Source organism: Diaporthe citri (assembly GCF_014595645.1).
Source record: "Diaporthe citri strain NFHF-8-4 chromosome Unknown scaffold_2, whole genome shotgun sequence".
Lineage (NCBI taxonomy): Eukaryota > Fungi > Ascomycota > Sordariomycetes > Diaporthales > Diaporthaceae > Diaporthe > Diaporthe citri.
Window position 1 is genome coordinate 1 of NW_025064847.1, and position 121,243 is coordinate 121,243.

Below are 121,243 nucleotides of genomic sequence, written 5' to 3' on the forward strand. Positions count from 1 at the left end.
ATTTAAAAAGCTTATAAATAAGCTAATTAAATAATTAAATATAAAATATAAATATTAAAAGTAAAAGTATTATAAAAAGTAAAAGTAAAAGTAAAAGCTTTATAAAAAATAAAAGCAAAAATTAGCAAAGCTAAAATATTATACTTAATATAATAATTAAAAGAAAGAATAAATTTACTTTTTATTTTATAAAGATATTTAAATTTTTAATAACTATATTAATATTAATTATTAAAATAAACTTTAATAATTAAAAAAATATAATTAATAAATATATTACTAAATAAATTTTAAAAATATTTAAAGCTTTTATAAAAAAATAAAAGCTATAATAAAATAAATAAGTAAGGAATTAAAGATAATAATAATAATTAAGATTATAATAAGGTAAATTTTAAAATTTAAAGGCTTAATTAAAAATAACAAAGTTTTATTTTAATAATTTTTATAATACTTATTATAAAGTATTTAAAAAAAGGTATATTAATAAATATAAAGAATTATATAAGAAATAATATTGCATTAAATTCCAGCTAGCTATAAAAAGCTAACTTTTATACTTATTTTAAATATTTTTTTAAGAAATTAATTCTTCTCTTTTTTTATATATTTAATACTTTAATTAAGCTTTTCTTATTTTTAAGAATTTTTAAAATATTTATCTTTTCCCTTTTTTTAATTTCCTTTTATTTTTATTTTTTTCTCTTTATTGCATTAAAGCTTTTCCTTAAGTTATTCTTAAGAGGGTTTAGTAAAACTTATTCTTTATTATTTAGGTGGCTTGTTTTTAATATATAAACTTATTATTTTAAAAAATTAAATTTATACTTTTAAAAATATTAATATAGCATTTATTAAATATTAAAGGGTTAAAAAAATTTAAGTATAGCTTAAAGAAATATTTATAATTAAGGACTCTTAAGCTTTTATTTAAGAGAAATAAAAGGAAAAGTAGCTAGCTAATAAAATAAGTAATAATATTAAAGAGTATGATGGGCTTGGGCTATTGCTCAAGCCATAATGCATGCCCGTGTTAGGCCCACACTGCACCCAACCCTTTCACGTAATGGGGCACACACTTAAAAGATAGATCTAGAGTTGGGCCCTTTTAGGGCCTAACTTACTTCTTAGATATTGCAATTCATAACTCCTTTTAGGTACCTTTCAGCAGACGCTTAAGGCCAACCCATAATAAAGAGGCGGTTTACAATAAATTAATTAAATAATAATATAATAATTATAATAAAATTAAATATAATATAAAAACCTTTAAAAAAATAAAGAAAAGTTTAATTAATTAAATTTTAATTATAATTATAATAAATTTAATTTAATTAATAATAATTAATATAAATATATTTATTTTAATAATTTATAGTAAATTATGTTTTTAATAATATAATTAGCATTATTTAATATAAAATATAGGTTTTTTATTAAAAGTTACTTATTTTAAACTTATATTATATTATTTTTAACTATTTTAAATTAATAAAATTAATTAAAAATAAAAAGTTAAAAATAATTAATATTAATTAATATTAACTTTTATTAATTCTTTTATATTAAATAAGTATTAAAGCTAGTTAAAGTTAAGTAAAGTTAGAAAAATTAATTATTTATTAATATTAGCTACTTATTAATAAACCATGTTATATATATATAGAAATAATGTGGTTAAGTAAAGAAATAAAGTTTAAATTTTGCATTGCTCTTCCTTTAAAGAAGAGGAAAATGGGGCTTAATAAGCTTTTATATATAAACCTTATAGTTATATATAAAGAGTGCAAATTATATTCCAATAATAATGCTTAATAGGGTATTAAATATTAATTGTAAATTAAAGCCATGAATTAAAAATAAAACCTAGCAAACAAGCTTACTTATATCCTTTTAAGTTAAAATAGCTAAATGTAATAACCATTAACTCATGGGGGCTATGCAAGCCAGGGCTTTATATAAAGAGGATAAGATGGCTTTAGCACCTCTTACTCCCAAGTGGAAAGTTAGGGTTTTATGTAAACATATTATAATTATAACAAGAAAGGATATGGCATTCAAGCCTACCTTTATCCCAACCAATCCTCCGCTTAAATCAATAAAATTAAGGCAAAGATTAAGGCTGGAAAGCCCATTCTTAATAATTTACGCTGTTATAGGCTGGCCCCAAAGGGGCTGCAGGCTGGCTAGCGCCTTCTCCCATAAGTTGCAAAGCAGTAACCATTTGCGCTAAAAGGTACGTAATAATCCAAGCTCCCTTGAATTATTTAGCCACATTATATAAGGCTTGGGCTTTTAGCCCAAGCCTATTACATAGCCCCTTCCCCTAAAACCCCCCTTAATATAGTGGTATAATTACCCCTAAGGCTTACTTGCAATATTGCCTTTTTAAGCCAAGGATTTTTTTTATAAAAGAAGTGCTTATATTTACGGCAAATATAACTTAAACCCTTAACCTTAAAGCTTAAATTATTTATTATAAATTAGCCTTAAAGGGGCTATAAGCTAGCTAGCGCCTTCTTTTATAAGCTATAAAATAGCAACCTTTTAATTAAGCTAAAAGGTATATAATAATTTAAGCTCCCTTGAATTATCTAGCCATATTATATAAGGCTTAGGCTTTTAGCCCAAGCCCATTACATAGCCCCTTCCCCCAAAACCCCCCTTAATATAGTGGTATAATTACCCCCAAGGCTTACCTATAATATTGCCTTTTTAAGCTAAGAATCTTCTTTATAAAAGGGGTGCTTGCATTTATAGTAAACATAACTTAAACCCTTAACCTTAAAGCTTAAATTACTTATTATAAGCTGGCCTTAAAAGGGTTGTAAGCTAGCTAGCACCTTTTTTTATAAGCTATAAAGCAGCAATCTTTTAACTAAGCCAAAAGGTACGTAATAATTTAAGCTCCCTTGGATTATTTAGCCACATTATATAAGGCTTAGGCAATAGCCCAAGCTCATTATATAGCCCCTTCCTTTAAAGCTCCCTCCTTATATATAATAATATAACTACCTTTAAGGCTTACCCATAATATTGCCTTTTTAAGCCAAAGATCTTCTTTATAAAAGGGGTGCTTGCAATTATAGCAAACATAACTTAAACCCTTAACTCTAAAGCTTAAATTATTTATTATAAGCTAGCCCTAAAGGGGCTGTAGGCTAGCTAGCGCCTTCTTTCATAAGCTGCAAAGCAGCAACCTTTTAACTAAGCCAAAAGGTATGTAATAATCCAAGCTCCCTTGGATTATCTAGCCACACTATATAAGGCTTGGGCAATAGCCCAAGCCCATCACATACGCCCTCTTAAATATGCAGCTCAAGCCCAAGTTATTAAAGTTAATAAGGTTTAAACCAGAGCTTTTAACATAAATTTATGGTAACATTAGCTAAATTAATTAACATAAAGTTAATATTAACATAAAGTTAATATTAACATAAAGTTAATATGGATATGATTTAAAGCCTCGATATAATTTCTTTTTGATAGGATTGCAATAGCCTTTTACTAGCATTTTGCTAGAATTATGAAATTTCGATTGAATGTCAAAATATGAGTGCATTGCGTGACCCAGTCAGAAACCCCCCTCCCCCCTGGTAGGTAGATCACCCTGAGGCAACGTTGCCTAACTTCCGTTCACAATGTCATGAGATGCCAGATAGGTGAATTATATTATGCTTATGCATGTCTTTTGAATCTTTTTGTGTGGGACAATTGTAATGAAGGAGTTTGGTTGAGCGAGCGAGGGAGCAGGAGAGTCGCTGATCAAGAATTATGGAGAACCTCAGTACACATATGCAGAACAATTAACGGCGTTGGCTATCCACTACGCATTCATATTTCCTGTACCGTTTGGTCCAATGGACCCTCCGCTCCATATAGTGCGGTCATTGTTGTTCAGAAAACTGCCCTGTCCTGGATACGACCAGATCAGGTCACCCCAGCCAGGGTGGTCAGTTGTCGACGCTGAAGCCGATCCAGCTACACGTGAACTCTGTCCGTACACATGAAGCATGATAAAAGGAGGTTGAGGTCGGAGATGAGAAGATCTCATTTTCACTCACGGTGTTGTTCTCCACCTGCGGCGTCGGAACCGGCCTTTGCTTGCGCTATATAGGGGGTGTCTAGGCCTCTCTTGACGTTGTACTGATAGTAAAGGATCTAGTTTGACAGGTCGCGTCAGCTTGGAAAAACATCCAGGAAAGAGTGAGGTTCCTCCACCCTCCTGAAAATTCGCTTCTCCGGGTGTATTAGATGTCTTAACTTACGTCCCAGACCTTGGGCCTCCCGACGATACCGCGTTTGATCGCCGACGGCTGTGCCCAAGGCCCCTTGACGAGCATCGCCTCGCAGCGGTAGAAACTGCGGTCATACAGGACGTCGTATCCGAGGTTATATTTTGCTGCATACTCGCCGCCCTTGAGCAGGAGAGTATCTATGATTGTGTAGGAATCCTCCCAGCCTTGGGATTGCATCACGCGGGCAGCCTCGGCCGCCCAGCCCAAGCTGGCCACGGCGTGGCCCTGATCGCGGCCCGTCTCGGATCCTTGACCGGTAGTCTGGTCATAGTTGCCGGGGAGCCCGGCGCAGGGGTCGTGTTGGTACGCTGCGAGGGCATAGTAGTACTGTTTGGAGACACAAGATTTGTTTGGTGAAGCGACCTACTAACAGTAACATCCCGGCTGTCGTCAGTGGCATACTCACCATAGACACATCGTCAAGGTACACCGCAAAAGACAAAAGGCCCTTGATTGTTGCCAGCCCGTAGTTGGCATGTCCTATTATGATAGACTGCCTCGCAAACAGCCAATAAAGCTGGTTGGAAAAGCTACCGTCATCCCAGCCGCCCTCCCATCGCATAATCTCGGCAGCGTTGACGAGGAGGTCCCCATCAAGGCTGACAAGAAGCGCAGTATCCGTGCCGATGATGTCGGTCAAGTTGCTGCCCCACGCGTCCAGGAAGGTGGTGGCGCGGTCCCAGTGGCTCTGATGCCGCGTGATGTACCACATGAGGGCATTCTGCCAGGCAGCACGGGCGTCATAGGAAAAGCTGGTATAGTTGCTGCACGCACCCCGACACAGGACGGGGTGCGGACCTTTAATCTGATACTGGATGTATGGAGTATAATCAGTATAGTATAATTAGGAGGGCGACACTCCAAGGGAGAAGGCCTTTTCCTCTCACCTCACTGCTTGAGAATCTATCAGTGGTGAAGTTGACAAAGGCAGACTTCCACGGCTCCGTATCGTTCTGTACGCCGAGACGGATGCGTTCCAGATCATCGTGTGTATGCCAGAGGCCAGGATGGACAAAATTCCCCAACCCTGGACTTCATGCCCGGTATGGTGTTGAAGTACGGTGGAGTGATGGGACCATTGAGAACAGGAAGTCCGTTGAGCCCACCCGTGGCGATGGCACACCTGGCGAGAAGCCATGTAACCGCCAGGATTTTGAAAGTATGATGTCTAAGAAACATTACGTTTTTCACTCAATGCCGCAGCGTCTAAAAAGAAAGCACCTTGGACCTTCTAAACAACTGTCATGATCCAGGGAAGCCCAAAGGATGGAGACAGGCCTGGCACCAACGAGGTTCAGATATAGTGCGAATCCATATAGTATAAATACATGTCAAGCAGTGTAACTGATACAAGAACTGGCCTCGGGGCCGGGGTTTGTCTCATGGCTTCAGGCCCGGGAGACAAACGAGAGCTGTAGGTCAATGTGGGGCCAGCAAGCATTTAAAATGAGAGTTTCCCTATACAGTACAGTATGCGCAAGAGATGAAGCCTGTCTGCCTGCTTTGGGAACATAGTTTGTCCAATCAGGGCCCTATTAGCTTCCTCAATGTGTTGTGTACGGGCGGCGGGTTAGGTGTCGGTGTTATGCAGCGCGGGTGCGTATGTAAGCAAGTGTTTCACTGGACTAGCAGTACGTACGTAGACTCTTCCGCCGGTCAGTGGTACGTAACGGGGAACAGCAGGGACTAGGTCCCGAGGCGCTAACAAGCTAGCGAGTCCAGGTCCGTGCCTCCCGCCTGCGAATTAGCGACTCTGCTCCGGAGCCGAGGCCCAAGGTAAAGTTGGAAAGACGAGCTGCAGGTGCAGGCAATTCCGGGGAAAGGTTGGGCGTGGACAGGGCACGACTGCGAAGTCGTCCACTTTGCTTGTGACACGGCATACCACGCACGTACTGCAGGCTCTTTTCCCCTGTGTCGTGTGCCTTCATGCTCCATGTAGGGCAGCTGGTCCTCTTGTTCCTCTCCACCTCCTGGCTGCCTGTCTGAGGCTGCAAATCGCAATTCCCTTCCCTCGGGCCGACCCAGACAGACGACCAATTCCCCCCGCCTTTTACCCGTCTGCTTCTGGACATCTCCAGCAGTGGAGTGACCGACGAGAGAGACAGACAGATATACAGACAGACACACGAGGCAGGCAGGCAGACCAGCAGACAGCTCAGTCATGTTCGCTGCAACGCGGCGGTGGTTCCGTCGCAATAGGACCCCCATTGCCATCGGCGTGGGCGTTGTGGGCGCCGGCTACGTCGCCACCCAATATGTCCTCAACAAGCTGAACGATGCCCGCGAGCGGATGAGCGGTGATCGCATAGCCAAGGAGAAGTGCGTCCTGTCCTCGCTTCATCCCCCGTGTCCCCACGTGTCGTCTTCATCATGCTAACAAATCGTCTTCCACTGCTCCCAGTCTGCGGCGGCGCTTCCAACAGAACCAGGAAGACTGCACCTACACCGTGCTGGCCCTACTGCCGACAGCGACCACGCGAATACTCGAGTCCATGGACGTGGAGAAGATCACCCTCGAGATCCAACAGATGAAGGGCGGCAATGGCTCCAAGTCGGTCAAGAGCGGGAGCGGCGACTCCATGAGCCTCCCCGAGACAACAGGCATGACCGACGAGGACGGCCGCAGCATCGTCTCCGCGAGCGAGAGTGGCATCCACGCCAGCCAGATCACCGTGCCACCGGCCAGCCAGACAGAGGGCGACCAGCCACCACAGCCAGACAAGCCCAGGAGGACGAAGCGGCAGCTATGGGGTGATGTGACGATCAGCTGTAAGTGGTGCTGCCCTGCCACCGGAACATCCACCATATGAGACCGCACAAGCTAACAAACCGTCTGAAGCCACAACACGGGCTTACACCCTGATCTACACCCTCGGCCTCCTCACCATGCTCACCCGGGTCCAGCTCAACCTGCTGGGCCGCCGCAGCTACCTCTCCAGCGTCGTGTCCCTCGCGACCGGCTCCAACTCGGCAACCATCAGCCTCGAGAACAATGACGACGACAACTCGGCCCAGGCCTACGGCGACGACTTCGAAGTCAACCGCAAGTACCTTACCTTCAGCTGGTGGCTACTCAACAAGGGCTGGCTGGACGTGGCCCAGCGCGTCGAGGCCGCCGTGCGACAGGTCTTTGGTCAAACAAGCCCCCGCGACCAGCTCTCCCTCGAGACCTTCGCCGCCATGACGGGCCAAGTGCGCCGCCTGGTCGAGGGCTCGGCCGCCTTCTCGGACCCGGCGGCGCCAGGGACCACCACTACCACCGGGGGTGGCGGCGCCCCGACCAAGTGGCTATCCTTCCTGCTGCCCCCGCCCGACATGGAGGAGTACGTGCTCAGGGAGTCGGGCATCCTGGACGACAGCGCTGCGTCGGCGACGCGGGCCCAAAACGAGGTGGAGGGCGAGGGCCAGTCACCACCGAAAGAACAGGAACAAGAAGAACCATCATCACCCACGTCCACCGCCTCGCTGCGGCGGTTACTAGACGAGACGTCGGACCTGATCGAGGCGCCGGCCTTCACTCACGTGCTGACGCAGATCCTGGACGCGGGCTTCGGCACGCTGCTGGACACGAAGCTGGCGCAGGGCGCCTTCGATCTTGCACCCCCGCAGCACTCAGAGCCAGCAGCGCCAACGACATCACCACCACCCACAATAGACGCCAGCGGCGTCGCGATCGTCGGCCCGGAGCAGCTGCGCCAGCGGCAGCGCTCCGAGAACAAGGTCCTGCTGCCCAAGTGCCTCTCGGTGCTGACGCGGCAGGCGCACGCCATCGGGGCCGGCGCCCCCTCGCCCAACGAGTACCTGCAGGCCATGGAGGCGGTGCGGGACCTCGAGGGCTTCGCGGCGCTGGTCTACTCGAGCAACTGGGAGAACGAGGTGCGCGACGAGATGCCGCCTCCGTCGTCTTCGTCGGTGAGCGGGACGCTCACCACCGGCACGACCACGGCTGCCGGGTCGAGCGTGCGGCAGTCAAGGGTCCTAGGGCTGGGCGATGGCGACGTAGAGGGGAGCCTTGTGCTTGTGGAGCCGTCGCAGGGCTCGTCCTCGTTTGAGAGCGCGTGGGCTAGGGCGACTGAGAAGAAGGCGGCGTCCTAGGCCGGTAGGTGTGGTGCGATGCACACTTTCGTTATTTTTGGAGAGGCTGGCTGGCGAGGCTGTTGGTTGTGATCCGGCCTTTTATGAGAAACACTACTACTACCATACATGGGACTATGTGGAGATGGCGATATACCCCATTGTTGTAAAAACGAGCCAGCAAGAGCAAGCGAACCGTATATACTCTTGTAGTCGTTTCTCATGTGTGTTACGATGGTATGAATAAATGTGGATAAAACGTGGGGTAATCCAGGTCCTGCTCTCGAATCCACATGTGTATCATTATGATCTATCTCTTCTAGAGCAGTATCTAGAGCCTCAGTACCCGGGATTGCGGTGGCTTATTGCTGTATGTGGCCGTCTATACATGTCTCTGGGGATCATCGTCTGCGCGCCTATCCGTTTTTGGTCCCCTCCCCCCTTTGCAGCAGTTGGGGCAGGTCTGTGGTACAGCCTGTCACCAATCGCCCGCCGTTCTCCTGGTTTGAACTCCTCGGACGCTATACCTGCTCGGTGGGAGGATGCGTTGATCCTTCGGTTTAGTCGCTGGCCCAGTATGCTTGACAAAGTTCCACCTAAACTTATAAAGAAGCTGGCACGTGCGACAGTATGACACTTCGAGTGTTCATGACACGGCTGGGTAGCCTGAACGACAACAGCACCGACTCTGGGCCTTGGCCCGCCCTCGTACACTTTGGGTGCCGTGCCGTAGTCCAGATCGAAAGCTTGTCCCGGAACCCTTTTCAACGCGCCGCCAGGTTATCTGGTGTCGGCGCGTTTCATTACCACCACCTTGGTATCTCTGCCATAGCCATGACTGGGTGTGTCGGCCTGGTGGCTGGGTCGATCGGGCTGCTCATTGGAGGCCCCTGATGAACTGGTCGAGACCAATCTCAAACAACTCGTTGGTGATGCCGGCGCCGCCCTTGTGCTCGACGGGGGCGAGGGGGTTCTTGACCACTGCAGGTTTATCCGTGTCAGCCACATCCCTTCTTCTCCATCTTTCTCACCCACTCCTCCCCGCTATGTTCTCCCGTAGCAGCGCCCATGGACAACAAACATACCGTACTCGACCCAGAGGTTGATATATATCTGGTGCAGGACGTTGCGCATGCTCATGGTGGCGGTGTCGGTCAGCAGGACGAAGCGCAGGTTGGTCGGGGTCTCGTAGTAGTGCATGCGGTACTGGCCGGTGCGGTAGGAGATGAAGGCGTCGTCGTCGCCGCCCAGCTTGCGGACCATGTTGCGCAGGCTGAAGACGGTGCCGAAGATGAGCTTGGCGTCGTTCTGGGCACGGGTGCTCTTGGTCTTTGCCGCTGCCGCCGTCGCGGGTGCTGGTGCTACTGCCGGTGGTGCTGTCGTGGGCACGCCGTTGACGGCGGTGGAGGGCCGCGTGTCAGAGGTCGATGTGGCTGCGACTGCTGCTGCTGCCGAGGCCGAGGCTGGCAGGGCAGCCTGCTGGGAGGGCGGGAGCCAATTCTTGGTGAAGACACATTCCGCTGGTGGTAGTGGTGGTGGTCAGTATTACTGGCAGAGAAGGAAAGCCGTTGGATGGAGACGGCGAAGGGCAGAGGAGCGAGGCTGTCCGAGAGGCTTACTGTGGCGGTCAAAGATGTAAAAAGAGTAGACCGTCATGGCGGGCAGGCTACATCACGAGCTGGAGGGCTCGTTTGTGGCGGTGATGTTGTGGTCTGGCCGGCCGGTCAGTCTGTCACTCAATTTGTCGGTCTGTCCGTTGGCGACGGTGTCGTCGAGGATGGAACTGGGCCCACTGTACAAGAGTGCGCAGCATGTGGCCTGCGCAGCCTGGCCCGGGTAACCTAAGCTACATGCAGCAATGCAGCTTGGGGCAGGGCATGTGCCAGAGCTCGCTTTCTCTTCCACAGCACTACCCAGGTACACAGCCCAGTGACTTGATGGGCAGGGGAGAGGGGCGCAGTGGGGGGAGGACCGAGGGGCAAGGGTCGCATGCAAGCAGGGCGAGGAGGACGAACACCCCCTGCCCACCACCCCATATTCCCCCCCAATCCATCGATCCTAGCCCTCTGACTCGTCCTCACATGCGCAAGGTGGAAATGATCAGTGAGGCTGAGAAGAGCTGAGCTGGGCTGGATTGGTAAATGTTTGCTTGCCTTACGGGGACGCGAGAGAAAACAAATGACACAAAAACATATTCAAAGACCGACTGAGCCCTCTTGTCTTCTCCGTTGCACTCTTCTCCCCTTCTTACTGCCCTCACCAGCGCCTTCTTTGCCCCTGAGAAGGAAACGCGACAGACGACAGAACAACGGACAACGGACAACGGACAACGGACGGCGCAACAAGGCCTGGCCGACTGACTGACTTGCAGCCACAGCAAACGAAACATTTCTCCATGCTCCAGGCTTCCAGGGTGTAGGGATCCATCTGCCAGGCTTTTAGAGTTTCCCTCCCCCGCCGGGGTCCTCATCGCCCAGCATCCAGCACCCAGATCTGCTATATTCATTCGATGGAGGCTATATCACCCCCACGTCCAGCCGCGTCGGCGCCAGCGCTGGTCTCGAGCCAGAGTGCCCCTCCACCTGGCGCCCCGCGAGACGCCGTGGAGACGCTGGACCGAGATCTGGACCAGACACAGAATCTGGATCAAGATCAAGATCAGCTCCAAGGTTCAAGGGCAGTACAAGTGGGCATGGCCACCGAAGATCCCTCGGCGCCGAGCCTGTTCTCGCCCGGCATCAAGGTAGAGTTTCATGGCAGCGCATCGACTCTACCGTCCGCGCAGCCAACTGGCGACGGCAGAGGCGAGGGCGCAGACCACGCCCGGCCCTCTATGGCCCCTCATCCTCGGTGAGAACCAGCTTTAATACTTATTCAGTCGCGCAGGACGGCCTGTCTATACTGTCACTGCAACATCTCTCTCCTCTCTCTCTCTCCCGTCCTGCTGTCTCGCCCGACTAACCGTCGCCCACTCGCCAATTCTCCAGATCTGCACCTGCTGTCCAACAGTTTCAGAGCCCAATGAGACACCACAAAAGAACCCCTAGTCAGCATCGTGTGGTCAAGGTGCGTGCGCCGCCCCTCCAGCCGTCATACTCGGTGACCAAATTCCGTCGAGCTTCACTAACATGCGCCACAACCCCATCCACAGGAGACCCTCAATGCCCGGTCCGAATACACAAGCGACGACTCGGACGGCCGGTCGCACCATGTCATCAACCAGTACACCATCAAGGAGGAAATAGGCCGCGGGTCCTACGGCGCGGTCCACCTCGCCGTGGACCAGTTCGGCAATGAATACGTATGTTGACAAAACAGTTCGTGATTCCGGGAGGATAGTTCAAGCCCAAGACTTATACACAGCCCGCAACAGGCCATCAAGGAGTTCTCAAAGACTCGTCTGCGCAAACGCGCCCAGTCCAACATCCTCCGTCGAGGTCCCAGGCGAGGGCCAGGCCGCTTCCCACCACGCCCTCGGACAGCAGCAGACTCGGGTTCTGGGCCGGGCATGGACCCCACCGTGTCGTACCAGCTGCGCGACCACAAAAAGTCCGAGGACAACGACTCCCTATTCCTCATCAGAGAGGAGATCGCCATCATGAAGAAACTCAACCACCCCAACCTCGTCTCGCTGATCGAGGTGCTCGACGACCCGGACGAGGACTCGCTCTACATGGTCCTGGAGATGTGCAAGAAGGGCGTCGTCATGAAGGTCGGGCTCGACGAGGCTGCCAAACCGTACAGCGAGGAGACGTGTCGGTACTGGTTCCGCGACCTGATTCTTGGTATCGAGTACCTGCACGCCCAAGGGGTCGTGCATCGGGACATCAAGCCGGACAACCTACTCCTGACCGAGGACGACGTGTTGAAGATCGTCGACTTTGGCGTCAGTGAGATGTTTGAAAAGCCCGAGCAGATGCGCACGGCCAAGTCTGCCGGGTCGCCCGCCTTCCTGCCCCCGGAATTGTGCGTCGCCAAGCATGGAGATGTAAGTGGGACGGCGGCGGACGTTTGGAGCATGGGCGTGTCGCTATTCTGTCTGAGGTACGGCCATATACCGTTCAATCGGGCAGGTGTACTGGAGATATATGAAGCCATCAAGACGGAAACGCCAACGATGCCTGAGGATGAGAACGAGAATTTCAGGGATCTGATCACGAGGTTAATGGAGAAGGATCCGGAGCAGAGGATCACGATGCCTGACATTAGGGTGAGTCGATCGAAGTCCTACACAAACTCATGCAAGACATGTCTAATCAATGCCACAGGAACATCCATGGGTCACAAGGGACGGCACCGATCCACTTCTGGACGCTGAAGAAAACTGCTCCGAACTTATCGACGCCCCAAACGAGCTTGAGGTCAGTCACGCTTTCACACGGCAGATGGGCCATCTACTATGCGTGATGAAGGCCATCTCAAACTTCAAATCCCTCCTCTCGTCCCGGTCTCGCACCAACAGCCCGAGGACCAGCCTCTTCCCTGAGGACGCGGACCCAAACAACAACAGACACGTTCCGCGCTGGACCCGACACAGGCCGAAACCTTCCATGGACGAGCAGGAGTTCGAGGCTCTCAAGCGGGACAACGAGGAACACGCCACGCGGCTCCTGGAACAACGAAAGCAGGTCCTCCAGAATAGGGGCGGAAACATTGCCGGCCCATTCGGCCTGCCCGTTCACCCCAGCAACGAGCCCAACAGAGGGGACAGCACAGACCAGCCCCCGACGGAGGAAGAGTCTGGCAGGAGCCACGGGGAGCGAAACGCTCAAGCCTCGCCGGGGGCGCCAGCCCTGCTGGGCATCGGCACGGGTGGGCGCGACAACTTCGCGAGCGGAAGCGAGGGCGAGCCAACATCAGTAGCGGACTCGCCGACGGCGGTTGACTTCAACGTATACGACCGGGCGTACGAGGAGGAAATCGAGCGGATCAAGAAGGCGGGCGGGCAGGCGCCGAGCGTGTACATGACATGGCACCTCAAGTCCAAGGACCGGTTCCACGACGACGGGGCGCTGGACGTCAGGGAGGAGCACGGGGACGGCGAGGCCGGCGGAGGAGGCGCCGGCGACCGTGGCAGAGACAAGCTCCAGGGGGCGTTCAGGAACAACAAGTTCGCCGACCTCGTGTCGCAGACCATCCGGGACTCGAGGGCCAGGAGCCAGGAGGCTCGGATTGAGAATGCCGAGGAGGAGGGCACTGGGGAGAGCTGAGGCGGCGCGGGCCGATACACGTCTGTCACATTGACCTGAACCTTGGATATATATATACATTGGGGACCCGGCCTCGAGTCGAAAACACGAGACTCGAGCGGGTTGGACGGCCGGGCACGGTGGTATAATCGTGGAAATCGCCCGGAGGATTGTGGATGTAATCGACTCGCCAGCATTGGGGTAGCTAGCAACAAATGATACCTGCCAGAGTGCAATATTTCTCAAAAGTGGGCCTGATCAGTCCGGCTAGAAGGATGATGGGGCAAACATACTGATGTGAGATTGTCCAGGGTTCCTTTGAACAACCAGAGGGCTCTCGGTGTGATGTAAAGGCTTGAGGTGGATTTGAGGCGCCCACAACCTCTATGTGGTGTCCGGAACGGCAGGTCTAGGCACTCGCAGATGGCTATGGCTAAACACAGGTGGATTGCAGTTGGTTGAATCAGTCATGGACAGGAGATTCTCCAGCCCATACTCGTCACTATTGTCTCCACCTCAGTCTTCCAGCCGTTGGAGTCACCGCGCCCGTCTCAACAAGCAGTCGTTCACCACGTTTCCAACGTCCGTCATTCCGTCCAGGAGAAGGCTCGTCGTGGCGTCGTGGTGGACCCCCCCCCCCCGCCCCACCCCCCGGGCCTCAACCTAACAACAAATTGCCAGGGCTCGATACAGTCACTACTACACTAACGAGAGAGGATATCGAACATCTGACAGGACCACTCGGGAGGAGCCTCGGAGGAGAACGGGCTGCTGTCCCGAAGACGTCCCAGCCATGATGGTCAGAGACAGACTGCTGGCCGGCGCCGGCACCCTCCGCAAGGGTAATACGCATGATTTCTCCAGGCGGCGACCACCCCCCCCTTTTTCAGCACAGAGAGACACCCGTTCGATGGTAGACAATCACGTACTCTTATTGAAAGCGTCCACAGGGCCGGGTATCAGGCACGGGCTGGTCAAGCAGGTGGTCTTTCTTGATGGAAGACCGTGCCACTTCAACCGCCACAGAGCCTACCAACTTCCGAGACGAAAGAAAGTCCTCGCTACGCAACCGATGCGTTTAGGAGAAGGAAAGAAGACTCAAGAGTCAAGTGGAAGTTTCGATGTGTACGTCATGAACTTGCGGCACATCAATGCTTTGACACCACCTCTCTCCCAAGCGCGAACAAGAATGATTCCCTCATTTTCAACACGATTCCCGTGATCTCACAAGTGTCCCGAGCCACCAGTTACTGGGTCGCCCAGTATCTGTTCCCTTACGGTCTCCGAGTTGCCGACGTAGGTATCGAGCCACCGCGATGCTTCAGCCGCCCCCGTCGTTGGTTGTTCGCGCTCGCTTGAGCCCTCCAGCAACTGTCGGCTGCTCCCTCACTGAAGCTGGGGGGGGCGGGGGGGGTGCTTACTTCACCGCAGCCAATCTTCTCATGCATATTCAGAGTATCGTACTCCTCAGCTCACTCAGTCAGTCCCTTTGAATCCCCTCGCCACCCTCAAATAGCCAGGAGCGAATCGGCCACATCCTCCAGCCACACACCCACTCACTCACTCACTCGAGTCGAGCCGGCCAAACCCCAGTTGGTTATTCAGCCCACTCAGACCGAAAGCCATCCCTCACGCAGCAACACCACCCAATGCGCAGGGACACAGGCAGCACAGTCAACCCGCCCAACTGGGAACAAGCGCAAACAAACAAGCAAGCAAGCAAACATGCAACACTAGCGGGCACCGCCAGCACGCGTCCGTCTCCGCTGGGGGCCAAGGGCGCCCCCCGGGCTCGCAAACGTCAGTGAAGCAGCCGGGCGAGGTTGAGCGAGCAGTCATCAATGTTAAGAGGGGGGACCTTGCAGTCCTTTTGGGGCCGTCAGGAAGGGGAGGGAAGGGAGAAAAGAAGGGAAAAAGGGGAGCCGGGTGGTTGGGGGCGAGGGACGCATGCCCGTGCCTCAGAGATCACGGCTGGCCAGCTGGACAGTGCGTCGGCCTCAGAGAAATGCACAGGCAGAAACGTATGTAATTCGTTTCGCCCGGTGAGAACAGACCTGACCGAGGCAGACCGAGGACACCTTCGGTCAATCTTTCCGACCTAAGGAAGAGGACGTAGGACGAGGCCTTGGACGAGCCGATTTAGCCAACAGCCGATCAAGCACGTCGCAACGGGGGACAAAGCGCGTGCAGCACATGGACATGCTATCAAGCGGAGAGAACGTGTGTCTGTGTTCTGTGGCCTCGACCCCCTCAGACTTTCCACACAGGCCCACCACCAGAATCTATACATCCAAAGGCGATTCCCATCCCCAAGAACAAGGAAAAGAAAAGACCTATAGATATAGATATAGATATAGGAGAACTTCCGCCCACCAACCCCCTGCATACCCTCCAACTTGGTTGAGAAGCTTAGGAGGATTGAAATTTATCAAGAGGGCCCAGCTTCTTGGCTCCCATCAAATCGTCGTGCCAAACCCCGGACATTTTTTTGGGGCTCCCTTTCCACTACACCAAGCCGTCAAACCCACATCCTCGCTGATCGACTCCACACCACCCGGCCCCCAGCGATCCTTCCCGCAAAGCCAAGCTGAGGTGCCAAGAGGGAGCCAAGACCGTGGGCCGTCTCGCCCCAATGACTTGACACCGAGTCTCAAAGGGGGGGGGGGGGGTTCCATCTCTTGCATCCTCTCTTCCCACGTTCTCAGTGTGTGCTGCGCACCGGTTGCGCAGCGGCTCAATGGCCCTGCCCCCGGAAATCATCATGTTGCCACCTGGTCCTCCCCAACTCAGTGGTGGGATAAACGCAGAACTCCTTTACTCCCGTGCACAGAAGCCTTCTCCCTCCCATGTCTTGTTGATGAGTGAACGAATGCACCCTCGTGAAGTGACCCGGCATATGTGCCCGCGGTCTCGCGTGTTGCCCTTCTTCATCCCGCTGGTTTCCCCCCTGGCCTTCCCCGAGGAACTGTCCTTTCCCGCTGCCCACTCTTGGAACTTTGGACAGCCGATTCTGATATGCAATTTTTTGTATCTTGTCATGATGTCTGTATTCCGCGTCTCGGCGCAGTCGCTTGCGTGGTTCCCATGATGAGACAAGAAGACAAAAACAAAGAAAAAGAAGAGGTATTGTGATAGAAGTATGAATAATTTCATTTGGGATATAACCAGGAAAAGTCCGGACTCCGATGCTGTCTTTAAGCGTAACGAGAAGTTCATGAATTTGAAGATAACTTGAGCTTCGGTTGGCCCTGGGAACATGCTGGCCTGTCGCCCTTGGCCGTGATCGCTCAATGGTGTCACCGAAACAAGGTTGCTGCCGCCATCCCACGGACTTCGGGGCCGGTGGAACGACGACGCCCTTCTCAGAGGCCTTCCTCACCGGCTTTGCAAAGTTTTATCTCACGGCCCCATTCTGATTTGAGCACCTGTGAAGCCGTGATCCGTCTTGTCGGGTTGGGATCCAATATTGAGTAGATGACGTTTCGGCACCGAGCCTGGTGGCACGACGTTAGCTGATAGTGTCCACGGAGGTTTCCCGATCGAGAGCAGAACTTACCCGGTGCAGGGACTCGATTGGGCCGTAGCCCTCCTCGTCTCGGCGCCCCTTGAGATATCGAGCATAGAACTCGTCCTCGTCCTTCTTGGCAACCCGCCACAGATGCCTACCCGTCCGCATCGCCATGTAGATAACACCGCAAGCCCAGACGTCCACCGCTCTAGCGTCGAACTCCTTGTCGACGTATTCCTCTGGCGCAATATATGGCGCTGAGCCACACAGCCCGGACACCATGTGGGCGTCGTTCTCCCACGCCATGCGGAAACACTCGCCGTTGCCAAAATCGGTAATTTTCAGGCCCCCATTTGTCGTGAGCAGCAGGTTTTCAGGCTTCAGATCGCGGTGCGCAACCCCCATTTCGTGCATGTACTCGACGCCGCGCATCATCTGCTTGAAAAAGCAGTCTGCCTCCTGCACTTCGAGCTTTCCCGCGGCAAGCACCAGAGTGTACAAATCACCACCAGCGCAGAACTCCATAACCTCGCAATAGTCCCCCTTGGCGTCCTTGAGAAGGTCCAGGGTATGGATGACGTTGGGGTGTCGGAGAGAGGAGGAGATACAGAACTCAGCAGTCAGCCGCTTGCTGTACTTCTTCTCTGTCTCCTCCGGGCGTCGTCGGAATTCCTTGACGGCGAACAGCTTTTCGCCTGGCAGGCCTTCGAGCTTCTTGTGCGATATTCTGACTATGCCGAAGGCGCCGCGCCCAACAACCTCCTGGCACTTTCCGTACTTTTCTACGAGCGTGACCGTCTCCTTGGGGCCGCCCTTCCTGTCCGAAGCCATCGAATCCTTCTCCTGCTTCAGAGCGTCTACCCAGTTCGAGACCAGGGACAGGTCGCTGTCGGGCACTTGTTCCGCACGTTTGCCGAGCAGACCCTTGAACATGTCGGTCAGCTTCTCCTGGCGCCTGCTCGACCTGAGGTGGTGCTCGTGGCCGCCCTGTGCCTCGGGGTTGACGACATAGCGCTGCGAGGGGTGGCCGTTTCCGTTGGTTGATTTTCCAGACTTGGGACCAGGGGTCTTCTCTGCCGGCTTGTCCAGCCTATCTGTAACGGATGCTTGCCGCGACGGGATTGTGGGCTTGAGGGGAGGAGTCGAGGCAGCTGATGTCGAGCCTTGCTCCGCAATGGTCGCGGCGGGCAGAGGCTTCTTTGAGGGCGAGGCGTTCAGCTCGAGCCTGCTGACGTCCTTTGTCGAGAACATGCGAGTGAGGCGATCCTTGACAGATGCTTTTTCGGGCTGTTTCGGTATTTGGTCGGCAGTAGCGGCTTGACCATTCTGGGCATTTGGCTGGGGCGAGCCCCTGCTGTTGTTGTTGAGCTCGACGGACCTGATGGACGAGGGCTGAGAGTTCGACGACATGGTCGTCGACCGTGATGTGGAAGCACTGGCCATTGTGGGATCGGACAGCGAAAGCAGGGTGACGACGGGCTGCGTCGGTGGGAAAGGGCGGGATAAAAAAAGGCGGAACACCACAGGTGAGTGGTAGTACAATACAGTACAGAACGATACAGTATTGTAGTTTACCGTAGCAGACTACAATACGGGAGCCGATGAGAGGCGAGGCGAGGCGACAGGACGTAGAGGAGGAGTGCGGCGACGGGGGAGTGCAGCAAATGATGGATATGGTATGCCCGGTGCAGCAGGGTTTATTGGCTGCCCGAGGTATGCGACCCTGGTGCGGCGCGGCGTAGGCGTGCCCAGTATCAGATCAGGTATTGGGAGGCGACGTAGAGGGAGGCAAGCAAGCGGAAAGTCGTGCCCAGATGCAGATGCAGGTGCGGGTGCTGGTGCAGGTGGGTAGGGGCACACCAGCAAGAATAGACACAGAGGGGGAGGGGAAGAGACGAGAAAAGAGGCGGCGACGGAGAAGAGCGAGGCGGCGAAAGCGCCTTGGGGGTGGGCAGAGCCCAGGGGAGTCTCTAGAAACAGACAAAATAGCAAATGGGTATTTGAAGAAGCCAAAGCAGAAACGCGTCTTGTTTTCCACGGGGGGAGGGGGGAAGTGGGAGAATTGTAGTGGTCTTTAAGTCGGACAACAAAATGTGGGCGGCGGATCTGGAAATGAGCAGTGGTCGGGAACAGGCTACCAGGTAGCAGGCTGGTAGGCCTGTGTACGGGGTACCGTTAGACTCGGGTAGGGTGGTAGGCAGGGCAGAGCTATGGTGGAGGGGGCAGTCGAGTTCTGCGGCAGACGGAAAGACGGAGTAGGAGAGACGGAGTAGGAGAGACGGGGGGGGTACAGAGACGGAAGTACAAGAGTGAGTGAGCGCGTTTGAGGACCGGGGAGACCCAGGCTGGGGGGACTGGAACTGGCCTCGGACAGCTGATGTTATCCAGTGTCCCGTCCCGTGGGCGCCAAAGATACACAGGCGGACGGGCCAGACAGGCTGGACAGGGCGGTCTGCCGTTTCTGCCTCTGTTTCTGTCCTGTCCTGCTGCGAGTCGGCACGGAACGACTTTGAGGAAACGCTGGGGAGCCGGGGTGCGCTCCACCTGCCTCGCCGTAGCTTTGGGCAAAGTACAGATACAGCCAGCACCAGAGCACCAGAACATCAAAAAAGGCCCAGGTGGCTAGTTGATGGTCACGCCCCCCTCGTGGCCGGTTGGCAGACCATGGCACGGGTCCTCTACTGACTGAGTGCCGTATCTGAATTGTGACGGATCAAAGCAGGCCAAGACTGAGCGTGGTCGAGTCCAAGGCGCACCGGCAAAGAGAAGGGGTCAAAAACGCTGACACTGGCAGGTGCGCCGGCAGTGGAAGCGGCATGGAAGCGGCAGTGACAGTGGCAGTGGCAGTGGCGGCAGCGGCAAGCAGTGGGCACTGGACCCAGAAACGGGTCCTTTTCCGTGCTGCAACAGTAAACGGAACACACACACAAACACATACGAACCCAGAGCGCACATGTCTGACCAAGGAATTGATGACGCTGAGTGGGCTAAAACTAACCACTCCAGGGCACCCGGCTGGTCAGTCGCTGTTAGTGCACCGCCTGGCTGACAAAGCACCACGGCCTGGCCGCAACGTTCCTTTTCAGAGTGGAAGGGGGAAAAAATCGAAAATTGAAAATTGACCACTACTGCTGCCCAGGCATCCATGGCGGCACCAACGAGGGAAGTTGCCGAGGAGCTGGAGGGAAACGGTGGACAGCGAACTCGTAGTAAGCTAGACACTTTGGTACTCGACTGAAACCGGCAGTCGACCGTGGAAGAGAACAGCACAGCAGGCCGGCCAACCGCTATGGCGCTGCAAGACGCGGCTGTTGAATGTGCCAAGGTACTGTGTAAAGACCGATATGTAAAGACACGACTCACCTCTTGGCTCCTGTGCATCATCGGTGGCAGTGCAGAGGGCCCTCGGCCTCCGTCAGACTAGGACAGCACCCATCATCATCGTCATCATCAGATCAGAGAGAACAAGCTCTGGCCAGCACGACGATGACTCTGTACCGGCAAATCCCCAAAGCCAAGGAAGACTACGTGCTGGAACATTGGCCACGGCACGGGCAGGGCAGGGCAGGGCATGGCCTGGCTGGCCTGGCTGGCCTGGCTGGCCTGCCAAGGGAAGCGTTTTAGACCCTGGGTGTGCTTACAAATGGGGTGACGGACGGGGTAACAGCAAATGGCGACAGCGACAGCAGGCAAGCAACGGAGCGTCGGTCAGGCTGTGTCAAAACTGTGAGACTGCCCCAGCCGAAACGGCCGTCGGTCTGACTGACTGCTGTTTGCTGTCTTGCACTTGGGCGGGTGAAATAGGAAGGAGGGCACCTGGGTACTTCGGTACATGGTGGCGTTGGAGGAAGGAGGAGAAAAACGGAAAACCGGGTGAGTGGTGGCTACCCTGCTACCGTGCTGTGGTTTAGTTAGCACTAGGTACTCGGTACGTTGCGAGGCCGGCCCCGCGCTTTTACTCGAGAGTATCTAACTTGGTGCTGGTGGGTGACGATTTCTTCTGCAAATTCTTACCTGATCTCATTAAACCTAGAGTCCCCTGCACAGCTGAACTTTTCTGCTGACCATTCTGTTTTGGTTGATCTGACCGTGGAGCGGAGCGGGCTGGAAGAGTCCTCACGGCCCCGGCTACCGCTGTTGCTGCTTGCTGCACTGTTGGCTGCATTGCTGCTGCTGCAATGCAGGGCCCTTAGCTGCGGTGGTACCTACAGTACCTGGTCTTCCAGGCTTTTCTCCATTCAGATGCAGCAGTGTACTGCTCTGGCTCTGCTCGGCTTGGAAACGATTCGTACAGCAATATCCCATCCGAAAATGCCCAGACATCCACACAGCATTGGCGATCAGACGATCCAGTCCTAATAGGACCCAAGACGCATCGAGGCAACGTCTATCCACCTCTCGTCTCGTCTACGTGTGGGCAGCGAGGCCTCCTGCTGACTAACAGCGTCAATCTGCAATGTTCAATTCAATCTTGAATCTGCAATCCGCGGATTGCCTAACCGAGCCTCAAAGCAGAAGATGGCCCGGCGAGTCGACGTGCATACAGGCAATACAGGCACACCGAGCCCCTCATTGCAGGCATGTGCTATCTCGTGCGAGATGTGTGGTACACCTGTACCCACCGTCATTCACTCGCTCACTTGAATACGGCCACGCCAATAAGGTCGTGACCTCCGGGCCATCCTTACCGCTGCGGAGTGGTGTTGTCTACGGATGCGTGCCATCCATCTAGTAACTGTACCAGAGCGGCGGCGCCCCTTTCCTGCAAGCAGTGTCTCACAACGCGGCCTAATCCCGAGACGCTTGCGTTCGTCCACCGAGCAGGAGCAGCCCAGACGGCCAGATAGCACAGGGATCTGCTGAACACTATCCCACACAGAGACAACGACTCAGTCCTGTCAGTCAAGCTTCAAGGCCCCATCGACACGGGCGGACCTCCTGGGCAACTAATAGCAGCCCTCCGAGACATGCATGTCTCTCCAGGCCCAGGATCGGCAAGGACCCTCGAACATCGCCCACGATTCAACAGGCACGATCCCCCATGCATGTAATGTAGAGCAATGTGGTGTAATGCACATTATAGCAACCCCGGGAATGTCGACATATCACCTGCAGGAGCAGTTCGTCTGCTAGCCCTGGAGCCCTGTGCTATGCAGTAAGCTTCATGACTCCACACCCTCCGGGTGCTACTGTACCACCGCAGGCACAGTCGGTTATTAATTGTGGCTACTCCGTATGGGTGTATAGCTGCGGGACGCTGTCAGTCATTCATTGATTCACCGCCGGAGGAGCACAATCGAAAGACACATGGGGCTCTCTGTCCTGTAAACCGCGGGGCCCCGGGCGAATGGCGTCCTGAGCATCCGATGTGACCGTTCCACACGGCCAGCCGCATCAGATGCCCGTCTCACCCGCCGCACCAGATGCCCTGCACCAACAAGCACAGACACGCAGCTCACTGTTCCGCTGAGCGCTGAGCGCTGGGAGCCCTGGGCCGGAACGTGAACAGTACACAGAGCTCTGTGCAACTCACCTTACCGATCCGCGCATCTGGGAATCTCGCGATCATCCCTTCTGCTATGAGGGATTTAATGATCCTGGCCGGACCTACTGCAGGCTTTGCGGCTCTGGCCATCACCCTCCCGCCTGCTTCATCCCACCCATCTATGTACGCTCACTCACATGTCAGAAGGGGAAACACCAGCATTGCGACAGGATTTGCGGCACTGCAGTCAACCAATTGGCCCAGGTCGGTGCCACACACTTACACGCACGCAAGAGGACGCGGTATTGTCACCCACCTTCGCATCTATGATGTTACGACAGAGGCGGCTCGACAATTTATCCCGCAGTAGTGATACAGCACCTGCTCCCCCTATCCCAGACAACTCACACCACCACCAGTCCCCTGCCGTGGAATGTACCGTGCCCACCCTGCCACAAATCCATCAGCATGAGCAACCCCCATACTGACCCAGAATCGCGGGGCAGCTCCCGGCCCAATATCTCCCCTTCTGGTAAACATGGCTAACAAGGTGGCATGGTTTTCACCTCGCCACAAAAAAAAAATTGGCCAGCTGTCCACATCACGTACACGGGAATGATCTTGTTGTCTGCGCTCGGGGTAGTCTGTCCGGACGACAGCAACCGTACAGAAAAGTGGTCAGAGCATACTTTCGTGCTCGTCGCTGGATTCACAAGTACAGATCCCTCTGCAAAACGCAGCACAATTTCTCGGTACAATCCCATTGCCCAGGTGCAACACTTTCCCCCTGCTTTGCACCGCACCTGCATGCTGTGCCGAATGCGCGCACCTGGCCCAACGGCTCGGAAATTTCCAGATGAAGGAGCCCGTGAGCGGTGAGCCTCAGAAATTAGGAGGGGCCAAGAGGGTCCAACTGGGATCATATCCAGATGAAAGCATCACGAGCCTCAACGACTGGCCAGAAGACCTGGTAACGCAAAGGATAAGCCTCCCAGGGGCAGAATGACAAGATATCATGCATACGCGGGAAATGTCTATCAATCAAAACAACCCAACCGCGTGTGATGCTTATTCAGACCGACCTTTTTTGCTATTAAACGGGAGAATGCATCGGCACGGCACAGCCCACTGCAGCGTTTGGATAGCCAAGCTATCAGGCGAGGAGCTCCCGCCGGAACCCCTTGGCTGACAAGACACCGCTGCTCCCGAGGTCAACAACGCAGAGGCTGCTGCGCCATGCGGTTTGACGTCACACGACGTCTGGGAAGCTTTCCCATCAAGCCTTCCGCGCCTCCTTGCATCTCGTCATGCTTTGTTTCATGCGCCTTCTCGAAGCCCATTTTGAGCTTCTGGGCACGTCGTTTCTGTGTGACCCTCGTGGGTGTCGTTCCCTGAGCCGAGTGGCCGGCTCCAGCAAGGCTTGTAGGACGACAATGTGGTCCGACTACCATTCGTTCAACGTTTCGAGGGCTCCGACCGCCCGTTTGAAACCGTCACGCCGGCTGGGCAGCCCGCTACTTCCCTTTTGGGTGCCAGCAACCGCTGGGTCTTTAATCGAATCGTGACCAAATTCTCTGTCGCGAGAGGTCGTAAGGATTCCCAGGCCACCATGTGAGATCTTGAACACACCTCAGAATCTCTTGATGGTATCAACGAATCCAACAAGGCAGCAACAATGACGATCTTGGCCCGCTGGCATCATCGCAGCCATGCACGCCTCCGGAAACCTGCTTCGACCAACTTCCCCGTTTGCCTGACGTCTCGGTTTGGGGGCCACGACACCACCAACCCCTCATTCCTGTTCCTGGTCCTGGGCCTGGGCCTGAGCCTGAGCCTGTTACATCAATGACAATCAATCCAACCTACCCTATTACTTAGCAGCCTTGGAAGCTGTGCCCTACCCATTACTAGCCCAGCGAAAGGGAAGAAAGGGCAACCCTTGTTTCGAATCCGGTCAGGCCAAGCTTTTGGATGACAAAAAAACGGCCCGCACGTGGCAGTGGACGCGGCAGAAGCGCGGGTAGCGCATGCAGATCTCGCCCATCTCTAATTGTGTCTAAATGCCCAGGCGGTATCAGTCTACCGCGTCTCGCTAAGTGGCTGGCGGCGGCAGAGAGCATGTTACTGTACCGTCCGCCTGGACGCCATTCCAACACTGCCCCAGATTGGGTCGTGTCCAGGGCCCAAGTCTCCTCAGGCTGCGTTCTCGAGACCTCGGCCGCCGAAAACAGAACCCGCGCAGTACAGTAAGCTCGATCGTCCCATGAGGGGAGGGGTCCATATTTACCACCGCCCTCGCGTCACGGGTCGCCCCGCTTGATGACGCCCGTCAAACCATGCTCGCCCCTCGGCCTCTCGACCCGGGGAAAGCTTTCCATGTGGGTCCCGTCGCCCAACAAAGTCCCGGGCCCGGATATATCTGGTGACACAGCGAGCAAATTCCCAGTGGGCAGGCGAACGAATTCGGAATCCAGGAACCAAGTAAGCCCGGGCTAGGCATATATTGTACCGTCATGGTGATCACACGATGGCATCTCAGCCTCTTCCGATGGCACCCGTGCTCGCCGACCAGGCTGTCCGTCCGCCCGCCCCCTTCAAATTATATCCAGGCCTCAGCCTTACATCCCAGCACCGAGGCCATTCGCAAGTTCGCATCCCAGCCCGGCCGGGCAAACCGCCAGCCCTATCCAGCTGTGCAACATGCGCACAAACACACACACACACACACATCATATCAAAAACCCACCGTGCCACGAGAAGCGGGCCGGGTGACGTGACATGACATGCGTTTGCCCTCCCCTCCCCACCTTTTGTTCCCTTTCCTTCTTTCCTTCTCCCGCGACCCAGCCCGCCCCCGACAGGCCCGTCGGGACCCTTCGTGGTCGGCTCCCGACCGAGCCGAGCGAGCGTTGCGAGGGGTGAGGGCCGCCCGTCTGGAGCTCGGGACTCGCGCAGGAACGCCCACGGTTTAGTCTCTTTTTCCGCATCGGGTCATGTGAACAATAAGGTATCCATATGTCCCGCATTTCCCGATAGGGAAGGTTTCCGGAATCTGCGGTGCCAGGTCGGGGAAACCTCGAGGTAGATGCGGACAAAAATCTTCCCCACGAATACTGAAAAGAAATTTTGCATGTTAACCAGACTGGGCAGAGTGGGCATTCTGGCCCGGGGCTCCTTTGCTGCTGGGACTTCTAGAACCACTAGTTTTGGAGTTTTCCTCGTTTATGGTGTTTCATGCTAGGTTTTGGGAGGGACGCAGTTGGGTTTGGATCCCCTTTCTGTGCATGCGTCTCGGGAAACCAAGATATCGGCATCGGGACGCCATCGTGCACCCCATCACAGTGAGGTGATGCCCAGGCATTCTCGGCCCTTGTGTGTCTTCTATGTGTGTCCCCGCCCCCCTGGCAGCGTCTGATTGTGTACGGACCCAGCCCAGCGGTCACTCAGGTACCCTGTCTCGGGAATGGGGCGCTCAGTCCATCTCGGCCGTCGTGGATACATCTTGCTTGCATGTTGGTGATCGTCACGTGAGGTGGTGCAGCCGTCTTGGAAGAATTGCTCACAACTTTCCTTGTGACATGATGGAGGCGGTGACACGCCTGCGTGTTTTCCACGTGGTATTCTGAGTGGCGGATGTATCACGTTACCAAACGAGCACAGCATGGTGCATACCGTCAAACACTGGGATCTCACAGAGGCGCTGCTCCATCCCCGGGAATGCCATGGATTCTTCATTCTCATGCAAACGTGAAGCGCCGAATGACTACAGCTGACAGCAGCTGAAGAGGAATGTTGAATTGAGGCGGCCTGTTACAGTTTAATTAAGTACGAACGCAGTGCGAGCACCCAGTTTTCGTTCAGCCAGCTTGGCATTCCGTGACTTGAACGAAATAATTATCCTCAGTCCAAATGGACCAACACCCAGAGTCCCATGGCTTCATCGGATTCACCAGCTGAAAATCGAAGTTTCGGAAAAGCTGCGAGTAACTATGCTTTAGATCCAGGTGGGGACTTGGTGGGACTGACAGACAAACATGCCTCGAAATATATCTTGTTCAGTTCCATAATAGCCAAGGGCTTTCCAGCGCAACCGTACCTACCATAACCAAAAACCATATCGACGTCCCGCTCCACCGCCATCCGAACCTTCTCCCCCGCCTCCATAAACCTCTCGGGCCGGAAGACGTCCGCATCATGGCCCCAGTGCTGGGGTGACCGCATCAGGGGCACCAGGTTCCAACCTATGGATGTACCACCGGGGATGAACTTCCCGTCGATCTCGTCGCCTTGGGGAGGCACGACTTTGGGGAACATTGTTGGGGCGGGAGGGCGCATACGGAGGCTCTCGCAGATGACGGCCTGTTTCTGATCAGCGAGCCGTACTCGGCGTCGCTTTTGGGTTGCCTCGGAGACGGTGAAGATGTTATGCTTCACAGCACGCGTGCTCTTCTTACCTGGAGATAGGGGATTGCCTTTGTCTCTTCCAGTCTGATTGGGCTTGAGATCGCCCGGTTGCTAATGGCCTCGGAAACAACCATCTTGAATTTGTGATACAACGCGCGGAGTTGACATGAGATACAGCATCGTGCATCGCACGGCTGATGCTGCTGTGTCAGAGCCGGCAGTGATGGCGAGCAGTATTTCGCTCAGGCAGGGCCCCTCGGGGAGGCCATGCCGGACAAAGGCGCCCTGTTTTGTTAACACCGCGGGCCCAAGCTAAAGGGGGCGTACACACACGTCAAATGACCTAACATCAAGTCTTTCTCATCAGGAGCCCCGGGCTTGTACCGCTCCCTCACAGCTTGCTGGGCCGCTCTGTCATCTTCGTGTGTCGGCATAGAGTGTCTTGGTAGCGCTCGCAGGAGGTGTGCACTCGCCCCATGACAACGCCGAAGCCCTCCCCGTCGGTCGCCTTCGGACCAAGCGTCTTGAGGAACCACCTGGACAGGGTGATCCTCCGAAGCCAGGGCGTCTGAATCGGGATCGTGAAGGTTATTCAAGGGCCGAGCGACTCCCCGCAAACAGGCCGCCGACGTCAGTGTCGGTCTCCCAGAAACCCCATCGCTTTTCCAAAGGCAATGCGAGTGATGGTGTCCAAAGTAAAATAGCTGACTATGGTGGCAAAGTTGATGATAGTCGACAGGCCGGCGCCTCGAGACGTCTTGTCTCGAAGATTCTGGAGGAGAGCGTTGACCATGCCATCCACGATCGGTTCCATGCCCAGAGTCTCGCGGCCTCCATAGGGGCTTGCTAGCTTCGCTTTCATAGCATCATGAGTTGATGCATCTAGCATTGAGAACATGTTAGAGTAATCAGGATGCCTGACCGTACCCAGGTAGGAAGCGTCTTTGTTATAGTGGCTTCGTATCCCGGATATCCTCCTCAGGACATCTGGGTCGTCGGTGAGAAGGAGCCGAGGGCCGATTCTAAACAAGATGGCCGTATTTTCTGGCCAGAGCAGCGTCCACCCACGGTTCCTGGCCACTGGTGACGGCGGAGAGTACCCACCAGTATGAGAGAGCGGCGAGGAAGGGGGCCGGAAACTTTCCGGAGGCGGCCCCAGGTATAGATTGCAGAGAAGAGAGAGTGCACGGCGGCTGCTGACACAGGCAAGGCCACGAAATTGGTTGTTGACCGCGGTAAGGAGGCCATGGAGAATTCGACCGCCTTGGTAAATGCGACTAGCTTGGTAGGTGATGGGGATTTCAGATCTTCAGGCTCAGATCAGTTGGTGTTGAACGTAAGCGGGAAAGGACGCGGACCGGCGCTGCTACGAAGACACTGTCCTTGCTGTTTCTTATCTGTTTTGACATAGTATTGGCATGATGGAATGCGTCCTAGTGCCCATAGTCCATGTCACTCAAAGCCGTGTCACGGCGGTCTTACCAGGACCTATCGCATGTGATTCTACTCTCCGCCTCGGCCAACGTCGTTAAACATGACGATCCCCATCGTAGCCTACCGAATATGAAAGTGAGTATTGCGGGTTAAGTTCGGCCTTTCCTCGAGTGGCCTGTCTCCGCCACAAAATGCATGGCCCGTCGGTACCCCAAAATAGGATAACGGGAGTCAGCCACGAATGGTGTTGTCTTGTCCTGCATATCTGTATCGAGCCGCCGATGTTGTGTCACTCACCACTTGTGATAAGCATCGCAAGGAATGAACCCTATGACGGGATTTGATAGTGATTCCTTGGCTCAGAGCCTTGCCGTCGGTTAGCGGCACGCACATGCAGTGTGCTTAGACACACACACATTTGAATGACGACGGGCCAAGCTGAGGGACAAGCGAACAGCCTGCAAATGCAACCTTGGAGGCGCAAACTGTTTCCATCTCGTCTTCTCCCATTTGGGGTATCATGCAGTAGCTTCGAAGAGCTATGGAGTGTCTCCCAGCCTTTCAGAAATAGCTGGAAAGAACAGCGTGCTGCTAAAGAACACATCTGGATGCAGCGGACAAAGATTGGCCTTGCTCGGATGTATACTTGCTGGCTTGAAGAGCTGGTTGGACGATCTTCGCAGAGCGACCGTTGACTTGCACTCGGCCACATAATCTACAGTGGGTTTAAAGTTAATGATAATTGATAGGCTGGCGCCTCAATATGTCTAATTTCGAAGATTCTGATGGAGAGCGTTGACCATATGATTTGTTGCCTCGTTCTCCTACATTAACCACTCAAATTTGGCATGTTACACAGCGTCAGGGCCGTTAATCCTGTTCACGCTATATCCCTCAAACTCCAAAATGAATATACGGGACCCAATGAAACGTCCTACGGTGTGTGCGCAGTAGCCTCCGCGTGCCAGCCCTGCCACTGATGATTTTGTCATGATCGCCACGTGGGCCTGAGCATTCGTCTCCATCAACAAAGACGCCTTCATCCAGCGGAATAGCCTGTGAAATGGGAGTACCTCTGGGCGTCGGTAGCCCGCCTGCCACAGACCGATCACGTATCGCCCGCACGGCTGTGTGGAGTGCCCTGGCAACCGCAAAGTCTGTCTTGTCGCGGCCGCGGAGACCTTCGTAGAATGCCCTTGCCATGTCCACACAGTACCTATCCGAGACTTCCCACAGCGTGCCGACGACATGGCGGAAGCCGGCAAGCTGGTAGGCGCTTACCAAGTGGATAGTCTCGTCAATCAGCTTCTCTGCCCGGATCTCGCCCGTGGAGCAGGCGGAAAGGTACCCGAGCCAGGGGGCAGTCTCTCGCAGCTTCAGCTCGCGTAGGTCGCCGACCGTCAGCGGATTGCTCTGCCAGTCGTCGAGGTACAGGCTGCTTTTCGAAGGCTCGGAGGGGTCTGACATTCCATGTCCTGCGAAGTGGAAGGTCTCGCACAATTTGAGGTGTCCCAGCACATCGTCCTTGCAAAGCACTGGTGTCACTGCGTTCAGGTTGAGTGACGGACAGATACGCATCACTTCTGCAATCTCGGGTGCAGTAAATTGCAGCTCAGAATGGCCTGGGGTTTTAGACATGGAAATGAGCACAGCATTTCCCTGCGTGTTCCCCGCGGCGTGTCGGAATCCGCGTTTCCGATCGTAAAGGATGGACTTGACGGACGACGCATAGGAGGAGATGACTCTATCGAGCACCGTCTCTCTGTTGCCTTGATCATGACGCCCCGCCGCATGCATTGGGAGATGGCCGAGGGGACCCGTGAGCACCCACCATAATCGAGACCACTGATCATCCAATACCGGCTGGTCGAAGCTCAGCGCTGTCAGGATCGGACGGGCGATGGCGGCCCAGGACCATTCTAGGACGGATGGGAGTCTAGTAGTCCTGAGGCTCTCGACATTGGTCTTGATATCATCGACGGTCACTCCATCTAGTTTCAGGGACCGAATCTGCTCAGTCTCGATGATAAAGGCGTCACAGCGGTAGGGACTGGCATTCACAACCACAATAGGGCCCTGCGATGCCGCAGCCCGGATGTCCTCGGCCGTTGGGGGCTGCAAGAAACTTTCAAACCCTGGACGAGTACGGATCTCCTCAATGACCTCCCGGAACTCCTGGTCCGCTTGCTGACGCCGTCTGTTACGTGCTTCCCAGGCGAAGGGCTTCTCATCCGGACCCACCTTCACGACGGCATCCAGTTCGTCGCGAAGGGAGACAAATCTCTTTGCCAATTCTTCGTCCAGCTCTCCCAAGGCGAAAATGTCGTTGTTGCGCATGTCGAGTAAATGGCCAGCAATGACATTGCGGCCAAGCTCGAGGAGCTTCAATGCGTCGGAGGCACAGCTCCTGTGATTGAGCACGGCAGCTGCGGCGCGAGAAGCAAGGCCGGAAAGCTCGCCCAGGGCATACTGCTTGTCGACATGATCCAATGACCGTGGACTGACCAGCGGGATAAGTTCTACAGCGCTTTGTAGTAGGGAACTTGATTCCGTCCAGTTCAACTGTGAGGCCAAGAGCTCGGCTGCATTCTTAGCCGCTTGAATTCGAACGGACGGCGAGGCATTGGAGCAGTCCCAGCTTCGTCGGAAACACGAGAGAGACTCATCGAAGTCATTTGGATTGGGGTCCTGCAATGACTCGTGCCTCCTCTTCAGGAGCATTCCCAAGGTTCCTAATAGCTCTGCTGCATGGAGGTGGTTCGTGGGGATTGCCTCGACAGCCCGCCGAGAGGAATTGATCGCTTCGTCCAAATCGGCCCGCACACTATCTTTCAGAAATCGGCGCTCAAGAAGTTTGGCTAACCCATCCAAGTGGATAGACTGGTGCGGGTGGCCCTCTGGTGTTGATGCTGCCGAGATCGCAGCCTTTTCGATGGCGCGTTCCAGGTCCTGTGGTGACTTTTGATGCTGGTATCGCGTTTCCAAGAGCTCAGACAGCCCGTGTAGTCTGCAAGGACGCTCATCAGAGTCTTCGGGACACTCACCCAACGCAGCTTCGGCAGCCTTGATAGCGTCGGCGAGCACCTGTAGGTCGCGTGTTCGAGCATACCGCAACCCCAGCAAGTTCGCAAGGGTGTTGGAATTCATCCCGTAGCGAGGATGCCCCGGCGCCGTTATCTCCACGGCCTCTTGCGCATTCTTAATGGCCTGCTCTAGATCATTCGTGGCGCCTAGAGCCTCGAATCGTCTCCCGAACCAGATGGCAAGGCAATTCAAGGGGCCTGAACGATCAGGATCATCCGTCGGTGTGATGGCTATTGAGTTCATGATCTCTTCGATGGCACGATGGAGATCGGGCATCAGTCCTGTTCGGTCGAATCGGCCCCCTAGCCTCTCCCCAAGTTGATGGAGTCGGTGACCTCGCTTTGGGTCGTCTTCTGGTGTGGCTTTCAAAACGCGCTCGGCAATGTCGATGGCCTCGTTGATGTCCTCCAGCCGGTTTGTCTCTTGAAACCGACTATCCAGGAGCTGTCCTTGGGCAGCGAGATGCTCAACCCTGTGACGGTGGTCTTCCGGGGTCACACTGACGGCAAAGCTTCCTTCATCGATAGCCTGGTCCAGCTTGGCAAGGTTCTTTGAGTGCTTAAAGTAGTGATACAGGTCTTGCGAAAGGTGATGGAACTTGCAAGGCCGAAGAGGATCGTCGATATGGGCCGTCTCAGCCAGCAGCCTACTGAGTCCAACGACAGAGTCAATGTCCTTCGTAGCATGGCTTTGTTCGAATCGACTTTCGTACAGTCTTCCCAATTCGCACAAGATGCTGTAACTTGACTCGTGGTCAGCGGGCATGATGCTCTGAATAGCCTCCACATTATCAATCGCCTGGTTAAGGATAGCTGGATCGGTCGTCTGGTCACAGTGACTGTCTCGCACTTCGACCAATAACATTCGATGGGAGAGCAGATGAGGGTGACTGCTGTCGGTGCCAGCCACGCACCGTTCCGCGAACCTGATAGCTTTACTCTCGGTACTCGGGTCTGGGGCTTTTTCCAGCCGCCGGATCAGTTGGAGCGCTAGACCGTGTAGCCAGCAGGCCTCATCGGGCTCAGCCGTTGATGGGCAGTCAAGAACGGCATCAGCAACTTCAATGGCCCGCTCAAGGTCTCCGGGCTCGGTCGTGGATTTATAACGGGACAGGAGCAAAAAGCTCAAGTCAACCATCGTGCTCCGCCATTCCCGACGCTCCACTTCATCTTTCAACCCTGCAAGTTCCATTTGTCGGATGGCATCTTCCAGGTCCTGAACCGTTCTCCATTGTTCCTGATTGTTCGTTGCTGCCACGTGATACCTCGTTAACAGATTTTGAAACATGTCGTCTATCAGCTCTCGACTTACATATGTACCAACCCTGAGGTAGGTTGGGCTGATGGGTGTTGATATCCATCTTCTGACTCTCGTATTTATATCAGTCCCGATCTAGTTGCCACGAAGGATGAATTTTGTTCGTATATGTGGGGTTCCTTTATAGAAACAACCACACAAGTTAAACCAAAAGCGTACAGAAAGGTGTTTGGATAACTATGAGAAGTTCTGAATACATACTCTATACGGAACAATGTGCTGTATCGGAGGATAGTTGTGCTGCTTATGGTGTATGCTTAGGCAACCTCTGTTGCCTTGCACGTTGTCGAACCAATGAACTGTGGATGTAATCAAAACAGGACTACGGCAGTATCGGTGCTTCGCATTCCTGGTCGATGGCGCGACTTGATTTTATGCCATCGAAGCGCGGGGTTCTGAACGCAGCACGGTGTGTTGTCATGTCGACAGTTCATAGGGTTGTGGGACCTGTAGGAGGAAATGGACGTGGCTCTGCATGAGTGCCCAATTGAGTGCCCAACAGTCAACCAGTTTCGGCCCACCCAGTATACTAGATACTGTGTAGGCAAAGACTTATTAGAGCTAGGTAGACGCATTCAGTTCTCCCATCAACAAACTCGTCCAGTCTTGTCTTGAGGTTCCGTGCCCTTGTTACTTTCTAATTGAGGTCCTATCCACGTCTATTAACAACGACCGGATCATGAGTGGCGCGCCAAAGTCCAAAGTCTGGGCCATTCTGGTTGGCATTAACGCCTATCCGACGGGAATTTCGGATCTGGGAGGCTGCGTCAGGGATATTCAGAACGTCGAGAAGTTTCTTTCAGACAATATCGATGCCTCCAGACTGGAAATTCTGAAGATCACTGCTCATGATCTGAACGGGGAAAAGCCACCCAACTATGATAATATCGTAGGCATGATCGATCACGTCAAGAGGAGCGTCAATGAAAAGGATTTTGTTTACTTTCACTACTCTGGCCATGGGGGTCGCCAGCTACGCCACTATTCACTGTCCTCGGGCAGTCATTTTGAGTCACTAGTTTTGCACGGCGAACGACACATGAAGGACTACGAGCTTGGTCGCCATCTAGACAGCCTGGCAGGTACCGGAGCTCACCTCTTCGCAGTACTCGACTGCTGTCACTCTGGAGGCGGAGACCGAATCAACAGCCAGAACGTCCGTCAGATCGACCAGGTCCTGCCTGCGGATCCCCACGTAGGGGAGGGGCCAGACGAGGAAAGTGGCGGCCTGGCTGGGACTGATCATCGCGCTGCGACGGTCAGGCCCTCATACTGGACGAGGGTGCGCAACTACACCCTCCTAGCGGCGTGCCAACCACACCAGTTCGCCATGGAGTGCCGAGACAACCACGGCGAGAAGAACGGCGCCCTGACGCTGGCGATGCTGACCAGCCTCGAGACGCTGAGGCAGAATGGCCAGCCCTTGACCTTCAAATCACTCTTCTGGGATCTCCGTGCCCGGATCGGGTTGAAGTCAGCGGTGCAAAACCCGAAGCTGTTCGGCATCGAGGACCGCGACGTCTTCTCCCATGGCAGCTATTCGAGTGCCCGCCAGGCGACCGTCGTGAACGCCGCTTCCGGGCGGGTCTGCATTGACCAAGGGGAGATACAAGGTGTCAAGGACGGGGAGACTTGGAATATTTATCCTCGTGGTGTCTTGCAGTTGGAAAGCCCGCTTGCGACTGTCAGAATCGACCGGGTCGGGGCGATCCAAGCATCGGGTCTGTTGGCCGCCGATGCGCCCGTCGTGGAGCGCGGCTGTCCGGTGTCCCTTGTCTCTCCCGTATACGGGACACACCTCCGCGTGCTCGTAGGGGACACTGAGCTCCGGCAGCAGCTGATGGACGAGCCCGCCATCGGGGTAACATTCCACGAAGTCGGCTACGTGGGGGCAGCCTACACAATCCGCCCTACCAGCATGGGCCACCAGGAGATCATAGACACCTCCGGCACGCCACTGCTGGACTTCCCGGGCGACATGTCGGGGGACTCACCGGCGGCCGGGATTCACAAGTTTCTGAAGGCCCTCGCGCACCACACGAGGGTCTTGAACATCCGGAACACCAGGGCCGCCCTCCAGGGTAAATTCGAATTTGGGGAGGCGAACAATGCCACCACAGTATGCGACGGAGGCATCATCTACTTGGAGTTTAAGAACCTGCTGCGCCTGGATCGCCCTGGGTCAGACGGTTACCGGGCCATCGAGACCCAGCGGAAAACGCTCTATTTCAGCGTGCTTAACCTGAGGGCGGACAAAACCGTGACGCTCCTGGTTCCAGACCCCGAGTCGGAGGGCGTGGAGTCTGTGGCGGTGGCGCCCGAGGAGAGCAAGAAATACCCTATCGACATGAATATCCAAGAAACGGACGGGGATGCAGGTGAGGTGACTGACGTCTTCAAAGTGATTGTGACCGACCGGCCTTCCTCTTTCAGAAACCTTGCGACCGAGCATGCCATGAGAGGAGGGGCTGAGGGGCAGGAGGACTTTAATGAGGAGTTTGACATGATGTTGCACGGAGGGAATGACGGCTTCCGGGCAGGGACGCGTCGCGATGTTGAAGCTGAAGCAAGGTGGCAAACAGCCCAGGTTTCGGTTACGATCACAAGGAATAGCACAGCCGAGTCTTCATCTTAAGTCTTCTCCCCCCCGACGGATGAGCTTCAAGGAAAACGGGGACAGACGGGCCCATATGGTTATGATCTCTAGCAATTCAACGACATCACCGTCTGAAACCTCGATTTCAAGTTCGTCAACATCCACCCCTATTCAAGGTCCTTTGAACATCAATAAGACCAGAAGGCACAGTGAGCAAATCAGTACATAGCCAATACTGATACTTTTCTACTAAATAGTTATACCACTACCCAATACAACCAACACAATACAACACAATGACTCCTCTAAACACCGTCCCGTCTTCCCTCTGCCCGTAATATCTATTCGTCCCCAGAGGGGGGACTAAAAACTCCATGCCATGTAGATATCGATACCAAAAACAAAGAAAAAGACAGCCCCATACCCCCAGTCTAGACAAGTCCAATGCACAATGCAACAACACGTCTTAGCCAACCTTTCTCACCAACCCCCATCCATCCACACTCTCACTCACTATTGCCGCCGCTCCTCCTCGACATCAACCTCAAGAAGCGGGTCCCTCTCCCCGTCATCTCCCGTCCCCTCTACACTCTCCAGCACCTCCTCGCCGCTGCCCCCGGGCGACGAGGACTCATCCTCCTCGTCATCGATGACCGCGCTCTCCGCAAATGAAACATCCATCTCGTCGGCGGTGGTGGTCTCATCCTCGGTGGCAGTGCCGCTGACCCCACCCAGCACGTCGGGCCCGCTTCCGCCAGAGTCGCCCCTCCCACCAGCCCTGCCGTGGCCCCTCAGCAGAGCCCTAAGTTCGTCGTCATCAATTATGCTATCCCTGCCCCTGTACGCGCCGCCGCCACCGGCACCAGTCACGATGTCGAGGCCCCTCGTCTGTCGGCGGCCGAGCTCGACGAGCCTCTCGACCTTGAGGCGGTTGGCGACGAACTTGAGCGTGGGGAAGGCGCTCTGCTGGCCCTCGTGGATCATGCGCGCGAGGCGGGCAGGCGTCGGGTCCGAGAGGATGTGCACAAAGTCCATGGCGATGCTGCGCGGCCAGATGGTGATGGTGCCGCCGAAGCCGGCCTGCAGCCACACCTGGCTCCAGTCCTGGCCCAGCGGGCGCGGGAGGAGCTCCAGCTGCCGCAGGATCTTGAGCCACTTGGTCAGGTCCAGCTTGATGTACTGCTCGGCGGCGGAGCCGAGGAAGCCGCCGCGCCAGCCGCGGCCCCGGCGGTGGGTTACGGGCTGCCCGACAGAGCCGCGCGAGCTGAAGAAGAAGAGGTTGATGTGCGGGTTCACCTGCGAGACGATGGTGAAGTTGACGTTGAAGTGCAAGTTGAGCGCCTTAATAGGGATGTCGGTACGCAGGCTGCCGTCCTTCCACTTGTGGCCAAACGAGTAGGGGGCCAGCGAGCCGTCGCGCTGCTTCATCATGAGCACGACAGGGTTGAGGATGCCCGGGACGGCGGCCGAGGCCAGCACCGCCGACCACACGACGCAGTCCGGGCTGGTCAGGTAGTTGCATAGCATGGTCGGGCTGTGCGGGTCGGCGGGGACGCACGACACGTTGAGGATGCGGCCCGTCCGCTCGTACGCCTCGCGGAACGTCATGGACCCGTGTGTCCACCACGCGCACTGCCGCGCCCAGTCCACCGAGTCGAACCGCGCCCCAGTGCGGTACCACCGCCGGAACCACGTCGTGAACGGCTCCGAGCACGCCGTGATCTTGCTCGCCAGCGCTGGTACGAGCAGCTGCTTCAGCTCCTCGTTGGTCCGCGTCGCAACCAGCCCCGCCACCAGCGCGCCGCCGCTCGTGCCCGTGATCACGTCCGGCAGGAGGTCCTCCTCGAGCAGCGCCTTGACCACGCCGAAGTGGTAGTAGGCGAAGGTCGCCCCGCCCGACAGGCACAGCGCCGTCCGGCCGTAGTTGCCATGTAAGCTCCTGAACAGCTCGCGCTTGTCCTCGAGCTTCATCTGCTTCGTGTCCAGGATGAATTTGAGGCTTTTCTCCACTATTTGATTCTCGCGTTAGCACCCATAGCAAATAAAGTGAGAAAAAAGTCAAAGTCCCAGTCTCACGACGTACCTTCGTCGACGTGGTTCTGCACCAGGTTCTTGGTGCCGTAGTACGTCTGCGAGTACAGCCTCGGGTTCTCGACGCCAACAAAGTTATTCTTGACGCACGCGGCCAGCAGCGCACGCAGCGCCTCGACAGCCTTCTCGCCGTCCTGCCGCTCGTCGCTCTCGACGGCCTGGCCCTCGGAGATCCTGCGCTCGACGGCCTCGGCCTTCTCGCGGCTCTTCTTGAGGCTGTCCCACACGCGGCGCACCGTCTTCCAGTCGTAGTAGGCGAACTCGTTGGTCTCCTTCCACGCCGAGTTGCCGAGGAACTCGTCGAGCTCGCGCGCGGCGGCCCGCCACTCGCGGTAGCCGCTGGTAGCGCGCATGTTGCGCCGCAGGCGCTCGCGCCGCCCGCGCCAGCTGATGAAGTACTCGTAGAACCAGATGTAGTACCGCGTCAGCACGTACGCGAGCGCCAGCCCCAGCACCCACCCGCTGACGAACAGCAGGAACGGCCACTTGAGCAAGCCGTACAGATAGCCCTCGCGCGTCTCATCCTTGGTGCGCCGCCCCGGGCGCGCCGTCCGTGGCCGTTTGTGCCGCCGCTTGCCGTGGCCCTTGGCGCCCGTGCCACCACTACCTCCTCCTCCTCCCGATGTGCCGGACCTCGCAATCTTCTGGTGCACCGGCGCCCAGTCGTTCTGCGCCGTGATGAACAGGCTGTCCCGCGGCTGCGCACATCCATACGCACTGCCATTGCCATTGACATTATTCCCATTCGGCTGCGACGGCGCAGAGACGTCAGCCGCCGCAGCTGCCGCGTGCGCAGCCACCTCCTGGGGGTCCTCTTTCTCATTCTCACCACCTTCTTTCTTCCCCAAATCTGGGGCCGCCGTCGACTGGCGCCGCGTGACGCTGTTGTCGAAGCTGCTGCGGCCGGGCCCCGCGCTCCCGGGGACGGGGCTGCCGAGGCGGATGGTGTGGGAGACGTCCTCGGTGCTGTGGGCCGGGTCCGGTGCGGACAGGGCCTGGACGAAGGCCTCGCGGGCCTCGGGGGACAGGAAGTCGACGTCGAAGTCCGGCAGGAGGGACGGGTCGAAGGCGTCGCGGGGGAAACCGTAGTTCTTGTCCGGGACGACGACCGGCGGCCTCTCGTCGTCATCTGCCGCTGCTGCTGCCGCTGCCGCTGCCGCCGCGGCTTGTTTCTCTTTTTCTTGTTCTCGTGCCATGATTTGGTCCCTGGTCCGCTGAGTCCAGAAGCGCGGCGGGAGTTATACCATGTCTAAGGGGTTTGGATGCTGACTGCTTCGGGAAACAAGGGAACGAATATGGGAGTGCGTGTCTTGTGTGTGCTGGTCTAGTCGAGTTATAGCTAGACAATGCCTTCAAAGAGAACAAACAAAACAACTGGCTGAACAAGAGGAGCGACCAAGTGTGTATTCGATCGCAACTTGACGAGTCCACCTGCACAAGGTAAATGAGAAGAGCGAGTGGTCAGACAGGGGGATCATGTGCGATGTCAGAGAATTTGATATGCATTTGCTGCTGCTGTAGTGTTAGTCAGGGCAGCAGCTTCGAGACGTTCACGGGTTCAGGGGACCGGTCCAAGATGACGTCGCCGTTTCTGTTGGGGAACACTAGCTGACTTCGGGGTTGGTGCCCTCCTTCTGAACGGGGGTGGAAACAGCGGCTGAGCCCACTGTGGAATGGGGATGAGCAGCCCGGGGGTCGGGTTCGCACCTGCACCTACCTGCCGCCTGCGCCGCCCATTTCTGCAGCAAACTTCGGCTGACGTTACCGAGGCTGGGGCGGGTCTAAATTGAGAGAGTGGAAGGAGGGGGGAAGGGGGGCTGGCTTTCCCTTGCTTTCCCATTTCCGAGAGATCTGGCGTGCCCTGTAGAACAAAAATCGGTCTCGCCTGCGGGCAGGCGATAATAGGCAGACCCGGCCGAAACCTCTCCTGATGCTCGCCTCGAGGATCACGAGCTCCACGGCAACAAGCCTCGGGACGACTGCTGAAATTTCCCAACAATTTCATCCTCCGTCGTCGCATCCATCCTTCTACGAGTATGGGGTGCAATCAACGGGATTCATATCCTTCGCCCTCATTTCTCTCTCTGCCTCTCTCTCTCTCTCTCTTACTCTCTGATTAATGCTTGCCCGTGCTTGTTCGTTCGCCTGAGCACCACCAAGAAAATATATCATGGCCCAATGTACACATAGATGTACACATAGACGCACAAAATGCACAAGACACATCTTCTAGTTGTAAATCCTTTTCGATTAGAAAAAATGAGCATGAAACGCCATGCGGCCAGTAGTAGTTCTCCCCTTCACAGGACATGTATAAAAAAACACACACCAAGATAGAAATCTTGTCGTCACCCATTCATCTTTCCCTCTGCGGCACCGTCCTCTCCCATGTTTCCTTTTCCCCTACCGTTGTCCATGTATCCATCACTTTCGTCATCTCTTTGGCTGCAGTGGAGAATGGATACCCAAGTGAGAGAGGAACGAGCCATCTAAGTCTTGTGTGTGTGTGTGTGTGTGTGTGTGAGCTATGCGTCCCCGTCACACACAGCCTGCATCTCTTCGCCTGTTCTAAACTCGCACACCGCTAGGCAGGGATAGAGGTGAAATATCCAGCCGAGATAAGACCAGACCTACACCTGCCAACTGTCCCCGAAACTTCCCATCACGAGCTGAGCCGGCCAGCTCGCTCAGACGTACTGGCTCAGCCACCGGATGCCCTCGCCGTAGCCCTGGCGCATCACGACCGAGCACATGAACACCTCGACGGGGCGGATGCCCTCGAGCGGGACCTTGCCCTTGCCCGTGGTCTGGTACATGCCCAGCTGGTGGCGGAGCTCGTCCTCGGACACGGCGTCCGGGTGGTCGATCTTGTTGCCCAGGATCACGAACGGCACCTTGGCCAGCTCCTCCATCTGCAGGAGCGCGTCCAGCTCCGCCTTGGCCTCCACGAACCGCTCGTGGTCCTTGGCGTCCACCAGGAACACGATCCCGTTCACCTCGGGGAAGTAGTCCCTCCACAGGCGTCGCGCTGTAATTCGGATTCTCTTGTTAGTGACCAATGCGGACCCACAGTTTTGTAGAGAGTGCGTTCCTCGGCGTGTTCGGAAACGCTACTCGCTGGCTTTCTGGGTGGAGGGGTGTGTGGAAACTGGTGCTGCCCGTACCTTGCTGGTGACCTCCCAGGTCGAAAGTCGTAAACCTGACATTGCCGATCGCGAGTTCCTCAGAAGCTGTGTTCCCCATGTCAGCACGCCTGGCCATATGTATACGGGAGATGTCATGCTCCTCGCTCGTCCGGCTACTCACTGGGGTGGAGGGTAGGCTGGAGGATGGCAACCCGGTCGTTCTGTGTACATGAGTCTGGTCAGCTCTCTGCTGGTCGTTGTTCGTCTCTTGCGCTCCATTATTCGACCAGGCGGACGGTAGATCGACGGGAGACGGGGTAAGTCGGCAGGAGACCCTCTGATCGTGATGTCCGGCCTGCCCACCCCGTCCGGCGCCTTCGGGAAAGCCCGTGGGTCGATGGGTGGTGGGTTCGGTGACGCACCTTCAGCATGTGCAGCAGCGTCGTCTTTCCGGCGTTGTCGAGGCCGAGGAACAGCAGCTTGGCGTGCTTGTTGAGCAGGCCGAGCGACGACAGGACGTCGTAGACTGTGGTGAAGCACATCTCATGTCAGCAAGCTGTCCCGGGGGTGAGGGCGTAGGAAGCTCATACACCAGTTGATAATCCACATCTTGGCCGACGATGCGAGGCTGTGTCTTTTCTGCTGTCGATGTTGTTGATGTTGTGGGGCTGGTACTAAGGTGTGACGGCGGCGTGGTCGGGTTTGGGGGGGGAAGGTTGTGTTGGTTGGTGGCGTGGGAGGAAGAAGAAAGTGTCGGACAAGGGAAGAAGACTGACTGTAAATGCAATCCGTGTTCGTTTGGTCGCTTTCGGGCTTGATGACAGCAGGTTCAGCCCGGTCCAGGCCAGCCAGGACTGGCGTGGGTCCCGTCTAGGCTGGCAGCAAGAGCGGACCACCCAATGATTGGTCCGCCGGCAAGTTTACATAACATTCCATCGCCTGCCACATGCTCCCGGCCGGCTGCTTTGCTCAATCACTATTTTGGGCTGAAGTCATGGAGTGAAGCCAGCCAGCCAACCTTCAAAATGCCACTTTGCTTCCTTGGACATTTACTGTCTTTCCCTTTCCTGACGCCTTGAACGACGACCTGTCCAGATTAGCATGGACACGGACCTGAGTCATCCGTTAAGTCATGAATTAAAATGTTGCCACGTATAACTCCGACTGAACCTCACCAAACACCTGTCATCATGACCACGAGATTCAAGTCTCACACTGGGCGACACAATGTAGTTCGATTTCACCAAAACTGAATTTTGTTTTTCCAAGCCAAATTCTCGGGGTGTCAATTGGTTAAACGTAGATACTTCGGTAGATATTGTGGACCAAGTCCACTCCTATCTAGTCCCTTCGCAATCTGACCCGGCGTCATGCCTCATTGTAAGAAAAACGCCATGCGATGCCAGTCACGAAGTGCCATCGATTTAAAATATGTCCAGCGAGTGAGGTAGAAAGACCATAAACAAGTATGGGTCCTTTTCATTGTACATATGCCTATGGGTAGGCAAATATAGAACTGCTATGTACAGTGTTAACAAAAGTCGGGACCCCACCCTCACTTAGCCTCCTGAGAAAATCCAAATGCTGGGTATCCGTAGAAAAAAAGAAGACAAATGAAAACAAAACAACCACCATAAGTTAAAATATAGACCGAAAGAATGATGATGCTGTCGTGGCTCGTCAAAAGATTTTGCGCCAGATATCCCCTCCCAAGAGTAGGAAGCCTCCCACACCCCATGCATTTGCGCCGGTGGTTTAGGTATGGATTGGTAAACGCTCAAAAACAACGCCGTATACCCTCGTGTCCCGTCTCCACTCCCAATTTGGCCTAGATGGATATGACATAGTTGCCCTGGCCCATCTTTCCGGCCAGTATCAATCCGAGTTCTCGCATCCTCTCGGCTCCCTCTCCCGGCTGAGCCTTCTTCTCGGGAATCTGCCCCTTGCGGGCACGATTGCAGTACTTCTGGTAGAACTTCTCCTTTCTGCGCTGGCGCTTGTGCTCCAGGCCCTTGACGATATCGATCGCACCTCGCACGTGAGCGCTGTCCCTGTTCACCGTGTTGGCTCTTGTCCTCCTGCCCGACTTGACCTGGGCTGGGAAGTAGGCACCACGAGGAAGGGACTTGGTGTGGGTGAGCCCCGGTCGGGAAGCCAGGGTCTTGAAGGCCAAGACGTTCTCGGCATGTGTTGGCGATGCGCGAGGCGACCTTGGCCCGTTTGGTGGAGCGGGCGACTTAACACGCTTTGGCGATGCGCGATCAAAGAGGCGTCGAGGGGATCGACCACGGGCCTTGGGTGGAGGAGAGCGAAGCCGCTTGGGCGGAGGGGATCGAAGTCGCTTGGGAGAAGCATTCTCGCCTCTCCTGTGGCGTCTGTCAGCCCGCTCCTCCTCGAGCTCCTCAATCTCCCCATGCAGCCACAGGTGATCACCGCTGCCATGGCTGTGCTTGACATCGTCGTCGTCGTCGTCGTCTTCCGGCTCAGAGGTCGGGAAGCTGGGGTCGATGTCCTGAGGTATGACGCGAAGCTTTTCCTGCTTCCGGGCAGCCAATCGCGTCAGGTAGGCTTCCTCCAGCGGTCTGTCCTCGTCCATCGTACCACAGACAAAGTCAGTGCTGTCGGGCAGCTCCGGAGTCATGGTGCGGCCGGTCAGCCTGGACTGCGAGTGCTTGCCCCGTATGTGCTTCCTGGAGCCAGTCGAAGAGTCCGAGTGGTGGTCGCCCAGAGACCAAGGTCGAAAGACTGGAGTCTCGGATCCTCGGGCCTGACCTGCTTGATGCGCGTTGAAAGTCCAAAGGTGCAGTCCGTCGTTTTCCTCGTCGTCAGACTCGGCAAACCCGTACTCCTCGTCGGTGTTGTAGCCATCCGAGAAGTCGTCGTCGGACCCGTATCCTGACTTGTCGTCCTCCTCCATATCTTCCTCTTCGACGAGTTCGTCGTCGTCGTCATCATCGGCAATCTCCTCATCGTCGTCATCCTCATCGAGTGCCTCTTCGCCTTCCTCATCCTCTTCTTCCTGCTCGGCTTCCTCTTCTGCCTCCTTGCCCAGGCGACGAATATCGTTCTCCTTCTTCAACAGGTCGTCCATGGTGAGTCTGGCCTTGGCGATGCACTTCTCCTGGCGGATCCAATCCTCTTCTGTGGGGTGGTCACTGGCAAATTCGTGGAAGTGGCAGATTTCACCCTGCAGATCCTTGGAGTTCGCAGTGATGAATCTTGTCTTGCGAACGGCAACAGGACTCTGCGTGGACCTCCGGGGCGATGGCCGGGCGCGGGCGGCGACAGGTGAGCGTGCCTTCCTCGTTGTTGTGGGTGACTTGGTAACAGCGGTCGAGAGCGAACCACTGTCTTCATGCTTCGGGATTTCCAGGCGCTGCTTCTGTGGAGGAGTCTGCTGGGCGCTAGGGCGAGCTGTGCACGCGAACTTGATGCAAGTCTTCCTCGGCTGGGCGGGTTGAGCTGCGGCTGCGGGCGCTGGAGCCACGGTTTGAGCGGCAACTGGAGCCTTGGGCTTGGGCGCATCGTCCTTGGGTTTCGCTGCACAGGCGAAGGAGATGCAGCGCTTCTTCGCGATGGCCTCCACGGCGGGATCCTTGGGTGCTTCTGTGGGCTTTGGCGCTGGCTCATTCGTGAGCGTTGATTTCCTGGGCAGAGAGCCGATGATCTGTAGTCCATGCGCGCCATGGTGCTTGTCCAATGGGAGAGCAGCAAAGCCGATGCTTGGGAGGCGAGGGCTGGGGGTGTTAGTCCTGGCCGGAGTGCTCAGTCCAGTGTCGCTCGTCAGATCGGCGGTCGAAGCCAGAGAGATCTGGCTGGTAATGGATCGTCGTCGTCGCGCGGCGGGGACTGGAGTGCTGTCGGGCGACTCGCCCTCGGAGGCGCTCTGCAGGGCCTGTGTCAGAAGTGAGGCGTGGTTCTCCCTGGTCTTGGAGACGGATGCCCTTCTGAACTGCGGGGACGCTTGGTAGTTGCTCGCCATGGTCGAATCTGGTGGCTCGTCGGCGTCGGCTGCCGCGTCCTCGTCGGCGACAGACTCGACGTTTGCGGAGTGGGAGCTCCAGGCCAGCACGTTGGACGTGGCGTTGCCGTGATCTGGATATCTCAACATTATGAATACTGGGTTGTTTGGGTATCTGTATGTACGTAGATGCGTGGGCCCGGGGGCGGCGTAAGGTTGCAGTGGTGGATATATGCAGGTGTGCGTCGCTGGTGACGCAGGGCAGATCAAGACTCGAAACAGGTCGGTTGACTGGGTCGCGTTGAGCCGGTCAAGAGACAAGAGACCAGAGACCGGATAAGGTGCGCGGTCGAGAGCCGAGATATCTGCTGGTTAAGGTGCAGCCCTCCCGTTCAGGTCCGAGTGGCCAGGAGGTTGCGCGAAGGTGTCCCTAGGGACAGTGTTGCTATAAGCCCAGGAACATCGTGGGGTGTGCAAGGCAGGTTGGTGTGTGTTAGGCGGGAGGGTAAGCGGGTTGGTGTTTTGAAAGTCTGGTTCCGAGGCCGTGGCCCAGTGGAAAGGGTGCAGTCGAGGGCCGGTGTCTCGAGGTTGTTTTCAAATCGAGAGACCGGGCAAGTGGCCTCGGTTTTGGTTTGGCGGCGCAGGGCGCAGGAGGCGCGGGCGAATCCTGTGTGGGCGTAGGATGACGTTGAAGAGCCAAAGTTCAAGGCTGGGTGGCGCAGAAGGTTCTGTCAACGTAACGCGCGCAGAGCCGGGTTCTTATGTGTGCGCTGGCTGACTGGACAACACAGCAGCGATCAACGAGCAACGATCAGCAATCAAGCGGGATTGACGCTGTGGATTTTGTGACTGTTGCCAGAACAGGAATCTGGTCTAGTCGAGGTTTGTTGTGTGTGAGCGAGTATTTGTGTTTATGTTTTGTGTGGGCGAGTGGTGGGTGAGGGCGAGGGTGAGAGTGAGGCACCGAGAGCGGACGGTGGGTTTTGGGGGGAGGGCGAGCTAGATGTTATTTCTCGCGCGAGTAAGAACGAGTGAGTGATTTGAGTGCAGGCGGTCGACAAGAAAGCAAGCACAAAGTGCAGTCATCAGTGTAGGCGCAAGCGCAAACAGGTGTGCGAGTGTGTGTTATTAGTGCCGTTAGTGTGCGCCCTGCATTTGGGGGCATGAGCGATGGGGGCACACGGGGCATGGGGCATGGGCGCGGGCAGGCCAGGACTGCTCTACACAGTCAGGCAAGGCAAGAGTCTCAGGGGCATGGCAAATGCGCTTGTTGGGGAAAAAAAGAAAAATCCTGCAAAAGGGCCCGTGTCCAGGGCTACCCAGGGCAGGGCAGCTACCGCAGTACCTGGGTGGACAAGGCCTCAGCAGCGCGGGAGCAAGTACTGTAGTCCGTACTGCGGTACGTACTCACCGACTGGCTGGAGTACGCGGTATGGTATACCTGCAACAACGTGGGAGAATGCAGGAGCTGGGAGGTAGCTGCGAGAGGCGAGTGGCCGAGTGACGACTGACTGAACTGACTAACGGATTGCCTAAACGGGGCAACCCCTCGCCGAAACCATCCAACCAACAAACACTCCGTTTTGTGAAAACGGTGGCCCAGGGCCTGCCCTGCGTGCCTGCCAGTCCTGCGGTTCCTGCCAGTCCTGCCCCCAAACTGGGCTGAGAGAGAGAACCACCAAGACTCGTGCTTTCCGCCGCGGTGGCAGCCATTGGCCACAGGGCAGGCAAGTTTACCAACAACGAGTGGTCCCGTCACTTATCACAGGTCACCTACAGCATAGTCAACCAGACATCCAAGATTCGTCTCGTGATGATGACGGCCATGGTCACATTCCATGGGGATTAGTTGGCCCGGCACTACCAACCTGGGGCATCCCATGTGCAATCCCCCCGCCAATCCGCCCGTCAAAATAAACAAATCTTGCATGACAGAGATCCTCGTTGAGGCATATTCTCCCCATCCACTCTTCTGCCCCCTTAGCCCCGGCCTTGGAACTTGTCCGAATAACATTAGACTGATGGTACCGTAACGGTAATAACAGGAACAGGCAAAAAAAAAAAAAAAAACAAGGGGCCTTTCCTTGTGGGCTTGTGGGATCGATCTGGCTCGGCTCATCTCTTCGACATCTGAGCGTCCGACATTTTAGAAGAGTCTTTCCCCATGTCGTGCTTTGGCTCACGGGCTCAGGATTGAACATTGCAGTACAGTCAGAACATCGGTCAGGAAAGACTGTGTCAGCACCACTAATAAGGCCTGCACAACCAAAACAACCAGAACAACCCGCACAACCTCGCGCTCCCCGAGCACCATGGCAAGTTCCGCACGTTCCGGCACTGCGCACTTTGCTCCTCTCCATCCTCCTCCGTCTCACTCCCGCTGGCCGCCCCGACCACCGCTGTCTCTTACCCACCAATCCCCTGCTGGGGGTTTAACTAACCACCAACCAACGCTACGACGCATGGGGTTTTCATCTTCAAGGCTTGCAAGTTCAACCCGTAGCGCCGTCCCGTCCAGTCTGGCTGTACCGCCAGTTCTCACCGACAGTTACCCGTCGAGCTAGGTCGGTCCCTCTGCCCTGTAGTGCAAAACCTGGCCTGTCGCGGCGCCAATAACCAACAAAACCTGGATCTGGGTCTGGAGTCCGCCATGTGCTTCTGCATGTGTGCCAGCGCAGAGCCAGGGCTAAGCAGACACTGGACGAGCACTCGCGAATCGCGGGAGCGAATCCCAAGTCATGGGGCTCGCTCTCGAAGTTTATCCCATCCCCTCGGCAGCGAGCTTCTTGACTTCTGACGCGTGCGACGGGCTGTGTGCGTGCTGCGTGCTTGCTTGCTCCTTGTGAGTGACGGCGATCAGCATGCCATGCATCAGCTCATGCCTTTTGCTGCCACCCGTCAACCCATCTGAAAAGCGTGACAAGAACGGTTCCCGGGCTCGCACTCGTGGCGAGCAATAGCTCCAGTGGGGCGTCTCGGCCCTACAGAACGGTTACCTAAGACGGCGAGAGCAGCGGTGAGAGTCTGTGCGCACTCTCCTGGCCCCATCCCGTTTAACAAAAGAAGAAATGTCACCATCAAAAAATTGGCGGCTCATCCGTGGTCGGTCCGGGGCGAGATCATGTTTGGCCGCTGGCGAAATGGCACCCCACCGCCTGCATGCGCGATGCTCCTACTACCTCAACATGCAGTACTGAAGCTGGGTCGCCCTATTGTCAGTCATCCGCCGAAGGAAGCAAGGCTGGCTGGCTGGCTGACTGTCAGCATTCCACATTTCCATACATAATAGCGTCGTGCTGATGGCTGCACACGAGGACACGAGCATGCATGCCCGAGTGCCCAGTCAGCTCAATCGATCAATGCAAGCACTGTCAGATTGTGTAGGTGATTGCCTTCAGGCGACACCCCGTCCGAGTCACTACCAAGCCTCCTGCTGTGAGTCGTCGCCGGAAGCGTCCAAGGGAGGAGGACGAGGCGTTGTCAATCATCTTGAAAGAGTCAAGACCGTTTTCGACAAACACTCTTTCCCTTTCCTGGTGAAACATGGCACTGCAGCCACAGACGCAGCTGGCAGGCTCCGTCCCTCTGTCTGTCTAATATGACTCTCAACACCAGCAGAGCGGCACGTCGCATGCCCGCGGGACCGTTTCTGCAGGCTACAGCACAACCACCCCCGAGGCTAAACTGCATCCTGCCGGTCTTGCCTTGCCCAGAGGTGATTGTCTCAGGGGCAGGAACCGATGGCGCGTCTTGGGAGAAACGCCTCCCGCAGGTCCCTCCAAGCCCTGAAGCCGTAAGCCGCCAGGAAGAGAATGCTCCTTTGAGGAAAGCCCATGACTCGACCGTTACTATACTGGTGAGACAGGAGTCCTCGTGCGAACTCTGACCTCGTCCTTGTCAGTTCAGCTGTTACGATTCGAGACTGCCCTGCAGCGAGCTGTCTGTCTCTCATGCAGCCGACTCGATGGGCTGGCGATTTAATTAATTAACTCTGCAGTGCAAGTACGACGGTTACTTGCAACGGACTCTTCTGGGCTCCCGTGAAACATGGCCACGAGCAGCCTCTTGAACAAAGCTCATATCCTTGCAGCCGCGTAGGTTCGGATCCTGTGTCGGTGGTCCACCGGACCCACGAATGCTACCACCTTAGCTTCTGCAGGGTCGCACTTTTCTTCGTGCCCCGGAGAATCGGAGCGATCCATTGTTTCGAGGCACAGGACAGTGAGGTGGCAGTCGGTCATTTATTCTGGCTTCACCAACGACTCCTCACCGCAACCCAAGACCCAGCAGCATCCACTGGGAGTTCACCGACCGCGCTTTGGTCTGCGCCGCGTGTCGGGGATCGAGGGAGCGCTCGAAACCCGTTCATTACCAAGTGTCAGGTCCTGGCGGGCAACTGGCTGGCACATAACAGGCCCGAGACCCCTTCTCGACTACTGATGAGCGAACCCCCGAAGGCACGGCCCCGTGGCCCTGAGTCCCAAGCGATGAAATTGGGCGGCTAGCAGTGAAGATCCCCCAAGCCTTTCGCCAATCCCAGTGATGAAATGTAGATCTGCAACGCTCATCACCGCTGCTCGACGTTGTCTTCATGCAAGACGGATCTTGTTCCCGATCCGACCACCATCCATCAGTCTGTCAACCCACCCAGCCTTTTTGCTCAAACCATCTCAACCCCACGCCCGAGTCAAGCAAGCATGGAACGTGTCTGTTGTCACCGTCAGGCTGTCTGTGTCGCATGGCTGCTGTAGCTGGCACACACACAATTGACCCCGCATCCCGAAAGCGCGCGGGTTCGGCATGGGATGACACGACGCAGCAGCCCTCTGCAATCGCGTTTCCAAATCTGCAGGTCTGGGTCCTCGTGCCCTTTCTCCCACGCGGTGGGGAGTGAGGTCGGGCGTGGGGTTGGTGGCAACCGCGCCTACGAGATAATATCTCGGAAGCCGGGGACGCTGGGAAAGAGGAACAAGTATGGACTCAAATGCGACGCCGCGCCCATCTTCTCTCCCCAGCACGATGACGCCACGGCTGCATGAAAACCCGCTTGCTGCGCTGCGCTGCACTGCGCGGGCTCTCTGGCGAGCGACGACCATGCCTGGTTCTGTTCTCCCCCCGCCCCGCGCGTGGCGGGCTGCTGCACCCCATCATGCACGTAACGTGGTTGTGGGAGTGCGTCACCGCGACTAACTGTACTGTCTAATGGCGACATGTCTCAAGCTTGTGTGGCAGGGGCTCCACGGCGAGCAGGACAATGGGGGCAGCAGGGTAGGGTGGTTGAAGATTGTCCCTCGCGGATTCAAGCTTTCGGCCTTCCCACTTCGAAAGTGCCGTTTCGGAACAGTCGAAGGAACTCAAAACGGGGCTCGCGACGTTTTTTTGGGCCTCATCCCACGAGAGCCCTGGTGCTAGGCGCCCGTCCGAACCTTGCGTCGAAAAGCGCTTCCCGAGGTCCGAAGGCAGAAGAGAAGAAAAAGAACCATCCCCTTACCGCTTCGTGACACTGCCCTTACACATACTAGACCGCTTCTCACCTGTCCGGGCCTCGAGAGACAGGACCCCAACAAGGGAACAGCCGCGCCTACAACCACCAGGAATAGACACAGTACAGTAGTAAAAGGCCCCCCAGCACGACGGGCGGTCCGACCTTGGCGGGGTTTTGTCTCTTGGATTCCTTCAAGCAGCAGCTTTCCGGACGACGTCCGGAGGAGGCCAAGCTCTTGTTCCTTTGTCTCCCCATTGGCCGGCGACTCAGGCTCCTGTCCGGGTGTGTTGAAACCGTTGCGCCTTCAAAGGCCGCGAAAGAAGGACAGCTGCCAGGCGGCTGTATTCTTTCTTTCTCTGGATGGCGTGTCTTGTGTTTCGAAAGACCGTGCGCGTGATCAGGAAATGGAGGCGACCCTACCTGACCCGACCTATCCTAACCCGTAGAACCTGCATTTTCTTTTGTAGATCACCTCTGGTTGCGAGATGCTGGCGCCCTTGACTGTAGAACCCACCCATTAAATCATTCATTGATTGTCCATCACGTACGGACGCCGATAGGGAAACTGCCAAAAACCATCATCCCTCACTCGGGCGCTTCCGGCTGTTCCGGCTGTTGCGGCTGTCACTCAGCTCGGCGGTGGAGGCTTGTGCCCCCTTGGCGCCATGGCGGTTGATCTCCCGGGCATTAAGACCCGAGACAAGAAGCTGAACCCTTGCTTGGCGTGGTTGCACAATGCCCTGCTTTCCGAAGGGGTCCCAAGACACGCATTTCTCACGGGACGCGGCAGCGATCGTCTTTGCTGTTTGGGCTGCGCTGTTTTGACGCTGGGATCAGCGCTGTGGTCCTCCTCGGTAGGGAGGTGTCGGTTGTTCTTGGGGAGGTGGTCTCCTGATGCACTTTGCTCGATCACCTCCTCCTTTGTGCTTGAGGGCCGTGGGCATGCTCTGTCAATCAACCAAAGTATTACATGATCTTATTACGAGATTGGGAGGCTCATGATGCTTCAATAGAGAGGCTGCTGTCACGTATTAGCTAACAGACAGTGTCGATCCTGGGTGACAGGTAGGGACGGGGGAAGAGGGCCAAGCCCCCTACCGCTGGTTGGTGGTGATTACCCAAGGAATTCACCATCACGAGCACGAGCCCTTCCTCAACAATATTTGTTCCGCCAAGGATTCCAATACGGATTCCGTGAGCTTCTCGAGGGGATCGACCCTTTTAAGCGACCATAGTTCTAGAAATTTGTGGTGCATTGCCTGCCATCTTGTCCAAGGCGGGGGCCGCGGAGGTGTATTGCCAGCTCGTTCCTTGGCCGCATTACTCACGCCGGTCCCTCTCCCAGGCGGTCTTGGACCATCTTCAGGAGTAATCTGCTGAAGATCAAATGCAGCTTGGCGGGCTTGGTGACTGGCCGACTCGTGAGCGTCTTCGCACCGTCGTGCCGGATCCGTGCCGTACGGAGCCGGGCGCGAGTTTTTGTTGCTCTGCGTTTTTGCCTGGATCGGTTTTCAAAGAGACGGTGTCATCCAGCTGTACATGCCTCCACAGGATAGACGAATTGGGACATATGAAAGTTATCATCTGGAAAGGGCCAAGAATTCGTGGTGTCATGAGATAGGCAGGACAAGTTTAGGCTTTCACGCTCACATTGAATGTAGAAGAACGTGTATTCGGCATCTCTCCTGGGATATATTCACTTCTTGTGTCAAGAGCTACAAGCACTCGGCTGTCGAGGACACCCAGCCCTGTGCGATGTATTGATGAAGATCTCTTGATAGCGGTGGCACAATAAGGAAGGGTTCAGAGAAAGACTCACCCTGCTATTGTCCTGCGTCTGGGATCTTGGGCTGTTCACTCTGCCCATTCAGCGGCTACGAGTTCGGCCACAAGCAATAGTACCCGGATCGACTCGAAAAGGGCATGCTGTGGCCCGTCGAAGAAACACTGGAAGGATTGCTGATGATAAGTCTGAAGAGCTCTCCATGATATGTATGGCATCATGAAACTTGGAGGAAATCTCCCCAACTTAGAAGCCCATCTTGTCACTACATGTGGTAATGAAACTTAGCTACAGAGGGGAATTGATGCGCACACACCCTCCGAGCGTGGATTAATGCTTATAATCAGAGTTCCCAAGTAAATATTTCCTTTCGAGCCAGGCGTACCCACGCCACGAAGTGTCTTGGTTTCGACAAGAGTCCTCCAACAAGACACTAAGGGTTTAACGTGGAGGATGCCCATGATTTCTGTATGTCTGTGTTGCTACCATGAGCAGTCTCTATTGACCAGTCCTTGGGTGTTTTTATGTTATTGCTCTGATCAGCTTGACATGGAGCATTTCTTGGTAGTCTACGTAAAATAGCACACCATTTTCTATCAACCTGGGCTACGAGATCGTGTGTTGTGTTTCTAAACTGTGTACTCGGGTTGCAACCTTTCTCGCACTCGAAGCCATTCACCGAACCTCAAATGTCCGGTATCTCAGTGCGGATTCCATATCACTACCTGGCTCATAAGTACATCCCTGGTATTTTTCACTTTATTTCCATTACCCCTTTGAGCTGTTCAGACACTGATCGTCCAGTCTATACCCATGAGTACCTCATAGACTACAGTAACATACCAGTAATTCAAAGAAGAATCAACTACCAAGTATCATCGAAAAACGACCCCCCGTTCGATATTCGCTCGAGATAATTGTCGTAAGACATCCTCTACTGCGAAAGGCACCATAACCAATTCATTGATCACAAAGGTGAGAGATTCAACTGTCATGGTCGGAGTCGAGTTCTGTTCCTATGGCTACTGATAACCTCAACAAGGCAACCACAATTGCCAGTAAGGCTGCCTTGTGCAATGTCACAAATAATTTCAGATACACCAGGATGAAAGGGTAAGATACATCTGTATCTCAAGTGCAATGTCGTGTATCGGATATCTATTTACGTCTCAACATAGTTGAACACTCAAACCATATTCAGCACAACCGCATTGTTATTATATCAGAACTATGTGAGATGAGGAATACTTCAAGCAGAATGTGACTAATAATTTCAGATCAGTCAGATGCAAGATTCTAAATATGAGCCCAAGTATAGTCTACACCAGTATGGGCTTCCCATTTCGAATTTCGAGTGACCTGCTTGTGATCTAGTAAAATGCAGTGGTCTGAAACCCGCTGATTTGGATGGAACATTGAGGACATACCAAGGCAGCTGAGGCGAAAACTTTTGAAATAAAGAATTCGTATCTCGACTAGGTTTGACTGAGAAATGACCGAGCTGGCACAACATTCTAGCTTACTCTGCGCAAGATCAGTCACGGCAAACATTACGCCAATCTCTTCCTTTGTTAACGACCATTAGCATTAGTCCGACGATATCAGAGTGCATACGACCCACAACTGTTGTCTACAGAAATGAGTGATGACATCCTGAAGTCCATGGCCACCTTTTGGTACCTGCCACTGACAATATGAGACCCATAATTGCAAGATCCCCACCACAGTTGATGTAACACCAAACACTATCGCGAGAGTGAACGCTGCCGCAGTGACCCAATATGTGTGCCGTCTGCCCGTCGCCTCTCAGCCCACCTTCCTAGAGCTGTGATGGGACTAGGTTCTTGTGCCTCGTCATAAAGGGCGTGTAATCGTGGGGCCCAGTACGGATACCTCTCGTACAGCTCGTGGCTATTTTCAAGGGGTCGGTGGTATCTGTCTGTATTAAGCGTGCTGTCAAAAGGTGCGGCAAGTCTTGGGTCCAGCGCGGTCGTCATGGTGGGCCAGCCCCATCCTGTCCAGCTGCGATGTGGTTTGATCAAGGATTTCAGCCACTGCCGGTCTTTGGGCGGGAAGAGCAGCGGGTATGTCATCAGCGTCTCTGTGAGGAACTGAGATGTGAAGCAGCCCCTAATTTTGTTGGCCTAAGTTGTAGCTCAAATCGAATTTTGACGTTGGGCAGGATATCACCGTTTCAAGCAGTCTGCTAGCCCGACCCCTGCTTCATCGTTCATTGCAGTTCTTGAGAGCTCAAGGTACGACGCAACCTCGAAGATCCTCGATTTCTTTCCCTCCAGCTCGAGGTGATCGGGAAGATGTCTCGTCCAGATTATCCCCACATCGGCATAATCAACAAGATACTTGACACGGAGCTTGGTCGGGTGAATCTGAGACGAGGCGGGCGATTGCGAGGAATACGCCGGTTGTGTGGAGGCTCGAAGTCTCGGTAGAGTGGACTCTATGATACTTCGCAAAGATTCTGAATCGTTCCAAACCGTAAGAGAATGCCCGGAGACTTCATTCGAATCCATGGCTAGTTCCGTCGCCAGCATGATGAGGGCGGCTTTGGCAAGAGCGCGGTTGGTATCGAACGTTGGACAGAGAGTGCTGTCCCTGACGCTTTGAGTTACTGAAGGAATGGCTACCCCACTCATCGAAGTGATGCTATTGAGCTGCTGCTCCGTTGTATCTCCTCCTGCAAGTTCTTTTCGAATCTGTTCCAAGGCCTCCTTGAGCACGCGCTTAGGGGCTTCGGCATTCTTTTTGAGCAGCCCAATAACAAACTCAATTTCCTCGATCGGATCCAGACCATGGACAAGACAAAATCGAAGGCATGTTCTGTATTTTCTCTCGGTATCGTCGTCCAGTTCGACTCCCCACATTGATCGAACCAAGCTCCGTATGGCTTCCATGGTTGTGCACGAGACGACCTCAGGACTTGCCCCCAGACCGCCAAAAGTCTCGTGGTTGGGAATCGAAATATTTAGGCAACGAGCCTAAAGTCGCAGCCTTATATATCCTGCAGATTTGTGTGTGGTATACATATGTGTACAGGGGGACGACACCACCACGCAGAACGAGGCGCAATGCAGTTCCATAATTGGTCATGCAATCGACGCCCCGATGCGACTTCATAGTATTCCGTCCTGCTAAATTTCAGCTGCCCGAAGCAACTTGGTCTCATAAGGCTAACCCATCCTCCACCCCGCATCAGTGTTCTTATTCACCTGTCTGCAATGTCTGTCATCATGGAGCAGCAAAGAACGTCGACCAGCACCGTCGCCAACATACAGATAGATCCCGGGAGTACCCTCTGATGCGTCTGTGTTAAACTCTCTGCGAAATGCTTTCCGGCGAAATGAATTCCAGAAGGGACCCACGTCTACATTTAAGGCGCGAACAACAGAAGTTCGAGGTAAAGTGGACGTACCCACGCACACGGCCAGTGTACGTGAACCTAATCAAGTACAAGGGGAAAGGAGAACAGACACTAACGAATAAACTCGTCTAGAGCTCTGCAGAGATGCGATCAAAGGCCATAAACGCCAAGAAATCTGCCTCTGCTAATGCGCAGTCGAAGTCCCCAACGATCGAACGACAGGTCAACGTCGCGCCGGCGGAATTGTCCGCCACACTGTCCAAAGCCAATACTCAACAGTCCTTGTCGACACGGAACGGCATTGGGGCACACCCAGTGCCCGAACTAATCACAAAGAATGACAGAATACGGCGAGTTTTAGAAAGGGTAAACTGGACAAAATTGCGCGGAGACACTGCCCAAGAGGTGGCTACATTTCGGGAACTTGAAGATGCAGAGAATAAATTCCAAGAATTTGAGTCATTCATCAGGGCTGAGGGCAAGTATTTGGGTCTACCAGAGGGCTACAAACCATTTGAGAGAGTTTTAATCCACGGCAGCATAGCGGGTTCCAAGCCTTTTCCTTCTATACGATTCACGAATTTTCGCACGGAAGAAGATGTGCGGTGCGGAAGTACCATGCAGCCCTGTCCAAGAGAAAGGTTAAACACCAGTACCACCCGCCTCTACGTCTCTGCTATGAGATTCAAAGACTGAATTACCACGCAGCGAACGCTGGTACCTATGCCGAGGGAGATCCCGGCACAACGCTTTGCGGGAAGACTGCTGTGATCGAGGATGGCGATACCAGGCGGCTTGTTACCATCGGCGGAGTCATTCAAGTTGGCAACAAGCTATACGCCATGACGGCCGGACACTCTGCAACAGCCGCCGACGAGATCGGAAGCACATCAGAAACCGAGTCATCTAGCCCTTCTAGTAATGATATCGAGTACGATGATGATTTAGAATCAGCACTGATATGCGGTGGACCGAGTACAAATTCAGACGCTGAGTGGCAACCTCATCGAGGCGGTCAAAATGATCAACACCAGAGTACAGCGGAATCTGCTGCGTTGACTTTTCATGGATCCAGTATGTCTGGAGACGACTGGTCGCTTCACCTGATCGACGATCCTCTGCTGGCGCTGCCTAATGCATTGCCAGGAACGGACAACTTCACAACAAGATACATGACTTATCCCGCCAGCCAGCCCTTTCCTGGTCTTTTTTGGCTTATCGCCGGTGTCAGTGGTCCTTAGGAATATTGCTAAGTAACCTTTAAGCCTATTTTACTTAGATTAGAGTATTAAAGCATAATTATGGCTTTGACCACGCCATGTTTTTTTTAAAATCAACCATTCATTAGTTTATTTACTATCTACTTAACTTTCCAACTACAGGTCCCTTTACGTGTTTCTCCGCACGGAAGGGGTGAGGGAATGGGACGTCCTGCGGGTGGACAATGAGCGCGGAAGTTTTGAGCCCCATGTGATCCTCGCCTCGCTCTGGACCAAGCTGGCCAGTCTACACCGATTGGGCAACATCAAACTCAAGAACTCATGTTCCAACAATGCTCTCCAGCACAACTTACATGCCCAGGCAACCGACTGTCCGCCCAGAATGCTGGCAGCCAGTATTTCACGAATCCAGGGCCTCACTGCAGGCAATGGACCGCACGGGCCATTCTGGAATCCTGCCAGACTCTGGCTGCCGCATAACCCGAACTGTCGGAAGGGTTACGATGATCTATCTCTTGGCCTCGCCATTGCAGCTGAACTCGGAATGGTCAGTGTGGTGCAATTGACAGTTGAAGACCCGGACGAGGTCCGGCGCGCGTTGATGCCGCCTGAACCGGGTCGAGTGCGTGACGGTAGCAGCTTCTCTACCTGCCCAGCGAGACTGTATGGGATAAGCAGGGTCCGACTCGGAACGAAATATACGAGCAGATCTACCGTCTTTCCTCCGCTATATCGCGCTACCTGCCGCCCACTCCTGTTCATTATGAAGCACTCAATCTTGCCTAACGCAGATAAAGATTTTGTCGTCTCCACGGAGGTGGTCAAATACCTACTGCAAAAGGGCCATAACCCGAACGAGAGATTTTTCACCGACGAGGAATCTGACGTGTATCAGGGGTCGGTAGTGGATGAGGAGTTGACCACCGACGAGGTCGGAGTTAAACGACGCCCTGGATCCGATGGCTTTCAAAATTCATCAGCCAGGACAGCTCACGCTCTTTTCATTCTGCTAGGTCTGATCCAATGGACTTGCACGCCGAGCTGGCGCATCAGCGAGCCGCATTTACAAAGCTCCTCGTCGATGCCGGCGCAGAGCTCGGCGCGCCTGGGACGCACATGCAGGAGTTTGTAGATGAAATAGTGTCCAGATTCATTAGAAGTGTGGCGGAGCGAAGCAGGGTCATCTGTGGCATGGGCTCGGAGTGATGATCTGTGGTCGCCGGCGCGAGACACAATACTGTCATCGCGTACTGTTGGATCTCATCGGGACGCTCATTCGTGATGAATTCCTGCACTTATTTCAGGAAGAGGGTACCCATGATGATACTCGGAGAGCAAAGTCTTTCGCGATGGTAATGATGTCTGTTACAACGCGAAGGATCTCCGTTTGATTTCGTGACAAATGCTTCCCTCATGAAAGCAGCCGGATGGCCTGCTGTAGACCTCGACGAGAGCTGCCGACATTGAGCCGCGGAATGATGACTCAGCGGGTGGCGCACGTGATCGCCAAGAGGCAGGCTGGACCCGGAACGTTGGAAAGCCTTCTCTCGCCTTGCCAACCGCGCTCGGAGCTCCAGTTCTGCGAAGCCGTGAATACACATCAATTGGTCCACCAGCCATCATGAACTCCCTCCGCATCGCCTCCCGTGCAGCCCTCCGAGCGCGCCCGGCCGCCATCCGGGCCCCTCTGCAGCGAAGAGGCTACGCCGAGGCCGTCAACGACAAGGCAAGTCGCCCAAGGCCCTCGTCCCGTCGAATCCCGCGCCGCACCCGATCGAGCTCTCACTGACTTTGCGACGACGAACAGATCAAGCTCAGCTTGACCCTCCCCCACCAGGTACGACGACGACAAATTCTTATCCCCCCGGAAGCATCCTGCAGGCGATGATGGTCAGGAACGAGGAGGATCAATGACGAACAGAACCTGCGGGCGAACGGGCGAATGAACCGCGATAGCTAATTACCTCATGCACCACTGCAGTCCCTCTACAAGTCCCAGGATGTCGTCCAGGTCAACCTCCCCGCTGAGTCTGGCGAGATGGGTGTCCTCGCCAACCACGTCCCCTCAATTGAGCAGCTGAAGCCCGGTCTGGTCGAGATCGTCGAGGAGAGCGGCAGCAGCAAGCAGTTCTTCCGTATGTGGCCCCGAAGCGCTAGCGGTCGCGCTCGCTCCCCAATTTCCCCCCAACCGAACGTCGAACGAATAGCCCTAGCCACAGTCATGTAGTTCGGAAGCTTACAAAGTCGTGTCATCGCAGTGTCCGGTGGATTCGCCGTCGTCCAGCCCAACTCGGCCCTGAGCATCAACGCCGTCGAGGCCTACCCCCTGGAGGACTTCAGCGCCGACGCCGTCCGCAACCAGCTCGCCGAGGCGCAGAAGGTTGCCAACGGCAGCGGCAGCGAGCAGGACATTGCCGAGGCGAAGATTGAGCTGGAGGCAAGTCTTGTCCCGCGTGTTTCCCGGTCGAGAGACGGGGCAACAGAATGGTGATTGGAATCGTCATACTAACGTGTCCCCACCAGGTTCTCGAGACTCTGCAGGCTTCTCTGAAGTAGAGTGGTGGTTTTATCGCGCCCATGTAGAATACCAATCCCGAACTTCTGATCTTGCACAAATGAGCTTGGCCGGAACGCAGTGAACGTCGCCATGTTACTACGTCACCAGTTTTCTGAGCATCTTTGTTGGAGATGGCGGTCCAATTAGACTTGATGTTAGCCGAAGAGGCCTTTGCGTTCAAGCCCCTGATCTTGCTCTGTGGCTAATCAATTCTATGTGTCCAATCTAACCTAACCAGTGTCTCGGAGCCATGATTTATGGTCCAGAAGCACTGCCTCGAACATCACCGCCCCGTCCACCGTGGTCTTTGGAGTCCAACCGCCAGCATGTTCGCTCCTTCCATCCCTTTGTCAGCCATCCGTCATCGTTTTCATTGGGAGTTGTCGGTTGCCCCCTCAGCTTCACGCTCGGGGAATGGAGATGGTGTATCGCGGCTTCTCTCTTGACTGACCAGCGCCTTCCATGTTATTCTTGACCAAGCACGCAGACTTCCAGAGCCCCGAGCTCAGCACTTGACCGTTGGGGCATTTAGAATCAGGGCCATGCCCGGATGCGTTCATACCCTATGTACCTACATCTTCCATCACCAGCATCACTGTCCGTCAGTTCGACCATTCTTTTCGCCCGACGATGACCACTAAGTCTATCTAGCTCCGCTCCTTTAATGACATTAGGAAGGGAAGAATTCTTACCACCTCTTTCACTTTTCCCCACTGCCAGCAAGATATTCCGGCTTCCTTGCAAGGACACATTGGGGGCCTCGAAGCCCGACGCCGAAGAATACACCTCTCATCACACCTGGCTTCAAGAACTGTACGCAGAGTCCTCAAGCACGCTGCGACGTTGCTCATCCGCCTTGTCGAGAACGTCGAAGCTCGACGAGACACAAAACCCCCCCGGCACAACTGTCCGCTCCCACGTTAGCCTAGAAAACCTCGCACCTGTCAAGCCGCTTAGAACCCTTCGCCGTGTGTCTGGGGATCCTAATCTCGCCATGCCATCACCAAAGGAGGGTTGCACCGGCCGTACGATGGCGGAGGCGCGCGAGTTATTCGAGCAGCACGGGATCGACCGTCCTGCCGGCTAGCTCTCGGAAGAACGCACAGGCAGCCCTGTCGCCGTCAGCGACGGCTTCGTCTCCGTGCAAGACTTGTCCAAGCTCTTTGCAGACCTCGATGGGGCAAACAGTGTCGACCCGTCTGTGCGGACCTGCCACGTCTGTCTCGCGAGGGTCTCGAACGTCCGCACCTACTGCACGTCATGTGGGCATCCCCTTTGCAAGACGTGTACTTGCCCTATCCCCGAGGGAGCCGATGAGGCACACAAGGCTTTTGAGGATTCAGGGGGCGTCCACCTCACCATACGCGACGGCGAGACCCTCACCAGCTACAACAGGAGCGTACCTCCTTCTCCTGCCGAGGAATCTGGGAAGCACTTAGAAGGGGCCGAGGCTGGGACGAGTCAACTAAACAACACTGAACAAGAGCGTGATATCGGCGAAAGCTCCGGGCGTCAAGCATCCGCCACAAGACCTCCGCCCAAGCCAACGGGATCTAGAACATCATCTGTGAAGGACAATCCCTTCATTGTAGCAGATCGTCTTTCAGCAGGTGGACCATCGACCTCGAAGCATGTACATACAGGCCAGGCCACCAGAAGAGGTACTGCTCCTTCCGACTGTATTTCTCGCCGATCCGACAGCGAACACAAGGACGAGCATTGTAGTGACCCAGCTTGTCGAGAAACTCACCGAGGGCACCGGCCCTATCGCCACAGTGTCAGCTGCAGCGAACTTCGATCAGCACACAGCTTCGATGAGGGTTCCACGGACATCCCACAACGGGAAGAGCATCGGTATTCTCATCGTGAGCGTCATGGGCACGACGACGAAGGTGAACCAGCCCATCGAGATCGCGAAGACGATGATTCATGGCGCGAACGTCAGCATAGTCGTCGAGGTAGAGAGCCCGACCGTCGCGAGTACAGATACCTCTCACCCGAACGTCCTGAGCAGAGAGCCCATGACGTTCAGAGGACTGAAACGCACGAGCGATATCATAAGCATCCACACAGCCATTCGCCTGATCAAGGTCCCTCGCGCCGTGAGTCTCATCGTCGTCGGGAGCACAGGGAAGAAGTTCGACCTCTTGAGCGCCGTCCCAGGAGCCGTATCCGCTCGCCTCCAGGCTGGCTGCGCGGCCCCGACAGCATCAGCACCAACAGCGACAGGCTTGAAGAGTTCCATACAAAGCGTGGTCCTCCGCGAGGTGAGACCATGCGCTCGCGAGAGCAGGTTAAAACCTACCGCCCGCACCGCCCGAGTGGCTCCCCGCACCGGTTCAGGACCGATGAGGAAATCGATGGCGAAGATTTCCGCGATGTGCGCAGAAGACTGAGCCCCGTCAAGACAAGAACTTCACATCAGGCTCACCACGACCAACCCCCCATAGATACAAGAACCAGAATCTCTCCCAGAGACGCAGAGAGGAGTTTGAGGAAGATCCGCTCCGAAGCGCGGATCCTCCTTTCGAAGATCTCTGAGCCTGAGGACGAGTCCATGGAGGCTGCGGTGCGGCGCAGTGCAACCTTCAAAGACCATAAGCCAGCCGGGCTTTGCGTGCCCAGCTCTGCCACTTCTTTGACCGGTGACACCTCACCAGAGAGACCAAGGCTGTCGGCCAAGGAGAAGGGAAAGGGCAGGGCAAGTGCTACCACTTTTGAGCAGTCGGGGGTGCAGCACCCCACCAGGCCTCACCGTCCGGTCGCCGAAACGGGTCGGGAGCACCATGTTGACCGGGCGTCGAAGTCGGAGAGGCGCAGACCGACCGCCTGGGACAAGGAAAAGGCGAAAGAGCTCGTTCGGGAACAGTCAGACGTACCGCGTTCCACTCGTACTTCGAACCAGCAGCACGCAGCCAGGTCCCAGCAGCCTACGGCTGAAAGAGCTGGCGAGCACCAGTGTGACTGGAAGGACAAGTACAACAACCTAAAGACAGAGATCGAGGACGGCCGTCAGGGGCAGGATGCCGGTGCTGCCGAGGTTGGCCAAGACCACCAGTGCGACTGGAAGGAGAAGTATCTCGGACTCAAGTCGGAGGTCGAGGCTGATGGCGGCCAACAGGCTGACCTTGGACTGGAGGGGCTGACGATCGTGCTGCATATGAGAGGCAAGGATGACTTGATCGTCAATACGGACTTGAGAGAGCTGGATCAAAAGTGAGTTTAATGAAGGAGGAAGGTGGGCATCACTGGCGACATTGGTGTTTTGGGACTATTGGTCCTGGTTCCCAGCAGGTGAGCATGAATGAATGGCTCGTCGGCGACGCATCGAGTTTGTGGTCCAGGTAGCATGCTAGACGGCATCTTTAATCCTTCAAGATAGAACTTGTATCCGCATTATTCAATAAAGACTCCTAATCAATACGACGCAACCAACTGTATGAGAAAGCCAATCCTATCAATAGGTATAGACCGAACGAGAACCCAGAAGCCATAAACGTAGACCACTTTGAGCTTCGGTGCCGCCTCGGCCGCAGATCATCCGCGCCCTATCGATAAGCCACAATCAACAACGTCACCTCGCCGCCACCTTACACCATCATCGTCCCCTATCAACTATATTCCATTTCAGCATATTTGCAATTCTTGTATTAAGATTGGATGTTTCTCTGGTATTCCCGAGCATGAAGATCCCCCTGTCAGCAATCCTGCCCGGCGAGGCCTCCGAGGCGTGCTGCACCTGCGCGACGGTGCTCTCGGACGTCCCCAGGTGCTCGCCCCAGACCGAGAAGCCGTACCCGGCCGACAGGAGGCTCGACTGCTGCCCGAGGGTCATCTGCGGGCGGTGTATACATGTCAGTTCTCGCTCGTCTCCCCACTAGCAATGTGCACATACATGCCCCCTCCAGACCTGGGCTGACAAGGCACGTGCGTCGACAACAGGACAACGCCCGCTTCGCATCATACTGCCCCTACTGCCAGGTCGCCAGCGAGGCGTCCAACCCCCTACCGCAGGGCCTGCGCGAGCCGCCCTCGTACGATTCCGCGACATCCAAGACGGCCGCCGCCCACCCGCGGACGACAGACACGCCCGACGACGACGATAACAGCGACGACGCACCACCCCCATACGAGCCGTCTGCGCTTCACTCTTCCCACCCCCGAGATGAAAAGTCCAAGGACGACAGCCCACCGCCCCCAGACACGCTCCACTTCGTCCACCCGACAGAGGACACGATCCCCTCCCTCTCGCTGCGGTACAACGTGCCCGCGGCCGTGCTGAGGCGGCACAACAACATAACCTCGGACCACCTGCTGTCGGCGCGGCGCACCCTGCTGGTGCCCGGGACGCACTACCCGTCCGGGGTGTCGCTGAGCCCGCGGCCCGTGGGAGGCGAGGAGGAGGAGGCGCGCAAGGCGCGGATCCGCCGCTGGATGGTCGCGTGCAAGTGCGCCGCGTACGACGTCGCCGAGCTGTACCTCGCGCAGAGCGGCGGGGACCTCGGCGAGGCGGTCGAGAGGTACCTCGCCGACGAGGAGTGGGAGAGGGCGCACCCGCTCGAGGGCTCGGTGAGGGGCAAGGGGAAGGGCAAGGGGAGGATGGGTCCCGGCTTGGGGGGCGGTGGCGGCGGTGGGACGTGGGCTGCGCAGGCTGCGTTTCTCAAGCGGCAGGGGCCGTCGTGATACGGGAGGGTGGTGGAGGGCATCAGAGCGAGCTAGAGGTTGTTGTAAGATGTTTGTCGAGCAAGCCAGACTTTTTGTTGATTTCTGCCTTTTCCCCATCGCGAGTGCGGCAGGCCGACCTCAGCCCATGGTTGGTATATCATGCATGCCCTGCACCAGACGCCCGGCAGAAGAACCCATCATCTCACCACATTGTATGTACATACACAGAACGCGTACCTTGAATGAAACAATCATTAGATGCTACCACCACCCTATTCCACAACGCCTTGTCATATTCACAGCAATGACTCTAGAATGCAGAGCGTGTGCGGATATCCTGCATGAGCTTGTTAGCCTTGACCTTGGACTAGGGGGAAAGACGTTGGAGAGCCGGGATGAACTCACCGAAAGCTTCCGCTCAACCTCCCGGACCGAGCGGTCCAGCTCTCCCGCGATCATCAGCTTCTTGTCGTTGGGAAGCAGCGAGTACCTCTCGCAGAGGTCGCCATCGATCACGCCCTTGACTGGCGCGTAGTAGCCACGGTACATGAGGTGATCACGGCCTGCGAGCGGTGCATCCTCGGACCTCATGTGCTGCTCCAGGCTTTGGAAGAAGTCCACGTCCTCCCTGCTCATGAAGGGGATGAAGACACCAACGGTGCCTTGGATGCCACCCCATAGCAGCACCTCTTGGCCACCGACCACGAGACTCGTCTTGGTGATACTGGTGGGCAGATCCTGCGTGTAGTAGTGGGCCATGAGGTCTACCCTGTGAGGCGTGGCGTGGAGGTACGGCCGTGCGTGGGTAAGGTGGACCTCGGACCCTGGCTCATCAGCCTCAAGACTGGCCTTTTCGGGGCACCGCAGAATCCAGACGTTGCCGAACTTGTCGGAGCCAGCCACTGACTCATAGTCGACCATGGTCGTTGAAGTTACCCATCGGTTGACAGTATCAGACACAAAGGGTATGATCTTGTTGGTCTCGGGCTTGTACACGACATACGTCACACCTTGCTGCACGTCACTGACGACGATGCGGTTTCCCTGAGCTTGAAGAGACACAATGAGGTTTGGTGTGACTTCCGCCTGCGACTTTCTCAACAGTTGCCGTAGACCCAGATCGTAGACCCGTAATGTTGTACCGATGCCTGCCAGTAACCTGCCTTGGAATGGCAGCAGAGCCATTGGCGGCTCTTCCACCTTGGTCTTGTGAATGAACTCAAGTTCCCTTCCGTTCTCTTGGAACCGGTATACGTGAATATAGCCCTCGGTGAATTGTCGTGGGTTGAGGATCAGGTCCTTGGCTGTACCCACAATCAGGAAGCTTTCGCCATCCTGACTTGCAAAGGGTACCACAGCCACGCTCACTGCTGCCTCGTTGCCATCCAGATCTACCCTGTATGTAACGCAAGGTTCTTCTGAAGCAGGATCAACTACATTGATGCAAGATGCCCATCGTCCCCGCCCCCGAGGGTATCCGAAGTCTTCAGGAGGGAGGACTGTGGAGTCGCCATTAACAACCCCTGGATCTGACAGCAGTTGTTGTCTCAACTCTGGGGGCAACGTGTTGTTATCAGCCTCGATTGTGTAGAAATAGGGCTGCTCGGGATGCTTGACCAGCTTCTTGGGTGTGTAAGTGAGCGGTATCGACTTTTGAATAAGGTTTTCACTGAGCTTCTCGATCGAAAAGATTCTGTTGCACCGTCAGTATTGCTCCGATGCAGATATAGTGGCAAAATTCTCGGGCTCGTGCGTTTCATCAGAAGGAACAATTGAAATCTTTAAAAAGATTACAAGGCCTCATAGCCAGAAAAAGGCAGTCGGTATCCCTTTTATCATCATGAAATATGGGGGCGTGGTGGTAGAAAAGGAGGGAGAACTGACCTGAGATAGTTGGCATGGATGCCTACAATGCCTTCCACACATTGCTCGCTGTTGAAACTCCAGCCCCATTCCAATTCAGGATAGTCAAGGGGGGTCATCATGAAGCTTCGAGTGAGGGGGTCGGCATATCCAAGCCACGCCCTGGAGCTCAGGGCAAGGACGCAGACCGATCCTTGGCAGGTCACCTGGAACAACCTCACAGATTTGATGCCGAGGAACTTCTGGCGGGTATCTGTCAGGTCGCCCGTGATCTCATCCAGGACCGTCCGCAGGTAGACGCCAGAGTGCAGACCAATATGCAAATAGAGAGTGGACCCTCCCGTTGCGGAGTCTTCCATCGCCATGATAGACAGCGACGATGGAGCTGCAGACAACGCCTGGACGGACTTGTTCTCGAGAGTAGAGTCAGGGTCCAGGCTCAGCACGCGAACAGTGCGATCGTCGCACCCGACGGCCAAGAAAGAGCTCCTTTGCCGACCCTCAGGGACATCGCCGAGACTCAGACACGTCACGGTCCCGAACATTTCCTTCTTCTCGTCGTACTCGGCCAGCGACCCGTCTTCGTCCATCTCGAAGTAGACAATCTCGCCAGAGCTGAGGGCGATGGCCACCTGTCTGGAATTTGTGGTTGCAGCCACAATAGATCGGTGTTGTGGTGCACTCCATTCATTTACTCGGCCGCTTCGAATATGCCGTATTCCTTTGGGGTGGACCTGAATGAGACCGTCGTCTCCGAGTTGCTGAACGGCGAGAGTCGGGACCGAGTCCAAAAACCCAGTGTCACTGACTTGCTCAACAGTCTCGCCGATACTCAGCACCAGAGTGCTATTAGTGAACGACAGAATAATGTACGCGTCGAACTGATCGTCACTCTGAAGCTTTGTTGTCCAGACTGCGGATGGCGTGCCAGGAAGTTCCGATGCCACGATCTCATTAACCTCGAGGCCGTGCTTGAGCGTCCTGAATGTGCTACGTGCGCCATTGCCGCACACGGCGTAGATTTGTGGTGCGTCGTCGTCTGTGAGGTTCGCGACTTTGGTGTCGATGAGAGGATTCATTGAGTTGACACTCTCAACCAGGGCCAAGTTCTCATTCGGGCGAGGATGGAAATAGGCGGGCTCGTAGGCGGCCTGCGGGTCGGTAGGAAAGTTATCGCTGCTGAACTCGAGCTCCTCGTCGTCGTCACCGAGCTTCTCGAACTGATAGAACTGGTGATTTCCGAACTCGCTCGCAACAAATAAGAATCCACTCTTCAGGATGCACAAACTAGATGCGACCGGAACAGTGTCGAAGTATTTGATCTTCAGGCGCTCGACTTCGCCAGTTGCGTTGCCTTCGGCGTCCTCGACCATGTCAATGGTCACCTTGAACAGATCTCCATCATCGGTCTGGAGCAGGAAGAAGAAAAGACCGGCACTGTTCTTGAGCTTGTGCATGACACCTGCAACAATGCAGCGCTTGCGCTGGGGGTCCTCTGTTGCGCCTCTCCGCCGTGGAATGGGCACCCGGAACGCTTCTTGGTTGGAGTGCCTGTATGTGACATTCTCCTCGCCGCAGACAAGCACACCCGAAGGGCCGTCGTTGCCTCCTGGGACCTGGAACAGCAGGCTCGAGGTGGGGTCGACAGGCTCGGACCACTTACGAACCACATGGTTCAGCCCCAGGTCGAGCTCGTAGTACACCAGTTGCGTTTCCGCCTCCCGAGCGGCTTGGCCTGAAGAGTCCTGGTCGGCTTCCGTGTACTCGGTCTCGAGGGCGGCAAAGACGGGGTTCGCGTAGCCGACGTCGAGAGCCACGAGGGAGAAGACAAGCACACCAGGCTTGTGCGCTTCCAAGGGGGAGGATATGGTGAGCTCTGCCTGCGAGTTTCGGTTCAAAACGTAGACGAGCTTGTTCTTCTCAACGGACGCGATCAGACACGCCCTGCCCTTTGGGTCTGCTGCGAGGAACTGGCCCGGGATGACTCGGCGGATTCCCGACTTCCCGAAGGTCTCGAGGTGGATCCGCGTGAATCTGTTCTGCGACGGTTGGTACTCGACGATGGCGATTCTACCAGAGTCGGTGGCCAGGATGATGTAGTCTGCGACCGTTATCAGCAAAAGCCTGGAACGTAAGATGGGCCCTTCGTACAAAGACAGACACAGCCCGATCATGTTGGGACTGGCGAAAGATCTGGCAGGTCGGCTTTGAATCACTAAGAGCCCACGCTTAAGAAGGGGAGTGGGTTGCGAAGAGGGCGAAGCTTACCTTTGCTGCTTCCTGCCAGGCGGAAGGCGGCGATGGACCTGATGATGCCAAAGACATCGTGCGAGAGCAGCGTAATGACCTTGCCCTGGGTCGGATCGGGCCGCAGGAGGGAGAGACGCGAGCCACAGGCCGTGATGATCTGCTGCTCCTTGGAGCCTGAGAATTGGCCCAGGATGGCCTGGGTCATGGTTGACGGCGGCTGGATCGTCAGGGAGTACAGGAACATGTTGGACGTGGTCGCCATCTTGACTTCTGGGTCGCAGATGGCCTGCGCAGAGCCCTCATGGGTCTATTGACGCTGGACTTTGGAGCAGCCTTTCGCGAGTGTCGAGGGTGGGGTGGATTGTTTGTGAAGCTCGAAGCTCCAGCGGTTGGTTGGGTGTTCCAGGCAGGCGCGACGAGGTTGAAAGCTCCCGTCCAGCTCTCCCTCTACCAGAAAAAAATGGCACGAACTGCTGCGCCACTTTTAACAGTTAAGCTTCAGCCACACCTACCCCCAGGCAGGTTCTCCAAATCATGAGCTCACCCTCCCACCTCACTCCATTCGCCCTGCGTTTTCAAGAGGCCTGACGATCCAAGAGACTACGTTTGTAGTAGACCTTTTCTTTTCCTACCAGGACCAGAACTGGGAGGATTACCTATCCGTATCAATTGGCTTGCGATGGCACCGTCAATTGACTCGGCAGCGCGCGCTGCGCTGAGCACCATGTGCCGGCAGTGCGCCCGAACTACAGCGAAACGATGGGCTCCTCGTGTGGCAGCATCGTCAACGACTGCGCGGACAGTACACACGGGAAAGCCCGCGAAGCCAACAAGGCGCGCAGTGAACGCCCCGAGGTCAGAAGGGATCACGCGATCTTCCTCGAGCTTCGCGCAAGCTGCCACGGCCTTTGGATCCAAGAACGACGTCGACAGCGAACTCGCGGCCACCAAGAACCAAGTCCTCACGGAGGACAATCTCTTCCACTCATACACCGACTCACCTATTCCCGAGATACGCCAGCGTGCGGCATTCATGCGCCAACATGCCTACTGCCCCTGTCCAGATCACCGACCAACCCGGCTCTCCGAGAGTGGCCAGCCTCTGCGGCAGGACGCTGAGACTGCGCCACTGCCCCCGGCGCACGTCGACTTCGAGTGCCCGGACTGCGGCGTGCCCGTATACTGCAGCAAGGAGCACTGGATGGCCGACTACGAGGCCCACCTGGAGATATGTGACACGTTGAGGCAGATCAACGAGGACGACCATGACCTCCGGTCAGGCAGGTTTTTCCCGGAGTTCCAGTACGCAGGCCCGCAGCTGGAGGAGGCCATGGTGAACATGACGAACTGGGACACGTTCCTGTACACGAGGAACTTCGAGGCCATCAACTCGGACAGGAGCATGCGCCAGGCGACGAGGCTGCTCACGTACCCCATCACCGTCGGGAGCATCCTGCACGAGCTCAGCCCGTACACCCTGCGCGCGGGCGGCCAGCTGACCCCGGAGGGCCTGAAGAGCTTCAGCGCCCTGCGGTATACCCTGCACCCGCCCAGGACGGGCGGAGGCACAGAGGTCAAGAACCTGCGCCTCGAGGCGCCTCCGGTCCGCCTCTTCGTCCTCGGCGCCCGGGCCGAGTCGTCGCTTCCCCGCGACGCCTGGGTCCAGCTAGCCCACCTCTTCCCGCGCTCCAGCTTCCACCTGATCTTCATCGGACCGGAGGCCATGGCCAACCGCGACGACGAGTTTCCGCTCCCGGAGAGGACGCCCGGCAACCCGTTCGGGGCCGTCGTCGAGCGGCCCTGGCAGAACATGAAGATCAGCACGATCGTCGACTACTACCACACCATCCACAAGACAGGCCACTTCTACCCTTACGACCCTTACTTCGACTGCTTCGTGCTCTTCCACCCGGGCCTGGGCCACCCGGCCAGCTCGCACGAGTGGGCCGAGACAATCCCCATGCTGCTCGAGACCAAGGCGCCCATCATCGTGACGGGCTACACGCAGTACGACATGGAGAGGGACATCGACTGGGTCAACAAGACCGCCGCTGGCGAGTTCGACCTGCTGCTGAACCCTGGGGAGAACACTTTTAGGAGTCTGAGGTGGGATCTCAACGACATGGACCCCCAGGATGTCACATGTGGTAACTGGGGAGTGTGGGCCTTCCGTGGAAAGAGGTAAGTTCTTGTTGTCTAAGTTGCGGCGAGATGCATGATGCTAACTAGCTGAACAGGTATGAGACGACGAGGAAAGACGTGGAGTAAAAATTGGGAATCTCCCGTTGACGTGCCGTCACTGGCGTACCAGAGCAGGATTGCCTGGAATTGTGTACCATACATACATTGTATATCGCTTGTACATAAGCCATGATCTACGATCCACCCATATCACAACTCTGCGTTGACTGCATCAATGCTCAACCCTGTCTGAATTGCCCGGCTGCTTAGTCCTCGACGCCTTTTTGCAGATTGGGTAGCCCTCCGCAGCCAGTCACTACTCAGGCAAAAGAGTAGCGCCCGTCCTCGTATCTCGTCATGCATTAGTGAACAACAGAAACAACCGTAGGCGATTGCAAGTCAAGATACCTCACGTGCTTCGTGGGTGTTCAACTTCAACTGCTCCTGAGGCTTCAACATGAAGGGCCCCTTACTATACAGAATGTCACAAAAATTCGAAGCGAATGAACCCTTAGTTGAGCTTTGGCCTGGCCTTCTTGGGGCGGCTTGAGCCCTTAGAAGGCTGTGAGGCAGAAAGTCCTGTAGGCCTCACAGGTCTGTCATCCACTATCGGTACAGGAAGTCCCGGCGGGCGGCGTGTTGTTGCCAATCTCTGTGTTGTCAGACATCAGGGGCAAAGGAGCCAAGACCTGTGTCTTGCTTCTGATTGAGTTGTTGCGGCGCTGGGAGACCTATCGGCTCTCGAGGACTGTCCGCCGCCACAGGAGGTTGAGGCACGCTCCCCGTCGCCGGCGGCGATCGTTCCTCTTGTATCGACGCTGAGCAGCCCGGCCTCGCCGTGTACTCTGGCTGGCATCTTCCGGCCTGCCTAGCGAGCCACTTGCATGTTTCCTCGGGCCACATCCTCGTTTTGACCCCCATGCCGGGCTTGATGACCTGCTCCCACGCGACGGGCATTATGATCGTGTCGTCCAGCCCCAATAGGTCGTAATGGCCTTTGTCGACCTCATTCCTGAGGACATAGTCTTTGCCGACTCCATCCCCGTGATGCTCCACGTGGAGGAAGGCCTGTTTGATTATGCCTTGCACCCCCCGTGCATGGATGATTCCATTCTTGTCGGGCACAGCATCCACATGCCTAGACGGAAAAGGTACGTAGCTTGGGAAAACGTCTGGCTCACCTTCCAAGTCTTCACCACACTCCAAGGCGGAAGAAACATCCTGCAGATGGCATCCGTGAAGTCGATCGTTTCGTCTTTCCATAGTTTGAGGCCAATGCTCCGCCCAGGGCCAACGAAATCATCCCACGATGCTGGCGGTACTGGCTGGCCATCGTGGTATAGGGTAAACCGGCCATTGTCTATTTCTTCTGTGTTGGCCGGATCATGCCGATAACAGCACTGGATGATCTCAAACATGTCCTATTGCATTCTGTAAATCTTGCAAACTTTCGCAGCTAGACTCGTCCAGCAGTTCTTCACTGGGGGGAGGGGGGGGGTTCTTACAGGCCATGTCCTGCATTGTTCCAAGGGAATATTATGCTCGTGGCCCAGGCTTGTCTTCAATAGCACTGTCGGCAACGGGGAGGACAGTGTCAACTCTGGTCTGAAGGCCGGTGCCAACACCGGTGCCAACTCCTGGGCCTCGGCCTGTACTTGCGACGGTGGAATGTCTTCGAAGTCCTGGTCTTGCTGGTATTCGACGTTGTCCAGAACCGTCTGGGTATCACTCCTGCAATCGTTCAAGAAGCGATCGATCAGCACGCCGCCGGGAAGACCCACCGCGTCATCTGCCGACCCCTGGCCTTCCGCGGCCTTCGGCTCGATGTTGTCGAATTTTCCGAGGAGGAGCGCCACATCACGCTGGATGGCGGAGAGGTCACCCACGAACCGGGTGCTACTCCTCCTTGATGTCATGAACGACGACCCTGTAGCCCGGTTACACTACCATCCTGGACAGGTGCGGATGCGAGTTGAAAGGGAAGGAGGTGAACTCACATAGTCCGATAGTCCAGCGCGACATCGAAGCGACAACTTGCACGTCTCCAGCCTCTCCCTGAGCCTGTCTACCTTCTCCTTCCCAGACGTAACCCACGCGAGCCGGGAGCGACCCTCCCGGAGGACCGTCTCAATCTCCAGTAAGACCGCGCCGCAGCTGTGGGCAATGTTGATGATGTGCTGTTGGCTGTGCGGCATGTCGCCGGCCCGGGGCGTCGACAGGTCCGACATGTCCTTGCGGACCTGGATCAAGTCCTTCCTCGCGTCCTTGATGTCGCGCATGAAGGACGCTGCGGAGGCGGAGACCCTGCCGACGATTTCAACAATCGAGATCACGGACGCGGCTGCTCCGACTGCCTCCATGGTTTATTGTGCGGTCTGAAAGTCGTGGTGATGTGACTGGTGTTGATAACTAAGGAGTCGTCTAGGATGGATGGCACAGCTACACAGGCTATACTAGGATTCCAGAAGACGTTCTGAAATTCTGTACCTTCTGGACCACGGCGTGGCTATAGTGTAGCGGCCACTCCCCGTGACATCCAGCGCCTGGACATGGAGCAAACAACGCTTGTGTCACTCGACAAGATCCGTGAGAGGCTGGGAAGTAACATGGGGAGAGCAAAGCCCCTCGCACTCTGCCTCGCTGGCTGAGCCCCATGCATTACGACTGCCAGCCTTTCGGCGTAGCAGAGGGCCTAGAAGTCAGCGGTACTGTTTATGGAAGCTTCTGCCAATTGGAGCATTAGCCAGCCTGATTCTTCCAGGAGCAGCATCCTGGGTTTGTGCTGAGAGAGATCTGCCGCCTGCAGCAAGTCTTCCTGTTGGGGTGAGCTAGGAACGGAAGCCGAGAGAGCGAGGACATTACATATTTGATGTATGGACAAATAGAAAGTCGAAGATTGGGATGAAGCCTTCAAATACGTTGAACCTTGCCAAAAGTATACTTGTGACATGCAAATTGAAATGTAGGATAAGTGCGGCCTCCTCATGTGACCTTGAAATATTTAGACGCATCCTCAAGCCTAGACTACTGCTCAGTGCCGGTGGATATTGCTCTCTGTCTGAGACACATTGATTCTCCTCACAAGGGGCATGGGAAAGTACTTAGCTCCTTCTACTACTCTCAGAAGAAACTAGTCAATTCAGTCAGGCTGCGAGAAACCCAGCAAATACCTACCTTAGAATACCAGGGCTCACTGATCAAACATTAGAGATTATCTCAATTTATCTGTATTTTCTGTCTGATTCTGTCTTCAACTAGGTAGGTAGGTCGTAGGTATGTATGTACTGTATCGAGGCCCCCTCTCAGAGGCCTGAGCGAAGTTGCTAATCTGACCGACGTTGTACTGTCTGTAATAGTACACGAAGCAGAGACACACACAGAGGGTAGAGAAGGAGGCAGCATGAGAACAAAAAGGTTGAGTGCGGTGGCGGTCATCGAATAGGTGGGAGAGTGTGTAGAGCAGTGCGTTAACACAACAACATAGACCAAAGCCTTCCCGGCACTGCCATAGCTAGCCTCACTCACAACAGGAGTGTGCTCTCGGGTCTGTTCAAACGACGGGGTGCAGCTCAAAATACATGGTCACCGTCGACGACTTCACCCACTGTCAACCAAGTCAAATCAATTACTCAAGTCAGGTGTAGTAGTCCGCCCTTGATCCCACTCATACAGGCGTCGCAGGGGTCTTGGGCTTCTCCATGGGCTTGCTGCCGCCGCCCGCCATCCACGAAAAGGCCGAAGCGCCGCCGACGGGGTTCGCGCGTGTCGCAGGAGCCTTGGGTTTGTTGTCCGTGGTGGCGGATGTGGACGTGGACGTTGGGGTCGGCGGGGCCCCGCCGCTGTTGGAGGACATCGCGCTGGGAGTGGCGGCACTGACACTACGCCTGACCGTGTCCCAGCGCACCGTGGGTGCCGGGGCCGGGGAGGAGCTGCCGTTTGGGTCGAACATAGAGGAGGCGGCGCCCTGGCTCTTGCGCCGGCTGAACTCGCCGCTTGACCGGGACGTGCCCGGAGTGTCGAAACTCGTACCGTTGCGGGCCGCCGAGGAAGATATCGAGACCGATTTCTGAGGCTTCAAGATCTTCATGTTGCGTCCGCCCCTGCCCGCTGGCTGGTACCCACTCAGTCCGTTCTCGCGCTGAGAAGCTTCGCCACCACTGGCTGAGCCGCCCTGTCGCCATGATCCCCAGATGCCAGCCGTAGAGTCTCGCCGCCCTCCTCCGTCCGAGTTTGCAGCATTTTCCTTGCCAATGCTTTCCTCGACACTGGGAGCGGTATCCCTCTGTTGTCGCTCGCTGCCGCTATCAGATGGAGCACTCGTGGCTGTGGTCTTCGATGAGTACGCCGGTTGGTTTGTGGTCGAAGAGAAAGGACTCGGCAGCTCAGACTCTCCTGCATCAGTATGAGAGACAGACGTCTCCGCCTGGTCAGGGACCGCCGCCGTCTGGGGCCGGGGGTCACCAGACACGAACGCCGGCGCGCTGGCATTGAGCTTGGGCTTCTCCGGAACGACATTGAGCGTGGTGATGTGCCTATAAGCAGACTCATCTTCGGGGCGGACAAAGGGCACCGAGAGTCTGTCACGATCATCACCGTTGCCAAACAGCGTCATCCGATTCTGAGACAAGAGCAGGTCGGCACTGTTCGAGGTAAGAGTGTCGCTGCCCACGAAAATGCGGATCGCTTGCTTGTGATCCCCCACCTCGGCGTTTTCCGTTCCGGTGATCTCGAAGTCGACATTGATGTAAGGCACCTGTCGACGAGACGGACTAGAGGACCGAGAACTTGATTGAGCCACGGTGGCTTCAGCAAAGTAGACGGGAAGACTAGCATGCAAAACCCCATTGATGTTTCTATGAGCTTCGTCCACAAGGTTCAACTCCTTCAGAAGCGAGTAGTCGAGGGTCGATTTCTGAGAACCAGTGCAAACAACCGCGTAGAGGAGCGTGTCATGTGCGCGTACTGGGTTGTGAGCCAGCAACGGACAATAGACGGGACAGGCCCTAGAAACATCAAGCCTGGCGGCGGACGGGTGATCTCTATCGGCGATGAGTCGTCGTCATCATCATCCCTGCTGCTGCCCAGTAGCAGGTCAAGACCGAGGCTACTGGTCCGGCCGGATGCCACCGAGTGGAAGGAATGGACCGAATGGCCTGCAGAGCTATGTCGGCCGTCAGATTTGTGCGAGAACGAGCGCTCCATCAAGGTGGGACCTCCCAGGCCACTTCCAGGCCTGACAGGGCCGAATTCGCCGGAATGACGCGCACTTTGACCCCAGTTCGACGCGTGAAGAGTAGCCTCGTCGAAGCGGACACTATTTGCCCTTGACGCCGCCCCTCGACGGGTGGGCTCCTCGTCGGCGTCCAGGTGAAGCGAGCCTAAGAGATTCTGGCCCTGCTCATCGTCGAAGTCATCGAAGACCTCGTTGTTGGGCATCTGCACAGGACCTGTCATATGTGTCAGCAACATGTTCTGAATTGAACCGTTCACGTTGGCAATTGCAGGCAGAGCCTCACCGTGCTGGGGTGTCCCTCCCAGGACACTAGGGAAGGGGGAGGGATTCCACACCGACTTGACGGCATCCTCTGTCTGGCGTCTCTCGAGCCTCATCAACCTATCGGCATGATTGTTTTGGATGAACTGGACTTGCTTCACTTCCATCTGCACATTATGGAGTTCTTGGTGGAGGGGCGTCAGACGAGAATCCATGCCCAGGATGGACTGGTCGGGTGATGGCTCTGGAGGCTGTCGTCCGACAGAAAGAGGCGGGGAGTGCAATGAGCGGACGAGGCTGACAACTACGGCGCTCGCTGGGGCCCGGGCTGATGGGCACCGCAAAGAGGAGTGATTGTGTTTGTTGAGCTCCTCAGTGTCTTCCCGTGCGCGTGCGTGGTCAACACCAATGTATCACCCAGCGCAGAGCCGCCCCAGACGTTGTCGTTTGCGACCTCGATTGTCGAGAATCAGACCACTAGGTTGTACGCCCCCCACATCGCACGCAAAGACCAGCAGGTCTTTTCTGCGATGTGTCCTGCCGGCGTTGGGATGGTAGCAATGTTGCTCTGTTGCAGTAGATGCAGCACTGACGCACGAGTACAAGTCGGGGACGGGGGTGTTGCGTTCGCGTGTAAGCCGGAAGCTGTGAATGGAACGCGAACGTCGGCAGAATGCGTGACAGGGGGGGGGGAAGAATCGGTCCGGTATTGACTGATGTTGGAACTGTCTGCCTCGTTCCTGATTTGCTTTGACTCGGGGAGAGTTAAAGAGGCCTGACGATGGCCGCCTGGGTTTGTTGTTGCTATTCACGGCCGAGTGGCCAGGCGGGAATCCTGTGCAGCGCTCCTTCGAGTTGGCCGAAGGCACTGGGGGGGCTCCGGGGATGGCGTGGATGTCTCGATGGAATGGGCAGGCCGAGGTCGCAGTGGCACAGTCGCAGAGACGGTGTTCGTGTTGGGAATGTGTATTTTGATCGTCGCGGGTGGGTGGTTGGGTTCGATCACGGACAGAGACGGCGAGTGTGCAGTGGGTGTTGACGAGTCGAGGGCAAGGGCGGGAGAGGGACAGCAAGGGCGGACGTTTCGCTAAGGCCAGGTGCAATCGGCAGTCGGAGAGACAATGTTGGATTGTTCGTAACGCAAGCAGGAGGGGTCAGGAATCACTCGCTGGGTTCTGGACAGAGTTTCGGTGAGGGCGAGGCAGAAGAGGCAAACAAATGCAGCAGATGCTGGGGCGGGCGTGGATTGATGCTGCGTGGCGTGAAGTCGGTGCGTTTGGGGGGAAGGCTGGAGGTTGGAGGCAGGCTGTGTGATGATGATGGATGTGATTTATTATCGATTGGATCATCCCAGTCACCCCGGTCTACCAGTGTCCTCAGCTCCCAGTCCCAGTCGAGTTTAGTCCCACCCCCAGTCTGCCTGTCTGTCTGTCGTTCATGCCCTGTGTCTCTTGCTGTGTGGCTGCCTTGTTGGGCTACGACAGTACCTGCGGTGCGGATACGTACTACAGCCCATAGCAGGTTGGGGCCTGCCAAGCCCAGGCCTGTTCTCGATTTAGTCACGGATGCGCGGCGGAGCGAATCACCCACTTATGTAAGCCCCGCCCCATCCGTCTGGTCTTGTTTCCGTCTCCAGGTTTCCGTCCGAAGTCTCGATGCGGCCTGACAGGAGGGGTAAAAGCTGGACATCCAAGACACCGGAGACTGGATCGCGTTTGACCGTAGCTTGGGATGTAAAGAATGTAAAAATAACCCATCTCTTTTCCTACCTGGCTAGCACTTGGTCTGACATGTCATGTAGACTACGGCATGCTCATACTCACTGCCTACACACACACACCCCCCGGCACCGATCACTGGATCGTGCACATGTTGAACTCCATCCCAAGACCTGCGTGGGCATCCCGAATCCCAATCCGACACCCTCTCGCTACAGACTCCTCGCACCAAGAGACAGAAAACACTTCACAAGCAAAGGAACAGACAGGCAAATAGACAAACAGAACGAGCAGTTGGTCTCTTACTTGGACGACTTCCTCCTCTCCTCAACAGTCTGCCCCGGCTCCAGCCACGGTGCCTCCCTCCACCCGGGCCATACATAGCCCTCGGTATTCTCGTTCGGGAACCGCGGCTGGATCTCGGCCTCGACGAGCCCCCACAGCACGCGGTACGCCTCGCCGCTCATGTGCAGGCCGTCGGGCAGCAGCTGCTCGAGGTAGCCCCTGCGCCCGCCCGCCGCCGCCGACCCGAGCGGCGGCTGGCTCGCGTCCCACCCGGTCGTGTTGGCGACGGCGTGGTCCATGAGCGCCTTGGCCAGGTCCACACATACCACCGACCCGGCCCCCTTTGCCGCGGCCGCCGACTCCCCGAGCTCGGCCGCCACCTCGCGCGCGGCCTGCGAGTACGCCGCGCTGCGGGCCTGCTCGCGCACCGCCCGCCCGTGTTGTGCGATGTCCATCTCCGCCCGCCGGATTTCGTCCAGCGGCGGCGGCGTCACCACCAGGACCTTGCACCCGTGCGCCGCCACGCGCGGGTGGCCTACCAGCCGCGCCAGGTTCGCCTTGTACTGCTCCAGCGACACGCTCTGATTGTCGTCGTCTAGCGGGAGGGCCGCGTCGTTGGCACCGAGGAGGACGATCTGCGCGGTGGGGTGAGTGTCATGGCCTTAGCAGTGTATTTATGTCATGGTCGCCATGCTCCATGCTCTAGGTCGCCCATTTGGAGCAGGGAGGTAGGCAGGCAGGCATGCCACAGAGAAGTGGGCGGACTTACCAAGTACTCCATCTTGGGCGTGCTGGGGCCTGGCTCTGGGAAGAGATGCTCGAAGATCTTCAGGGCCTGGGAGGTGTTGTAGCCCGAGAAGCCGCGGTTGACAACATCATACCGTCGCAGGCAGTCTGTGAGAGCCCCGGTCAGCAACTGGGCGTCTGCCGCGCGGCTTTGGGGCGATGCCCGTGAACACCTACGTTTTTGGAGAGTGGCGTAGAATGAGAAGCCATCCTGAGCGTCTACACAACCCTCCCATAAAGAGTCGCCAAAGAGCACGACCTGGGGATACGGTGCCTTGGTTTGTCTGTCAGTACCTGCTTACCCGAGGTGATCCTGTGGGAATAGAGTTTCTTACCGCCATGACTGACTGGTTGACTGACGTATCCTCTAATCCGGGTTCGTAAAGACTGACGAATCAACTTCTTGCCAAATTCCAAACCCCGTGGGACCTAGAGGAAAGCTGAGCGCATTGTGCTCTGGGATAAAAATTGTGCAAATGACGTTCTGTAGCGTGGGGCATCGCGATATATATATGCGCACACATACACACGCTGCATGTAAGTTGCGGAAGAGTAGCGTGAGTTCGTGGCAGGACCCCACTCACATACCGCAATCTCTCTCGACGAACTACCTGCCCGTTACGAACCGACGGGGGCCCTGTTCTACACTATATCGCGCCCCGAACCAGCCCGACATTAGCTTCAAACCACCACATGGGGCTCGACAAGAGCCAGCAGAGGGCATAATCATGGGCAAAAAAGAAGCACGAGCCAGGGGTTGTGGTCAGGATGGGAAGGCGAAGCGGGCATGCCAGGATCTCACGATATGCCGGAGCACGTCACAGCGGTTGCATGGTTCCCAGACCCGGCCGCCACGATTCGCGACCCTCCCAGGGCGATCATACTGTAAACAGCTGGCCCAGGCCAAGCCGGCGGCCTGCAGTGCCTGCAGTGCCTGCAACGGCCGTTTCCTTTGTCTACTCGCCTGCTCGCATGTGGTCTACGTCCACACAGTAGTGCGGGCTGACTGCTTTTTGTGCGAAAGAAGAACGCCGCACGACTCAAATCGCCCAGGTGCCGGGTTCCCATGGCCGTACAGAGGCGGTGAAACCGTGGAAAAAGAGATGCTAGTAATGTCAATCGCTTCTGCCTGTTTGCTGGTGTGCCCAGAGTCTGACTGGGCGTGCCACCCCCGGTTTCTGGTGGACGTGCTGTGTTGTGCTCTGTGGTCGATCTGTGGTTCTCTGGTGCTGCTGTGTTGTTCCTGCCGCTCGTCCTAGTCGCGAATAGTGGTTGGGCTCGGCGGACCGGCTTCGCGGCTACAGTACCCAGCCCTCGAGGCAGGCAAGCTGCTGCATGGAATGGTCTGGCCTGCCATTGGGAGAGCAATACGTAGCCGGTCTGAAGAGGCGTACTCGCCCACACTCAAGCTCCCGTGTTGAAGGCCTCAAAGACAAAAGTTGAGAGTTTTCGTGACTGGCGCATCGGCGCACCAGCGGAAATTCCCCTAGTGCAATGCGCCAAAAGCAAAAGCCAAGACCGTGGTGGAGACACGCGCCAGAGACAAGAGGCAAAGACTCGAAAAAGCATAGGCCAGCCAGCTGCTAGCTCGTCGGGCCGAAGCATCAAGGTTCTCTGATTCCGTGCACAGCAGACGTCGAGGCCGGAGCGAGCTGGCGGTGCATCTATTCTCTCACCCACCGAAAACACGCACGATCGGACCAGGCTGGCCCACTCGGGCAAGACGACAATGGAGCTGTTCCCCGAGGCAGCCGCCCAGCTGCTGTACTCGGTGAGCCCGGCACGTCTTTGCCAGGCTGCGTTCGCACTCGCATCATGTGCCGTCCTCGCCGTCGCCGTCACCCCATCCAGGGAACGCAAGCTGCTGGTCAACTACGGTGCCCGGAGTCACGGGGAACCTACGGCTGATACCACCGCTGCCGCCAGGCAAAAGGACGACGAGATCCTGCTCAGGTCGGTCAGGACGATCACCTCTGTCGGCCAGGTCCCTCACATGTGGTTCTTCACGTTTTACGCAACCTACATTCTGTGCGCTGTCTTCTGGGCCGGCCAATACCTTCTCAACGGCTCAATCTTGTGCGCCATAGCCAGCCGGCAAGTTCAGCTCGGCCCATCTCGCGCCAACAACGGCCACGTCGCCGTGGCGTGGTGCCTGATGCTGCTCCAGGCTGCAAGACGGCTGTACGAGTCCTGGGCTTTTGCGAAGCCGTCCAAGTCCACCATGTGGATTGTCCATTGGCTTCTCGGGCAGCTTTTCTACGTGGGGATCAGCGTGGCCGTCTGGGTCGAGGGCTCTGGTATGTTTTGTCCTGGGACCTTGCTCTCGGAGGGGCTTGGTTGCTGACTTGTGTGGCAGGCGCCCTCTTGCAAAACCAATTGCGCTCCTGGACACTGCAGCTTACGGAGGACGCGCTGCTCAAGGTGGCCATCGCGGTGCCGCTGTTCTTCTTCGCCTGGGTCTCACAGTACCGCTGTCACAAGCATCTGGCGGGCCTCAAGAAGTATTCACTGCCCGAACAAGGCATGTTTCGACACCTGATCAGTCCCCATTACACTTGCGAATGCTTGATTTACTTGTCATTGGCAATTATCGCAGCCCCAGAGGGACATTTGTGCAACCAGACGCTGCTGTCCGCGCTGCTTTTTGTGGCTGTGAACCTGGGTGTGACGGCTCGAGGGACCAAGAGCTGGTATATAGACAAGTTTGGGTCGGACAAGGTGGCGCCGAAGAAGGTCATGATACCCTTCGTGTACTGAGGCTCCAGGCTGATCGGCCGTCAACGCTTTAGAAACTTGCCAATATTGTTTCCGAGCTTCGACACCTTTAGAACGTCTCGATATGTCAGGCTCGTTCGGATTGAACGTCGATTGGCACCATTAGCAAAATCCTCTGGCGCCCGGAGCATATCCCAGTTGCTGACAGTCTCGGGCGAAAGACCAACGTCGGCTTGAATATCTGCGATGCCATGGAGGTACTGGGTGTACAGGTCGTCGGTCGTGATGAGGAGGCTTCTAGGCTCCTGGAGAATCCTGAAAGCTGGTTCAGGGTTAAGAGCACCATCCTCCTTGCTCGAGTGTATGTTGAGGCAAAGACTGGCTCCTAGGCTGACGGTGCAGACGACTGGATGGTAGGCAGCCCCGTCTTTGTGCGCCATGATACCCACCCCTGGAGGATACTCGTTGATGAGAACATGGTTTGGGCGTTTGTGTGGGCTAGACGCAAAGAGATGAGCGGACTTGTCGGCGGCAGGAGGGATTGAGAGCAGCCGCGACACAACAGGCTCGTCGAGCCAAGCTGGCAGAGGAGCTTCGAGGAGCCTGTCTTGGACCAGGTCGGACGGCCACGTTTGTAAACGTCGACGAGAGAGTTGCTTCCACCTGGGCTTCGGTGCGCCCGAGATCTGGTTCAAAGTGAGCCAGCCTGCCAGTCGGACCTCGAAGAAGGGAAATACTGATGCGCGCAGCCTTGGTACTAACACACCTTATCCAAAATGAGACGCTCTTCCTCCTCACTTATGAAGTCTGCGATGTAGTACGCGGTCGCAGGAAGGCGAGGTATCCTGGCTTGATCCAGGGAAGAGGGGAGTGAAACTCCTGTGGGGGGAGCTACATGACCCATGGGAGGGGGCGAGGTACGGTCAGTGCAACCCAAAACGAAATGCTGCACCCCAGGATGCTTTCTGCCTGGTCTCTTGTGCTGCCCTTCGATTCGAGCTTGGGTCGCCGAGACGGTCGAGGCGCGTGCAGGGACGGTTGACCTCGCAAGCGTACGACTCAATGACCCCGATGATCTCAACAGCGGCTCGTTTGCTTGTTGCCACGCGAAGGCAGCACGAGGAGTACGGTACGATTTAGAGGCCCAGCTGTTGGGGTGCTGAGGAAGAGCACAGGAGTAGTGGGCAGGCTGAGAGTATATCGAGGGGTGAATGACTCCGCAGAACAGCAGGTATTGCTGTACACCTGGGTTGTCTCTGCAGGCAAGACGACGCACAGTCCGGGCGTCCGGTGGAGTCTGGCTCAGAGCTAGCGGGTGTGCCGTATCTGCGTGCAGTCAACTCCTAGTAGGTCGGCTGCCTCGTGGCCGAGATGCCGCTGACATGCAACCTTTTTGAGAGTCGCGAGCTGGTTCAGAGCCGGAGCAGGGTGGAAGGCAAGGTTGTTCTTGGTAAGGCTGGGGGCGGGACTGATTGGGCCTAATGCCGGCTAGACCAGGGAGCTGGAGCTGGAGCTGGGAGCTGGGGAGCTTGGGATAGAAGACTGATGACTGCAGGAATACGACCAGAATCGAACGAGTCAGGGAAGCTTTCGCATGCTGTGCGACGGCGTCCCTACAAACCTTGAAGCCAAAGCGGTCCCAGTCAAGTTTCTGTCTTGTCTGGTGGGATGGGATGATGGGATGGATGTTGGTGATGTGTGTGTTGTGTGACAGCCGGCTGAGGTGAAGCAAGGCAGAACCGTGGGAAATTGTTAGCCGGCTAACACTAGGGGGATTTCGGCTACCTACTTGAGTAGGTACTGTAGTAGACTCGATATCGACCTAGGGAATCCGTGGTCAGGCTGTCCTTGTCCTCCCACCACCTTGTCCCCTTCACTTCGCTGCCCATGCCCGCTACTACGCGCGAGGTTAAACCGTCGAGAGGGCAGATCCTGATAACGCTGGGAATGCTGTTTGCAGTAATCTTCCTGTGCCTCCTGGAGCGACTGTAACAGTGTGTACGTGCGCGAGTCGCCGAATGTTGCCAGATACGACCGAGGGATAGTCGGCCGTGACGGTCTGTGGTAGTGGTAGACAGATCTACTGGGAGCAACAGACAGCACGAGAAATAAGTTTGGTGGTGCTCGGGAGCTTATTCGTTATTCCTGTGATCAAGGTGGCCTTGCGCGTTTGGGCAGGGAAAGTATCGTCCATGTGCCAGGGTAGGCAAAGCGAACGCGACGAGACAGAGACAAGGGCACACAGAATGAGGCGCAGCCCGTCTCGGTAACGATAACTGGAAAGTGCCCAAGTGCATGGCGAGGCAACAAGATCCAAGAGGCGAGTTGTCAGGCAGGCAGGACAGCGGGTACCTCCTAATGGACCAGTCGTCATGTTCAACTTCTGGTGAGGAGTCACAGTCTGGAAGAGGTACTGCGGTACCACAGACCGACCGAGAGTGAACACATCATCCAAGAAGGTGCGCACCAGTGGAGGAAGAAGTGGTGGCAGGGCAAAAAAGGGCCAGGCAGGACCAGGCAGGGCTCGAAACGACAGCACAGGACGTTGTCGCCCGCCGTAGGCTTGCTCGACCTCTTGCCCAATCAGGTGAGGTGGCAATGAGAACGCGCAGGGAAGGCGCGGTGCAAGATCAGACTTGGGTCACTTCGAACCCACGGGAGCTGCAGGGGTCCAGAGGCACCCAGTCGAGGCTAGACAGGGGGGCCACCCAGCGAAAATCTCCATCTCCCGCCCCTTCCAGCCAATGGCCGCCTCTTATCTCTGCTGTGTCTGTCGTCCGTCCGTCTGCCCGTTTCTCTGTCTTCTTCTCTCTGGCCCTGCCTCCCTCTGTGCGCGTCCCTCTGTGCGCGTCCCTCTTGTTCTCTTCCAAGCTTTGGTGGGTGGTGGGTGGTGTGTGGCCCCCCCTGGACCTCCCCCTCCCTCAAGGCCCCAGTCGTAGTCAATACTGTGGTGTCTAGTCCCGCAGCCTGCTTGCTTTATTGTGTGTCCCTGCCCTGCCACCCGGCCAGGCTCTCTCTGGGCTCCATCCAGTCAGTCCCAGCCCGTTCCCGATCAGACCCAATGCAATCCAGGTTCAGTCCAGCCAGCCAGCCAGACCTAGTCCTAGTCCTGCCAGTTCAATTCAAGAAAAGAACCCCAATCTCTCTAGCCTCTCCTAGACTCTTTCTCCTCGCTCACTCACGCTCCGTTTGGGTCTCCTGCGTAGTCTTTTTTCTTCCCTCTCCCCATCCCACGATCCTGAAAGGGGACAGACAGACACTGAGACATTATCATTAGTTTCTCAGTCTTTTCCATCCTGTACACTACCTTCCGACCCGACCAGTGCCGTCCCGCGCCCGCGCCCGCACCCGTACCACATCGTACCTCACCGCACCCTCTGCAAACCCTCCCGTGCGCCGTCGTGCCTTGACCCGTTCGTTCGTTGGACCGGCCTTGGACTGCTAGACCTGTTCTTCTGCCCTCTGTCCGTTTCTCCTGTGAGCGCGAGGCCTTTGTTGCACTTCGAAAAGAGCCCTGCCGATTGCAGCCCCTGCACCACAGCGCGCCGGCCCTCCAGCCTCTTTGATTTCCCCATCGACCGGGAGTCCTCGTGACAGTTGGCTTGGTTTCAGTCAACCCCGACCGAGTTGCTCGAGGCAACAGCGCCCGGACCATCCCGTCCCCATCCACGTCCAGGGTCAGGTTCAGTCTTGTCCTGTCAGCTTGTTCTGTTCTGTTCTGTTCCGTCCTGTCCTGTCCTACAACTCGGGCCTCTCTTCTCTCCTCTGGCACACCACACCACGCCACGCCACTCCACCTCAAGTCGTCTGGCTCGACGCGGTTCAACTGGCCTCTTGTCCCCCCCTCCAACTCCGTGGTCCAGAGGTGCCCATGATGGTGCACAGGAACAGCTCACCTTCGAACTGAATGATATGGATGCGCAGAATGCTGCAGAGTCCGCCGCTACGAAGCTTCCTGCTTCCACTTCCGCCTCTCCTAGGCCAGGCAATGCTACCGAGCCGGATCAGGCCACCAAGCCTCCGTCCTCTCCGCCCACCTTGAACAAGTCACCGCCAGTCCCAGCGTCAGCGTCGGCCTCGACCCCGCCGCCTCCACCACCAACGCCATCAGCTCAGGAATCAAAGGACCCAAAGGAACCAAAGGAACCCAAAGAACCCAAGGAGCCTAAACAGTCCAAAGAAACCGACAGTCCCAAGGAGTCTAGCGATTCCAAGGCCAGTGTAACCGCCGCCGTCCCGCAGCATGATGATGAGGCTGGCGCCGAGAACAACTCCGAGGCTGAGACAATTGTTCTTCCGGGCAAAGACGGTTCTCCCATCAAGAGCCGCAAGGTGATCAAGCGCGAAGATGCTAGCGACGGCGAGGAACGAACTAGTGTCATCGACATTTCCCCAGCGAAACGCAAGCCCTCCGGCGGCAAGAACGATGGCCATGGCACCAAACAAGGCAGTGGCGGTGGCAACGGCCTCTCGACGGACGATGCAAAGCGGAAGCGACTGCTTGATCACCCACGGAGTAAGGACTCGAGTGGCTTGAGCTCGGCACCAGCGTCTCCTCTGCAGCGCTCCCGCCAACAATCGAGTGACATCCGCCAAGAGTCCGAGGGCGATTCCGTCCACGCAAGGTCGACTAAAGTCATCCCCAAGGAAAAAGAGCCTAGAGACAGGGACAGGGACGTCTCGAGAGCCAAGTCATCAGAGAAAGCAGCTGCGCACAAGAGGAAGGCCCCCAAAGCAGAGTCTGACGACGAGGCCGATAACGAAAGCCACAAGAATCGCCGACGGAGGACTTCTGCCTCAATCGACGCGTCCTCCACTCCACGACCTCAGTACAAGGACCGCGATCACCAGAAGTCAAAATTCAACCATGACAGCATTTCGTCGTTGCGGCAACGGTCGACTTCCCCACACCCTCGAACCCACCGACGAAGTGCATCCACCCAAATCGTTTCGCAGTCATCCAGCGGGCTCAGCCAAAAGAAAAGACGTATTCCTCCCCCTCTTACCACCGACTATCACTCAGACGAATCTTCTGCAAGTGGAAGCCCTCACATTCGGAGTTCGACAATGCGCGGCCTGACAACACCAGCGACTGCTGACTCCAATATGTCATCGGCCAAAAACCCCGCTCACAAAAAACACGTAGACGCGCACGGCCAAACGCAACTCGCCAAGGCATGCTCTCGCGGCGAATACGACAACGTCAAGCGGAGGCTCCACGAGCGCCCACAGGACCTGGATTTCCCCGATTACGCAGGCAATACCCCACTTCAGATTGCAGCCATCAATGGGTACGACGACATTGTGAAGCTTCTTGTTGATGCGGGTTGTGATATCGATTGCGTAAATCACGACAAGGATACCCCTCTTCTGGACGCCGTAGACAACGGCCATCTCGATGTCATCAAAGTCTTACTCGAAGCTGGTGTCAATCCGCGCAAAGCCAACGTCAATGGCGAGGAACCACTTGACCGAGTAGATGATGAGCTCGAGAATTGCGAGGAGATTCGTGCAGCGCTGATGGAGGCCAGAAAAAAGCAGGGAGACCGTCGGCGAACCTCGGAAGAGCAACAAGACCAACAGGACAACCGATCGCACGGCCCAGATAGCCCGCGGCGTTCGCCCGCCCTGGCTGACGCTGCCGCAGGTACCAGGAGGGCGGCCAGCTCGCGCTCCCATAAGCTCAGCAATCATCTGCTGTACATGCACATGGATGACAAGACCCTGCGGTCAGCGGCTGGTCGCGGCGACTTGGAAACCGTGGAGCGTATCCTTCAAGTTAGGGACAATTTCGACGACGCAGAGTCCATGGTCGCTGCTGCCAGGGGCGGTCATGAGACGGTCATGAATCTGCTTCTGGCCCTTGGTAATGCCAACCCAGACCCTTCCCCAGTGGACTCGGAACGCCCAGAAATAGCAACGCCGATTTTGGCAGCCATTGGCCAAGAAAATATTAGGGTTATAAGATTGCTTCTGGCTCAGTCAAACTTCGACCCAACCAGGAAATTCCGGGGACAACCCTACTACGAGATCGCTCAGAAACGGCAAGGTCCAAATTGGAAGGAAGAAGAGCATATCTTGAAAGATGCTTATGATGCTTATAAGCGTAACCACCGAGATCCTCATAAGAAGTCACCGAATCGGCGGGAGTTGGAGTCTAAACGAAGTGTTCGAGCGGAGTCCAAAGATGATCCGGCCAGAAGCTTGAAGCGCAAGGCCACAAGCCCCACACGTGACGGTCAACGCGTCACAGTCGGAAAAGCGCGCACAGCCGACAAGGAAGCCAGAGGCACTAGCTCTGTTGGTCCGAAGAATGAAGAGCTGACCTCGCCTAAGCGTGGACCTGGGAGGCCTAGGAAAGACGACCGCGGACTGCCCACCATCGCGATCTCAGACGGCGAGAACTCCCCTGCCAGCAAGTCAACGTCAAGCAAACAGAAGCGCCCAGATATGGACACTGCCTCGTTCTCGTCCGAGGGCGAATCCAAGCCGCGAAAGAGACTCATGTCGGGTAGGGATTTGAAGGAACAGCGGGAGAAGAATCGACGCCATAGCATGGTGTCCAACACTTCGTCTCTTCGTGAGCCTTCGAGTCCCCGTGACAATCGCACTGACGATCCACATGAGCCCCCGACCGAGAAGTACCACGACCGTGCTAAGGCTCTCAAGAGGGACGAGTCACGGGATAGGTTATCCGTCTCCGGAGAGCACTCCAGCAAACGCAGCCGTACTAGTGCCACGCCCGATCGTGTCTCCGAGAAGGAAGGCGAGCCTGTCAAGCGAAGGCGGCTGGATGCCGAAAAGAAGGAGCGACTACCAAAACCAAGCTCCTCACCGGACCGCAACCGCAAATCGACTGCTCCTCGTGATGGTGCGACTGCGACAAAGCAGGATGAAAAGTCGTCACGCAAACACGGTGATCTAGTCGACAAGAAAGACCGTCCAAGCCCCGGAAATCCGACTCGGCATCGGACAGCAATCGACGAGAATCTAGCAAATGTGCCCCGTCCGAGAAGAGCATTCATGTCAAGGCTGAAGATCCCGATATCGTGATGCGAGACGCAGACCAAGTTCAGGAGGAAGAGAACAAAGCCCGTGCTGCACGAGAGCAAGAAGAAGAGAGAAAGCGCCGCGCTGAGCTTGAAGCCAGGAAAAAAGAGAAGGAGGCCGAGGAGCGGAAACGTCGCGAGGACGAAGAGCTCAAGCGCCGCCAAGCAGAGATCAAGCAGCGTGAGGAGGCGGAGAAAGAGAAGAAGCGCCTGGAGGAAGAGGAGCGTAAGCGACGAGAAGAGGAGGCGAGGAAGAAGCGGGAGGAGGCCGAGAGACTGCAGAAGGAGGAAGATGACCGACGCAAGTTGGAAGAGGAGAGGAAGCGCCTCGAAAAGGAGAAAGAGGAGGAGGAGCGCAAGAAGCGGGAAGAGCAAGAGCGAATCCGCAAAGAAGAAGAAGCCGCGGAGCAAGCTCGACGCAGACGCGAGGAGGAAGAACGCAAGGAGCAGGAACGTCGCGAACGCCAGCGCATGCTTAGGGAGGCTGAGCTGCGTAAGCGCGAGGAGCTGGAGAAGGCTCGTCTTGAGAAGCTTCCCGCGTTCCTGCGCTGGCTTGATCGTGGTGTCAACATCAGGAGCCCAGAGACAGCCAAGAGATTCCGGATCCTGACAGGTGTCCGGTTCGACAGCATCCGGCCTGAGACCGCCGGCACTGACGAGGGACGTGAGCTGTGGATATTGAATACGCAAGCCGCTCTGCTCTTGGGCGAGAATGATCTCCAGCTTACACGCTTCTCGGGCTGGGTCCATATTCCAGCATCCGACGCTGCAAAGTACGTCATACTCGGCAAGGGCAGACCCAGCTGCGGCCTCATCGACGCGGACGAGTGGGATTTGGGTAGACAGCTCCCCGGCTACTACTTGGGCAAAGAACCAGCACAATTGAGCTTCAAGGAAAAGCGACAACTCCAGGAGGAGTCCAAGTTGAAGTTCATGGATATGGACTTGTTCTTTGTCAAGGTAAGCAGGCTGTTCATTGCTTCTCCTCGAGTGCGGAAGTTTACTGACCGATGCCGCTCTAGTTGTCTGACCTTCTGTTCTCCGTCCCCAACATGGCTCATCTTCGCAACCTGGAGATCGTGGTCATGTACGAGGAGATACCAGAGACGGTGGAACAGTACGAGCGAGGAGAGTACCCGTCTCGGTGGAGAGACGACCCCGACGCAGACCGCTACATGGGTTTCTGTCCACGACCCAAGTACTACGTCAACGGCCAACTTGTCCGCGAAGGCAAGGTTGATATCAACACTGTCAGCAGGACGCCGTGGCCAGAGCAGCGAGTGCCCAGAAGTGGCCTGACGGCGGTCTCGCCCACGAATCCGAACTACGTGCGACTTGCGAAAGAGCAAGGCCTTATTCATCTCTTCTCTGGCCTCAGGACACCTCCCAATACTACAGTCGCACGTGCGTCTCCCAGTCAACTCTTCTCGCAACGAGCATTCCAGGGTGCAAACGACGACCTCTCCCCGCCGCAGTCAGATGCTACGACCTTTGTTAACGGCGATGGACACCAGCCGCGCTCGTCTACTGGCTCGGCGGGCGAGCAGGAGAAGCCCCTGGTAAATGGTACTGCTGAACGTCTTCCGGCCAGCGGTGGTGCCATCGATCACTGAACGATGGGTCGTGCGGACAAATGACCCTGCAGTTGTCATTACCATCGGTTTGCGTCGTTTCGGCAGTAAACAACTTCTTGGGGGGTTCGCAGTGGCGAGCGTTGTGCAGCATTAACGCACACCTTGGCAGAATTTGCCTCCCGCGGCCAACATTGGATGTTGGCGCAAGGGGCTTGATCTCTGTGAACATCTAAGCGACGGGATCTGTGGTATGGGCCCCAAGTTCTTGATAATTGTAACCGGGGCAAGCTTCATCAGACAGTTCCCTGCTCCAAAACAATAAAGCTAGCAGAGTCGGTGTGATAGCTCTGGGCTCTTGGATGGTTACCGCGGTCCTGTGAGTAGGATGGCTGGGGTTCCATCATATCCTGAGAAATACACCAGGAGAGTCTCTGTGTATGCCCCCCAGCTCGAGTTGAAGTTGGAAGGAGGCGATGGCTTCGTGGCTACCAGGTGGCTAGTCATCGTATACAATTATGTATCTGCATCAACAATAGCATGGCGACAAGCAATGAATTGAGAGGAGACAGCCGATTTGGTTGTCGAAAGACAAATATAGCGAGCGACTTTCAGCTATTGAATACGTGACTCCCTATTTAACGTGACATAGTGTGCTGTGACCTGACTAAATGCAGCGGCGCGGAACATTGGACGATGTGGCTGCTGAATGCCTAGGCTGCTAGGTAGGCACTCAGCAGCGTCGTGCAATGTGAGATTTGCTTGATATGGGACCAATTTCAAAATTGCCTTTATGTATGTCCGATCAGCCGGCTGCTAAGTAATATTCTGTGTTCGGCGGGCATCTCTCTCTTTGTAGTGACAAGCTCGGGGGAAGGCGGTGACAGTGACATCAGCGGGGCAGAATTTTGCTGAGGCTCTCTCTCGGTGCCCCTCGCCATCTCGAGTTGGGCAGTTTCCTCTCCACACCAACAACGAACGCAGGCACTTACCGCCACACAGAAGACGCTACGGACACATCGAAACACTACATCATCTGCTTTGATCCCGTTAGTGGCGTGCCGCCCGACGAAACGCCGCAAAGATGTCGACCACGGTGGAGAAGGTGAGTAGTGACGGGTTTGTTTGCGACAAGACTGCCATGGCTGACAGCATCCACCACAGATCAAGGAGATCGAGGCCGAAGTGCGTGCAACCCCCCGGCCAGACCCATTCGTTCGATAGTTGAAGATTCCCGATGGACGACAACCGCCTTCAAACGCGCCCCATCACCACACGTACGACGTTGCAGCCATGGGCGATTCGATACTAACAGCATGGACAGATGGCTCGAACCCAGAAGAACAAGGCAACCTCGTTCCATCTGGGCCAACTGAAAGCGAAACTCGCGAAGCTCAAGAGAGAACTACTCACACCCTCGGGCGGAGGCGGCGGCGGCGGCGCTGGCTTCGATGTTGCCCGAACTGGTGTCGCGAGTGTTGGCTTCATCGGATTTCCATCCGTAGGAAAGAGCACACTCATGAGCAGGCTGACGGGTCAGCACTCCGAAGCAGCTGCGTACGAATTCACGACTTTGACAAGTGTGCCGGGTCAGGTGCAATACAACGGGGCGCCCTTACAGATCATCGATCTACCGGGAATTATCGAAGGAGCCAAGGACGGACGAGGTCGTGGACGGCAGGTCATAGCAGTCGCAAAGACATGCCACCTGATCTTCATCGTCCTTGACGTCAACAAACCACTGACTGACAAGAGGGTCATCGAAAACGAGCTCGAAGGTTTCGGAATCCGATGCAACAAGTCTCCACCAAATATCACATTCAAGAAGAAGGACAAGGGCGGGCTCAACATCACCAGTACCGTCCCGCTGTCCCACATTGATCATGACGAAATCAAGGCCGTCATGAACGAGTACAAAATATCCTCAGCAGATATCGCCATCCGATGCGACGCGACTATTGATGACTTGATCGACATCCTGGAGGCCAAGAGCCGGAGCTACATTCCCGTTGTTTACGTGCTGAACAAGATAGACGCCATAAGCATCGAGGAACTTGACCTGCTGTACCGCATCCCCAATGCAGTGCCAATCAGCTCCGAGCACGGATGGAATATTGACGAGCTGATGGAAGTCATGTGCGTCTTCTCCCCGTCCCCGGCCCTATTCCACCCATCGTTTGTCCGGTGAGCTAATGAAACGGTATTGCCCTGCACGCAGGTGGGACAAGTTGAAGCTGGTCCGGGTCTACACCAAGCCCCATGGAAAGATGCCTGATTATTCTGCGCCTGTCGTGCTCCGTTCCACGAGGTGCACAGTGGAAGATTTCGTAAGTTCCAGAAATAGCCACAAATTTCCTGAGCTGTCCCACCGCGTCAGGTGATGGACAGTTCCATTCTGACAGGATGCCCTAGTGCAACGCTATCCACCGCAGCATCGTCGAACAATTCAAAACGGCCATCGTGTACGGAAAGTCTGTCAAGCATCAACCCCAGCGAGTGGGGCTGGCTCACGAGCTTGCGGATGAAGACATCGGTGAGTGTTTTCCCGAGTGTAGCCTCGCCAGGCGCCGGCGAATTATGGTGGGGACAGGCCTCCAGGTGCTAATTCGAGTTTTCGTTCAAGTCACAATCCAAAAGCGATGATTTGTCGCCTCGACCACAAATTAGTAACGGAGCCACAAGGCTCCAACCGGGCTGTCAACCGCCTGCTGCCGGTCGCCCCCTCTACGTGAGCAAACACGAGTCGCTGGACGAGGACCGTTGCGCCGAGACGGGATAATCTTTGACAGCGATTACATTACACTCGCCAATTTCGGGGAATTTCAGATTCAAGTCGGGTGGAGCCAGTCGCCACAAAGCTAATCCTGAACTCCTGTCCCTGCATCGATCCTGACGGCTCGCGGCTGTGTGGGCATCGATGCACACGCCAGCACGGCCGGAGTGAGAAAAGCTGTTCAGCCTGCCAGCTTAGCTTGAAACGTGGGAACGCCTGCACGACGTGAGACTTTATCAATCAGATACTGCGGCATGCTTATCGAAAACGGCAGGACGAGGTCACAAGTGGGAGGAGGTTCCTTGAGTGGGATCGATAAAATGAATTCAAGATTCGCAAAGCTTTACCTTTGCTCACCCTGCCCTTCCCAGCCATGTTGCCTCCTTGGTGTTACACTGTTGGACATCTAACTTCCTCGATTCCTGCGTGTGTTGCGGCCCCCGGAGCGTGGAGCAAGTGCAGCATCCGAAGTCTGATACTGGGGAACCGGACGGTATGGTACAGATGGTCTCAACACGCGATCTGTTCGGCCGGCATGGGCCATTGCGGGCAAGCCAGCGGGCAAGCATCAAGGGTCGTTCATGTCTTCATGCGCGCAGATTGGAGCGAGCGGCATCTGATGCTCATGCTGACGCTCACGCTGATGCTCACGCTGATGCCAGTGCCCGCGGGCGTGGGCCGTTTCTGGTGTTCATTCATCACTCGGTCAAGCCAGACTGGGCAACCTCGACGGCAAGCGGGGATGCCATTCCGGTTTCTTGTTCCCTCCTCACGCAGGCAGGATGGTTCTGCGCGATGACACCGCGGGCGCCGACTTGCCATTCGCCACGCCACGCGGCCCTCGGGACTGCCCTCTAGGCGAGGGAGCTGTCGCTCTGGCCGCCTCGCTATCGTTGGCATTCCTGAACGCGCCCCCCCTGAGCAGATTCAGCCTCTCGGACCACCGATATGCCTGCGAGCCGACTCTTGTCGACTGGCTTCCGTGGCCTGAAATAGACTCAGGGGCTGAAAGTCAACCCATCTCTCACGGGCGTGCGATGGCGGAATCGCTGAGAGGAGCATCATGCCCTGGGGCAAATCAAGATCACACTGGAAATCAGAACAGACGAAAATCTTGCCCAGGATGAGCACCAGCACCAGCTGGATCACCACGGCAGGATGGCCAGGTAGAGCTTGGGGGAGGCCCTGAAGTCGTCTCCACACCCCATTCGGAATGTTTCAACCAATGATGTCCCCTGGTGGCTTTCGCTTGTTTGGGCCTGCTCACTGCCTACACCACCCGTGGATTTGGCCTTTCACAGGGAACCTCTTACCGCCGCATTCGACCTCCACGGCCTGGGTACCTCGCATGAGTGGTTGACTGCTCACGTCAGAGGCGGGGGAGAGGGGGCCGCACGCAAGTTCTGGGCTTGAGCTACCTCCCCTGTCCGCCCGCCTGCGGTTTTCCTCCATCCGCCTGTCGCCAGCTTCGACACAACCGTCAGCCTCAGATTTTTATTCATTTTCATTTTGCCACACTAGCCGCGATGTCATACCCGCGGCGGACAATGCGAATTTCGGACCTTTGACCCCAAGTTAAGCGACTTGCTGGGTGCAGACCTGGCTACTTACAGCTCGGACCCTTCCCAGCCGTAGCAATGGAGAAGCGAGGTTATTAAACGTCGACGCGCGGTGTAATGCACGCGCGTGTCCGCATAGGCCTAATAGAATCCACCGAGTCCATTTTTTTTTAGCGTCTCGCGGGAGGGACATCAAGCGCGAGACCAAATAACGTCGTTGTTTGGGGCGAAACAAGGACCGTCGCCGTCCGTGCTCTCATCCCCTTTTTTTTTTCCCTTGTGCCTGTGCCTGGCTGCCTGACAGCGCGGCCCCCGTCTGTTGGGGCGTGGGTAGCCCGTCGCCAGTGTGTGGAGAAGACAGAGCAGTGGGCACCGTACAAACACAAACTGCTGTGGGTACCAGGGCAGCAAGGTTGGTGGATTAGGCGACCATGCGCCCGTACCGTGCCTAGCGGCCGCGGCTTTCATGGCAATCCACATGCGATCCCAGCACTCATTGTAATAAGTGACTGATCTGGCAGTCTGGAAGGGGTTTCACATCAGCCGCTTTTCGCGTGCAATCAATCCCCAACCCAGAGCGTCGGGCACGCGAGCTCCCCCAAGCTTGGACACCGGGTTCTGTCTGCACAGCCGTGGAGCTATTCCCACTGGACCAACTCGGCCGGTGTCAGCAGCAGCTCCTCGGCGATCCTGTGTCGGCCGGGCCCTCGGGGTCTGCCCTAGGCAAGGCGAGCCTGGATAGCCTTGCTACAAGGTTCTTGACAGCAAGCTCATCTGTTGAGCGATTGGCTCCTCAGATCAAGACCTGTCCACGCTGAATCGACGCATGAGTGCAACCTAGTGATCCATTCTGGTCGAACTTAGATGACTTGATATCGAAGGAGCACGCGTTGGGCCTATCTTCGTTTCGTCTCGAGTCCACCGCCAAGTTCGTCTTGCTGCTTGCGGCCAAAGCTAGATTACCACACAGCCCTCGCCCGCCTTCTCTGGGCCACCAACGCCCCCAGGCGGCTCGTCTGAGAAGAATACGCAAACACTTCTGGGTACGATCCGCGGGGAGCTTCCCGCACTAGGCCCTAACAGTTCCCTCCCTCCACTAGCATCTACCTGGAAGGGCTCCCGTCAGGCAAGGGTCGCGATAGCGGCCGGCGAACTGGAATACAAGCCGGGCCCGTCTCGAATCGCTAGGCTCTTCTGGCCCTTCTGAGTGGCCTGACTTTTGTCAAAGTAATACGTACAGTCCTGCCCTGACAGGCGGACCGTCCTGCGCTGAGCTGGGGTTCCGGGGCTCGCACAGCATCTCACTGTCCTTCCCGTCCCTGAGGCTGTCCGCCCTCGGTTGGACCACGAATTCGACGCGGCGTCCCAGAGTTGCGGATCCCGCTCCATCTGAGGCATCGGGACGATTCTATCGACGCCGATCGACGCATGAAATCAAACTCTCTCAATGCACAACAAACCTGGCCCCTCTGGTAGTAGCCAAGCCGTGCCGCTACTTTCGGAAATAACTGCTACTACGTAGTATAGCGACCGCTTCAAACCCGTGCCCCAGGGAAAATCCTTCACCAGCGCCGGCCTTCACCCCACTCCCGCCAGTGCAATGGCACGCCGTGCTCATGTCTCATCGATATCCTCCTTGGTACATCCGCATGACACAAGCCAGGACAGCGACGATCCCGAAGCCCAATCCGGGGTGCTCCCAGACAATGCCACATTGCTTCCAGCGACTCGACGGCCTGTGGCGTCGCGTGGAATCGTGGACACGAGAATTTGTCGATCCTTGTCGTCATGCAACGTCAACGCCACGCCTCTGCAGGAACAAGGCCATCTTGACAGCGGCCTGAAGGGATGCAAGGAAGAGGCAGCTCAGGAGCCTTGTTTGGGGAGCCCTAAACCACTTGCTGCTCTTTCCCGGCGAGTCGTCGTGCCTGGACAGCGAGCACACGGGGGATTTCGAGCAGTGGCTTGCGACTAACAAATCTCACTGCGGGTCACCTGGGCTGGTCCATTCGGGGAATACTGTAGATCTGCCCCCTGCCCCTGGACAGAGCTCCCGAGCAGGTGCCAGTGGGCGACCTTGGCCATGCCGGCCGCAACTCTGTGGCCCTGCGGCCCTGCGCGACAATGTAGCCCACCGGGCCGCGTCGAGTCTTGTGCCACACAATGTGGTTTGTTCACGGTCCCAAGTAACAAGACCTCGTTCGTCGCATGCAGCTTGGCCAACACGGGCTCAAAATCTGTCCAGAGGTGCAACGAAACCGCACAACAAGATCAGCGGCATTTCGTACTACCTTTGACTGGAGCTTTCTGCACTGCTGCTGTTTTGCCGGTGAGGTCCTCAAGAAGCCAAGCATGAAAATAAGTTCCGCTTCGAACCCACCAGGCCTGCCGGATTGGCCGGGCTCTTTGCCCGAACAGTCAACGCTCACAATGTTGGCCATGATCAAATCTTGTCTATTCATTTCGCCGGACCGCCGGACAGTTTCAGCATGGCCATGCCTGGCGGATTGCGATTGCAGCCTCGAGAACTCAAAACAGCACGAGCATGCATCCACATCATGGTGAGGCTGGTCAGACCTGGTGACGAATACTCATCTGAAGGGGTTTCATTAAGGAAAGCGGGTACTGGATGCCATTGCAAGTGGAGCTCCTGGCACCAGGCCCTGGCTCGGTCCACCTATGACGGGAAGCCTTCTTTGGACTACAGTACATGCCGCTGGCCAGAGTGATTCGCACACCTTGGACGTCTTCTCACACGGTGGTAGTACCACTGGCCGAATATTGGGGAATGCAATTAACGCGCTGCCGTTGGTTGGGCTCCTCCTGCGCAGAAGCTGGGACTGACCGACCACTCCCGACGCAACTTCACGACATGTTCATTTTGCTCAGTCTCCATCGCCATCATCTCCACGCGGAGCTGATGGGGCGTCTGTCCCCGATCCGAGGACGTAATTGTGGACAGAGAATATTCGCTGTCCTGGCTATAGGGGACGAGAGCCGGCCAGGTCTCTACCTTGCGGGATGTGGCTCGACCCTTGACCTTATATCACATGTACATGGCCCTCCTGGTACCTCGATGCGCACCCGACGCACGCTGCGGTACCATCCCGCATGTGCCTTTCTGACCCCCTGGCAGCTATAGCTTCCTGATGCAACAGTCTTATACCTTGGGCTAGCTGCTAGACCTTCGCATCACTACCTCCCCACCCCCCCAGACAGTCTCTATTGATCCGTCTCGCCGCCTCCATTTCGCGGCCCTGGTCCTGAGCCCTCCGAGTCTGCCCCCCCATTCTCTGCAACCCTCCCTGACGGGGGGTCTAGCATCACCCTTGCCGGTACAGACCGTCCTGCAAACATACATGTAGCCGTGGTGCGGCCCATCACTTGGTCGTCCTGCACCTCTCTACAGGTCAGCTACTGTACATCAGCGTTTGCAAACTGCATGCGACGTCTGTAACTGCAGTAGGCTCATTTCTATCGTTGCGAGCCATCTGCCTGTCACTGCTCTCATCTGCCATTCGTTTGTCTAGACCAGCATCTCCGTCGGGCGTCTCATCGTTTGGCCATGTCTGGCGAGCAAAACCGCCTGAACAACGTAAGCCACCTACCTGCCCACACCTGGGCGGACCCCCCTCGCGCCGTCCACAGAAATCCAGACAGGCCGAAGCTGTCTCCGCGAATTTGGGCGGCATCGGTCGGGTTATAAGAGGCGGCTGAGGAAAAAGAAACTAACCACGCGCATTGGCTTAGCAACGATACTACCAGGACGGCCCTACTGCTGACATCGGTGGGATAGACAGCTGAGGATCGATATTTATGAAGGTGCTCGAGCTCTGTTTCGAAACATCAGAGGGACTCGGGAAGCTTTGGGCTCGAACTTTCTGTGCCTCGTTCTGCCCTTGGGTGGAATAGTCTCGGCGTGCATTGCATCTGCGCCCTCTCCTTTGGGACGCGCACCACAGAGTACCGCACCACCAGACGTCGACGGCCGCCACAGCTGTCGACGACGCAGTGCCTCTAACCCAACAGAGACTCGAGTCCATTACACGAAGCTATCCAGGAACCAATTGTCGTCATCTGATGCATGCCGCCTTCCGTACATGAAGATCAATCACATCAGTCCTGTCGGGTACAGAGATATCCTCCCCCACACTTACATCGCATCCTCCGGGTCGCGCACCCGTCTTTTTTTGTCCTGGGAGTCCTAGCAAAATATAGGTCTGCACCAGGCTTTACCTCCTTCTCAAGGCAGAATACAGTCGAGTAGAAGGAGCCTCTCACAACGCCTTGGGACCAGCTGGAGTATACAGGATGCACAACCAAGGAGGGATCGGAGGATCGTCAAGCATGGACCAAGAAACCCACCTCGCTCACCATGAGCAGACCTATGGTCACGATCAATGGAGCGACATGAGCCCTTACATGCAGACGACAATATCGGAGTACGGCGGCGGCTTTGGCTACATGCCTCCCATCACACACGGGCTGCCCTCCGAGCAGCTGGGCCGGATGCCGCCGTCGGCAACGCCACCCCAGCAGCCATTACCTCAACAGCATTCGCAACCGGCGCACCATCCAACGCTGCCAATGCTGATGGTGCCGTCGCATCCGACATGGCCGAGCATGCTCACGAACCCGAACGGATACAACACGTCTCCTCCGGTCGCAATACCACCTGCATCGGCGCCGATCCAGTCGCTGAAGACCACGAGGCCGGTGGCACCCCCGATTGCGTCGCAACCCAGGAAAACGCTGACGGACGATGACCGCCGCCGCATGTGCCAGTATCACATCGATAACCCCTCCATGAAGCAGACCGAAATTGGCGCGCTGTTTGGCGTGGAGCGAAGGTGAGAATCAAGACGAAACGCGGCGCTGTGCTCCGTTGTCGGATTCGCAACGCCTGCCTGCCACTACAAAGGAACTGGCTAACTATTTTTTCTAGCACGGTGTCCAAGGTCTTGAGTCGCAAGGATAAGTGGCTCAATCCAGAGGACCGCAGTAGTTCGCCAATCAAGAAAAGCAAGGGCAAGATCCCGGACATCGACAAGACGCTGGCTAACTGGCTGCGCAACGAGCAGCACAAAGGCCGCCGTGTGTCGGACGCCGAGATACAGGAGCAAGCCCGGATGTACGCCCGTCCCTTCAGGGAGGCGGAGACGAAAATCAACAACCCCTCGTGGCTCGAGAAATTCAAGCAAAAGCACGGCATGGGAGGGCGACTGATCAGGAGGGCTTCAGAGACCAACATTCCCAGTGCCGTTGGAAAATTGTCGACTACATCCCCAACGCTGGCAAATTCGCAGCCCACCAGCTCCATCTCTTCGGCCTCCCCCGTGGCGAATCACTCGGTGTCGCCCTTTTCGGCTGGGCCTCGGGCAGGGGCGGACGACGAAAAAGACAGTGGCAGCAGCGGAATGATGATGGACTTTTCTGGGCCGTCGTCGAGCACAGCTGGACCGACATTCAAGTATCCCTCGACAAACCAGAGCAGCACGTCTCTGAGCAGCGGCGGATTCGCATCGGACACTGCAGGCTCGTCCTTTTCTGAAAGTACCATGAGCCCCACAGGCACAGGGCAATTCACGTTCTCTCCAGATCCCAACATGGGAGGATTTTTGTCGTCGGATCACCACTCGCAGGCAAGACACATTCCCCCTGGGGGACCCAATTTCCAGAGGCCACGGAGTCAAACGTTTCCGACACTAGACTTGGAGTACATGAACGACACATCGAGCCACGAGCACAACGATCCCATAACACCCAAGTTCCCACATGGCCAGCAGGGAGTCCCATCGACCGCACCATCCTCGGCAATCGAGTCGCCAGCTCACGAGTTTGCATCTGCTGGACCCTTTGGAATCGACAACACGATGGCCTCGCCTCACCACCAGGGCCACCACGCGCTTCGGCACAGCAGCAGCGCCAGCAGCTTGCAAGGGCGGCAGCAGCAAGGCGCCGGCGGCACCACGCCCATTATCGGAAGCGCCGCCATGTCCTCGGTCGCCTCGTCTCCCGTCTCGCCCACGCAGGAGGACGCAAGGCGTGCCGCAGACACGCTGCTGTCGTTCATCGCGAACAGCGGACCAAACGCCTTTGTGGACCAGAGCGACTACAACGCGGTGATCCGGCTGACGGAGAAGCTGAGGCTGCACCAGCAGGCTCAACAGGCTGCTGCGAGAAGCCAGCAGGGCATGGGCGGCATGCAAATGGGAGGAATTCCTATGGGACTAGGCATGGGCGGCCTGGATCGGATCCCCGAGGGGGATGCCGAGATGGGAAACACCGGGCAGCACCTGGAGGATGGGGGCATGGTCAAGCACGAGGGAACCATGGTATGAGGATAACCGGCGCTCTCCTCTTTTCCCACCGGGGGCCGGCGCCTCTTCCCATTATTATCACTGTACGTGTTTTCTTTCTCTTCTCCGCTTCCCGCCCCTGCTCGCCTCGCATCCTTCCCGGAAATCACCGCGTAAACTATAGGGAGGGGGAAGACCATACCCCGAAAGAGCAGGGGATGCTTATTTGGCGGAGCGGGAACATCCACGAAAAAGCATCAACGGGGCCCCACAGCTTACACATTTTCTTGGTCCCAGGACACACACACACACACACACACACACACACTGCTACGGCGTCTGATTACAGCGGGAGATTTCCTCCCTCCACGGGGACCCAGGACGAAGGGGGCAAAAACACAATCATCAGATACCACACACATCGGACTATACACATGAGCACGACGTCTCGCGACGCAATCCCCCAGGGGAGAACAAAATCAAAACCAGTCACCACCTCTACCAAGACAGCTTCGCCTCAATGGCCCAAAAATATCATTACCTGTGAATTTCAATACCCAACCATCATCATTACGATCACCGACGCCGCCGCCACCGCCACTACCACCACCTCCAGCACGGACTACACATTGTGAGACGCGAGCAGGTCGGTCTCTATATACACACACACAGCCATATACATATACCCCGGACTTTTCACGGCAAAGGAAAGAAGTCTCCCGCTCACGCGAAAATCGGAAGGATTCACAAATCCCCCTCCCTCAAAAGATTCAACCTCAATTTCCTCAGTCCAAGTATCTCAGTCTTCTCGTCCCTATTCTTTTCACATATTCCACAGTCCCTCCAGGACGGCTAGGGGAAAGGGCACCAGGGGTTCACCGGCATTTGTTTCCCATTTTCACCTTTTCATATATTTTTCATTTCATTTCATTTCTTGTCTTTCCTTGATCTCCTCTTAATCTGTACTTTTCTGGACAAAGTTTTCTTACTGGGGTTTCTATTTCTTCTCAATTTTATTTTATCACCCTTTTTCTTCCCAACCCTTTTACATGTGTGCATCCGACGAATGGACTGGCCGGAGAAGGATACCTATCGAATGAGGCTTTTGGGCAGGGACGGACGGACGGACGGAATGACGACGGGTACACGAGTGTCGTCGTCCACGGTCACAGCGGGCAAGGGACAATGGATACCTCTACCGGGAATTGTGACCCAAAGGTTGGGCAACTGGGGGAGGAGGGGAGGACAAGGCAGGATGGTACGGGATGCATGGATGCATAACGGGGGTAGGACGGGCAGGGACAGAGGGGACGACAGACAATGGAGGAGGACATTGGTCTCGGCCTTTTGCACCCAGGAACAGTGGGGGATCTCGATTTGTGAAAGGGTTCTCTGGCAAGGGGCTGGTTTCGAGGTGTGTGCCACCAGCCAGCCAGGTACTGTATCTAGGTGTAGGGTAGGTAAGGTATGTGCTATGCCCAGGGAAGAGGCCAAGCAACCAAATGGGCATCCACACGCATCCACACGCATCCACACACACACACACACACATCTACAGGGGATTAGCATGGGTATTAGGGAAATGGTGTACATGGTTTCTTTTCTCTCTTGGGGTTTTGGGGAGGGGAGTCGGTGGTACTGGGCAGACAGGGGGTTGGGTTGATGAGAGAGAGAGAGAGAGAGGGGAGGTTCTCTCCCCGCTCTTCAACTTTTTTGTACATGCAGCCACCACCAACAATTGCCATCCTCTCCTAACCACCACCCCTCTATCCAGCTCCCCCCCCTCCCCCCCCTTTCTCAACCTTGAAAGGCAAAAGAGAAGAAAAGTGGGAGAGAGAAGAAAAAAGAAAGCAACAACAGCCCTCTCAACCCGCTCCCCGAGGGCGGCTATCTGCATAACCAGGACTCGGCGATAAGCAAATCATAATCTACCGACCCCCCCCAAAAAAATAAAGTACGAGAGAAAGTGAGCAGCGCGTGCATTGCACATTTGACCCCCGATTGGGGAAAAGTTCGTTGGTGACAGGGGGTTCTTTCTTTCTTTTTCTTTCTTTTCCTTTTCCTTTTTTTTTTGTTTTCCGCCCCCTCGCATTTTTCTTTTACTGTATTTGCTATTGGTGACGATGGGCGTGGTGGTGTTGTTGATGCTGCGCGCCTGCCTGCATCGGTTGTTTGTTGGCCATGTATTTATTGAATGCCTGCAGTGAGGAGGGGAAAATGTGCGATTGAATGAAGCGACTGAGCGAACCCATTGATTAATTGATGATCGATATATTTGAGTGTCTCTCTCCTGCAAGGTTATTATCGACCTGCATCAAACCCTCCTCGCTAGCGGCGACCAGATCTCGGGCTTGCGGCAGGTTGTGGGCGGGGCGAAATGCGCAGGTGGGCAGCTGCTGTAGTTCGTGGTGACGGCGGGACGGGACCAGAACATGTCATTCTCTGGGTTGCATAATATCACCAAAAGAAGAATAAGAAGCATATAACGGTCAAGAGCCTGGAGTCAGGCGGGCAGCAGTGGTAATGATCAGTCAGTTTAATCAGTCAACCATGTGCCGCAAGCTAAAAGAAACTGGCGCGCTGCTTGTCGCGGTTGGCTACGTGCATATACCACACAATAGACTACACTACCGTACACACACACCACACATACACACGCATCCGAAAAGGGTATACGTAAAGTACAGTGCATACATACATACATGGGGATGGAGGTAAAAGAGAGCCCGCGGGCGGCCGGGGCTTGCGTGCATGCTTCTCCTCCTTGCTCGTCCGATACAGGGCATGCGCAAGGGGAAAGAAGGCCAAGGATAGGAGAGCTGCCTGCTCTAGCCCGAAACACTGACTCCCGAGAAGCAGGCAGGAGAAAGAAGGGCGCGGGGGGGGGAGGGAGGACATCAACTCAACCTCTCCTCCCACAGCTCAACGACACCCTTCTCGGTCAGTTCCGGCACCAGCCTGACAAGGACCAGTTCCAGGGCGCCGTACATGAGGTGCTTGTTGCAGTAGGGATCGCTGAAGACGTCCAGGATTCCAGTCTCGATTTCGGAAATGATGCGCGCGTCCGGGGCCTGCTGCTGCTGGTGGGTCACCCTTGTGCCGCCGCCGTTGACATGTGCCCGTTGGTGAGATGAGGCGGCAGGGTGGTCACGGGCGTCAACGGGCTCGCTGTTGCTGTTGATGTTGGTGTTGGTGTTGGTGTCAACGTCGGTGTTGGGGGCCGGAACGGACCGCGGCAGCGGCAGCGGCAGTGACAGGTCGTCACCGGCGGCCTTGTTGAGCCATCGCGCCAACCACGACGCGGCGCTGCCGCCAAAGAACAGCCTGCCGGCGGCCTTGGGGGCGAGAGCCCACAGCGCGCTAGCACACCTGCGCCGCAGCGCGAGCAGCTGGTGGTCCGACTCGGGCGGGGAGAGCGTTGGTGACCCCATGGCGTTGTTGGGGAACAGCGCCCCGCGCAGGTTGCGAAGCGCCGTAGGCACGAGTGCCGGGTCGAGGACGTGCCGCCGAATCGAGTCGGAGAGGAGCCTGTTTCACGGGGTGGCGCGGGCGCCGCATCGTTAGCAAAAGAAAAGGGTAACACGACGGGACCTGGGGTGTGCATGCTGCGATTTAAACCGGCTCAATTCTGGGGGGCATCAGGTGCAGGATGGGATCGCTGGATGGGCAGGGCTGTAGCTAAGGGTATGGAGAGTAAAAGACAGGGGAGAACGGCAGGAGACTGCGATCTCATCAACACAGGCTGCTGGACGCGACGAGAATGCTACAGTCGGGGCAGCGTGGTGTGCTAGCATCAGGCCTTTCGCAGCGCAAAGTGCGGCACAAGGCATGTGCTCTGGGGAGGGGGGAGGGGCTGCGCAGACAGGCAAGGCGGTCGCTCGCTGATCGGAGAGGATTGACCGGTTTGTAGAAGCAGCAGGGCGAGCAGCATCGAGTCCCTCTCGAGCCTCTGATCCCGTGCGGGGACGGGCCCGAGATGGTGTGCAGGACACGGCTCGGTGATCAGGGTCGAATAGGGCCAAGCCGATGGACAGTTTGCTGGGGGCCCTGGCCTCCCTGTTCCTGGTTTCCAGAGCCCCCAGCCCGGCCCAGCCCAGCCCAGCCAGCCCTGCCCAAGGCCGCCCTGTCTCTGTCCTCCCGCAAGCCGATGCGGCATTCCGGACGGCGGTCGATGGTGACAGACGACGGGTGGAATTTGCCCTAGAGCGGGGTGAGCAGGACGCAGGGCCAGTGCTCCAGTGCACAAGACCTCCGTCATTGGGCAGCCATGCGCCCTGCAGCAGCCTGCCGTTGGGAGTATCGAGGTCCCTGGCTATAATGACGCCGGCGTCCAGACCGAGTGTCTGTTGGAAGGGCGAGTCTCGCGACGGCGCTGTCACCGCTCTGCATGGGCAGCAGCTCGCGGGCGATGTCAACGCACGGTGCGACGCTTTCCTGCGGCACTGTCGCGGGTCTGGATGGAGCCCATGAGACGCATTGGGAATGGTCGGGCCCAACTCCCGGAAGTTTGGCAGGGCGACGGGCCAAATGAAGAAGCCAAATGGAAACAAATGTAACGCGCAGGGCGGCCGGCAGGCTAGGCTAGTGGAGCGGCTCGCATCCATCCCAAGGGCAAGGGCCAGAGGCAGAGAGGCAGAGGCAGAGGCAGAGAGGTGCCAATGCGGATTCTGGCGAAAGTGGTGGTTGATCAGCCGGTCGACCCTTGCAGGTGAGCCCTGGACTTGGATGACGGGCGCGTAACCGCAGCTCGCTGATGGACCGCCGTGCAAGCCCGCCGAGGGCCTATCGTTCAATCGGAAGCGTTCATGGCGGGCACATGCCGCAATTGGCCAGCCGGGCCAGCCATCTGGGGAACGGCTGCATGAACCCAGGCACATCGCATTCTGCGGTGGCTTTGGTCGGGGCTTTTGTGGCTGCCGATTTGGCCGCAGAGCATCTCCGGGGCGTGTTCCACGGCATGCCCTGATGACTCCGGCTGTATAGTCGCCCAATTCCTTCGCCCGCCCAGCGCGCACATTGGCCGGCGAGGCATCCGGTCCACACACCACCCGCCACCAGCGCCCGCACAAAGCTTCCTGACATAGCCCGCTCCTGGATGCCCACCACATCCCATGGCAGAGCCCACTTGGAGCCTGCGGAAGGGTGGGCACTGCCCTCCACATGCACTTGCACTTGCGACGAGGGCGTGGTTTCTCGAGCTGAGTGGGAGGATGCAGAGTCAAGTGACCAGTCCCGCATGCGGTGTAACAACCAGAGTGTGGGAAGGATGAGGGTGTGTGCTCTGCTCGTCTGACAAAACATGGAAATGGTTTCCTACCTGTCAACAACTCCATCGAAGCCAGCCACGCGTCCAGGCCCGGCGATGGCCAGCCACTGCACCATGGATAAATTGCCGCAGAGCCAGGGCATGCGCTTGTCCATCTCCAACCAGTTCGAGACGGTGGACCATATGCTGAAAGCCAAGACTGGTGTTTTGGCAGCTTCTGAAGGTGATTCGGCTGAGGAACGGCCGCCCATCTTCGTCTTCTCTGAGCCATCATTTTGACGGGCCGACTCGTTCACGCTCAGAGGCCAGACCCGGCCTCTGGATGGGAGGGTTCGACTCGTGACTAGCGTCATGACGAAGACTCGGACGAAGGTGGTGAACGCGAAGAGGTAGTGCACGAGAGACCAGAACAGCCCTGGAATAGACAAGCCCTTAGCGCCCTGTCCAACGGAGCTCCTCGTCATGCGCGATCCGCGGGCTTCCTTCTGCTTCCGCTGTAGGACGTCTGACAGGATCGTCAGGCCTGTCCAGATCATCCATGGCTCCGAGACCTTTTTGGCGACGACGCCGCCAATGATCATCTCGGACAGGATCTCGCCGACCAGGGACGTCAGGCACTCGTTTTCGAGGTCTTCGGTGGGGAGGAGGACCGCTAACACGCCCTGGACGAGTAGCTGCCGGTATGCCACCTCGTTCTCGGCCTGTTTGAAGATGGTATCGGGGTCGTCGGCGTCGGGTATTGGCGACAGCTGGGGCAGGGGACATAGTGCGTGGTAGATGGCGCGCGAGTCGGCTTGGACGGGGAATTGTACAATGGGCTTGCGAGACGCTCGATATGCTACAACAGGCGCGAAGCCACCATCAGCTGCTGCTTTCTTTTCTACGTGCCATTTCCTTTCCCCATACCCGCGCAAGATAAAGCCACGCAAGGGGGTAACTGACCCTGTATGTGTTTGTCCAACAAGTCTGGGAGCTCATCTAGTAGCAGGCTCTCGACATCGATCTTTCTTAGCCTCTGTTCCAGGGCTCGCGTGCAATGCGCGATGATGTGGACAATCTCTGCTGCAAAGGTCTCGTCCGGGGTGATCTTGTTGTACCAGGCCTGCACAAAGTCGCGCAGTATGATGGCGATAAGGGCGTAGAGCTGTAAATCGACGTCGTTCCGGCTCGTCAGGGGGGGCAGGAGGTCGTGGATCGGGGCGGGAGTTGCTCTGCCCCGGTCGGCGGCTTGCTGGGGGCAGAGGACGCGGCGGATCAGCTGGGCGGTGGCCTTGTCTGAGAGGAAGTCTGTGGGGGTGGCATTGGAGCGCGGACTGCGTCGTTTCGAGACGTTGGAGCTGGTACGAGAGTGCTTGGATCCTGGCCGCTTGGAGGGCGTCGTGGTGGTGGTGGCGGTCAAGGGATCGATCCCAGCGGCCGACAGGCTGGAGCTGGAGCTTGAGCTGGAGCGGTCAAGCGCGCCGAGCTGCGCATCGTTTGCCATGGCGATGCTGTGCAGGCTCGCAGCATCTTCAGGCGTGGTGGGCGCTGCCTGTCATCTAGGCATCTCGCGGAGTGAGTGTAGGTACGCGTGTGAGAGTGAGAGCGAGGAGCGACAGGCCGGGAAGCTCAAGATCGGGAGCAATCCCTGGTGACGTCGACATGAATATGGGAAGGAGCTTATCGCGTAGTCAACGCGGCAGGCACGGGAACTTTGTTCCTCTTCTGCGCTGGCAATGAGGATTATGTAATCATCGTTGTGCAGATGGCAGGGCAACACAGGTAGATAGCAGATGAATGAAGCAGACCTTTTTCCCTATAACTGGAGTTATCAGGGGAAATTGGTTGCCACGAAGTTCCGAAACACGTCCAGGCAGTCCGGGCAGTTCAAGACGCGGTTCAATTAAAGTTTTGGCAGCCTGCAGCTTTGAGATCCACCCGCCACCGCCACCGCGCCCCCGGTCTGCCGGTCACCCCAAGACCAACGGGCCCGGAATGGACACCCTTGGCAGGCGGGTGATCGACACCGGCCTCCGGGGTGTTCACGTCTGTCACTCGGTCGCAGCTATCGAGACACTCCTTTCGCTAACTCACAAGCCTTGGAGCGTTTGTCTCCATCTCTTCGAAAGTCGACGGGCCGACACCGTCATTTTGACGATGACACCAGAACGCTGAGCCTGCGCCGAACTCTGAACATACTACACGTCACAAGTCTCCCCTGGGGCATTCCTGCTTGGAACCTTATCTACCGAGCTTGCGATCCCCCAATATCACACCCTCCTGAGAAATCTTCCAATCACTGCCCGTGGCAAGGGCCAAAGGCAGATACGTATAGGCCCAGCCAGGGCCTGGAGGAGACGAGACCAGCTGGCACAGAAGTTAGGTCGTTTTCGGAAGGGTTTCATCGGTAAAGAGGGGCATGACATTGCTTACTTGGACCGCCAGCTTTGGGACTCATAGTAGCTGCTGGGCTACTCAAAATGCAACCTTGCGTCGCTGTTGGATACGTAGCCTTCATTGCAACGCACAGTCTTCGAGCTGCGCCTCAAGTTGGAGCCGTCGACCTCTGGTTATCAGGGAGCGTGGGCATCCATCACGCCCTCCGAACCTGTCGCTTTGGCAAAAGTACGTCGGCATCTTGCGGAAGATGTTGTGCGCAAGACCATATCCCAAGTCTGTTGGACTGTATCCGAACGAGGGAGTTTCATACATGCAATGCCGCCAGTGTTCACATATACGCAAGCGGCGGGGCCACTACTCTTCCTCTTTATGTTCCTGTCCCTTGTGCGCAGCGACAGATACACCGCGAAACACCGTCGAGCGTATCCGAGCAGTCTACAACCTCAGCGGCATCGGTATCTGCTGCGCCAGGGCGTCCGGGTTCTCGAGCCTCGAGCCGGCGAGCACCGGCCCGGCCTGGTCGTCCAGGCCCCACCCGAACAGCGACGAGAGGTTAGTCTCCCACTCGTTGACGCGGTACATGTCCTGCCAGAACGGGCCCTCCGGGTCCTGCGTGAAATCAAGCACGGCCGGGTCGGCGGCGGCGGCCACGAGCTGGCCATCGCCAGTTCCGGCTTCCGCCGCCGCATCGGGTGCCGCTGCTGCTGCTGGTGCCACGTCCCTTGAGTCGCTCTCGCGCTCAACCGCGGCGAGGAGCTCGGCCTGCAGCGGCACGCGCAGCTCCAAGAGCCGCTTGTACAGCGTCTCGAGCGGATCCAGCGTGGCGCGCAGGTCCCACGCCACGCGGCGGATACCGCATCTGTTGTTGTTGTTGTTGTTGTTGTTGTTGTTGTTGTTGTCCTTGTCGTAGTCCTCGGCCCGCCACGCGCCCCGTCTGCGCTTCTCGAGCATCCGCTTGACCTCCTGGATCTGCATGTCGAAGACTTGCCCGCGTCGAGCTCGCGCCGGACGAGCGCCAGGTCCCACCCGGGCAGCGCGAGCGTCGACAGCCTCAGCGACGTGAGTATCGCGTACGTATAGTCGAACGAGGAGAGGCACGTCTGCCGCGGGCGGTCCACCATTGGGACCTCGAAGCGGGCCTCGAGCATCGACCGCGTCGCCTTGAGGCACTCCCACAGCAGCTCGAGGCGCTCCGTCGTCGAAAGCGCTGCTGAGAGGTCGTCGTGGATGCCGACTTCGTAGAGGAGGATCTCGGCTATGTGGAGCTGGGTCTTGATCGCGGCTGAGATTTGGTATGGTAGAGTCAGTTTTGTTGTGCCTCTACGATGAGAGGGGAGGTATAAAAGGGACGCCATTACTGACCGTGTTCCTTGACGCTCTCGGGTATCGAGGCTCGAAGCTGTCCAATCTGCTCTTGGAAGCTTTTGATCATCATGGATAGGGGCAGACTATTGTTGCGGAAGGCCAGTGTCATGGAGATGGACTGCGAGAGCTGCTGGGTCCGGATGAGGTACGCAATCAGTTCGTCTGTCGGGTACTCCATCTTCTCTTCTATGACTCGGCAGCACGACTCCAGGTAGCTCGTGTTCATGAAGGCGTCGGGCTTCTTGTTCGTGGTGAATATCCTACAGCCCGTACTTAGCACAGTCAACCTCCAGGAACACCTCGCGTCAAGATACGAACATTGTCACCAGATAATAAACCCCTGCAAAGGCCCGCTTCTGCTCCAGGCTCGTCGAATCGTGCTCCTGGTCGTTCATTGCCTCTCGTGACTCCGAGAAGCCCAGAGATACGCACGTGGAGCGCATGAGGTAGAGCAGGTTCGTTATTTGGAAGCTTTGCAGCTTCACATGAAACCTGAAGACCTCGTCAGACTTGGTTGTTCCATTTGACTAACTCAAGCGAGACTCACCAAGCGACCAGAATCTCCAAACCCTGCAAGAGATCAAAGCTCCTCTTCGGCTGAAGGAAAGACGCCGTGACAATATCACTGAGCAGCTCGTTGCCCAGCGGGATCTGACGGCTCGCGTCTAGGCACAAGGTTTGCATTATCGCAGCCTTCCACAGGTACGGCCGCTCTTTGCGCAGCTGCTCTGAGTTCATATGCCTTGGGATGACAATGAAAGGGAAGATAGGCTCCATGTGCTCTCTATACTCGGCCAGGAGACGATCGGCCTCCTCACCTCTGGGCCACTCCGGCCCTGGTTTGGAACCACCTTGGGTATCAGATGATACCGCGGCATCTGGGACTTGCGGCAGACCCCCTGTCCAGATCTGACTCCTGTGAAGGGAGCAGGCGGAACGGGACGTCTTGTCCCGATCATCCCAAAGCACCGGTGTCGCGACACCAAGCGTCTTCTGCGAGAGCACCGGACTGTGCGACGAGCGGTGCCCAATGCTGCTGTCCTCGCGGGCCTCGGCCTGGCTCTCGCTGACATCACCGCCGAAGATGTACCCAAAAGCAGGCTGCGACGCGTCGGACATCCAGGTCCGCCGCTTCTTCGCCGGCGGCAGGGCGCCGCCCTCGGCCGGAGCTGCCGGGGACCCGCCATCGGAGGGCGTCGGGGGCAGGACCTGCCGTGACTCGACGCGGGCGCTGAGGTCCTCGAGCCTCTTCTCTAGCTCTGCGACCCGGGTTGGCTTAGGCGCCTTCCTCTTGCGAGGGGGCGCTGGGGTTTGTGCTGAACAGGGCTTGTCAAGGCGGTCGCATCTGTGTTGAAGTTCGCGTCAGTCTTTTCTGGGCATCTCGGTATGCTAGGAAGATGTCTATCCCATAGCGGTTGACTGCCTCAAATGGCCATGTATCATCCCAACCCTTTCGGCACGGCGCCGGGGTGTAGATTCCGGTGGAGCGTTTCCGGAAAGATGACCTGGGACCCCTAAGCCGTGCCTCGAAGATGATCCCACCGACCAGCATCAATTTGCCACAAGCAATCGGCTCCGGCGGAGACTGAAGACAAGTGCCAACGGAGTAGGTCGAGCATGCCGAGGTCGACCGTTCGACACACGGACGGAGCCTTCTTTCTATATCTAGGTACGTAAACCCGGTTGGTCCGGCACTCACCTCTCGCAAACGCCATCTCTCGGACCGGGGATGCAACGAGACTTCGCCTACGGAGCCGAGAATGTGTAATCAGCATCGAGGCCACACATAAGCCGGCGCTTGACCTACTTTGGCACAGGTAGCACACGCCTTCGGGCCCTTATTGGCCTTGACCTGTTGATCGTCGTCCATCTTATCGTGTAAGTGAGGCCTGCATACGGCGCGGGTGCTTGGGGGAACGGAGGCCCGGGGCGGATCAGCAACGCGACCAGCTCTATGGGAAGACAATTAGAAATTTAGAGGTGTCACAATGATGAGAGAGCAGTATAGAGACAATGATGGAATCCGATCATTTCCAGGTCAACCTGGCCAGTCTTCCGGCTCCCTCTTCTTCCTGGAGCGGAGTCGGATGAAAGGCATTGCTCCGTTGGAGAAACGCGAACCAGCTCCGCCTCCGTCCATTCCCAAACGGAGTGTCGCTTTGTCTCGGCAAAAAGATGGACCCATTCAGCATGCCTTAGACGTGTACATAAGCACGCCATTTCGCATAACTTTCCACAAACTCCAGATGTCACCTACCATCAATGCTGTTCTAAGGCCTAGATCATGGATTCCAAAACGCCGTAGTGTTTTAAAGCACGCTGTGGCGCTATATTTAATCTGGAATTAAATTTTAACTATGGGGTGCATTTAGTCTTTAAACGTGGCTTAGGAAGTACCTTAAGATTTATCGTAATTTCCATTTATATTATAAGTTTTGTAACCTTTTGTTTTTCCTCTTTACAATGCTAAAAATTTTAAAAATACTGTTTTTTAAAACGCTTAATTAGCTGCATTATGCATAACACTAGCTGACGTTCTAACTTTTTAAGGCTTTAAGGTGGGTTCTCCCCCACGAGTGACTTCTCGGTAAGCTTCGGTAGCGGCGTAGCGCCTTGGCACGGAAGTCACTTTGTACTTTAGAACACTGCGGCGTTGAGAATCCATGATCTGGCCCTAAATTCGTATCCGGCAGAATCACCAATCATCTCAACCAAATAGTATATTTTACCTCAACTTTGTGTGGGCGAGACTTTTGCTAGCTGGTGGGTAACTCTCACATTCCGCACCGGAAGAAACTTTCCTATCCAGTGTGCTACCAATGGCTTGAGCGAATTGATTCGTCGAATCGAAAGGCAAGCAGGGGGTCCATTGGCTAACCTCAGCAACTTAAGCCTACATTGTTTCCTGCAACAAAGGATGCGCTGGGTGGTCCATCCGTTTAACCCAAACTTTCGCGCTGTGGAGTAGCCTCTCTCTCATGTCATCCCCATAAATGTCCCAGGCAGGAAGAGCTCCGTGAGTCGCATTGAAGCCATACGGTTTGACCGCCCTCCATATTCTGTGAATGGCGTCTGGACCTAGTGGCAGTTGAGCGGGGACAGACAGGATGAAACTGAATTCGACGTGATCAGGCGTTCTATCCCCTACCGAATGCTGACCTATCTGCTTAAATTGTTAGGTCAACGGCATCTTCTTTCTGGCCATGTGTCTATCACCGACGTTACACGTTCAAATAGGGAGAACGAAAACTTACCCAGTTGAGAATAAAAGTGTCTCCATGGAAAAGATGCTTGTCCCAATGCAAGAGAAAGCTGCCAGGAAAGTGGCCGCCAAGCTTAAGAGCCGTCACTCCTGGTAGAATCTCTGTTACCTCCTCGTGAAGGAACGTGACTCTTTCTTCTGCTGGAGTATTCTTCAGCCACTCCCGGTCTTCAGGGGCCGTATACACCGGACAATCAAATGCAGTCATCCACTCATTCATCGAGGCGTAGTAATGCGGATGCGAAATGATAATGGCTTTCAGTCCACCAATTGACAGTATCTGTAGAACAGTCAAATGGACATTCCCCTAACCCAAAGACTTCAGAAAATAAGGAAAACCCACCCAGTCGATGGTTTCTTGGTCCAGGTAAGCCACCATATCCCAAAGAACGTTTCCTTGTGGCGTTTGTATGAGTATCGCTCTCTGTCCCACAAATCCGAACTATAGTTGTAAATAAAATGTTTTAGATGTGATGGATCACTTAGAGAATGTGCGTTTACTTGCCTTTGGCTCTGTGTCAATCGACGTCACCCTCTCGTCGTCAAGACTTATATGCTTGAGTTTGTGTCCCGCCTCTCTGATCTTGCGCATAGAGCTCCAAGACTGACCCGGGCTTGCAACGAGGCTGCGAAAATCCTGCAGACATTATTAGCACTACAAAGGCTACCAGGGAGGCATACCTACATTGCAAATCTCGCATCGGTTAACCATCTGGCCCCCAGGGCCGCCTTGATCTCTATTCTGGGATCACAGCACTGCAATGAGAATGTGCCTTCAGTGGGTCTGTCAGAGTCAGCAAGGCTCCACTCATGCATGTGTTCCTGACTTGTGCGGATTGTGTGCCACTTGCAGGTAATGGTTTCTCCTCTCCACTTGAGATTCTTGTGAGATGATTCCCATCCCTCTGAATCCGTCCCATGGGCGTTTGGGGGGAGGCTTCGATGCCTTTGCGTATTGTGTATTGTACAGATGGTGTCCCTTAGTAAATCGCAAACTTATACACTATGTACACCTGAGCACTTAATCAAGATCCATATTTGGCCTCTGTTAGGCCATTCCTACTTAGCCCCAGCAGGCCAACCAGCCACCAACAGCTTGTGCCTTGTACTATGTAGAGCAACTGTCACCCCAGCTCAGACCTGCCTTTATGGACCAACATGTTCAGCGAGGTTGACTTTCTGGTCTCTCAGTGTGCCTCATGATGTTGTTCAGATCTATAAAGCATCCTACGTGCCTAATGTCACGGCACAAGAAAGCCTATTGCGCTAAACACCCAAAAGAGGGACGTTGTAATGCCGAGAGCATTACCGTGGCTATCACCTATACGTACTGTAACACCTAACCCTAAGTTGAGCAGAATCCCAAGTCCAAACATCCTCTTCTCAAGCTCTTTACTTCAACTCTACGGAAACAACACGAACAATTCCCTAGTGGAATTCTTTTCCTTCAGTCTCTCATTCATTCTCAAATTGGCTTCTTCACCTTGAATTTCATCAAGGCTCTCTTCCCCCTCTAAACTTCTTTTCATTGTCTCATCAATCACACTACGAGCGTCCATAACCAGACATAGGGCACACAGCCAATACCCAAAGCTCCGCTTCTACCCATAGTAAAAGCCCCCAGAGCACAGATCTGTTAAGCACTGAGGCCCTAAGACTTGTTCATAAGGCGGCTACGGTGCATCTCAGCTCGGACGGTAAAACCCGGACAGACCCCAAGGAGTATGAAGCCGTTTCTCTCTGGGAAGATCTCTACCAAAAGGTTTTGCTGAAAGGCTATTCCAACAACCCTCAATGGCCTCCATTTAATCAAAGCAACAAGGCAATGGACATTTGCACATATTATTTCGCCCAGACTCAAGATGGCTTCAGGAGGCTGCCCTTGGTTTTCACTGAGGCCAAGAGAGCAAGCAATGCAACACTATACCGGCCAGACTAGGGGCAGGTAAGCGGTTTAAAATTGGGAGGGGAAGTTGGATTGTTTAGAATCTCTAAGCGGTTTAAAATCCCTAAGCGGTTTAGAGGGGCTTAAACATTTAAAGGAAGGAGCAGTTAAAGGGGTGGAAGTACCTTTGGAAGCCTAGGGATAAAATCTACCTGAAATGGAATTAAATTTTAAGCTGAATTTATATGCTTCTGCCTTTGCCTTTGCCTCTGCTTCTTCTTCTACTTTTTTAAAGCTCCTTTCTTCCCTTCCTTTCCCTTTTGCTTTCCTATTTAAGGTGGTGATGTATTGTTATGTTATTATGAAAGAGTGATTTCCTTTTTTAGCTTGGTGGGTAGGTATAAATCGCGCTAAACCTGCTTATATATGGCTAAACCGTTAACTAGGTTTTAAACCGCTTAGAGATTCTAAACTATTTAGAGATTCTAAACTATTTAGAGATTCTAAACTATTTAGAGATTCTAAACTATTTAGAGATTCTAAACCGCTTAGAGATTTTAAACGGTTTAACTTCCCCTCCTAATTGCCCGTAGTTTAGACCCCCTAAACGGTAACTGCACCGCTCAACAACCATTTAGAAGAACCCCACATACCCGGTACAGCATCGATAAAAAAAGGCAACATGCAGACTGTGAAAAGCAACTCCACAAATATTGCCAGAAATGGTTCAACGCAGCAAGGCCAAAAGGAACCGAAAACGAGGTCTTCGCCAATGCAGTTCTTGGGCCATATATTCGCTGCTTCATTGTAACAGGGCGCGCAAGAAAGAGTTCTGACGGGAAAAGTACCATTTGGGATATAACTATGAAGGATTTCAAAGGCAAGATGGGAAACTGCCCCGAGGACCCACCCACTCTGGCTGAAGATTATCTGGACGTGGGCAATCCCGATCATCACTCCGATATCCAGGCCCGTTTCAGAACCATCAGGGAGAAGCACCCCCCAGAACCAATTCCATCCAGGCCTAGCTCATCAGGCAGTGGGTCAGAGCCACGACCCGGCACGGCGGGGAGCGACCCCATGAGCATTTCAAACCCTCCTAGTGCTGCTGGGGGAAGCCCGCCGCGACAACCGCCGCGAGGCAGGGATGCTGATGGACGGTCGTTATCTCCTCCTGAACAGACCAGCCTACCACACCGTCAGCGATCCCCTCCTCAACCGAGGAAAACGAGCGGCGGTCAGAGCGGCGGTAATTAGGCTGCTATAAGAGCTTGCCACGCTGTTGGCAACATCCCCTGCTTCACGGTCACAGCCTATGCATGTCACTGACGTTCGGATGGACATGAGTTTTGTGGTGGGCCTAGTTGCCTGACTTTTCAGTATGCCCGGATGATTTACTGAGAAACTTTGCCTGATTAACAATATAAAGGAGGTATAAATGAATGTCCCAGAGCCTTCGACTGGTCTCACAAAAGCTCAACGCTTTAACATTCATGCTTGACTTCTGGAAACGTGGGATGAAGGGGAGGGGGTTGTGTTGAGCACTATCATTTCAGGATTTTGTTTATTTACTGAGAACTTAACAGTATTGGCGTCGTTCGCTTATGTGGTTGGATACTTGAGGGTTTGATGTCGTCATTCATTTACTGGCTGTATACCTTTTCCGAGATAGACAAAGCTGCTGGCTCAGCTCAATTTATTCTATCTGTATTACCTCGTAATCTTCGTCAAAGAACGAATCGGTATCCTCCCCAAAGTGCATTCCTGTGATCCCGTGGTCACAACTTATATCATCGCATTCCGAAACTCGTCGTCAGAAATCGAGCTTGGAGCCCAGGAGTGGGAGGAGAGTAGGGGAAACATTTACCTGGCTAACCTGAGAGCAGTCGAACGTTCTCGCACTTGTCAATACTGACGAATATCCGCCGTCCCTGGAGTCCCAAGGATGGTTCGGAGGGTCCATGGGGACCACCGTTGACGAATCCAGAGGCTGGTAATCCCACGGGTTGTCCGTAACTCCCACGGTAACGTTTTCCACGTGCATTTCCCTTTCAATCTTAGCCATGTGGAAAGTCAGCGTCTTCAATATACCTTCGCTTGAGTCGTATAATTTCGATATGGAGTGCTTGTCACGCGGATCCCATCGACCCAGTATCTCGATGCTCGAGTCGAGATGTAATACCCGTAATCCAACGCATCCGCATACCAACCCCGTGGGAGTCTGGATCATCTTCTTGCGCACGTGCAGGGTTTTGATGTTGTTTAGTGACGCTGTCGACAGCCCATATCCCGTTTTCTCCCGCCGAAGGTAGTTGATGAATTCGGGCGTCGGGAGCGTGGGGCCCCTGGCATGGATTGGTAGGAGCGGAGGCTTGTTTGTCTCGTCGCTGTCTGATTCGAGGCAGGCATCCTGCGCTACCCCAAAGCCGCAGATAGTCTTCATATAACGAGTATACTCTGGTACATCAAAGGCTAGTCCATGAATCTTTGCTGGCCGTTCCATGCTGAGGCGGACCCATTTTGGAGCGTCGAGCTTGTTGGCAATATCTACCTGCTCAGGTATTTGGTGGGCTCCAAAATGTTGAACTCGGCCGAGGTTTGTGCCTAGCTGTATCCTCAGAGCAATCGTTAGCAGCTGGTTAAGACTGGCCCAGGCAAGGGTGTATCTCACGGCGAGCAGCCCTTGCAATCCTCGGTCATAATACGTGGCATTTAACCAAGCTGAAGTCAGGTACTCCCCTTGGCCCAGAGGGAAGTGAATAGGTATCCCAAGACCATGATAAGTCTCTTCATGCTTGTCCTCCTCATATTCTGCTTCTCCGAACACGAAATCAGACAATCCGTGTGAGACAATGCCGTAAATCCTGTCAAATCCATAGCTCATGTACACTGTCAGGCCAGACGCGTATTATGTGCCGAAACTGAGTGGTAGGTACTGGAACTGTTTCCAATCGGGGTAGTAATGAAGCATTGCTGAAGTTCTTGATGTGACAAGCCGTGTACTGATCCCGAAGGGAGGGCAGCCCCCATACCACATGGCTGAGGCCTTGGAGCAAGGGGCAGTGCTCGAGCCCGTACCGACACGGATTATCTGCCATTCCTGTGTAATCATCGCACCAGAACACCTGGTTCAAATGAGATCGGGACCTAGAGATAACTCACATTTGTAACGACGTTCAGCTTGGAGAGATCGGAGCAACGAACGGTTCCTACCCAGCAAGATGTTGGATCGCCCAGCCACGGGGAAAAGGATACATCCTCGTATGAGATGCGAACACCCCGGAGTCCGAACCTGCCTAGAGCAAACTGCAGTCCCCGAACAGCTTTGTTCTCTACAATTACTTGCGCCGTAGACTCCTTGAGTGGTTTGAGGGCTAAGTCGCTCAGATACGGCCGGCCCATGATCTCCGTCGAATAGGAAGATAGGATAGCACCGCTTTGTCCCCAGCCTCCTCGCAGAGGTTTCATCTCCGGTTCAAGTGTCCAGTTGGGTCGAGTGCGCAGGCGAGGAAGTAGCTCTGAGACGAATGTCTTTGCCTGCAGCAGAGAGGCGACCATTGTGCCTTTCAAAAGGCTCATAATTTGAAATTGGAGCTCAGCAGGTAGAAGACGAACCTTGGACAGAAGTTCTCCCAGCGGAGTGCCTACATGGAGCAAGTCGGGGTCGGGAGGCATTGAAGAAGGAACAATCGTGCCTGGGTAGTCATGGCACCCCATGGAGCTATCCCATCTTCGAATCGCAAATGGGCGTGTCTGGGCAGCCAAGCGAGACCAATCTGGAAATGTCAGATGAGAGATCGAGAACGCGACCTTCCAACAGTCCCTGTGCGAGAGGCAGACCATGCGATCTGGTCCGCAGTTCGGACAATAGTCCCCACACAGGGTCTGTCGATCACAGGGCCGAATCGACAGCTCCTTTGCTAGGGTGTTGCTTGACCAAAACCGCATCTTGTACGGGTGGCGTTGTTTGATCTTCTGCATGTGGGTGGAGCGCAACTGCTGTCTGACAGATCCATCTTGCGCTGGGAAAGGAAACACTTTCAGACAAGAGTCAGCGAGTATTCTGGTCACAGTCTTGGGGATGAATATACCAGAGACCAGAGGACCTTTCCACTCCGGATAAGTCCCTTTCGTGTTCCAGCCTGGCTGCGGGAGTGCTTCGTGGCACAAGAAACAGCGCAACAGCATTCCCACGTGCATCAACTGCGAAACGTCGGGTTCGTCCGTGTCAGCCATTGTGGTTAGACTCAGGTTTGCACACTTTGAGCCTGTCGAGGACCAAGGTGCAGTGGTGACAAAGGTGGTAGAATCAGGGTCGGTGGAAATTGTTGCCTTTTGATTGTGCCGCACGTCATGCGGGTTGGAGGCAACAGGGCCGCCTGAGGCCGGCTGCCCACATAAAGAACCCACCAGTGGTCTGGAGCCTGTTTGCAATTGAGAGAGCTGTTGTTGCCTTCTAGTGCTTCCAATCATGCACATCCTTCCAAGCTGGGGATCTAATATTTAAGTCTCTTTACAATCAAATTTGTGCATTTAATGCAATGCTTCTTCCCACGGAATTCTGATTGGCCAGAGGCCAAACATTATGGTGATAGAACTGGAATCAACATGATCCATCAGTTCTTTGACTTGTGACAGGTAATGTAGGACTTGGACACGTTTTACATGGAATTCAAGTCTTGACCTGAGGACCTTGTCCATTACTTTCATCACTGGATTTGTCAGGACCGGATTCTCTGTGATTATACTAGTTGCTATAATCTTAATTAAAAACGTAATCTCTTTTCATTTGTATTAATATACATTTTATATAAGCTCTTAAGAATACCCTTATTAAGTAGGTTATTATTACAATTAATATTTAACTTTAAACTTAATTTTAATAAAAGTTAAAATTAAAAAGTATTTTACTTTAAAATATTTAAATATTCTTTATAAAAATATTATAAGATTGTTTTAAAAAAGTAAAAATAATAATTATAATAAAATAAATAAAAATATAAATTATAATTTTATTATACTTTATTAAATTTGTTATTTTATTATTAAAGTTTAAAAGAATTTAAAAGAAATTAAAAAATAAGAGTAAAAAAGAAGTAACTTATTATATGTTTTCTTTAAAAAAAGAAAATAATTTAATATATTAAGTTATATATAACTTAATAAATAAGCTTAAAAGGGATAATTTAAAAGTTAAGTAAATAATAAATAAATTAAGAATTAATTAATTTAAAAAATATAATATAGTTAAAGCTTTAATTATTAAAACGGTAAATAAAATTACTGCTAATAAATTTTACCTCCCAGTTAAATAATTATAATAATTAACATGCTTGTTAATTATTTTAATAATATATAAAAGCTATATCATTATATTTACCTTAAATATAATTAATTAATATATAGGATTAAATTAAGGATTTAAAAAGATTATAATTAAAGTAATTATGAAGACTGGGAGCTTAAGCGCCTCCTTGATTTAATTTATTGTTTCCCTCTAGTTTGAATGGGCGGTATGTCCTTCTTTGGGCTTGATTTTAGGCCCGTCTAGAGTGCAAGCTGGCTCCAGGAAGCGCAGCAGGTCGAGGCAGCCCCTGGGAACGTTGTCGTCCAGGAAGATACCCGCCGCGAAATTAAAGTCTGCTTTGCATGGCAGTTATCTTTTTCATTTGCTGGTGACCGCAATCACCAAACACCTGAACTGAACAGACTCGCGCAAGGTGCACCTCTCAAGACCTGTGGTATTCCATACCCTCAAGGCCCAGAGCCGAGCTCTTGCTCGCCCGCCACCAGCTCTCGGCCATCGCTTGGCTCGTGGCTCTTGGCGCTTCCACCGGAGCTACGTCTGCAGATGCTGAATTACACGGACCTCGTCGCGCCCTGGAAAGAGATCACATGGCACAGGCAACGGCGTGTCTTCCGAGTCAGCCGTATGCATTGTTTCGACTTTGACTCCGGCGATGAGGTGTGGGTTGTGCGCCACGGCTGCCAGTCGCTGCTGGCTGACCCCCCTCGCCCCCATGCTGGGGTGCTTCTGCCCCGTCAAGCACTCCGCCTTATCCTCGTAATGCAAGTGCTGGATGCCGCTGTGAGGCCTCTTGCTCCCATTTCGCGTCTTCTACATTGAAGCTCAAGCCGTGGTGTTCTCCTAGAACCTCTTCCTCATCTATGACTACAACTGCAAATCTCCAGGGCAGGCGCCAACAGGCGCGTACCCATTTCTCCGTTTTGCGGCGAGTGTCTTGCTAGACGGCGCCATTAACAGGCCAGCTGCGCTTCCTCACGGTCGTTTACCATATGTAGGGCACCGTAACCTGACCTAAAGAAGGACACAGCGCCCTTTTGGGCTGGAGGGAAACAATAAAGCGGGTCAAGGGGAGGCTCAACCTCCCGTCCCTAACTGCCAGTCTGACTCTGATACTTCCGGATCCCTGGTCCAACCCCACAGATTGATAAGCCGCGTCTAATGCAGAGGGTGAAGAGATCCTGGCAGGATACGACCGCATGCTGGAATCCCTCGGCCAACTCGGCGGGGAAGGCGGGTTTGATAAATTCGACGCAGGCCTCTGCTGGCCTTGGCTTCGGCCGGAAGAGGGGATGGATACGACTCCGGATGAAGCAGAATGGGTCGAGACAAACAAGCGGAAGTGGAACGAGCGTGCTGAGAGGTAGATCCTTTAGATGAACAGTATGAGCTGCGGTCTCTTTCTGGACGCAGAGCGAGGGGCTTTACGCGTAGTTTTTATGTGCACAGATGGACTGGGGATATTTTAATACGGCGGTGAGGCTGACTCGATTGCTGGAGGCTGAGAAGGGGAAGTGAGATTAGGCCCTTTGGGGAGATTCAAGCTGCCCAGGTGGTGGATAGTGAAAAGCACATCTAACGAC

At 55.3% G+C, this 121,243-nt stretch overlaps 29 protein-coding genes across 29 annotated transcripts; 12 read left to right on the forward strand and 17 right to left on the reverse strand.

Moving 5' to 3' along the window:
* Nucleotides 1–4,056: 4,056 nt before the first annotated feature.
* INS49_005684 (uncharacterized protein) lies at nucleotides 4,057–5,336 on the reverse strand (the record flags this gene model as incomplete). Its single annotated transcript, XM_043166462.1, has 5 exons — nucleotides 4,057–4,161; nucleotides 4,269–4,625; nucleotides 4,705–5,019; nucleotides 5,186–5,251; nucleotides 5,325–5,336. 5 exons carry the CDS (start codon nucleotides 5,334–5,336, stop codon nucleotides 4,057–4,059), a joined length of 855 nt encoding a protein of 284 aa, XP_043027606.1.
* A 1,123-nt stretch (nucleotides 5,337–6,459) lies between these two features.
* Nucleotides 6,460–8,393, forward strand: INS49_005685 (uncharacterized protein; the record flags this gene model as incomplete). Its single annotated transcript, XM_043166463.1, has 3 exons — nucleotides 6,460–6,617; nucleotides 6,700–7,067; nucleotides 7,138–8,393. The coding sequence occupies 3 exons, from the start codon at nucleotides 6,460–6,462 to the stop codon at nucleotides 8,391–8,393; spliced, it is 1,782 nt and encodes a 593-aa protein (XP_043027607.1).
* An 856-nt stretch (nucleotides 8,394–9,249) lies between these two features.
* INS49_005686 (uncharacterized protein) lies at nucleotides 9,250–10,028 on the reverse strand (the record flags this gene model as incomplete). The annotated part of the gene is made up of 3 exons (XM_043166464.1): nucleotides 9,250–9,353; nucleotides 9,458–9,892; nucleotides 9,992–10,028. The coding sequence occupies 3 exons, from the start codon at nucleotides 10,026–10,028 to the stop codon at nucleotides 9,250–9,252; spliced, it is 576 nt and encodes a 191-aa protein (XP_043027608.1).
* Nucleotides 10,029–10,881: 853 nt separating this feature from the next.
* On the forward strand, nucleotides 10,882–13,582 carry INS49_005687 (uncharacterized protein; the record flags this gene model as incomplete). Its single annotated transcript, XM_043166465.1, has 5 exons — nucleotides 10,882–11,222; nucleotides 11,360–11,438; nucleotides 11,524–11,673; nucleotides 11,746–12,582; nucleotides 12,641–13,582. The coding sequence occupies 5 exons, from the start codon at nucleotides 10,882–10,884 to the stop codon at nucleotides 13,580–13,582; spliced, it is 2,349 nt and encodes a 782-aa protein (XP_043027609.1).
* Nucleotides 13,583–16,923: 3,341 nt separating this feature from the next.
* Nucleotides 16,924–18,512, reverse strand: INS49_005688 (uncharacterized protein; the record flags this gene model as incomplete). The annotated part of the gene is made up of 2 exons (XM_043166466.1): nucleotides 16,924–17,055; nucleotides 17,118–18,512. The coding sequence occupies 2 exons, from the start codon at nucleotides 18,510–18,512 to the stop codon at nucleotides 16,924–16,926; spliced, it is 1,527 nt and encodes a 508-aa protein (XP_043027610.1).
* Nucleotides 18,513–26,541: 8,029 nt separating this feature from the next.
* INS49_005689 (uncharacterized protein) lies at nucleotides 26,542–27,092 on the reverse strand (the record flags this gene model as incomplete). The annotated part of the gene is made up of 3 exons (XM_043166467.1): nucleotides 26,542–26,546; nucleotides 26,655–26,913; nucleotides 27,009–27,092. 3 exons carry the CDS (start codon nucleotides 27,090–27,092, stop codon nucleotides 26,542–26,544), a joined length of 348 nt encoding a protein of 115 aa, XP_043027611.1.
* Nucleotides 27,093–27,349: 257 nt separating this feature from the next.
* On the reverse strand, nucleotides 27,350–32,836 carry INS49_005690 (uncharacterized protein; the record flags this gene model as incomplete). Its single annotated transcript, XM_043166468.1, has 4 exons — nucleotides 27,350–27,526; nucleotides 27,668–27,840; nucleotides 29,466–32,726; nucleotides 32,788–32,836. The coding sequence occupies 4 exons, from the start codon at nucleotides 32,834–32,836 to the stop codon at nucleotides 27,350–27,352; spliced, it is 3,660 nt and encodes a 1,219-aa protein (XP_043027612.1).
* A 636-nt stretch (nucleotides 32,837–33,472) lies between these two features.
* INS49_005691 (uncharacterized protein) lies at nucleotides 33,473–35,428 on the forward strand (the record flags this gene model as incomplete). The annotated part of the gene is made up of 1 exon (XM_043166469.1): nucleotides 33,473–35,428. One exon carries the CDS (start codon nucleotides 33,473–33,475, stop codon nucleotides 35,426–35,428), a length of 1,956 nt encoding a protein of 651 aa, XP_043027613.1.
* A 474-nt stretch (nucleotides 35,429–35,902) lies between these two features.
* On the reverse strand, nucleotides 35,903–38,676 carry INS49_005692 (uncharacterized protein; the record flags this gene model as incomplete). Its single annotated transcript, XM_043166470.1, has 2 exons — nucleotides 35,903–37,398; nucleotides 37,473–38,676. 2 exons carry the CDS (start codon nucleotides 38,674–38,676, stop codon nucleotides 35,903–35,905), a joined length of 2,700 nt encoding a protein of 899 aa, XP_043027614.1.
* A 1,491-nt stretch (nucleotides 38,677–40,167) lies between these two features.
* Nucleotides 40,168–41,214, reverse strand: INS49_005693 (uncharacterized protein; the record flags this gene model as incomplete). The annotated part of the gene is made up of 5 exons (XM_043166471.1): nucleotides 40,168–40,508; nucleotides 40,645–40,710; nucleotides 40,787–40,826; nucleotides 41,028–41,131; nucleotides 41,196–41,214. 5 exons carry the CDS (start codon nucleotides 41,212–41,214, stop codon nucleotides 40,168–40,170), a joined length of 570 nt encoding a protein of 189 aa, XP_043027615.1.
* A 1,219-nt stretch (nucleotides 41,215–42,433) lies between these two features.
* INS49_005694 (uncharacterized protein) lies at nucleotides 42,434–44,716 on the reverse strand (the record flags this gene model as incomplete). Its single annotated transcript, XM_043166472.1, has 1 exon — nucleotides 42,434–44,716. The coding sequence occupies one exon, from the start codon at nucleotides 44,714–44,716 to the stop codon at nucleotides 42,434–42,436; it is 2,283 nt and encodes a 760-aa protein (XP_043027616.1).
* Nucleotides 44,717–54,020: 9,304 nt separating this feature from the next.
* Nucleotides 54,021–54,746, reverse strand: INS49_005695 (uncharacterized protein; the record flags this gene model as incomplete). Its single annotated transcript, XM_043166473.1, has 1 exon — nucleotides 54,021–54,746. One exon carries the CDS (start codon nucleotides 54,744–54,746, stop codon nucleotides 54,021–54,023), a length of 726 nt encoding a protein of 241 aa, XP_043027617.1.
* A 611-nt stretch (nucleotides 54,747–55,357) lies between these two features.
* INS49_005696 (uncharacterized protein) lies at nucleotides 55,358–56,454 on the forward strand (the record flags this gene model as incomplete). The annotated part of the gene is made up of 2 exons (XM_043166474.1): nucleotides 55,358–55,695; nucleotides 55,758–56,454. 2 exons carry the CDS (start codon nucleotides 55,358–55,360, stop codon nucleotides 56,452–56,454), a joined length of 1,035 nt encoding a protein of 344 aa, XP_043027618.1.
* A 1,600-nt stretch (nucleotides 56,455–58,054) lies between these two features.
* Nucleotides 58,055–58,989, forward strand: INS49_005697 (uncharacterized protein; the record flags this gene model as incomplete). The annotated part of the gene is made up of 5 exons (XM_043166475.1): nucleotides 58,055–58,163; nucleotides 58,241–58,323; nucleotides 58,415–58,568; nucleotides 58,692–58,888; nucleotides 58,957–58,989. 5 exons carry the CDS (start codon nucleotides 58,055–58,057, stop codon nucleotides 58,987–58,989), a joined length of 576 nt encoding a protein of 191 aa, XP_043027619.1.
* A 1,815-nt stretch (nucleotides 58,990–60,804) lies between these two features.
* INS49_005698 (uncharacterized protein) lies at nucleotides 60,805–62,210 on the forward strand (the record flags this gene model as incomplete). The annotated part of the gene is made up of 2 exons (XM_043166476.1): nucleotides 60,805–61,257; nucleotides 61,284–62,210. 2 exons carry the CDS (start codon nucleotides 60,805–60,807, stop codon nucleotides 62,208–62,210), a joined length of 1,380 nt encoding a protein of 459 aa, XP_043027620.1.
* A 463-nt stretch (nucleotides 62,211–62,673) lies between these two features.
* INS49_005699 (uncharacterized protein) lies at nucleotides 62,674–63,673 on the forward strand (the record flags this gene model as incomplete). The annotated part of the gene is made up of 2 exons (XM_043166477.1): nucleotides 62,674–62,844; nucleotides 62,933–63,673. 2 exons carry the CDS (start codon nucleotides 62,674–62,676, stop codon nucleotides 63,671–63,673), a joined length of 912 nt encoding a protein of 303 aa, XP_043027621.1.
* A 292-nt stretch (nucleotides 63,674–63,965) lies between these two features.
* Nucleotides 63,966–68,030, reverse strand: INS49_005700 (uncharacterized protein; the record flags this gene model as incomplete). The annotated part of the gene is made up of 5 exons (XM_043166478.1): nucleotides 63,966–63,992; nucleotides 64,061–65,051; nucleotides 65,220–65,348; nucleotides 65,540–67,619; nucleotides 67,787–68,030. 5 exons carry the CDS (start codon nucleotides 68,028–68,030, stop codon nucleotides 63,966–63,968), a joined length of 3,471 nt encoding a protein of 1,156 aa, XP_043027622.1.
* Nucleotides 68,031–68,527: 497 nt separating this feature from the next.
* On the forward strand, nucleotides 68,528–70,036 carry INS49_005701 (uncharacterized protein; the record flags this gene model as incomplete). Its single annotated transcript, XM_043166479.1, has 3 exons — nucleotides 68,528–68,623; nucleotides 68,688–69,949; nucleotides 70,006–70,036. 3 exons carry the CDS (start codon nucleotides 68,528–68,530, stop codon nucleotides 70,034–70,036), a joined length of 1,389 nt encoding a protein of 462 aa, XP_043027623.1.
* Nucleotides 70,037–70,609: 573 nt separating this feature from the next.
* Nucleotides 70,610–72,309, reverse strand: INS49_005702 (uncharacterized protein; the record flags this gene model as incomplete). Its single annotated transcript, XM_043166480.1, has 4 exons — nucleotides 70,610–71,062; nucleotides 71,131–71,370; nucleotides 71,575–71,892; nucleotides 71,947–72,309. 4 exons carry the CDS (start codon nucleotides 72,307–72,309, stop codon nucleotides 70,610–70,612), a joined length of 1,374 nt encoding a protein of 457 aa, XP_043027624.1.
* Nucleotides 72,310–73,613: 1,304 nt separating this feature from the next.
* INS49_005703 (uncharacterized protein) lies at nucleotides 73,614–75,658 on the reverse strand (the record flags this gene model as incomplete). Its single annotated transcript, XM_043166481.1, has 3 exons — nucleotides 73,614–74,911; nucleotides 74,980–75,396; nucleotides 75,466–75,658. 3 exons carry the CDS (start codon nucleotides 75,656–75,658, stop codon nucleotides 73,614–73,616), a joined length of 1,908 nt encoding a protein of 635 aa, XP_043027625.1.
* Nucleotides 75,659–77,463: 1,805 nt separating this feature from the next.
* On the reverse strand, nucleotides 77,464–78,573 carry INS49_005704 (uncharacterized protein; the record flags this gene model as incomplete). Its single annotated transcript, XM_043166482.1, has 4 exons — nucleotides 77,464–78,081; nucleotides 78,216–78,340; nucleotides 78,410–78,506; nucleotides 78,568–78,573. The coding sequence occupies 4 exons, from the start codon at nucleotides 78,571–78,573 to the stop codon at nucleotides 77,464–77,466; spliced, it is 846 nt and encodes a 281-aa protein (XP_043027626.1).
* A 1,388-nt stretch (nucleotides 78,574–79,961) lies between these two features.
* On the forward strand, nucleotides 79,962–80,989 carry INS49_005705 (uncharacterized protein; the record flags this gene model as incomplete). The annotated part of the gene is made up of 2 exons (XM_043166483.1): nucleotides 79,962–80,529; nucleotides 80,589–80,989. The coding sequence occupies 2 exons, from the start codon at nucleotides 79,962–79,964 to the stop codon at nucleotides 80,987–80,989; spliced, it is 969 nt and encodes a 322-aa protein (XP_043027627.1).
* A 20-nt stretch (nucleotides 80,990–81,009) lies between these two features.
* INS49_005706 (uncharacterized protein) lies at nucleotides 81,010–81,851 on the reverse strand (the record flags this gene model as incomplete). Its single annotated transcript, XM_043166484.1, has 2 exons — nucleotides 81,010–81,633; nucleotides 81,714–81,851. The coding sequence occupies 2 exons, from the start codon at nucleotides 81,849–81,851 to the stop codon at nucleotides 81,010–81,012; spliced, it is 762 nt and encodes a 253-aa protein (XP_043027628.1).
* Nucleotides 81,852–84,859: 3,008 nt separating this feature from the next.
* On the forward strand, nucleotides 84,860–89,609 carry INS49_005707 (uncharacterized protein; the record flags this gene model as incomplete). The annotated part of the gene is made up of 3 exons (XM_043166485.1): nucleotides 84,860–87,863; nucleotides 88,007–88,956; nucleotides 89,019–89,609. The coding sequence occupies 3 exons, from the start codon at nucleotides 84,860–84,862 to the stop codon at nucleotides 89,607–89,609; spliced, it is 4,545 nt and encodes a 1,514-aa protein (XP_043027629.1).
* A 1,042-nt stretch (nucleotides 89,610–90,651) lies between these two features.
* On the forward strand, nucleotides 90,652–92,210 carry INS49_005708 (uncharacterized protein; the record flags this gene model as incomplete). Its single annotated transcript, XM_043166486.1, has 6 exons — nucleotides 90,652–90,672; nucleotides 90,732–90,752; nucleotides 90,892–91,703; nucleotides 91,786–91,894; nucleotides 91,980–92,100; nucleotides 92,191–92,210. The coding sequence occupies 6 exons, from the start codon at nucleotides 90,652–90,654 to the stop codon at nucleotides 92,208–92,210; spliced, it is 1,104 nt and encodes a 367-aa protein (XP_043027630.1).
* Nucleotides 92,211–98,246: 6,036 nt separating this feature from the next.
* INS49_005709 (uncharacterized protein) lies at nucleotides 98,247–100,240 on the forward strand (the record flags this gene model as incomplete). Its single annotated transcript, XM_043166487.1, has 2 exons — nucleotides 98,247–98,749; nucleotides 98,845–100,240. 2 exons carry the CDS (start codon nucleotides 98,247–98,249, stop codon nucleotides 100,238–100,240), a joined length of 1,899 nt encoding a protein of 632 aa, XP_043027631.1.
* A 2,855-nt stretch (nucleotides 100,241–103,095) lies between these two features.
* INS49_005710 (uncharacterized protein) lies at nucleotides 103,096–106,947 on the reverse strand (the record flags this gene model as incomplete). Its single annotated transcript, XM_043166488.1, has 3 exons — nucleotides 103,096–103,726; nucleotides 105,516–106,302; nucleotides 106,407–106,947. 3 exons carry the CDS (start codon nucleotides 106,945–106,947, stop codon nucleotides 103,096–103,098), a joined length of 1,959 nt encoding a protein of 652 aa, XP_043027632.1.
* A 1,331-nt stretch (nucleotides 106,948–108,278) lies between these two features.
* Nucleotides 108,279–111,078, reverse strand: INS49_005711 (uncharacterized protein; the record flags this gene model as incomplete). Its single annotated transcript, XM_043166489.1, has 7 exons — nucleotides 108,279–108,777; nucleotides 108,828–109,125; nucleotides 109,206–109,468; nucleotides 109,527–109,700; nucleotides 109,756–110,553; nucleotides 110,908–110,954; nucleotides 111,016–111,078. 7 exons carry the CDS (start codon nucleotides 111,076–111,078, stop codon nucleotides 108,279–108,281), a joined length of 2,142 nt encoding a protein of 713 aa, XP_043027633.1.
* A 5,090-nt stretch (nucleotides 111,079–116,168) lies between these two features.
* Nucleotides 116,169–117,239, reverse strand: INS49_005712 (uncharacterized protein; the record flags this gene model as incomplete). Its single annotated transcript, XM_043166490.1, has 1 exon — nucleotides 116,169–117,239. One exon carries the CDS (start codon nucleotides 117,237–117,239, stop codon nucleotides 116,169–116,171), a length of 1,071 nt encoding a protein of 356 aa, XP_043027634.1.
* Between the last annotated feature and the right edge of the window lie 4,004 nt (nucleotides 117,240–121,243).